The sequence below is a fragment of the Cimex lectularius genome, unplaced genomic scaffold (genome assembly GCF_000648675.2).
Source record: "Cimex lectularius strain Harlan isolate CLEC.00 unplaced genomic scaffold, Clec_2.1 scaffold412, whole genome shotgun sequence".
NCBI classification, from domain to species: domain Eukaryota; kingdom Metazoa; phylum Arthropoda; class Insecta; order Hemiptera; family Cimicidae; genus Cimex; species Cimex lectularius.
In genome coordinates this window covers 79,985-213,144 of record NW_019394200.1, presented here as the reverse complement: position 1 = coordinate 213,144, position 133,160 = coordinate 79,985, and the positions used below count along the sequence as shown (strand labels likewise).

Sequence of the window (133,160 nt, the reverse complement as noted above, 5' to 3'; positions counted from 1 at the left end):
AAATTGTTCGTATTAATTGTATCTTTCCTAATTATAGTAAACGTTTAACTTAAAAAATAAAACAAAATATTTTATTATTTTACATTTTCATCTTTCATCATTTTATATCTTTATTAATTAACATAACTATTTTACTGAATAAGAATAAAATATAAAAATAAAATATCAAATTCATTCCTTTAAAAAATACCTCTGGGACAAGTAAAACTAACTTGTTGGGCCGAAGCTTGAAGGAAGGAATTTTAAATTTTATTGATCCACGGTTAGGTGACATATATATACAAAAAAAAATCATATTGATGAAAAGTATAATTAAAGTTAAGCATTGAATTAATAAAAAGATATTACCCTGCTAAAAATCCAAGGACAGAACTACCGGTCCAACTACTAAGCTTAGATTACTAGTTTATAAAACTTTAATCAGGTACTGGTTTTTTTGTTATCACAAGTTAAGTTTGTAATCACAAGTTAACATTAAATAACAAAAACCCGAAAAATAACGATTAAAATATTAAGGCTTAAATAATGTAAATGGGATTTCGCCAGTTGGACGGCTGCAATTAACAAATGTTCAAAATCCTAACGGTTATTCGGAAGTGTGTGGCGCACTCTATCGTTCCATCTTTCTTTATGTTTTTTATAAATGTATATTAACCCCGCATATACCATGATAGATCCCAATCTGTCAGTTTGCAGGTTGCAGGTACTAGGAGTTGCATGGATGTGGACTTTCTCATGCAATAATCTTTTCTCGAAACCAGTTTCTCGATCAAGAATCTCAGGTGAATCAAGTTGAAAAAATGGCCACTCTCAACAGTATGTGTTGACAAACCCGTTGTTAACTTTTTATGCACACAGTATAATCTGTGTTGGTTCAATCTGACTGACAACTTTTGATTAGTTTGTCAAACATATTGTGTCCTGCAACCTGCGCACGACACTCTACATATTACATTTGATTGAGAACCGACCTGTTCTATTGACTTTAAATATGAGTGTAAGTTTGTCAAATTGTTACGGTATTTGTAAGCTATGTTTACATTTATTTTCCCACTGAATAGTTTTTTAATTTGATGGGCTACATCAGGAATATATGTTAACGATTTAAAAACAGCTTGTTTATTATGTGTATTCTCTATCATGACATTTAACAAAGGGGAAACACAAAGGGTTTTGAGCGGTACAGTGTTTTATTTTAAATATGCCTATCATCTTGTTAATGAGTGCCAGAGGATAGTGGTTTGTATTAAAAAATAATAGGTTTTGTTAATACCAACCTCATCAATAAGCATAAACATAAATACATAAATTTCATTAAGTATTGGATAAAGACGTATGAGGAGTTTTTCAAGGATCTTTCCCGTTATGGGAAGGAGACTTATAGGACGATAAAATGGGATGTTGTGCAATTTTTATTGGTTTTAATATTACTTTATTTTAATTTTTATTTAATTTAAGAAATTCCTTGAAGTAATTTTCAATATTACTTGCATGAATTTGCCGAGACTTTTAAGAAACTTAAACGTAAAAAAAACTAAATGTTACGGCACTTTTTCCACAAGTGACCAAAACAAAGGAAAATTAAAAGAGAAGAAAAATAAAGGGAAATAATAAAATATAAGCAAATAATAATAACTTTGGAGAATAAGACCAGGAGTACGAAAGACAGTTAACTTTTTCGGCAGCAGAAGACTCTCGGGCCTGAAATCTCATGCGAATCGGCTTGGGCCAACTGGCAGAGAATTTTTTACTAATGGCAACTCTCTCGTAATTTTAACTTCGTGAGAGAAAGACTTGCACAGCAACACTTGACAGAAAATATAGATCGGATGGAGGGATCAGAGGAAAACAAACAAAATGTTCCTGGCGTTAACACTAAACATCTCACTGTACTGTATTTACTATAATAAAACCATTTTAGGGCTTTACATTAAAGAGTGCTCTTTTATTAACTTCTATGTATACAATATAAATCATTTATCTACTAAAATTGGTACAATGTTATACTTATAACGTTAGCAGCACCTTCTCTCACTTCAGATCGATAACCACCAACCGATTAATGTGGCCCCTGTATTACGAGAATAAATGAAGGCAAGTTTGTTTTAATTAGAATTGTATGTTTAATATGGTTCCCAAGGGGTACGGTATTACCTAAATTTTTTGTATAAACGAGAATTTAAACATTAAATCCAAGTGTAAGAAGGATTCTAAAAAATGTCTGATCTTTTCATTCCGTTTTATGACATGTATCTTCAGAGGTAGGAACGATTTATTTACATAATATTTATTTGTATCCTGCACTTGAATTATACACATTAAAAATTATCTTAACGGTATAAAATCACGGGCAAAACATTGCTATGGTCAACACTGTACCTGAAGCACACGTGTTATAAGAAGCCAGTATGCCGGCAGTTTGTTGTCGTGTTAAGGCGAAGAGGCATCTTTGGCGACGGGGAGGTAAATAGTGGAGAAGGGTTGAATGGTTAGGTTGGGTTGAAAGATTGGTGTGAAACTTGAAGAAGCGGAAACGGATCAATTCCATGACGGAAGGAATTTTATAGACATTGTGGATAGGGAGGTTGGAGACATAGTAAGAAGTATGGAGAATTCTTGTAATGACTTCTGATTGGAATGCTTGGAATAGTTGAATGTTAGATGGTATCCGACAGCTTCGCTCCGTATGTCCAAATAGTCGAAGTAATGTTGTGTACAGAATTAGTTTGTTCGTTACCGTCATGTCAGATTTCGGTCCTATAAGACTTCGTAGTTGCCCAAATCGTCTGTGTAGTTCTTGTATGACGGTTCCACGTCAGTCTACGATCTAAGTATAACCCTAAGTATTTTACTTGTGTAGATGTCGGTAATACTTCATAGTTAACTTATAGGGCAAGGCTATCTGTTTAGCGTGAACGTAATCTGGGTACATCATTCCTAGTTCAGTTTTATCTTCCACATTTAGCATGATGTCGTCGTGAGATCATAATGCATAATCATAACGATAATGTCATAATGATGAGGACGTGAACCAAATTGGTGTGAAGGAATGATATTATGTATACCTAGGAGGTATTAGGCGTTTTGAAAGGAGTCTTTTAACGTGTAGCTAGTCTTTTTAATGTGAAAAACCCCCCCACGCGTTGATTACTTGAATTTTCATTGCATCATTTGATAATACGGCTGATTCCTCGAATTTAAATAAACATTGAAAATTTACTGGTTGAAAATATACGAAACAAGACACAGTAGTGGAAAGTATCAATTTATAAATAAGTTTTATCTCAACTAAAAACCTTAATTAATTGTAATATATTAATTGGTCAAGAGGACCACGAAATTAATGAATTTAATGATTTAAAATGAAGTATACTGAAGCCCGCGGTGTCCATTTCATTTGTCGTCGAGAATCCAATCCGATTACACGACATTTGAAAAATGGCAAAAAGGAAGGAAAATTCGAAAGGTGGGGTTGAGATGTGAAGTTAGTGTCCGAGTGGATCGAGGTCACGATAGCTCAAGTGGTAGAGCAGCGGCGTATCTAGCAGAAGATCGTGGGTTCGAATCCCGCTCGTGCCATTGACTTTTTTATCTCAACTAAAAACCTTAATTAATTGTAATATATTAATTGGTCAAGCAGACCACGGAATTAGTGAATTTATAAATAAGTTTAATGTATTTTTTTTAAATTTTATTATAACTATGTCAGGTCAGATTTGCAATTATTGTCTTTTTCTACAGATCTAGTTAAAATCTATCATCCACGGTCATATTTTATCAGCACATATTAATACAAACAATACTAACTATAAGTTGGTTGTTAGTTATATTATGCATCTAATTTTGATTAAATGTTGCTTGATTGTAGGAACCCAAAAATAAGACATAACTTTAGCTAGCTTCAGTTACCACTTTTAAAAATCGCTAAAGATTTTTAAATCAAAGAAATACCAACAGAAAAGCATTAGTCAAACGATGTAGATATAAATGCTAATAATTTCGGATAATTTGGTTTGGAAAGAAATGGGGTTTTCTGCCTTAAAATGGTTTGGATATTGTTAGTTTAGTCAGGTGTCCAATGACGCAAATGTGGGCATGTCTTAGTGGTCGACTTTGCTGGTAGGGCGTGGTCAAATTTAATGTATTTTATAAATTGGAAGTGAAATGTCTAGTTCTCTTTTTAGAAAATTGTTATATATATATATATATTCCTACATTTAACTACACTTTTTAAAAAAATATTGGATGCTACTTTTTTGTTTTAAACATTTTTATCACTTTGAATATTCTTTTTGGAAGTCCTTATTGCAGGCTAATTGTTTTGTATATTTATTTTTCTGTCTAAGTATACATTTATAAAACACGATTGATTATAAGTTTAAGGTCTTAAATAAAAGATCGAACATTGAGGGCGCGGTTTAAATTTAAAACAAGTACGATTTTGAAAACACTGCTTACAAAAAACAATTTATTCGAAAATTATGAACAAAGTAATTTTTTTTTCTCTCTCTGAAAATAAATGGAGAGCCCAAGGTGGTGGGAGAACATTAAACAAAGAGCCGAGAGAAGCTCTTTTGACGCTACAAAAAAAATTCTGTGACAGCTCTGCTTTCAGACTTGTGAGAGAAAGTCACTGGGTAACGTTTAAAATATAAAACGCAAGTGTAAATTGGAAAATATAATTCATCATCCTTTTGAAAATTGAATACTACGTAAAACATGATAAGGGTAGTTTGATATTTTTAGGATCAACAATTTTGGATGAAATGTGAATTTCTTATGTTAGGTAAATAATTAGTATTAGGTAGAAATTCATTTTTTCCAAGAGGTCATGTTAACGATTTACATTTTACATTTATGATTTTGATATTTTAAACAAATGTGTCTAATTTTAAGGTATGTAATGCTAATTTAATTTCAATTCCACGTTTTTTATTTTTTTCTACTGTTTCGTTATAATTTAACCGTTTTTTCTTGAACATATATAAACATTGCTTGTTTTAAGTATTTTTACATGGAAAGATGAATCGATTGTCATACTTTTATTATTTATATTGCGAAATCGGATAAAAAGTTATTTTCTCGATATGATGGACAATAAAGCTCCGCTGAATTTTCTTCACAGTTTCTTCATATCTAAACTTATCTGGAGTAACATTTTCCAACCAATTTAGATGGTTTCAGACGTGCCGTGAGCCTGGAAGACTGTCGACGCTGATTAGGGAAATGTTTTAACAGTTTCTGTCTGACAGAGAATGCGCACTCTCCGCCAGCCAGACCAAGTCGATATGACGTCTAGACGGCGAGACTTACCCATCCGTCCGTTGCCTTAGGTCCGGGTTGGATCATATTCTCGTCGATTTGGCTTCGACCGGAACTAAATCGAGCTTCAGCGCCTTTTTACATGCTCGTTTTTAACTTTTCCCTTATTTTCCCGTGTGGAAAATGGGAAAAGGGCGCGTCCGTCTTGCTGTTGATGTCAGGCAACCTTGAACTACATTCTCCCAACCCCTACTGACCTCGATAAAATAGGAAGTATGTTATTTTTTAATAGGTCTAGTTTATTTCTTGGTGAGTTTTAATTTAATAAAATTGCAATAATAAAACAAAAATTCTTGAAAACCTAAATGCAACCCTTTAATTGCTTTAGATGATTTATTATAATATAGTAAATCATTCCATAATTCTGTGCTACGTACTGTCACATTGAATCAATTTTTTGCTACCGTTTTCTACCGTCCAACTCATATTATTAAAATCTGTTTCGAATACCACCCCCTAAAATTAGTCATCCTGACAACGCAAACGTCCATGTATCCAATAAAACGGACAAATTATTCAGATTGTTAAAATGTAATTTAAAAACCCGACTTTCGATTGATAATTGACGTTGACAGCAGTTACATCGAATATGACTGCTTATAATCGCTGTTTAAAATCAATACAAGCCCACGACGCTGATCTTGATTGAAGTTTTGTCAAAGTATAATAAAATAAATGTCAAAAGTTTGGTTGGACTTTTTTAAACCGATAAGTGGCTTACGTAGAGAAACACGTGCTAATGAATACTGTGTAAAACCAAAAACTATGTTACATAAATCTAGAAGAGTTAGAAACCTTACCAGTAAACGTAGGTACCAAACCTACATATAAATATCTAAGAATTGAGAAAAAATGAAGGGTATTTTTGTATATTTTTAAGTACAAAGAGAAATGTTATAAGCAGTAATATAATTCATTAGTTCAAGATATCTGTAGCGGCATTAGAACAATTTAAAAAAAAAATCTACTAAATCAGCGGTAAAATATACTCAAAGGACCCGGATTTTGTTCGTATTTTGTTGTTTATTTCAAACTATATGTATTTTTAATGCTACATTAATTACAATATAACCAAATTCAACGAGATCAGAAATTCATGAGTTTTAATAAAAATTCTTTCATTACGAAGGTTGGAAAGAAAATTCACCAAAACAACGAAAAATAATTTTGTACTAGATTCAAATTTAATTAATAATTTATTACCTATTTTGTTCATAATAACGCTTAATTCCTTCTCTGGCCTCGCAGAGGACTTTAGTCTCCCAGGCATCGAGTAAATAATCGACCGGATTTCCTCTTGTAATACGGAATCCTCCGCTCGACAAGAGCGTTTGATCTGTACCATGTGTGTTATATAAGATTCATGTCAGGAGGACGTGCTAGCCAATTTATTGCGGTAATCCCCACATCCTCCAACAAATGGGTGACAACTCGAGCTACATGCGGTCGAGCATTATCATGGATTAACTCAAAGTTGTCCCCAATAAATGAAGCGAATGGAACCGTAGCTTCCAGAAGACCTTCCTCAATGAACCAGGGAGGCAAAAATCCATTCTATATGATAATCAGGTCGGTACGGACCGGTATATGGTATCTCCACTTCTTCAACACAAACGTTCCCGGTCCTCTGATTGTGATTGCCATGAACAGAACCGGCACTCATCTGGGAAGAGAACAGCTTCCCATTGTTCTAGTGTTAAGCGAGATGGTGAATAGTCGCCTTTCTACCTCCGGGAGTTGAGACTAGGCTATTATAACGATGCCTTCTGATGACTGTTTTATATCTCACCCTTACATTACGGTCCGTTTCAAGTTGACTACCTATCAAGGAAGCTGTTAAATGACGGTTCCGTATTGCGGTAAGAGCGATAAAACGATCGTCTCTAGTCGTCGTGTATCGCGGTTTAACATTACGACGTTCTCTTCGACCAAAAATTTCGATGACCCTAAGCTGTTGGAGAACGGCGTGGATTATAGAGCGCGGCACACCCAGGACTTGCAAAAGCATCTGCCAGGTCGAGATCGTCCCGAGTTAATACCATGTTTTTAAGGGATGGTCGGGGCAAGAAAACGTTTTGTATAAAAATAATGTAAAACAAGCGAAATATGTTTTCTTCTAAAATGTGTGATTAATTTAGTTTCCTTTTCTTGGTTGTTGTTGTCCTCCTCTTCTTTTTATACATAAAAAATTTCTTTTTAGTAGGCCTTTATGTTGTAAGTGTTTTTAAGTAAATTATTATCTTCTGACGTTTCGGCTGCTGTGCCATTTTCAGAAACTTGCGTGTATATTTTATTTTTGAAAAAAAATTACATTATTCATTATAATATTTAATATAAAAATTGATAATTAATTTATTAGTAACAGTTACTTTAAAACTTATACAAACTTTAAAAAAAATAAAGGTTAACAAAAGTTGCAAAACATTGAGTTACCAAAAAAGATTTTTTTTTTATGGTAAGATAAAGTTAGCATCTTTCTGAACCAAAAATTAGGTTCTTTTCTATATTATTGTAATGGTGTTTAATTGCTTTTTTACCAGGATGGTTTATAATTACGAACTTTCTGGCGTGAATTTGTCCAAAGGGGAAAGTTATTCATATCGGATAGATATTGGCAGACAAAACGAAAAAATATGACCTCCATTCGAACGAATATGACCGAATCATAGATTGGTTGTTGTATATTCTCCAACTTGAAAAACCATCAAACGTAACTATCCTCAGTTCTTGACACCCTCAGCAGAAGTTGAAAACAAACAATAAAGACTTTATATTGAAAATAAAACACACTGCAGACCGGTTACGGCTGATTGAAATTTTAATTTGCCTAGATATTTCTGATAATGAACAAACGGAAGCAAGTTTCACCTATAACAAGGACTTACGAGCTGATTTGACAAACGACTTCATTGGATGGGATAAACATAGCTGACCCGACCTGGCTCCAATGAATCAAATATTGTCATCGTCTATGATTTATTCTGGCGAAGAATCGAAATCCTGGATTATTCCGGACATTGCTACGAGATCATTTCGTCGTTGTTCCAAGCGACTCCATTTAACCAGCTTTGGAGAATAACTATCATAGAAATAATGTCCCTTTACTAAAAAGTATCCCAATAATGCTTACAACGTCGCACATAACGCATTTGGAAAGCTAAAGCGAAAAACGCAATTTATCACAAAATAGCATAAATCAAAACAATGAAATTGAGGTTATTTACGCAACTACTGAATTGGGTGAAATGTACCTGACCGGCCTTTTGAAATTTTCCTTTGCTAAACTAGCAATTGATTCATAAGTCGCCGCAAAGGGTTTTGAACACTTTCTTGAGAATAATGACGTTGGTCGAATTCAACGATAAGTGGAAAAGCAGAGTTTCCAGACTGTTTTGTGTGATATTTCTTAGGTGGAAATTGTTTTTAAGAAATTGAACTTTTCCTGCTTTGACCTACTTTTGGAACTTTCAAACGTGTTTCTTCCGTTTCTTTCTTTGTCATTATTTTGTGAAAATTTCTGGTTTAGGAAACTTACACATGGTAAGTAAAGTAAAACCTAAGTTTAAAAGAGCTTCCGAAATAGCACACTAGCAAATTCATTAATAGAAGACCGTGCTAGTAACGAGGGTGGTAGTTTGGGTAGTACCACCCAAAAGATTCTTTACGTTAATACATCTAACATGATTAACACTATTTGCAATAAAACATTTATATCGCCAGAACTTAAAATACGTAAATTACATTATATAAAGAATGGACCACAAATTAGCTGTTTATTCGAACGTATTAAAATATAAATAAGGATTTTTTGTGAAGTATGTTAGGTGAAATCTTGCTACCCTGGTCTCTTTGATATCGCACTGTTTGGTGCTGACATTTTCTATTCGTTATGCAGGATAAGGAAAAGGCATGGAAAGAGTTCTAGATTGTAGCATAAAGAAATTCAATTTTTTTATCATTATGAATGTTCAAATATTCAACAAAGCTTCACAAAAAACATTGCTGAACGAGAGGCAAGAAAATAACAACAATGATTTGTTTCTTAAAGATGTACTCGGATAAACAAATTCTGTGATTCCTTATTGATCTGAGGTTCTTTATAAAATGTGAAATAATACATAAACCTTAAAAATGTTGTGTAAATCATAAAATAAACGTGCTTACAAGAAAACATTTTCATAAAGAGCAATCGTTCCAATGATAGTTAAACTAGCGATAGCACAAGATGAAGTTATGGCAAGATATGACGGACCACAAGGCAAAAAACGCCAACCCAAATCTTAATAAAGCTATACATCTCGGTTCTTTGTGACCAGTTTTAGGTTTTTTGACATTTTATTGCGCATTTAAAAAATATTAGAGGTCTTTATTTATTAAAATAGAGTTGCCTTGTTGGAAATAAATAGAAATAATAAAAATAAGTAAAAGAAAAATAAATTATGAAAACTTGTGTGAATTGAAATTTTGTTAAAAAAATATTCTCAATGAAAATGTATTTTATTGTTTAATTTAGAGTTCATTAAAAGCCGGTAGCAGCTACGTTTTAGGCGATGATACGGCGCCCATCATGTATGGTAACGGTCCCAGGTTCGACTGCTGGATACATACTTACAAATGGGTTTAGGTTTATTTCAAAATCACCACCACACCGAGGGTTCATATAACCTTGTCGTTGAAATACCCTAAAAAAAGTTTATTAAAAGTTTGCATCAGTTGTTTGAGCCATTTATATTGAACAAGGGAATGTATATATTTTAATAATAAAAAAACAACTCAAAATTAAGGCATTGTACATAAAAAACAAACATATGTTTCGTGTAAGAAATTTCATTTTATTTGCATAAATCAGTGATTGCTGCTTAATGGCTTAGGCAACAATATACTTCATTCTACGTGATTTTCATGCTAGCACATCCCACATTGGATCCAGATGAAACAGGTGCTTCGTCAACAACAACCGAAGAAGAGATCCAACGAAGTCCCATTACAGGTAAAAAGGCTAGGAAGGTTTTTTTTCTGAAAGTATATCTCGTGATCACGGCACAATTTTTGTTTCATCTCGCGATCGTCTTGACATTCGTTTTTATACCGGACCTCAGAGAATTCTTCTTCGACTACTACTGGCTGGCGTACATTTTTATGGGTGGTCTCATTCTTATAATCATCATTCTTGCGTTTTCAAAAACACTAAGGACCTGTTTCCCCTTGAACGTTTTCTTCCTTATGCTGATAACAGCACTGATCGGACTTTGTTTCGGGATGCTGACCGCTCAAGTAGAGGTGTACGGCGTCGTTTACGGTATAGCGGCCACTGCGGCAATAACTTTCATCATGACCATATTTGCTGTGTTTTCCCCATTTGATATCCTCAGCAGAATCATGGTCTTCCTTCTTGTATTTTTAATAACAACGATACTCGCTACGGGAACGTCGTTGGTCGCTTACCTCTTCGATATCGGACTTCTGCAACTCGTCATCACAACAGCGCTTGTCATCACCGCGTCGCTGTACTTCTTTTTCCTCACAAAGCTGATCATCGGAGGCCATTTAGCCAAGCTGGAAGAAAACGAATGGATATCCGCCGTCATTTTTCTTTACTGTGCTGCTGTCAGGTTGTTGTCTACGGCCGTCGAGGTCTGCTTCGGTTTCTGCAGGTCGTATTGAAAAGTCAACATCTTAAGAACCGTTCGACGGACATGCCCTCGTCGACGGCCATGCAGATCTGAAGGACGGGGCACTGCTCCTTACTAAGAAATTGCCTTTAAATATCTAAAAAACGAGGAAACAGATGAAATAGGTTTACAAAAACAAATGAATTTGAAAATTATATAACATCCATGTGATTCTACCGAATTTCTCTTTAAAATTTCAAAAATAAAATGTCCCGCTTTCTTCTGAATAAAACATATTATGACGTTTCCCGAGTTTCTCACTCTATCTCTATCCTTCAAAACCATGTCTACCGGGAGTATGGTCATTTCTTTTTAAAGAGCTCCAGCAGTAAATTTGTGCTCGTTTTATAGATTCAGGGTGCAGAGATCTGTTAAGTGAGTAGCGTAAGTGGTGTTCTATGACCATGTTCAAACCCCACATCATATACCATTTATGTTGTCCCGCTAAATCAATATTCAATCATTTAATAACGTTTATGTATATATCATTAAATCTGTTACGTCATCAACAGTTCTGTATAAAAGCTTTTACAATAGCGATGTATCAATGAAAAAGTTCATTTGTATGTATTCACATTTATTTGAATCTAGTACACCGTTTTTGAAATTTTTATGTTTCATGCTATTTGGAAGCAAAGAAATCGTATTTTATTTTAATTTGTAAATATTTGGAGGCTTTTTACATATAATTTTACCTTAATTTACACATTTTTGTCCATCTTTAATAAAATAACCCAATTTTTGAAAATCTAAAAAGTAGCGAAAAACGTAGGTGGTTTTCAGAGAAATAATGCGTTCAAAACGTAAATAAAAAAATTCGATTAAAAGAGAACGGGAGAATCTTCTATCATAGTCGAACGTAGGTAACGCCTTTCCTAGAATCACTGCGCATAATATACATATAATATATTATATAAATTCTTTGATATCAATCATAAAAATGTTTTCCTTAAAGCCCCGAATAGAGGGTTTTAACGGATAACTATCAAAATCTATGATCCCAGATAGAAGTCACCATATATTAAATTTTGAAATGTTTTTAAAAATTTAAGGACTTTATTGAAAAACTTGAACAAAAATCAACATGAAAAAAAGGAAAAATAAATTATGGAAATACATATACTCATACAAAATTTAGCTTATATTCCAACCAACATTTTATTTTGATTTGGGAAAATAGCCAAAAATAGATTCCTCTCACTCCAAATTAAATTCCAACATTCAATTGGCACCTAATTAAGCATTGTCAAAAATTTAAGAATGTACATTGTTTGAAATAATTTTGAAGTTTAAAATTTTAAATTTTTATTTGATCACTCTTATGTTACACTTGTAACTTAAACATTTAAAAAAACGCGTTTTTATATTATAGATTTTTTTGGATTAAAAAATACATTTTTGTATATGAAAAATTAAAAATAAATTTAAAAATTAAAGGTTTATTTTCTATTTAATGAACTCGTTATATTCTTCCTTTTTTCCCATTATCGAATGTGTAAATCATAAAATTCTATTAAAAAATGTATAACTACATTTTTTAATTTTCCATATTTTTCTTTTTTTACTTGCATATTTATTAAGTATTTTATATTTTGTTTCACATATAAAATCATGTTCCTGCATGGTGTCACCCTCCATATGTCTAGAAAAGAGTTTAGAGTTAGATCTCTATAAATTGATAAATGAAGGAATGGAATATTATTAATAAAATAATAAAACATAGAGAAAGGTCGATGTGAGAATAAATAGGTTCAGATAACATTTTATCTTTTAATCAACAGCAATTGGCTAAATTACCTTACTTGCTGGTAATACATCTAGGTAATAAAATGATACAGTCGTTCGTAAATAAAAAATAAAACTTGCTTAAATGTTTATAAAAAAGTAAATTGATGTATTACGATGTGAAAAACAAAAATGATAAAATTGCATAACTATACCGTTTATAATTTTTGAACGTAAATGTTGAAAAAGATAGTTCTACTAACAGATGAAAAAACCATAGAAGTCTTGTTAATTGTGTTATAATGTTTTTGTAATAATCAGTTTGTGAGTTTTGGTCTATTGAATTTTTATTCTCCATTAAAATCATTTTTTATTATAAAACCTCATGCTATAAAATTCGTTATAAATATTTAACCATTATTCTCTATATATTTGTGAAAAGGCAATTATGACTGAATACTAATATTGCTGAATATAACATTCATAATATTTTAATCCTTGTCCCTAGCAGTTTCATTTATTGATTATTCTCGTTCCCATTTTTTCATTCAAAAACCCTACCCCCTGGGGAAATACACTCAAAAACAAAAAGTATATAAAACATAAATAAACGGACAGTTGAATTTATTGGTTTATTTTCCATAATAACTGGGTATAAAGATTAATAGTTGACTTCAAATTTAAAAACAGCCTTTATATTGTTACTAATCCATTTACGCTCTTTATATTAACAATTAATAATATCAGTTCAATTTCAACCTTACGAAAGATACTTAATTTGTTTTTTAAATTATTTTCTTTTTTGAAACAATAAAATTGACTAAAATTTTTTTTTCGGACGTAGCGTCCGTTACATAGCCCAAGTCTTGAGCGTGCAGCGCTCTACCATCCATGATGACTTACAGCGGTTTAAAGCCACCGGAATTCTCGATGAAGAGAATGTAGTGCTCGCGATGACCTAGATATCCCGCTTCAGGTTTTCTATTGGTGAGGCATCGAGTAGTAAGGCGAGTAGTAAATGAACGTCTCACTACGATATTTGAACAAAGGGGCGTTGTTCTCTCCATGGATGTGTGCCGGTTTAGTTAATGACAATCAGATGACTGGGGCCGTATGTAGAGAAGACGAGGAAAACGTTTTACTTCATATGCCCAATGTGAGTCGCTGCCTTTTCAAATGCAGTTATGGTATGGGGCAGAATCAACGTCGATGCTTGGGTACGGGCGGATTATCATAGATATGGATGGATCTTTGACTTCATTAAGGTACGTTGAGGAAGTTCTGGAAGCTGCTGGACTGGTCCCATTCGCTTTACTTATTGGGTACAACGTCGAATTAATGTGTGATTAATGATGATTAATGATGATGGTGAACTTGACCACAATTACCTCGAGTTGTCATCCATTACTTGGATGGAGGACATTGAATTGGCTAGCTCGTTCTCCTGACATAAATCTCATAGAATAGTTGTGGGCCATGATAAAGAGACGGGCTAGACACCTCTGCCTCCATCAAGCGTAGCACAGCTTCAAACCGTCCTTGTTGAAATATGAGATTCTGTTTAACAAGATGAAATCCGATCTCTTATTTACTCGTTGCCTAGGCGACCTAAGGCTCTCTGCAAGGCCAGAGAAGGTAATACGCGTTATTAAGAGCAAAACCAGAAAATAAATTGCTAATTAAATTTTCATCTACCACTAAATGATATGCCATTGTTTGGGCAAATTTTCTTTCAAACCATCATAATTAAATAACTTTTATTACAATTGATAAAGTTTGTATCTCATACACTTGGATTACATTAAAATAAGTATGTTGTCATTCATATAACAATAAAAAATACATATAGTTTGAAATAAACTATAAACTACGAGTGCCCGGTTTTTGTCTTTGAGTGTCGTTACACAGATCAGGATAATCTGGAACAAAAATGTAAACAATTACAACGTTGCATTTGAATTATTTCATGTTTCTCTTATTATTTTTCGTCTTTTTATGTAACACTTCTCTTGAGATATCGAGTTAGCTAAATATATTCTACTTAGTTATAAACGATTTATTCTAGGGAGGGTGATTCCAGAGAATAAACGATCGATTTATAATAATATCAATGTTGAAAATAATAAGTTAGTTTGTTACCGAGAAATTCAGATTTATGTTCACACTCGAAAACATCGTAGCTGACCAGATCAATTTCAACTGCTTGGAACATTTCATCCATTCGCCGTCCCATTCAATGCAAATCGTATGTTTTTTATTGACATTATGGCCATAAACGGCCCGATGATCGAATGATGGCCGGCCCTGAGCTGACGGTATCCTTTTGCCATAGCTCGCGAAGGTGTAAATTACACAATGAAATACTACCGACAAATAGGAAGCTTCCTTCTTGACATACTTTCACTTAAGATGACAGTGATACCAAAATAAGAATCTGAAAGCACAGCAATGTTGCTTATCAACTACATACGTTAGCTAAAGTAGGTAATTTTTGCCACTATGTATTATTTTTCTAATCATATATCAAATATATCAACAAATGTAAGATAGAAATTCAAATAAATTTGCGCTTTAAAAAATTTAACATATATTTCACCAAAATCGTCCACCACTTTATTACAGTCATATTATCCGACATTTCCCTGTCGTATCCCGTCTACATTTACATACTTTTATAAATAGGTTTCTTTCAAAGAAAACACAGACCGAAAAAATAGATATCTGACAAATTCTGATTCAGTCCAGAAGCTTAGATCAGGTCGCCATTCAACAGTCGATGTCGCTGAATCACTCGAGAATTTATATTCTATGGATTATTCCAGGATTATCAAGCTACAACCGGATAACGATAACGTCCACAATTGGAATACCACCATAAGACGCCATCTTAGCAAACTTAATGCCTTTAAATGGAATAAAGGAACATAGTGACAAGACAACGTATCGCGACAATTTTCGCGTTCGCAGAGAAAAATTTACAATACACGAAGAACATAGACCAGCTCTAACTCTTTATTACCTTGCAGTTTCGCCATCATAATATCTTCAGTCTATTCGATGGCTTCTATTTCTTCACCCTCTTTTTGGTATTAAAAATTTATCTGAATTAAAGTAATCATCATCATTAACAAAAAAAAAACTGGCTGAAAGTTTGCATAAATTGGTAGAATATAATGACATATTTGGACAAATGAATTTCCTAAAATTCCTAAATCAGTATTGGATTTGCTAAAAATAAATTCCAGATGATGATAAATAAATAGCACTCCAACAGGTAATGAGGTGTACATAGTCTATTGGCAACACTACAGCAAAACTTAAATATAATTAAATATATTTTGCGAATTGGCAGTAAAAGATAAATTGTTAGGGGGTGGTGAATAATGAGAATTGTTTTTCCCTAAGGGTAGAATTATTTTCTTTATGTTCAAGAAAAATGCAGAAATTAGGCGTTGGAATGAATAACGTAAGTGCAACGCCCCTGAAGCCCGTCCTACTAATTCGTAATCGACGATCAAGGAAATGCACTTAATCCCTCGCGAGAGCGATAAAGAATTTCCAGTCGACTATTGTTCGTAGAAATGGTGTGTGGAAATGTCGTAAAAATTTCTTTAAAAGGGGATTTTTCCGGTTTTAGGGAGAACCCATGCCAAGTGGCCAAATGCCACGAATCGAGCCAACCGAGAAAATGTGAAGTCAAATCGCTGATTATTAAATTTCCCCGATTAGTCGTGATAAGCAGCGGAAAAATGTGAAAATGGAAGAAATAATGTGTAAACAAACGTACAATTCAAGCCTCTCCCCAAGATCGTTTTGTTAACATTAAATAGCTTTTCATTATCTTAAAATTATATCTTATTTATGGTCTCTTGAAAAAAGTACAAACTGCTTACTTTTATTCACAAAAGAAACATAATTTCTCGGAGTAAGAACGTTAGCTAGAAAAAAAGTAAATAATTATTTAAAACCAGTTGAAAATTAGAAAGTAGTTTTATAGATATTTATAAATTATATCATTAATTCATAATATATAAATTATAAATATTTTATAAATAATTAAATATTTATTATTGATGTAGCAAAGGTATATTTAAGACCGCAGTCGAACCATTCTGGTCCGTTCATTCTTGCTGTGTTTTGTCATACATATGCACTATACGCAATACCTAATGTTCAAGATTCAATTAACAAAATTTATATTTTCGACTGTAAGCATATCAAATTACACAATCTTTCACGATTTCTTTTCAAAGCTGTTTCATTAAAAAACATTTTTTTACTTCATTTTCTTTTTTTATCTTCAACTGTGCACGGATTATATACAATCAGGAGATTGGATGTCAACATTGGCAGCTGCTCAGGATTAATAAAATTATATTAATCATTGAAGAAGTCTCTTATCCATATCCTTTTCAGGCGTTTGCGTAGTAATTGTGAAGAATGGAGTAATCGTGTTTGTGTGTTAGTATGATTTTGTAATTTATTATGAAAACGTCTGAAATATATTTTGAAGGTTGAAAAAACTGTTGGCATGTGAGATCTCTGTGAAGTGTGCTATTGTTACATAAAAAGGGCAGAAACAATTAGTCTTAAAATGTTGGATTGAAAACTTTGTAATCTTTGAATATTGGAATATTTGGCCGATCCATATGCTGGGCACTCGTACATTCAAGTAGGTTTGAGTAGGTATGTGTATGTCGAAAGTTTTGATTTTTAATGGTAATTTTGATTGACGGTTGAGTAGGTAATAAAGCATTTTAAATTGTTTGTTGAGTATCTGTTGTTTTTTTTTTAATTGTGTGTGTGTAGATTCCAAGTTAGTGTTCTATCAAATGTAAGTTCTAAATAGTTAACTTTGTAAGGGAATTCTCATTTGTGGGCAAATCAAAGGTAAAAATTGTGTACAACAGCGGAGCGAGTATTGACCCTTGTGGCACACCTGCAAGTACTTCTTTCATCTCAGAAGTCTCCGACCCTGGGTTACTGCGAAAAATCTGTCCTTAAGATATGATTGTGTAATTAAATAATAGGCCTGGGGTAAAAATAATTTTAATTCGTATAATAATCCCTCATGCCATACTTTGTCGAAAGCCTGAGAAACATCTAGAAACACTCCAGTCGCGTACAGTTTCTGCTGGAAATATGAAGTAATGAAATCTGTAACTCGATGAAGTTGGTGAGGAGTGGGCTCGAAAGCCAATTTAATGGTCTTGTAAGATGTTGTTTGAAGTAGCAATAGAGATAACTCTTTTGTAAATTCATTTTTTCTAATAATTTAGAAGGAACGAGTAACAAACTAAGAATAGGACGATAAGATGACGGGGAGCTAACATTTTTATGGGGTTTTGGGATTATGTTAATGTAAGAAAGTTTCCATTGTATGAGAAAGTGTGTTGTTCTCAAAATTGCGTTAAATAAAGGAGTCGAAAAGACGACGGCTTTTTTGGGAAGTTTTTCAAGAACTTCAGCGGTAATGACCAGGTGATTTTTTTAGGAAGCTGTCGTATTTCTTGTGATACTGTTTTGGAGTTATTGGTTTAGGTAGGTGACAGATCTATTGGTATAGGTATCGTAAGTGAATCTGATATAAATTTATCTTGTTCTATATCGATTAAGTTAAGAGTTTGGAATACCTCGGTGAGATGTTTCGCAAATGTTTTGGACTTTTCATTTTCAGAAACGATCCATGTTACATCATCATTCCTGAGCGGAGCTGAGACAACCCTATGACGACAGAGGTTTCGGTCCTCTGCTGACAAGCTTTTTAAATGAACGTTGCCAAAGGTTTCTAGCCATTTTTTTCGGATATTAATTGCTTTATGAAGAAAGGATAATTTAGAAGATTTTCTTTTAGCGTGAGGCAATGAAGATTCTCACGCTGCATGTTTTTGTAAATAGATCAACCGCGTTTTCTAGTTCTCGAACGATTCTAGGAACGATTCATTGGTCCAGGAGTTAGAGTAGGACGATTGTTTTTAATAAAAGGTTTAAATTGAAGTGATAAAATGTCAGGTAGATAGATAGATGATAAGTCGGTGGAGGTGTTTGTTTGGAAAGGTATATTATTTATTCCCTTACAAACAAAAAAATCCAGTAGATCCGGAGATTTTTGGTTATTGTTGGTAGATATGTGGAAATGTTTGGTGTGATGTATCGTAAGTGTGAGTTTAACATTTCGCTACGTAAAGCTCGAACTCTAGGAGATATTTTTTTCGTTGTAATCCCCTCCAGCCAGAAAAAAGTTGGTTCCAGAAATACGAAGAACACCCTAAACTGGTCAGTCACTTGAAATGGAGCGCCTGGGCGGGCAATATACCGCTGTAAAAGCAGTTGTCTTGTTGAAGCCTTGTGGAGAAATGGAAGTATTCTGAAATGGTGGTATTAGTACTGTAAGGCTGTAGGACATAAAGTTAAAGTGAAATTTTATAATCACAGCAGTGCCACTGTGAGACGTGCCATCTAGGTGGTTAGTCCTTTATACAGTGTACTCTGTATTGTAAAGTCTGTCATATTTGTTTCCGAGGCAATATCGATTCGGTCTCGGTGTAATAAAAATTCGTTCGAGTTCCAATTTATGTAGTGAGAGGCCATTTGCATTCCGTAAAAGAATTGACATTGTATCAACTGTAGTAGTATTAATTACCATATTTTGTAAAGAGGGCTTGGGTTATATGAGAGATTTGAGTGGGAATTTTGAAAAGAGGATGGATAAGTACGTTCATTTGTGTTAGGAAATGTTGGAAACCAGGCGGCATATCAACTGATGTTATGCTAGTAGCATCCTAAGCCCATTGATTCTTCGTTGGTCCTGATTGAGTCTTCACACATTTTGGCGGTGGAAGGTCTTCGCCCTTCTTATTAAAAAGGTACGGAAAATTGATATCGTCTAGTTGCGGGTGGTTTCGATATACTATTATTCTTCCTTCCTTGTTGTCCTTGTTCCGTGTGCCTTGTTGTGCGTTTTGCTTGTAAGTATTTCAAGGCATTGCACCCTCTGTAGTTCGCAGGGTGATCACCTCCCCAGTTTGCGCATGTCGCTTTAGTATCTCTGCTTTTCCCGCAAGATCCAGATTCGTGTTGATCTCCCCATCGAACGCACCGAACTATGCTGATGTGTACAATAGGTTTTGGTATGCCCGACGCCTTGGCATTGTGGGCGTTGCACGTTTTGTCTCCGTTTAAAATGTTCTTCAATCTTTATTTTTTTATACAATGGCGTCATGATATCATAGATTTTTTCTTTGTATGTGTTAGAAATGTTTCAAAATTGAAACCTCCTTAAATAAAGTAGTTTTAATAACTTAAAATATTCTTCCAGGTGAGACGTTATTTGAATCGTCACTTCCTGTAGGGGCCTCTATTTTACCTATTTTAAGGTCATCATCAACTAATAAAAAAACGAATTGGGATGATAGTAGATGAAGGGAGTTCAATTTCGAAGAAAAACGAGTTTTATAACTCCCTACTTCAAAAAAATTCAATTTTCAAAAAAAAATGACATGCAGGATTCCGATAAAAGAGACTAATTTCGCACGGGCTCCTTCGCACATCTTGGATGGATTCGCTTTAATTGCTTTGTTTTCCACAGAGCTCGCGTTTGTTTAAACCCTTCGATTCGGGAGGAAGTCAGAGCGAACTTGGCCCAGGGCTGTTAAAATCTCGTTACTCGCTAATGATATTTGCTGATGCCCGGGACCCCCAGTACAAAAGAGCAGAATTGAAAAGGAATTTATTTCATGGGAATAATACAGTTGGGATATGTCATACATCCAAACAGGGCCAAAACTGAAATAATGGCAGGCACCTCCAAAGTAGAATGTTTAGTGTAATGAACGTATATGGAATAAATGGTAATCCATAATATCCAACATTACCTTTCCTGTTGAACTCGGAATAAAAAGAATTCCAACAATTTACACAGTTAATTTAAAATGTCTACTATTTTAAACTGTTTTATTTTATTATTTAATTTAAAATTTCTACTATTTTAAACTGTTTTATTTTATTATTTAATTTAAAATATCCATTTTTGATATAGTTAAACATTTTATACGAGGTATTAAAGACAACCATTTCTTAGCATGATTACTACAAATGGATACAGGGTGACTTACCTATAAACAATATAATTCAAGAACAAAAAATAATTTAAATCTTAAATTACTATTTAACTTTATGACAAAATATGCAAGAAACTTTTCTCACTTACATCTCAGGTGAAAGATTACATTCAATGAATATAATTAATGTAGTTAAATTATAGTTTTGATCTAACTGCAACTCCACTGCACCATCCTTGACAAATTAATTAATTATTACATCGTTATAAACCTAGGTTTCCTAGACGTTTTTCTCTATTAGTGTTTAACAGTTGCTAACCGCTGGACCTATTTAGAGCATGACTTAGTTTTCCTTGAAAGTAAAAACTTTCTTCGAAATTGGTTTCTCCTTCATGATTAACGAACTGAAATTCAATTAAAATTCTCTTCTCTTTCATGGGATTTTACTTCCCTCAACAGCAAGCAGCTAAGTCCGAACGTAGTTACGAAACTAAACCAGTGACGTGGCGTGGGAGTTTTATACCAACCTCACTTTTTTTTATGGAGTAGTTAAATACTTCTTTATTGGTGCATAAAGATACTTCATTTTGTTTTGCGCAATTTTTAAATCGAGATTTTATCATGTAAATCAAAATTAAGTTTAAAACTTGAATTCATCTGCTACCTTAAATTATCGATCACAATTTTGGTTTTACACTCCACTAAAACCCGCCACTTTTCGTCGATTAAATTTGTCAGAAACCACTGATGAACAAATTTAACGCGCCACTCAATTTATTTAGTTTAATAAAATTAAATTCTTTATCTTTTGTTAGTTACAGGTCATTAGGAACTATAGAAAATAATGCTGTGTTTACTTCCGGACTGATTAATCCGATTTTCACAAGTAGCATTATACCCTTCCATTTTGCTAAGCCTAAAGATCGCTTTCAATTAATATTTTTTCTTCGTTGATTCCTTTTGATATTATTCTTATTCCTGAACCTTTTTCAATAGCTCCAGTCAGGCATTGTATGACAGTGACAGGGTCATAACATTATCAGTGAAAGGGTACAGCCATTCGTTATAAAGTCGCCAGAAAGCTAAGGTAAATCACTCTGCAATAGGAACGGCTTTTCGGTGGTTCATACTAGAAGGCCAGCACAGGATCGACTAGGTCTACAGATGAGAAAGATCATAGATTCACCCGTCATCAGACTCTGAGAAAAACAAGTCCGAAATGTGTCGATTTCTTCCCGGACTGTAAGAAGTCTCAATGAACGTAACCTCAGGCCCAGCACAGGGCACGTGAACCTCTTACCACAGCTCAGAAAATGGCCCGGCTTCAATTGGTGACATCAGAAAGGCACACCCCATGCTCTGTGGTTCGTCAGGAGGCATTCCATGTCATTAATGTCCTGGGATGGCATTTGCTTGTACGTCCGCAGCGAATTGGTTGTTATGCGTAAACTTCACAGAGGTACTTACAAAACGTAATCGAAGGACATGTAATGCCATTTGCCACCCCACCCCCAATCGGTGAGAGTTTCTTGCTAATGCAGGACAAAGCCAGTACCCGCCCATAGAGTATGGTGGATGACTATGTAAATGAGGTTGGAATTGAGATCTTGGTGTGAGTAAGCGACGAGCACGACGGCGAAACACAGGACCTAACATCCTAGAGGAGTCAGAAACGGCCGTTCTTGATGAATGGTAAAGAATTCCTCAGGATTTTACTAGAAATCTTTTCAATGAATGCAAAGGCGTTTAACGGGCGTGATTTCGAGCCAGGCGTAAAGTACGTAATATTAAGGGGGGAATAGGTTTTTTGTACATCTTTATTTATTTAATTTTTTTTAAGAATTACGCAATAAAATTTTTCTTTTTAAATGTCTTATTTGAACAACCAAACATATTTTTGGTATGCATAACGGTATGACTATTGACACTGTATTGCTCGTTACCTCTGTAGAGTTGAAAAGCTTTAACTGGAATAAATGAACACAGAAATTCAAGTTCGACATAAATGCTTTATTTACATATTATGCCGTGTTAAACCAACTTCCTCCTTAATTGGCTATAACGAGTAATAAATAAATAAAATTATAACATTAACTATAGTATACGTTAATTTAATGATTTATTATAAAGTCTTATTACAAAGTAACTCAAAATTACTTTCATATGTCAGTTTATTTTTTTAAATAAAACCTTTTTTACGAGTATGGCATATAGTTTTTGCACTTATCTCGTGCAATCTTTTGAACTTTTTTAATTGAGCAATTATAAATATAATGTTAATATTATTTTATTTGAAGAAAACAGTTTCACATTGATTGTTCGTTTGCTGGTGTGCTTCTAATGCATAAAGAGTAAAGGACAGTCTAGATAGACTCTAGCTCTTGACTTTTGCACATTTTGACTTGTTTAAAAACAACAAAATTACCCAATAAATATAAACTGAAAAGAGACCTATATTGTTGATACCACTCTGCCGTAATAAATATCAGGTGGTTAAAATGAATTAAGGTAAAATTGCAGAATAGTTCCAGGCTGTATAAATATATCCTTTATTTGCATGAAAATTTGTCTACAGAGTGATACGGTGAAACGAGCAAGGAACGTATCCACCGTTTGCGTTTCTACCGCATAATCACTTTAAAAAATATATATATATATATCACATAATTTACCAAGAAGCTGGTAAAATCAATTACAGGACTTAGCTGAAATCAATGCCGTCATTTACAAATAAAGCTCCTCCTGTTTTTATGGCGATACGTCGGCGGATTAAAAGGATTACCGCCGGAAACAACAGTTTGCCAGCAAACGTCACAGGAAATATGTAAATGAATGTAAATTTATTTAAATACTTCCTCCCCATACACCCAATGACTGGTTTGTCTCGTTTTCGAATTGTTAGACCTTATCTGCCTTCCCCTGCTATCTTCAAATTGCACGTAATTGCGTTTCATTAACGAGATACAATAAGGAAACAAAGTCTTTCTTCGAGGAAACAAAATTCTTTTTCTCTAATTTCCAAACTGCTAATGCTGCAGGGCTACACCGCATACATGGAGCACGTGAATTATACTATTCACGTAATAGTATTATACTACTCCTGTATTTTACAAACAAATCACTGTATTTCCGCAGATAGAAGGTGTAATAATGAATTCCACAATTTCACTTCTTCAACTACGAAGTTGTATATAAAAAGATATATGATGCCATGAAAGAAGTCTCAAAACATTACCTTTAAAGCTTGCGAAATTGATGTTTGAATATATAAAAATGTAAATAAATGTATAAAATAAAATAATGAAGTAAAATGAATAGAATAGAATCAAATAAATTAAATTAGCAAGATTAAAAAAAGAACAAAAAACTATGATTTCACTTTTTAAAGAAAGCAAATATTCACAAATAACCTACTCATGTCACGTCCTAACTGTTATGGACAAGATGAGAATTTGGTGAGAAATATTATTTTGCAATCTGTGAAATGATGAATCGTTCTATTGATATACAGCCCACCATTGAGGACGAAGCCGAAAAGCGTCTGACCAACCAAAACTGCAGGTTTAAGTAGACTATAAATGATGAGAAATTACCAAGAATTATGATCACGCAGGCTTCTACCAGAAATCAAACCATTTGTACGGATACGTAACGAAACATCATGATAGAGAAGATCCAGGGTTTAGTTAAAAATCAAAATTGGTAGGACTTAATTTATTTATATTTTTCTCAGTTTATTACTGGCATAGATTTTATTAAACGATCTGAAACCTAGTTGTAGTTTTTGTTTCAAATTGCATTGTCCGTAAGTACGATTACGACATAAATTGCATATTTCAAAAGAGACGAATTTTGAAGTAAAAATGTTTCATTGCACTTTCTTCTCTGAAAACCTTCCTTTTAATCCATGTTGCATCATCCTTCTATTAAATGAGTTAATTAAATGGCGAAATACTTCTAGTCTTCGTTCAGTCAATGTGTGAAACAATTACTATTAGTTTTTCATAAGAACATCCAGTGTGCACTGCACTTTTTGTTGAAAAAATAAATCTTCTATATTACTCCATGAAATTCCATTAAACTCGAGATTGAGGATGTGGTTTCAACGGGATGGAGTCTTGCTCATTTTGCGTTATGATGGAACGCGTACATAGCAAGCACTGACGAACTAAGTGATTTTTCAAATATAGTAGTACTATACTCACTAATTTATTTATAAAAATTATATTTTAAGTCAAGTAGCTAGAATCGCATTAGATGTCATAAAATCTGGCAGATATTTCATCAATTAGAAAATATACTATCGTAAATTACTTGTTAAATTTTTCCAATTATTTCACGGATTTCAATCAGTCGTCAAATAAGTATTAGAGATCTATCTCACAGTTGTACACGACAAACAACTTCAAGGAGGGAAATACAAACCTTTCCGAGCTGTTTGGCCAGTGCCACAAAAGTCATCGTTCCCAGTGTAAAATCGCTAGAATCAAGTAAGCACTTCAATTAATTGCCTCGACGCTTTACGATAAAACTCGAATGCAAAAAGGATAGTAGGATTTTGTATTTTTACCAATATTATGTAAGAGAAAAATCCAAGAAGTAACATTATTTTTGGCGAATATTATAATATATTACTAAAATTTATGTAGACTGTACTAAAATCGTCAAAACTAGCCGTTTTTCTAAAAAATCAGCTTTATTTCATTAAGATCTCCAAAACCTGGGGAACACAACAACCGGATGATATTGTGGATACCAGGACATAAAAAAATTTGGATAACGAAAAGTCTGATACACTGGCCGAAAGAGGGTCAGCAAGACCATAAATAGGCCCTGAACCTATTTTTGGGATAACAAAAAAAAACATACTATATTCTTTCTCAGATTGGATCCAACTAGAACAAGTCGATAAATTCTAGAGGTGTTAGGCACAGTAACCCTCACCAAAACTACCAAACTCACTGTTAGTGTTAGAGAGGAAACCTCGGAGGAGTGATAGGACTATATCCCGATCACTGACATCTAAGAAAACATCGGAATAATGGTGTACTCCATTTGTAGGGTATGAAATGAGGAGGAAGAAAAAGTCACCCATATCACCTTCGAATGAGAAGCAACCACCCAATGAAGACATAACCTGGGATACGAAGAAAACCCAGGGAATAGATTGCGGCGGAGACAGTCATTGACCTAACTTCTTAAAAGAAGGATTGAGTCGATTGCACTGGACTAAGGGACAAGGAAAGTACAATATCTCACAAGGCTAGGGAAACAAAAACCCCAACTTCCTCGTATCCATCATCAACATCACTATGATCAATTCATAAATAACAAAAATATGACAATTTAAGTGAACTAATGAACTATGTTAAGAAAATAACCAAATTTAGATAAATTAAAAAAACCTATTCTTTGTTCTTATTTGTTAAAAACATCATTATTCTCAAAGAATTTAATATTTCTTTAGTTAATGAGTCATTCGCGAAAACTAATTACTTTTAATAAAAGGTGTTTTGATCAATAAACAAATCACAGGCTGTTTTTCAAATATTATCCGAACTAACGACCAACTTGTAAAAGGACATTTTTTACTACCTGACTGATTTCTGTAAGCAATGACGGCATACAAAATGCACCACGCCTTATCATTTAAAGCTTATTAACATGTTCAAAAGAAAAATATTAATTTTTTGTATATAAATATTTACTTACTGAACAGCAGTTTGTATAGATTCATTTAATTTTCGTTTGTGAAGAAGGCCCTGTCAAACACCTCTTTGCTCCCCTCACCCAATTTGGCTGGCTTTTATCCTTTCTCCATTTTATTTGATGGACCCAAAGTTTGCGTCGTTTCCAATCATTTGAGTCAGGCTATTCGTGCCGTTTTGGTATGTTAGTCGCGTTTCAGCCTCTCACCTAGCTGGGCAATTGCTGATAAATTATTACAAATCGTGGCCAAATCTCCAATTCCTTGCAACAGAGCTAATGCTGTTTTTTTTCCCCTACGCCGAGTATACCAGAAATATTATCTGAAGAATCTCCCATCAAAGCTAGAAAATGAACCATTAACTAAGGTGGTGTTCTTCAGTGGCCAGTTTTATAGATTAATTTGGAAATTTCGACCAAAGTTTTCAGAAATGACCAATCTGCACATGTTATGCCCTAATTGTTGTTGGGTCCGTTTAAATTCTCTGTCGCTTCAAAAATAATTGAGAACCGATTTCACAATTCAGTTTCATGGTTTACATGGACGCTCCTTCTCCTTTCAGCATCCCGATGATCCAGTTATCAGCGTGCTCGTTCCGGAGGCTCTGCGAGGTGACAAGGACGTAGCAATTAGCAACACTGACCTATCGTTATCTGGTTATCAATTAACACGAGCCGTGCTTTACCACTGTTTCGAGCAGTCATTACCGTCGACCGATTTAGTCAATGTCCTTAAAAAGTCACATCACCTTCCAAGACACTGTGACAGCATCCTGCAAAGATGATTGCAGAATGATTATGAAGATAAACTTCCTGCCTATCGAGGGCTTTCGATATTGTTGCTTCCAATCACTGCGAAACCGCTTGCTTGTTTCTTCTCAGAAGTTTCTGTATTCAACTACGATTATCTTCAACACGTATTTTGATATCAATTTAAAGATATAGTTTATTACACTATAATTCAATACAGCATGCCTGTAAGATTAGCATTTCATTAAATACAACACACACACACTAACCGGCAAATATAAATCCATATAATTCGTTAGGTAATCTGCATTTATGATATAAAGATAAAATGTAAATAAAATATAAAAATCTCAATGTATATTGATATTGAGGGACGCCGCTGGGGGTTGTCTTCACTACGTATTTCAAATCATATTTTATATTTTGTATACGATCACAAATGTAATGTGCATTAAATAAAGTTGGAAAAGGCGGGAAAAAACAAAACAATTATTATGTTCATATTGCGTTCGTGTGCTACTGCTCAGATTATCAATCGCCTCAAATTATTCACTCAAAGAAAAATAAAATATCTAATTGTTTATTTTCCACAAAAGCTAGCTATAAAGTTATTATTCAGAAATCGTGAGATGCGGTCTGGTGAGATGTAGGTGTCAGAAAAACATTTTCTTTATCGTGCCAACGTTTCGATCTTTATTGAGATCATCTTCAGTGCCCGGGATTTACAAACATTGTTAAAATTTAACATAAACATGTAGGATGTGGAAAAAAGTGAATTTATACAATGCAAAATATATTTTTTATATTCAATCAAAGTATTTCTACTCACTCAAAGTGCTTGTTTTCTGCGTAATTGTGCCATTCTTATGTGTCGTGTTGAGAATGCCAGTGAGGTATTGCTGTTTTATGTTTATATACGTTGGATTTTGAAGGGGTGGGGAAGGAAGTCGGTATAGAAAGACATTTTTGTATAAGGAGTCGGCTTCTTTGAAGTGAAAAGAGCCGACGATGGGAAAAAACGTTGGTAATGGTTCGGCCAGATTATCCTTTCAGGATTATATAGACGGTGATAAATAGGAAAAGGAAAGCTAAATTGTTCAAAAATTAGACTATGTGAAATTTTTGATGTGTGGAATGTGATGAATATTTTATGTTATATTATGTTTTGTGGGATGTGACGATATATGTATGTTATCTATATTGAATTTGATTAATGATATTGGCGTAGCTGCGACTGAGTTTACATGTATCTGTTCTGTAATTGATGCTGTGTTTATCTCTGTTGATGTAAACCATTTCTAAAAAGTCACGTTTATGTTTGTTTTGTTCTGTGTGTAATATTTTTGGATTGTTGAAGTCGAAATTGTGTTTGTGTATTCAAAATGGTGGGGAAACAGTGCTGTAGGACTTTGCTTGGTTTTTTTGCAATCATAGATATGTTGTTTTAGTCTCTCATATCGGGATGAAAGACCGATGTAAGTTCCGGACAGTTTAAACAATTGATTTTGTAGATTACGTCAGATTTATTTGTTATTGGTGTGGGATCTTTAATTTTGGAAAAAAGTGTTTGAATTGTTTTATAATTTTTGAAAGCTATTTTGAAGTTATCGGACGAGAGAAATGTGTTTAATTTATGTGATAGGCCGTGAATGAATGGCATGAAAATGTATGTTGGTTTGTTTGTATTTGATTATTTGATATACTTAATGTAGTATTATTAGTACTAATGGATGGTGTTAGTGTTGAGTTGTAGTTGTTGATTATGTGTTTAGGGTAGTGATTGTTATGGAGGATCTGTTTGTATATCTTTATGTTCTTGTGGTGAAATGATTCATGGCTTAGGGTAATAATTCTGTGAAGTAATCCTTTGGCCGTGTTTATTATTGTATGAGAGGACGGTGAGATGTAAAGTTGAGATAGCGATCTGTGTTTCTTTACATCTCACCATCTTCTTCATACAATAATAAACACGGCCAAAGGGTTACTTCACAGAATTATTACCTTTTTATCTCAAAGAAGCCGACTCTTTATACAAAACTGTCTTTTCTATACCGACTTCCTTCCCCACCCCTTCAAAATCCAATGTATATAAACATAAAACAGCAATACCTCACTGGCATTCTCAACACGACACGTAAGAATGGCACAATTACGCAAAAAACAAACACTTTGAGTGAGTAGAAATACTTTGATTGAATATCAAAAATATATTTTGCATTGTATAAATTCACTTTTTTCCACATCCTACATGTCTATGTTAAATTTAAACAATGTTTGTAAATCCCTTCCCTGAAGATGATCTCAATAGAGATCGAAACGTTGGCACGATAAAGAAAATGTTTTCTGACACCTACATTTCACCAGACCGCATCTCTCGATTTCTGGATAATCATTGACAAACGATCACTAATCATCACACAAACACTAGCTATAAAGATTAATAGTTGACTTAAAACGTAAACACAACATTAATAACTTGTTGTGCACAGATTAAAAATTAAGAAAATCAGTTCAATTTCATCCTCAGATCCAAATTGTCAAAGAATTTTTTTCAAAAAAACAATAAATTTGAGTACAACATTAAATTTCTTTTCTTAAAAGGACGGTTTTAAGTCTAGATCTCGACTGAGCAGATGCCAATGGCGGACATAGCGGACGTTAGATAGCCCAACTCCTGGGTGTGCCGCTATTCACGATGGCCTACAGCGGTTTAGGGCCACCGGAAGTCTTGATCGATGGGAAGGAAGTGGTCGAACGCGATATACGAGGGCTTCAGACGATAGCTCTTCGGAACTGTCATTTAACGGTATCCTTGATAGGCAGTCGACTCCAAGGTCCGTAATGTAAGGGTGAGAATAGCCTCTAGACATGCTGCATCAGTTTCTCTTCTACTGGATAGGCATCGAGTAGAAAGACGACTATTCACAAATCACCATCATGTTTGAACACTAGAACAATGAAAGGCTGTTCTCTTTACAGATGCTTTCTGGTTTGGTTTAGGGCAATCAGAGGTACGGGAGCGTTTGTGAGGAAGACGTGGAGAAGCTTTGCTTCATGTGACATGATTATCATACGGAATGGATCTTTGCTTGCACTATGGTACATTGAGGATACCACAATTGGTACATCCAATCGAAATGGCTATTCTCTAACTCTAGGAGGGGAATAAGGAGGCTGATAGGTATCCTAACGGGCCATTGCCCCCTGAGAAGACACCTCTTCATAATGGGTACTCTACCAGACCCCTTCTGCCGCTTCTGCGAAACAAAAGAAGAAACGGCCCGACACTACCTCGCAGAATGCGATAGGTATGCTAGGGAAAGATTTAATACTTTCGAAGGAGAGGACATAACCAAAACACTCCCCAGGATAAAATGGTCCACAATCCTGGGGTTTGTGAATAGGTCCAATAGGTTTATACAGGACTCGTGAGCCGACCAGGTCCCGGACTTTTTAGGGATGGGGTACGGGCCTACTCAGGCTTTTAACCCCTCGGGTCCTGGTCGCCCGCCCTGTGTAATATATATATATATGGTACATTGAGGAAGTTCTTATGGAAGCTGTGGTCCAATTCACTCCATTTATTGGGGAAAACTTGTTGTTAATGCATGATAATGTTCGACCGCATGTAGCTCGAGTTGTCACCCATTAGTTGGAGGATGTGGGGATTACCACAATGAATTGGCTAGCACGTTCTGATGACATGAATCTTAGAGAACACTCACGGTATAGATCAAACCGCTCTTGTTGAAGAATGGAATTATGTTTCACTAGACCAAATCCGGTGTTTTTGTATTCAATGCCTAGGAGACTTACTGTGAGGCCAAAGGAGGTAATATGTTTTATTTTGACCAAAACCAGGTAATAAATTGTTAAATGAATTGTAATCTATTACTAAATGATTTCTCATTGTTTTGGTGAATTTTTTTTCAAACCGTCATATTTAAATAATTTAACTGATCAATTTCAGATCTTGTTTAATTTGATTTACATTAAAATAAGTATGTTGCAATTAACATAACGATAAAAATACATAGTTTGGAATAAACAACAAAATGTCCGATTTTTTCTTTGAGAGCATGATTACGAAGCTATATATGAATAAAAGGAGAACATTTGCAACTCATGATATGGCGAACACATAATAAAATTAATATCATATTGTATTTTTTAAATAAATTGATATAAAATTATCGCGTACTATTAGCTCTTAGTGCGATGCTTTAGTGTGATGCTTTTTTTTTTTTTTTTTTTTTTTTTGGTACCCCTTGCAATCCTAAAGTCTTAAAAAGAAACTGAGAACTAATTGAAAACGATGGCAAAATTAAAATTCCAACAGGAAAAATGAAAAATATAATTGTCATTGCCCCAATCTTCGTACTTTTCTGTCGCAATTTGATCGTTAAATTGAGACAAATTTTCCAACGGGCAATTCCAAGCGATCTGATATCAAGAAAAGCCTCAGATTTCAATAACCCGATTTGACAGTTTGACCCCTGCGGACAATTAAATCAGATTATAATTCGGAGCGCAATTCAATCCTGAAAGGAGGCAATCCACGGCGTTAATATTATACTAAGCCGCCACTCCGGACTGCATTGATGGTGTAGACGTTTATCAAGTTTACAAATTGATTACATAGTTGTTCCCTTTCTGAAAACGCACTGTCCAAAATTGTTTTGATGGATGGTTCATTGTTGATGAGAAGGCTTGAAGAAATTGGTTATATATCAAATTGACTTACTTTCACAATGCAACAAAATTAAATTTTACTTTACAAGATCATAAAAATCACAAGCAAACTGACAAACAATTAGTAATTTATCTACCAATAAGACCGGATTTATATGTATTTAGATAATTTTTCTAACTTTCGTACATCTTTGTTGAAAATTTTATTTGATATTTTGTGTAATTTAGAAGCAAATAACACTTATTTTACTTCACATAGTCGTAAATATTTGGTGGATTTTATACTTTATTTTACTTTAATTTTTATATATTTGTCCATAGTTAATAAAATAAACACAAAAGTATTGTAAATTTTTAAAAATGAGCAAAGAGTGGAAAAGTGTTTCAGGGGACTATGGTTTCTAATACATAAAAATGTAATTTTCGAGAAACATCGACCCTACTCATAATCGTAAATGAATATGTACTTCTATTAAAATTAAGTTTTCAGGCTAGCTTGAACTCATATCCTCTGCCATCATTGGACTGTTCCCATTACATGTAGAGACATCGCATTGCTCTGCTAAGAATAAGATATACCTTGGTATCTAAAATGCTACAAGTTAATTCAAAATCTAAAGAACTTGAGGCAAAATATATATGTGAATTTCATAATGAAAGTACAGTGAGCTTTGGGGTAGCATGAGGAGCTTGTAGGTTCACTAGGTTGGATGGATTTTTCTTGGAGATCTGCAGTTTATTTGTTTGCGTATCTGAAAAATTGTTGTTCACGTATCTGAAGCAAAGCTTTATTTCATTTCTACTTCTACAATTGTGCCACACTTTTTTGAGAACAAATATACCTATCTTTAAATTAAATAATAGCCTGATGAAGAATTTTTATCAAAGTAGCTTGAATTATCCTAGCCCCCTTCCTATTTTATCCAAAATCTATGAATGCCTCCTCCTTGGAAGACTAATACCCATATTTGACTATGAAAATTTAATTCTTAACCATTAATTTGGATTCTGATCCCTCTGTTTTACTTTTGGCAGGGCTTCAGAGTGGTCAACACGATATCGTATGCTTTAAAAAACAAACAATATTGCTCAGCTGAACGTCTGGACATTGCACACACATTCGACTCAGTGTGGCATCCCAGTCTCCTTCACAAGTTAAAACATATCTTCCCTCACACCTATTATCTCATTTTGAAGTCATTCCCCTCGGAACAATGGTTTAAAGTGAGAATAAGGACCAATTTTTTACCTATCACGCCAATCAAAGCTGACGTTTCATGAGAAAGTATCTAAGGTCCAATCCTCTACACCATCTACACTGCTGACATACCTACATATCCTAACACACAACTCACAACCTATGCTGATGACACCACAATTCTATATACACACTCCAATCCTATCATAGCCACAGAAGGAAATCATCTGAACCTGATCATGCAGAACAGGTTGAACAAGCAAAAATGCCAACAAGTAACATTTATGCCCAAACGTCAGACCTGCCTACCAGAGCAAATAAACAAGTTAATACCTCCTTCCAACCAATTCTGATATCTTGGGCTTTCCTTACATAGCAGACTTACATGGATGTATATAGAAAAATTAAAAATACAACAATTTAACAAAAAAATCATATCTGGACTACTCAGACAGCTATTGGGACCAAAATCACCACTAAGCTTATGTAAGAAACTAAATACTCACCAGATGATTTTGGACTTGCAGAGCCGAACTTGGGACTCCTTCATCCAATGAATCGAACTTTTTAATCCAAAGTTCTCTGCAATATTCTCAATGTTCCCTTCTACATCCTCAATCAAATGATCCATACAGCTCTTAAAATTCTCAAATAAATTATATACTCTCAATTACCAAAAGTTAAAAGTCTCTCATGAAGGATCTGATCCGAACATGCTAGCTCAATTTCCACTCTAAACTACCGCCTATCTTTCCTCAACAACCCGCTCTCATAATCTACCGTGCTGGTTTTCTCCCACTCTGGACTCACAGATCTGTACATAATTATCTGCTGAAACTACAGAAAATTCACAATTCTATTATTAGGTATATTCTTTCTTTTCCCACATTATTCAAACAATGTGTTAATTATTATTATTTTTAAATCCATAACTAATTTATTTTATTTTACATATTTTTCTTTATTCCTTACACATTTATTACAAATAAATACATTATATATATATGTATGAAAAATCCACTCCAAAAAGCAAAATGTAACCCAAATACTGATTTAATAATCATTTGGAGTCTCTTGACAGTTTACTCGTTAGAAGCTTTTACAGAGTTGATTTAGCTTTCTACATGTATCGTAATGAAAGTTTAACTTCACAATAACTGACAACATTGTGTGATGACTTTATGATGATAATTGTACCTCTTTATTAGTTTTATGGTACAAGTTTTAACAATAAATAAACATATAAAATAAAATCAGACAGCAGAAATGAAAATAGTTATATATCATAGGTACAGAAAAACAAAATCCATGTTATAAAAATAAAATTTATGTACATCATTTAACCTATTGACAATGGTTCTTTAGAGTGCTTAGCAATTATTGAGAGCAAATCTTCAACCTCTTGTTCTGTCAATCTTTCATCATAATTGCGCATAATCTGCAAAAACACAAATAAAATATATATTTTATAAAAGGTTATAAATACAAAATACTTACAAGTGATAATTCCAATGCAGTTTTAGGAGGCGTATTGACAATCATGAGTTTTTCACGATATGTCAGGGGAATCGGAAAGTCCAAAAGAGCTTTTAGCAGATTCCTCACATCCTGCTCGGACTGCTGTGCATGTAAGTTATGCAAATATTGTGAAGTCTATAAAAAAATCATAACAAATTTATAGTAATACAATAATAATTGTGTAGTTTCAATAAACTTTATTTAAAATATAATCACTTCATATAAAATTGTGGCAAATTGGTTTCCTGATTTTGTACTAATCTGCGAGTTGTCTTTCAACTCATTAAGCAGAGACAGTACCTGAAATTTATAAAAAAATATTATATATATTTCCAATGATATATTTAATATGGCCCATAACAAAGAGGGTTTACCTCACAATTGCTGAGTGAGGCAACTTCTGGATTTGTTCTAAAACATTAAAATACAAACTATGTTTATTATATTTCTCTAATCAAATGTTGTTATAAGTAGTTCCAAAACAATAAGTGTGAATTGGCGAACTATATCAAACCTCTTTATCATGCCCTAAAAGTGCTCTATGGTATTCATTCACGAGCTGGCCTTCATTGACAACTTGGGCTGCATGTGGTTGAGCATTAGCATGTGTTAACACGATGTTGTCCCCAATATAATGAGCAAATGTGATCACAACTTCCATAAAAACTTCCTTAAAGTATCTTAGCGCAGTGAAAAATCCATTCTGTATAATCAATTGCTGTCTTTGCAAAAGATGTGACTCGCAAATGGCACATTAAGAAAAGCTGCCCACACAGAATCCTGGACATCTAATTGCCACAAATTAAATTGGCATTCATTTGTGAAGAGAAAAGTTCCCATTGTTTAAATGTGTGAGCAAGTTGCTGATTTGAGAATAGTTGCCTTTCTACTCGATGCCTCTCCTATATTAGAGAACCTAATGCGGAACTATACATTAAGTTATTCCCACGAAGCCTTCTGATGACTGTTTTAGTGCTCAAACTTACATTACTGATATTTGGAGTTGACTACCTATCAAACGACAAAGCAATTGCATCTAGCTGTCGTTCATCACAGTCGACCACTACCTTCTCTTCGATCGAGACTTCCGGTGGCTTTGATTGATTGGTTGATCATGACAACAGATCAGGAACATATTATAGGTTCATTACCTTAACCATTAACACATTTCACAAACTAAATCAATAAAACTTTAAATTTCTGAGGCGAAGGAGACATCACATTGGGTTCTATTCTGTGATCACTATTGCAGTCGTTAGTAAATCATATGTTTCTTCATACATCTCATCAATCAACTTTCCAGCATTAGTTTTCACTAATAATTGTTAATGACTGTGCAAATAGAACCAAGCCTTTTCAGGACTCAACTATTTTGTCAGCCTATCGTTGCTGGATTTATAAAATGGTACTATTTCCTTGTTTTCGTTAACAGTTAAAGTTTTAATAAAAACTAAACAAATGGTTGGTAAATATGTCTAAATTGACAAATTAATTACTTACATTTCCATCAATAAAATAATGCCTATTCCTTATTTTTATAAGACGTATTCCTTATTTTTATCAGACGCTACCAATTGAAAAACAAAGAAGGTTCTGTGCTTGTTACGATGTACCTTTTTCGTAACCTTCTTACTTGTTTACCTCGTTCCTTGGGGTTTTGCAGCAAGGTCCTCACGATCAAAAGAATTGGATGTCTTTGTAGCATACATTTCTTATTATTTCTATTATTATATTATTACATTTCGTATTATTATTGTAAACAATATGAAGGCCAACGGATCTCTCATTTTATCTGTTTCGAAGGTATTTGTATTTCTTTATATACAATAGTTAGGAAATTGATCTATTAAACCTGTAAATTTGCCCTTTAATATTGAAAAGTACCCAAAGATGATTTTTTTTAGGTATTCTTTTAATCAAATTATCTGAAAGTAGTTGCTACAAGCTTATGTTTGAAATTTGAAATTTTACTCTAAATGAAGATGTTCATATGCAAAGAGATCTATGCTACTATTCAATTTCAGGATTACTACATATTCACTACTATATATACTCATATATACTCCACTATTTATAGTTTATTATATGTAAAGTACACAATATACTATACTATAAATTCACCATTAATTGTATAATACATTTTTAATTTATTCTTAATTCATGAACATTTCCCTCTGCATGAATGAAAGCTGTTGTTTTACCCTTACCTAAAGATTCTTCACCATCATTCCCAAATGCTTTTTGATCAATAAGTGTTCTACCCTCGTTATCTAAAGCTCTAGAAATCATTATGTTCACTGCTTTCACCTTTTCAGTCTGGTTTTCAACATCAACATAAGAGTGTTACTTTTCTTTTGCAATGCTTTTAGGATGGTCGACCATACTTATTTAGAAATTTGAACATTTGTTTGGTTTTTCGTCCCCTAGTTCTAAATTAATATTCTCTTATTTATCAGGTCGTAAACAAGGTGTCAAACAACCTAATAACAAATTCTCATCTGATCTTCTTCTTAAGTTTGGCGTTCCTCAAGGTGCATTTTTAGGGCACTTATTGTTTTCAATTTTTATTAAAGACCTCCCTTCTTATTTAAATTACTTCAAATTTCCCTTATATGCTGATAATACCCAAATCTATACACAATGTCCCCCTCATCCCTGTTTCCATTCAACTCAACAAAGAACATTCTAGCTGGGGTAATTGGGCTTCAGACAATGGTCTCAAACTTAACCCACTCAAATCCCATTGTATAATTGCCCACATCTGCCAACTCAGGATTTTCCTTTGCATTACTCTTGGCTCTTTAATACCCTTCTCTAACCAGGTAAAAAAACTTAATGTGAATTTTAATACCAGATTATTTTAGGGCGTTTATTTATGCTTTGTTGCTAGAAGGGTGAAAGGGACTTTACATTCACTTTGGAAATATCACAAATTTATCTCTCCGGCAATAAAAATTATTCTAATGTACTCTTATTTTACCGTTTTTTATTTATTGCAGTACTACCTACTGTTCACTTAATCACTTAATCAAACTTCTACTAAAAAAATTAGAATACTTTTTAATAATTGGACAAGATTTGTATTAAGTTACGAAGAAGAGAGCATATCTCAACACATGACAAGTTCATTCTAGATATTAATTTATTTGATTACCTTAAACTCCAATCTCTCATTTACTTATTTAATATGAAACATAAGCTCGGCCCATCATACTATTCATTACATTCAATTTTAATTCTTCCTGTTTTAAATATTATAAAAAGCTTGCATCATGTATCTGTGGAATTCCCTTCTGCGAAATATTAGGTCAGCTCACTCCCTCCGGGCTTTTAGGCAGCTTTCAACTTTTTTCTAAACAATTGATGGTTTGATCAAACTAACACGATCTTGTTGCTATTCTCTTTTTCTTATTTCTTTTATACTTTTCCTCCTCCTTCTCTCCTTCATTCATATTCAACTATGTTAATATCTATAGAAATTTTGCTTATTAATTATTATTTCCTGCAATATATTTTGTAACATTTTTGTTATTTAATCATTTTTATATTTTTCTACTCCTGTAAAGGGGCCAAGCTGTATTGTGAAAATGTTTTGTTTTTCTCTCTTTTTTTGATAAGTATATTTCTATTTCTTTATAAATATTATTAATTTTAGATATTTCATAATGTTCTACGGCCAATAGAAGTAACATCGATTGCTAGCAGGTCAATTCACTTGACAGCAGCTTGTGAAAAGAAGCAAGCAGGTCGTTACAAAAGGTCTCCAAAAGGTGACAAGCCGCTGAATTACGAGCAGGCCAACCCGCCGCATACAATTGCTCATTTGAAGTCATGGAACTCGTGGAATACTTGTAAGCAAATCAGCTTTGTTTGTTGAATAGCTCGACTAATTTAATTTTTTCCCCTAACAGCCAACCTCCAAGGCGGGTTGCGGCCTGCAAAGACCCTTTTTGAAGATGTATTCATAAGAAAATTCATGTTTGGTACCTGGCACAATTTATTTGTGTCTGAAGTCATAATCAAACGCCAGCACAATATGATAAGGATAGCTGGGATCATTGTCCGCTCATTGCCTCCCAGGAAGATATACTTTCTAATCGGCTATACAGAAGAAATTCTAAGCTACTGGCTGCAATGCCCTACCAAACTTGAACTCCAGACTGTCGATAGCCGAAAAGATGTTACTTTCAAATATATCTAATTCTATATTTTAATTTCAAAATGAATTGTACAATTAGTGTTTTTGTAGAATTTTGTATATAAATATACTATATTTAAGGTCAGTGTTTTTATTGAAATACAAAATTACAGTTTTTCTCTTTGCATGTGGCACATATTCAACATTAGTCAATCTAGATTTTATTCAATAATTGTGGTCAGTGGTGTAAAATTAGGTATTAGGTAATTTAGACTTTAAAAAAATCAAATGTGATGGAAACTAAACACTTCAGGCACCCAAATATAATTAATAAAATCAAACCCCCCCCATTCTTAAAAATAAGGATACCGAAAACACTCTTTACGACATCCTATAGTCTCAACAGATACAATTTATCATACAGATGGCTCAAAAACAAATTAAGGAACCAGATCAGGCATTTTCTGTACAAGCCAAAACATTTGCAAACTCATTAGGGAACTACACCTAGATCTTACAATCTGAAATACATGCCATCAATGTTTGTGCCTTAGAAAATCTTAAAACAGGTAACACTGACAAAAATCACTTTAAAACTAGTTAGTTAATCTATTCAAAATTTGGGGAAACACAATAACCTAATAATATTGTATACAGGGAACAAAGGAATTTTGGATAACAAAAAGCAGTCACTGGCCCTGAACCTATTTTTGGGATAACAAAAACCAACACAGAATAGTTTGACAAAAGGAGAAGTGGATAAACTCTGGGGGTGCTAGACACAGTAAGCATATGTTAAAACAACTCTCGCCAAGACTCACTGCTAAGGCTGGTATACACTCGACAAAATTGCACGACTAGGTCTAAAGACAAAGTTCTGCGATTATCTTTATTCAAATCGGGAACAAATAGATTGTTCTGCAACTAACTGTAGACAAAAGTTGCAAATCTATTGGATGGAAAACTTGAGACGTGTTGCACAACATTTCATTAGTGTTAACCCTAGAGAGGCTAGAATGGTTGCTCTAAATCTTGTTTCTTGCTTGCGTATTTTATTTTCAACCGTAAGTAGCAAGATTTCAAAATCCGTGGTGGTTAGCTGGATGAAATTTCTGAATTTCTTCTAATTTTAATTTTTCTAGACAAGTGCTAATACGTTCCTTGTCCACCGTCGTTTAGGATTAATATTCCTTTCTTGATCACAAATTAAAACTGAACAAACAGCAAAGCCGCAGGCTGCTACCTCACTTGTCATGTATCGAGGAAACTTGTTTAACTGAGCTGTGCAGGTGAAGACGCGTGACAAAGTTTCTAGATTATCTTGGATTTGTTCCACAACAGTGTACAGACAAAATCGACGATTTGTCTATAGACAGTGGCAAGATTTTGTCTATGAGAGTGTACTAGCACCTACAGTTAGAGAGGGCTATCCTCAGAGGAGTGAGTGGACTATATGCCGGTCACTGGCATCTGGGAAAACTTCTACATAACATGAATATATATATATATATATATATATATATTCAATTATGACCCCCATATATAGGGTAAAGGAGGAAGAAACAGCCACCCATATCAACTTTAAATGCAAAGCTACTACTCAATGGAGACGTAGCATGGGATACAAAGAAAACCCGGTGAAAGGAATTGTAGTAATGTCAATGAGCTATCAGTGACACTCTTTAGGAGAAGGATCGAGTCAGTCGCACTGAACCAAAGAACGAGGAAAGCACAATAAACTGGAAAGTTGTAGTGCTTGACTAACCTAAAACCTAAAACCCCCACTTCATAGTATCCATATTCATCATCAGAGTAAAAAATCAATAAAACTAGAATTTATAAACATTACATTGTATAAGTATTGATTTTGTACTTAGTTTTTATTTTCCTAACCATATTTTTAATACATGATGTAAACAGATAGGTTTCATTGTGTTGACTCATCTACACAGAAACCACACACTTTGAGCACTGAAGATGATCTCAATAAAGATTGAAGCATTGGCACGATAAAGAAAATGTTTTTTTAAACTTGTAGTGGGAAACTACGGTACCCGCTAAGTGTTACTACCAGTTTTGGAATGGTCTTGCCCTCCACTCTGCCACGATAATCAGAGCATAGCCAGTGTGAATATATAAGCAGGGGCACTGCTCAACTTGCTATATTGTTCAGACTCGTCAACCCGATGAGGTCCCACACATACCTCCTTACTTGTCAACCCGATGAGGTCTCACCATACTTTGAGACTCATCAATTGGGCGAGGTCTTACTCATACCCTCAGACTCGTCAATCCGATGAGGTCTCACTCATACCCTCAGACTCGTCAGCCCAACGAGGTCTCACCAATCACTAATTGACAACAGCAGACTCGTCAACCCAACGAGTTCTGGCTTATCACTAATGAAGCACCACAGTGGCAAGGGTACTCTCAGCGTTAGCCTCAAACTAGCCTTCTCAACGTAGCTGACTTGGCTACAGGCAAATCGCTGCACTCGGCCAACTGTTGCACCAGAGTCCCTTCAACCGATGTAGTCAGCCGACTCACGTCCTCCACCTCAGCCAACTGCTCTATCTACCAACAGGCACACACACTCAGTCCGGGCATAGATACATCATCTCAACGCTATGCTTCCAAACAATGCAGGCCCTTGTCAGATTTGAATTGAAGTAGCTGAAAAATAGAGTGAGGTCAACGAGAATTTATGTTTGAAAAAGGACTAATTTCCTATGGAAGGAGGGACCCCCGGAACACAAACTGGGCAAGGTTCACTGAGATGGTAACACATAGTGTAAACCATGCAACAGTGAAAAGAGTACTAAAAACCTGCAATGAATTAGAACTTGCAGTCAGAGAACTACAGGAAATATAATTGATGCATATGAAACAAGCTGCCCTGTAAAGGTCCCAAAAAGTAGACAAGAACCACCTTGGTGGAATGCAGAACTGGGCATATTAAGAAAAGAAACCAGGAAAGCGTTTAACAAGGCTAGACTAGGAAGTAACTGGGGAGAATATAAAAGGTTACTTACTTCATATAACCATGCCATCCGCAAGGCGAAAAGAGAGAATTTTCGCAAATTCTGCAGAGAAATCTCCACAGTATCCACAGCAGCTAGATTGCACAAGATACTAGCAAAGGACAGATCAGATATAAACACTGCCCTTAGAAATACAGAAGGCAAATACACAGAAGACATGCAACAAAAAGCAATGCTCCTTCTAAGTACACATTTTCCAGGCAGTACCTCCCCAGAAAACTGGGCAATTAACAGGCGATTAACACTTTCAGCCTGTACAAAGCACCAGGAATGAATGGAATCTTTCCCATCCTGTTACAAAAAGGAATGGATATAATTACTCCAACACTGCTACGAATATACAGAAGCAGTTTAGCACTAGGTTATATACCATAGACATGGCTTAGGGCAAGGGTGGTGTTTATACCAAAAGTGGGGAAAAGAGACCCCACATCCCCCAAATCCTCCACATCCCACATGTAGATTCTGCAAGGAAGCAGAAGAGACACCAACACACTTACTAACAATCTGCGGAGCTACATTAGCGCGTTTTGGGATGTACAAATAGAAGAACTACAACCACTGAAACCGGGACAATTAATCAAGTTTCTTGACTCACCGATGTGCTTTAGGCAGAGCAGAGGGGATACAATAGCTCTTAAAGGGCGCAGTATACCATACCCTGAAACATTATATCTACATCTATCTACATCTACATGGAAGGAGGGATGAAGACAGGATAAGTCAGAATGTAGTTGTGAGACTCTGGACATTTGGACGGCGCCAAAACGAAATCTGACACAACAGTTCATAAGCCTTTCCAGACACTTTTCATGTTCCTTCGAAAGCCCAACATAAGTGACACATCTGTAGTCGAAGAGGGGAAGGGCGAGTGAGTTGACAAGGAGTTTATGAGTTATGAGTGGTGAAAGGTAGAAGCCAAGCCCAGCGTTATTGAAAGAGGGATGCAATACAGTTAATATATGTTTCACAAATTGATGTTATGTATATATATATATATAATATTTATTGGCCAACAAACATGAAGTGGTCATTGCTGGCCCTCTGAGCTTTAAATATTTTTTTTATTTTTCATTCATGCATCTTTGTCACTGAATCTGTCATCATTTGTCTCCTGTTTTCTTAGCTTGCTAACCTGTTGAAGGTACTTCAGGTTGTCAAAAGACTATTAAACGAACACAAAAAACCATAAATACATAACATGAAGATTTTCATGTTTCCATACTCAATATAAGGGTACTAAATAAATAAATATATAATTTATTTAAACTTTTTATTTATTTTTTGTGATTTATATTTATAAAATAAATAATTCATTTCAAATATATAAACAGAAAAAGAAAATTAGGAAAGGGTAGACAAACAAAAATTAATAACTGCCAATAGTCAGTGTTATTATTATTATTTTTTTTTTCGAAGTCAGATATTACCTTTGCCTGACTACGTTTTTTTTTAAATATATATACATCTTTATATTTTATTATATATATAAGCATATATATATATTTAATTAATTGAATCCCAAAAGTATAATAAATATAATACCTTATTTAAAAATGTAACATAAATTATATTAGGCATAGAATATAATTTGGTCCAAAACAGGATAATGGTTTGTTTATATTTTCATCTTGTAAAAATTGTTGGATGTAAATGTATAATGTATATAAATAAAAAATCTTTTCATTATAATTCCAATCACAACTAGACATATAAACAATTGCCTTGCAACTTATATGAAACAAAAATATATCTCTGCTTATATTTGCATAATACAACACCTAGTAATAAACAAAATTTCACTCTATGCATATGATTATAACCATATTTAAATGGTACTAATATTATCATATATACATATATATGTGTATATATATATATACATATATATGTATATATTTATGTATTTTTCAGAATGATAAACTGAGTTTCAAACGGTCTTGTTCAGCCAGCATGAATCATTCTGTCATATGTAAACCATGTACCTACAATTTAAGTAAATTATATGTTCCCATAAAACAATATGTATATAAAACATATACATTATGTTTGATATATATAATTTTTGTTTTCTTTCCAAGGTTGGAATATTAAAAAAATGGATGGCAAAATAAATTAATACCCTCGTATTGGTATTTTCTGCAAGTTTGAATACAGCTTAAATTCTGAAACTCTTTAAGGCATTCAAATATATTTGAAATTAATTTAAAAAGCAAGTTCTTGGGGATTATTTTTATAAAGATTTAATTTTGTTAAGATATATAAAAGAAAGGGGGAAACAATTTTTCATAATGATTGTACTAAATTGTTCATTTATATAAACTAGGTTACAAATTCAAATGAATAAATATTAAAAAATATTTTTTTTTTAAACTTTTGTACTGTGATTGTTTAGGTTAGACATCAGACCTTTGTCTAAACATTTGTAACTTTCAATTTTAAAATTTTTAAATATTTTTTTTAATATGTCACAGAGCACACAATACACCTACGGGTATTAAGTCTAAGATGTCGTCAGTAATACTCAGAAACTAAATTTACATGCACCTACACTCTTAACAAGCTGGTAACACAGAAATATTTAGAATATAGTGTTTCACAATCTGAGTCAACCACCATTATAATACATCGCGCACAATAAAATGAGATCATGTTTAACAATTAATACAAAAAAAGAAAGGAAAACTGCAAAAGGCACTGTTTTTTTGCACGTCAAATCTAAAAATCTCCGTCCAACTCATTGCTTAAATAATTGTACACCAAATGTTTTCTGCTTCAAGGCCAGAAAGCTATAATGGAAGTTGACACATCATTTTACATTTACTATTATATATAATAACAAATTTACTCGCAGGAAAGAGTGTAGGTTTGTCATATATATCTACATTTTAAAGAGATTTAGTTTCTTTTTTGGTTTACACATATAAAATTGCACACGTTCACATAGTTGAGTTATTGTTTTTCACATTACCTAAGTTTAATACTTCTGATGGTCTCATGTTGTTAATATTTAATTGTAAAAATTTTATTTTGAAATTATTCGCAATCAAGTGCGTAAATGCAATGAACAATATAATATCTGATCTCTCTAACATATTGATATATGTGACAAGGTCTTTATAATTTATTTTATTAATATATATAATATATGGGATTTATATAAGTATAATACATCATAGACCTCCCCCCTCAATAATCTATAGACTCCGGTACGCACAGAAAACATATCAACTTTCAATTTATACTTCTTAAATACTTATTTTGATTGCTTTAACACTGGTTTGTCTATAATATATATAATAATTATTATATAATATATAATAATAATAATAATAATTAATAATAATATACTCTTTGTTGGATCAGAATACTTTTCTCTTAATAAAATCTCTCACTAATCCTTGTTTTACAAAAGTTAAAAAATTAATCGGTCAACATACTCTAGAAGTAATGCCCATCTCTGTATCCATGATAAAACTTTCAATTGGCACCAACAAAGCGTATAGTGAAGATTGTGTTTTGTGTGCGTACGGGTCCCACTAAGATGTAATCACATTTCTAATATACTAATAAAACCATGGTAAAAGCTGTTAGTACACAGAGATAAATGAAGAACTTTTTTTTGTTTAAATATCCTTTTAGAATTCAGTCACGCATGATTGCAAATCATTCGTCCAACATACATGTCCTATTCGAAGTATACTTCTACTTTTTTAAATTTTTTAAACTACTTTTGGTTCCAACAACAGTTAAAATATAATATTTCAATAATCATTAATTATTTTATTTTAATTACTTCAACTATTGTAACTATCAATTAAATCTAATAGAAGAAAACTGGCCTCCACTTAAATAAGTTTATCATGTGCCAATATAATGATTATTACTAGTAATAAGAATATTTACAAAATATTTAAATACATATTTTTGTGGCCACTAAATTTTCCCCCTAAGTGGCCAAAATTGTTATATCTACAAATGGGGATTTTTTTTTAATTTTTTATTTTTTTTAAGGATTAAAGATCATTTACAAAAGGCGGTCACAGGGTCACTTTTAGGAATATTGGTCAATTGCAGAGCCCTTTTGCTCGACCATCAATCCTTTAAAAGGATTAAAATAAATACAAAATTTCTTTTCTTTATTTCCTCCCGGTGTAATACATCAAACTTCGGCGAACGGCACACCATTTACATTAGCACAGTCACAGAAAGGTTGCGAGCATTATAATTCTGTATCGTTCAATAACTTTTTTTATAATATATATAATACACATAGGTTTTAATCTTTAGGAAGTTGTGTCGTGAATGAAACAACGTTGTTTCAAACACATTACACGAATTGACGATTTGATAAAGGAACTAAAAAAACCTGCCCGCTCGATTGGTACATCTTTTCTGATCTGAGCTACAATGTCCTTCCTTATGTAACGGGAAATAAATAATTCGAGGTGGGTTCTTGTCTCACAGTTATAAAACTTGTAAGGAACAAAATGTGCGTGCACTATTTAACAGTGTCTCTTTTCACATTGGTGTGCATGGCAACTCGAGAATATATGCAAAAGGAACATTACAAGGTACTTTGTACAGTTTCCACTCATTCGAACAGAGCCAGAATGTCATCACTCGTATTCGCCCCGGGCGTTCCCATGTTGCCGTTGCTACTCGCACCGCTACTCGGAGGAGTCGCAAGGTCAGGTGGGTCCAGATATGATAACAGTTCCATTGGATCTACCACATTGTCAGGTAAAAGCTGTAAAGCAGAAAAAACTATTACTATTACAAAAATATATTTTTAATGGAAACAAAGAATTCTACTGGCAAAGATTAAATTTCTATATGAATTTAAAATACACCAATAATACCAGCAGCTTGTCTTACATATCACATGAAGATTTTAAGATGCAAAATATGCTTATCTAATTAAAAAATTTAAGTTCTACTTACATTGAGCCCTTCTTGCCCTTGACCTTCACCATCAATGACAGCCGCAGGGTCAAAATTGAGGTCAGAAGGAATGTCATCTGGTGGATTTCCTGAGGTGTTTTCACTGTTGGACGGCGGAACACTTGGTGGTCCACTTCCGCCTGCACCGCCACCTGCCCCTCCGGGTGTGTGAGGTGTATGAGGAGTATGCGGGGTGTGAGGTGTGTGAGGCATCTGTGGTAGATAATTACTAGAGTTAATTTTCTTCTTTCATAGAAAAACTTAAAAAATATATTACATATTTTAATACTAATACTCTCATATCATTAATTGTACCTGTTCATTTAAGGACTTTTCCATTGCATTGAGTGGGTCGAGTGGAGGTCCCGTGTCATTCAGATGTGATAGGGGTGTCGTACTGAAATCTGAACTTGATGTGGTGGCAGGGTTGAACTCGTACCCCCTCCCCATGGAACCTGCCGGATACGGAGGGGGGCCATTTGAGTTCATCATCGAACCACTTGCAATACCTGATATCAAATTATTTTAATGAATATAAAGTATTTCATGAATAAAAGGAAAAAAATCAAGTAACATACTGTTCATATCTGGGGGAATGTAAGGTGACATAGACTGACTCATGTCCCAGTTGTTCATTGTTGGGAGAGTCATGCTGCCAGGAGACATTGCCTTGTTTAGCCTCTTACCACCACAAGATTCAGGCTCATCTTCTGTCTAAAGAAAAAAACACAAAAAAAATCAACAACACATTAATAACTGAAAAGAAAATGCATTATTAATTGTTTCATTTTCTGTACAATTTCATTATTTTAAACTTTTATTTCATATAAATATTATTACTAAATGTGTGATTACTTTAATTCCTTGTAGGCCTCTAGATGGTTTCCAGTTTGCAGCAGCATCAATCGTCACCTCTTCTACCTCTGATGTGTTGAGCGTATCCAAGATGCCCCACATGTACTGGTCAACCTCCAGGCCTTCCAGTTGTGCAGGTTTGCTGTAATAATAGAAGTTAAAATTAAAATACTACAATCAAAAAACTTTAAGTTAAATTAAACTTTAAAATAGTTTGTGAACCCTGAGAGATAACAAAATCTAGACTCACTTGCACACTGGACACCTCCACGCTCCTCGCTCACAGTTCAGTTGAAGGTACGACTCCAAATCAAAACATTGGATGTGCTTACAATCGTGTCCTCGTGCAGGAAGCGTTATTTTCTTAAAGGTAATTGGACACTTGAGAGACACCTGACGAAAAGTAAACAGTGTACATATTTTTACATTTGCAGATGATGCAGAAATTATTATAAAAACACACCCAAAAAAAAAAAAATATATATATTATCACTCACAATTACCTTTAGAGCAGTTTGCTCAACACCGTCTTTATCAACACAGTTGTATGGCGAGTTCGCTGAGGAGGTATTGCTGAAATTCCTTTTGATTTTGGCAATGCAGTGATCTGCCGTCAGGAGCCTTTTCTTTAGAAGACCTTGTAAGACGCTCCTTACGCTTGGCCTATGAACAAGTTGGAGGACAAAAAGGTGGGACTGCAAAAAAAAAAAAAAAAAATTAAATTATAACATCGGCCTATAAAATCAAATGTAATATCTCAACCAAGAAAATGAACATACACAACAGCAAGCTGAGACGGTTATTTGTATTGTATTCCTTCCAGCTTGACAGACTTCCTTAAGGTACAAAGGTTTGTGGGAAGTCTTGTTTTCACCTCTGTCTATTGACAGAGGGGTGGCGTTGACCGACACTTGAACACTAGCCGGCCAGTTGGTATTCATCGCTCTGTCTTCATGGTGAAAACATTTCAGTTGAAGCTCCAGATCTGACCTACAATTTACGTAAATAATATAAATGAGAAACTTCTACTTCCAGTGTAATTCTTTGTATGTGAAAATCCAAGTACCTCCACATTAACGTTTGGTGAACAGTGGTCTTGAGCTGGAAAACATGATTGCTAACTGCTAGATTATGTTCTAATCTAAATGGGGGTAGGATTATCCCATCTCTCACTGGGAATGTTAACCTCAGCTCATCATCTTCTAGAAAAAATATAATTAATACAAGGGAATAAGAAAATGTAATGCTTGAAGTTTTATATGGTTTACTTTGTGGAAGTGGTTGCTGTTGTTTGTTGAGCTCGTTAAAGGTCGGCTTGATATCTGGATAGGGAGGCATTGAATTAGCTGGTGTAAGAGGTGGAGTAGGGTTGCCCGGTATCGGACTGTGCTGGTAACTTGTCCTTTCTTGGCCAAAAGCTCCAGGAGGTGCTCCACCATACCCCTGGTACTGATAAGGTGGTGTTGTTTGCCTCATACTGCCGCCTCTTGTAGCGGTAGGTGCTCCAGCTCCCATCCCGTTCCCAACAAATCCCATCTGCTGGCTTGGATATTGGGTCTGGAAACTGGGTCTGGCCCCATAACCACCACCATATTGCGGTTGGTTGCTCGGTGGGAAGGGCTGTTGCATATTCGGAGCAGGACCCGGGCTTGGGTACTGTCCTCTTTTTTGGTTCATATGCATTGCAGGGCTTGGATATGGCGCTAATCGCCTTGGGTAAACCTGACCTGCACCAGCCTGTAAAGAAATCATCTATTAAAAATGAGCAAACAATTTATACAACTATTAAGAATAGAATTGTGATGAATACTAATCATATTTGAATCCTCATTTAAAGTTTGAAACAAGTAAACATTTTAGAATATTTTTTTATTAACTAAAACAAATATATTTTTCTTATGAAATTATTTTAATTAAGTCTCAGTTACTCAACTCGGGTGATTAGAAACTGGCACCGAATTTTGAATATCAAATAATTGCCTATATTGTATTGTTCAGAAAATTTCCAATTGCCCTTGTTTAGCAAACGGGTCACGAAATTTCAACTTTGAAGTATTGGGTTGTCCGGAAAATAATGCAGGATTTTGGTATTAAACAAAAAAAAAGAAACTAGTTACTTTAAAGCAATGTTCTTTAATCAAAATAATTTCNAAACAAACAATATCATTTGGAAGAGGATTAATAAGTGTTGACATTCATACAAATGAGTAATCCTGTAAACGTAAACAGAATATTTTATATAGATTTTTTTAAATGAAAACTTAAAATCCTGCATTATTTTCCGGACAACCCGATAGTTAATTTGAATATAATTAAAAAAATATATAATTGAGTCAATATTGTAACTTTCTAAAGCTTGGTAATACTCTATTTTTAAATTAACAAGATCATTCAACCAGTTTTCTTCTTCTTTTAATGATTTAAAAGGATTTTAGATATATTTGGATTTTCGCTGATAATTTTAAACGTTTTTTTAGATACTGTCGAAAAAAAGCTAAGACAATTTTTTTTTAATATGGTAGTTGTAGGACAGGTGAATAAAATTACACAGTAGCCAATTAACCCTAAGAAGAGCTTACAACTTGTTTTGTCTCACCCCCACTTTGGTGATTATCTTTTAATAAAAATTATGTAAAACATTGGTTAATATTTGTACAAGCTTGTTTCTCTGGACAATTTAACAAACCCAATAAATAGAACTGTCTGCTCATCCTTATTGCTAGGGTCCCTTTTTGTGATAGAGCGTATAAATTGAAGTCAAAAGTAAACTTATGCAATACAAAGGAAAATTAAATTGTTTCTAGTTAACAAATTATTCCTTCATTCAAGCATTGCATGAAAACGCATCAGATAAAAGACCAACACGCGAGGATAGGCGGAGCAGAGACAATCAATTTTCACCAACTAAATTGTAGTAAGTTATAATCCAAATCTTTACGATTGATTTGCTGACGTTTTCGTTTAATCACTTATTCTATTTTATAATGAATAAAATTATGAAAAACGTTAATTTAAAACTAAAAAAAGGTTAGAAGTTGAACACACACGAAATTGACGAAGGGAAAAGTCAGGCGTTATCTTGTATTGGATTGTTCAAACAAACTGATAGGAACAACGACTGAGCAAACATTAGATTATCTACCTATAGAGATCATTTTATACATGATTACAGGCTTTATATATTGCCAGAAATTTTCGTCGGCTAAAAATCAATAAAGAATTGCGAACGGTTTTTTCCGTTTTACCTGCATCGGCATCCCTTTCATCGGGCCACCGGCGGTGGGCTGCATTCCGCCAGTCGGCATCATCCCCTGGTGCATGGGGCCGGTGCCCTGCATCATCCCCATACCCATTTGGCCCATCCCGCCCATGCCGTTCATACCGCCCATGGATGACGGACCCCTTTGGCCATAGCCGCCTCCGTATTGCTGGCCGTGCTGGCCGACAACACCCTGCATCTGTAACAAAACAGTAACTAGTTAACTACACTCGAAGAAAGAAACATTTTATTACAAAAATATACATTTCAATGGGGGAAAAATACGAGTACGTGTTATATTACAACTGAAAATAAGTACCTTAATTATGTATATTATATAGCATGTCCACCGTATCTTTTTTCATGTAGATAATTACAGTCGTTTTTAAATGAATTCTAAACGTTCTATGGATATTATAAAACACTACAATAAAAAAAATACAAGTCATTCTGAGAAGAAACGATAGCAAATTAACACTAATTTCCTATATTAAATTAAAAAAGCTAAAAATTTTATTTAAATAAGCACTTTAAAAATTTTATACGTCTGACGGGAAACAGAACATTATAGTATTGACAGAAAATCAACTATTTCGGAATAGATTGCAATCTTTGTTTCTTCATGGGACATTTTTCCTGTAATGGACTGCAACTCGAATAATCTTGAGATGGAAGAAGAGAAAGTAGCGAGCCGAAGCCGGCGTAAGGAGCCAGATCGGTAACCGGGCTGACGTAAATTACCTTGCTCTAAATTAAAGGATACCCAAATGTTTACAAACGATTTTCTATCCAAGTGTAAAAGGGTAAAATACAGTAGAAAGCTGTGTCGAAGTAGAGACTATTTTACATAGAAACATGACAATTAATGTGACAGTTTATACGAACAGGCAAAAGTGACTGTATATACAAATTTCAAAGTAGAAAGTGATCTATATAACCACAATTTTTTCTCATTCTATCATGCTTGATATAATTATAATTGCAGGGAAAGGTGCAGTGCGACAGAGCATTCAAAGGCGGAATACATAAAACTATTTTTACGTTATTCCCATTGTTGTTAAATGCGAAACAATCGAAGTACAAGATCATTGCAAAAATAAATAATGGTTTCATCATTGGCCCGTACAACACACACAAACATTCACTCCTCCAGAGAACTCGATATTCCTCTGGGTGGGATCTAACCCATTCCATTCTAGCTAATAAATTACTTTTATTCTTCAGACATCATACACTAACCCCAGAGTACTCGATATTCCTCGGGGCGGGGTTAACCAACCCAATACTTTCACGCTATTAAATTATTACAATTAATTAAGGTTTTTAGTTGAGATGAAAAAGCTAATGGCACGAGAGGGATTCGAACCCACGACCTTCGGCTAGATACGCCGCTGCTCTACCACCTGAGCTATCGTGACCTCGATCCACTCGGACATCAACTCCCCATCTCAACCCCACCTTATGAGTTTGAATAATGGCGAAAGGAGGGAAAACTCATAAGGTGGGGTTGAGATGGGGAGTTGATGTCTGAGTGGATCGAGGTTGAGATAGCTCAGGTGGTAGAGCAGCGGCGTATCTAGCCGAAGGTCGTGTGTTCGAATCCCTCTCGTGCCATTAGCTTTTTTTCATCTCAACTAAAAACCTTAATTAATTGTAATGTATTAATTGGTCAAGCGGACCGCGAAATTAGTGAACTATTAAATTATATTCATTCCAATAAATTAACAGAGACACAACTCATACACACATAAACGTATATACATTTAAAAATCCCTATAGCCCTGAGGTACCTGACCAGCGATCTGTGCCCGCTAACAAGAGTTTAGAAACTATAAAAGCCAAATGCTGAAGTGATTTATAAAATATAAATTTATTTTAGCATTTCTAAAATTTAAGTTTAGAACAGCATTTTTAAAATTTAAGTTATATTTTCTAAAATTATCTAACAAGCCATTTGTTTAAAATTTTTGTCTCAATAAAGTTTGGAATATAATTTATGACTGCAGAGGGCAGCGGATCGAAACTTTTTTCCTCAAAATATTTGATAGTAAAGTAAGTTTAAAGTTTAACTCTTGAGCAGTGACCCCGAGTTGTTTGTTCAGAACTTCTGCTGTGTTAAACGAGATTAAACAACTTTTCATTAATTTTGAAATATCTTTTGGTACCTATGTGATAATACAGAAACCGTTCTTTAACGTCAAGTGAAATGTACATCAACCACTGCTCCTGTTAATGTGAACCGGTATTCTAGATTGCCCCGAGGTCGAGAATAGGCCAGACCAGTTGTGTAATAGCAAAGTGCAAGATCGATTTTCGACCGTAAGACTCGGGACTTGGTCTATATTAGCGATTTAGTTTAAACCGTTTAACTATGAAAACGTTTCGGAAGTTACGACCTAAAAGGCGCAAAAGCGGCGATCGTCTCTCGGCGGATTTCCATTTTTATGAGAAGCAATTAGACTGCGAAAATAGGTTATTCATCATCTCCAGAAATAGAAGAAAAAAACACCTTAGGCTATAGGTCGTGATAATGTCAGAGTGAGGAAATTCGCTTTTACAACAGGGGCCGGCGTGGCGGTGTGTCATGAGAAATCTTGACTAAAGAAGGGACGGGCGATCACCGGGCCGCGACCACGGCCGGAATGTAGGTTAGGACGGGTTTCGAAGATATCTCGCCCCAGTGGAGGAGTATGGTTATGGAAAGGACCCGAATGAGGACACGACATTGCCTTCACAGTCCTCAGTTCGAGGCCGGCCTAACTAGCACCATTCAATCCTCTGCCTTGACACTCGATAACCTAGGCAACTTGAAACTGCATCGAGAAATCGCTTCGATTGGCGCCGGTTCTTTGACATTAACAATGAAAAAGCAATGTGGTACACCGTACTTATCTTTAGCTGTTTTTTTCTTATAATGAAAAGAAACCGATCGACTAAACTGAAAAGAAGATGCATCTCAAATTATTGTTATTTTTTTGTAATTAAACCGAATTATTTATACTATATTCCATGACTCACTTGGTCTTCTTTGTTTCATTCATTCACTTCAACAATGCGCATACAGCGTTTATTCTTCGCCATACCAAATGACGTACTAAAAAATTTGTTAATTTGTTGTTAAAAATGATATTAGGATTAATATGAAATATATTAGATAGGCTTACATTTTGAATCTCAAAAGTACTATAGTTTAACTTGAAAACACAAACATGATTTAAGGATAATATGAAGAATGAACGTTCCAGAAAATAGTTGACAATGTTTTTTGTTATATGAAAGTTATGAATCTCCGAAGAAACTCTTGACTATGGTTCAAACCTATCAAATCAAAATAAAATGTCTTCCAAAAATTCTAGTTTTCCGATATGAAAAATTATATGTTAGGAGTATTTCATTTTCGGCGACAGCGGTGTCGATACATTCTTTGGTATCTTTTTAAGGAAGACACATAAATCTACTTGGGCCAGAGCCTCCGTCGGAACTTTCACCATTGATGAGAAGCGTCGTTTTCAGTTAAAACTTATCACCTCAGGGTCGACAAATCTCTAGAAAGACCTATCAGATAATTTTGAACTTTCTGGACCACTCTGAAACGGTTTAAGACAAACTAGATCAAACTACTAACACAATATAAGTGATTTAAATTCTAATTTGTAAAGAAATGACAAAATAACGTCCGATTGGAAACAATTTTGGAGTTAGTTGTTTTCAACTGATATGTTCAACAGGCTCTAGAAATATAAACTGTCGCCAATCGATTACAACAGTTGGATAGGCTGAAGGTTGAATTTATCGTAAAAGTGTAAAATGGCACAGACATAAAATTGATAATGAACAGTGACCTCGACAGTTACTAGTAATCACGGTGTGGAAATCGTTAATAGTTAAGCCTGCACCCTATGGGCGGGTCCGTGGTTATGAAATTAAAACATTGAACCGTGTCCGAATTACGTTCGAATGATTGACTAAACTCGACGAGGGATGAGGACGAAAAACCGCGAGGCGAGGCGGACCCAGCAATGGGATAGTCGATATTTCCCCCGAGTGTAGTGGCAGAACTCGGCATAACTACTAGATTATTTGTTTATGAGGCTGATGGAAGTAATATATTCAACAGGACGATCAATGGTAAACAAAGGCATTTCTCTCTTTTTAGCCGACATCATAAATGGATAACATAATCATATATTTAACTCTAATATTATGGTATTTTACACTAAATAATATTATTTAGAACCGTTGTGAATGTTTTGCGATTCCAATGCAACCCATCTCGCCAAGAGAAAAAAAAGCAACAATAGGCAGAACCAGATAAATTCTCGGCGATAATGAACAAACAGCTGATTACAGAAAAAAATGATGGCGGGAGAATATTTCTTATTATGCAACGGCGTTGGGCTGCTTAAATTTCATGCTGAACAGGCATTGGGTCACTTACTGGGTCTGCCTTCACTCGCGGGTTTGTCGAACTACTCAACGCATTTCGGCATTACGCCATCTTCTATAGGGAACGTCCTTCTTCGAAGGAATCTCTCGCGAGTGAAGAGGGACCCAATAAATGACACAATGCCGGTTCAGCATGAATTCACAGACCCAGCTGAGTTTATTAAGGTTTGAAAATCAAGATTTGCTTTTCCTTAATGATTTTGTTTTGAAGAATTGTACCACGTTCAGTCGATTGTGTACGAGAACTTAGGAGAAAAGGCGGGCTCAAGAGACCACACACAGACATCAAAAGAAAATAGAAAGTTGAGACGCAAATACTCGGGAAATCTTGACGAGGATGATCAGAAACATTAGAATAGAATCAGAAGGAGTTCGTCATAAAGGAAATATTTAAATTAAGATTTTTACTTAAATACTCAGGAATCCATTCAACGCGAGAAGGCCTAAAGAGACATGGTTAAACAGAATTAAAGATTATAATAACACAAGTAAATTCAGTTCGGGAGAATATACAAACTTACAGTTTTCCGACGAATACGCTGTTTAGTCCAAAGGTAAAGAAAGCTGTCAACATAAATTACGAGGAAAGAAACCAAATTGTAGTAAGTATATTAATCAACATAATCAATTAAGATAATAGTATTAAATATAAAGACATAAGCTGATTCGCAGTGTTACAATTCTTAGGAAAGCAAATTAATTTTAAATATGAGCATCAGAAAATGAGCATTAGAAGCTAGAAGCGAGAAAAATAACACAAAATACATATAAAAATATACATATATTTATTTTATTTTTTGATATTTTTTCAGAATTTTGTTTTTGGGATTTCATTCGTTTTGACTTAATATTTGGCTCCGTCTCGTTTTACTGCTTAGCTAAAAGCATTAACTGGTCCGCTTATTCTCGCCTATTAAATTTCATATTCCTTCATTACTCCATAAGCGCACAACAGAACAAAAATATTAGCAGTAATGATTGTGAGTATGTTTGCCACTGAGTCAAGCTTTGCCTTAGTGGCCGACGTGACGATGAACGCTGTTGTCAGCAATTTCATCATTACTCATCATCTCTGGATCAATTGGAGCTTAATACGTTCGCCATGGAGCTTAACGTCCGACCGCAGAGGTGAACCATTTTGATTGTTTGTAGGCAACAGTTCTTATCAGCAATGAGAGAAATGAAGGGACTGAGCTTGTAAGAATCGCATAAACAGACGCAAAAATAAAAAAAAAGAAGGAAAAAAATGCATAAATATTTAAAACGTTTAACCTTCAGGGCCATTTCTAGACAATCGGAAATACGGTTCTCTCCTTTGTTTGTATTTGGCCTGTCCCTGGCCTCTATTTCCAATATGCTGGGCCCTTACAATATTCACAGTAAAACAATTTATGAGCTATTTCTTTAGATTTGATTAAAATGTATTGTAATAATGTATGTGATGTAGACCAATTGGAATAATTCTTAATTGCGTTTAACAATCAATTCAAATCTTTTAGTCTCGCCTATAAATGTGAAAACTAATTTATTCTACTTTGAGCTAAGAACCGAGGAAAAATTGCGAATCCAAAAATGATGATACACGATTAGTCGAAATTGAAAAAAAAATCGGACTACATGGAAAAGAAGTAATTTTTAATATTCTTAAATTTCCAAGAATAATTTTGGCAGGTAATCTATGCCAAAAACCAGGCCTTCCTCCTCGAACATCCCAAATTTAAATCTAAAAGTTTTGAATCACAATAATGATAACACTCCCTGTAGCATAAGTATCGAAAATGAATATTTTTTGTAAAAAATGTCAGAGTGGTTTTGAAGGACCCACCGGGCCGAAAGCCGTTAAATAACACCACCACCCCCGAAACAAATACGTTAGGGGTGGCTGGAATTCTAATTTGTGTCACAATGCTGGAGTAAATCAGGAAGGGAATTTACTACGTCAGGACACCCTTCTCCCGTAACCATGGAAACCCACCCTACAGCCCCCTTTCTCTATTATCACTCCTTATCTCTCCCCATTCCCTCTCCGGCTCTTTCTCATTCTGTTTCTCGCCCAGAAAAATCGCCCCCGCTACCTCGAGCATTCTCCAGGTTTCATTAAATGTAAATCTCTCTTTCTCTGGCTCCCTTTGTCGCGGAATCAACGGGCAAAATCTCTCGGGCGGTTCTTAATTACTGGCCCACTTACAATATAGCGGCCCGGTTGACACGAATTGATTTCTAAGTGATTACAATTCTAGCATAATTTATTATTTATTATTATACATTATTAAAACAAGGACATTCCAAATGCGGTATGTGAATATCAACATAATTTAGGGTTAACACTTAGCTAAACGTGATGTTTTTTATTTTCAGTATTGCAGGTGGTTATATTCAGTAATTAAGACTATTGCCATAAGGTTTTTCCAAAATCAAACAATTATACTTTATGATCGTATTATATCTTTATGATATATTTTAAAACGGACTATTGTAAGGTTAGTGTATTCGTGTATCATATTTCACGGACTTTCATGTTTCGCCCTTCTCACAAACTTATTTCTGATGACACATCTCTCTATAATGACATATTTGGAAGTATCGTAAAAAGATGATAAACAATTTTTCATAGCAATAGATCAGAAAGCGGGTAAAACACACCGACATAATGGAGCTAGAAAAACCTAAATCATTTTTTTCCAAACATAACAGAATAACAAATTAAATTTTGCCCTGGACAAAATCTTGAATTACTGCATTGCCCCATTCCTTCTTTTTCACACCGTCAGCATTTTTTCCCATTTAGCATAATATTTCTGAATTTTGGTTCCATGTACTTAAATAGCAGGGTATACCGCTAGAAAGCTTAAACGAAGACGTTTTTATATCATTTGCCAAGTTCTCCCGTGATTGCTTCCAACGAGGTTGCAAATTTAATTTTCTTTACAAATTTTAAATCGAGCAGTTTTTGAAAGATTTAGTCTTTGTTTGTTATCACAAATTATACTGCAAGTTCTAAAAGAGTATCTTCTAAAGAAAATCTAACGCTCTTTTCAATGCTTATAATCAAAAGCTATCCAGCTATAATCCAAATTCCGACAGACCGCTTTTTGACACGCTTAAAATTTATTGTAAATATGTTATAAACTGTTACTTATGTGCAGCATGTAGTAACCGTTACCGGTCTGGTGTGATGTTAGGTTTAGAAAAATATCTTCTTTATCGTGTCAACGTTTCAATCTTTATTCATATACACTCAACACGACACACAAAAATGACACTTCTACACAGAAAACACACACTTTGAGCCCTGAAGATGATCTCAATAATGATCGAAATTAAATGTTGACACGATAAAGAAGATGTTTTCCCAAACCTACATCTCACCAGACCGCGTCTCACGATCTCTAAATAATCAACTGTTACTTATGTTTATTAATAAATGTTTTCTTCTTTACAATGCTTTTTTTTAGATTTCCCCAAAAATTTATTCGTTCATAGTACATGTTTGTCACTCTGGAGGTGTGAAATTCACTGGCAAAGTTGGCGACGCGAGTAGCCTTACACCCTGTATAGAATGATATCAAGAGTAAATTGATGACGTTGGGTGAAAATATTTCGTAATGTCATAAAAGAAAAATGAAAAAGTGATATAATCAATGATAAAGTCTGGGTGGAAAATGATAAAACAAGAAATGGAATTTTGTTATTTTTTAAATTTTTTTACATCAACGCGAATAAAATAGGAAAGTAGCCATAAAACTGTTGTAAACGGGCCGCTGCGCGATTGTTTTAGCAGGACGGCCGAGTAAAAAGTAGCGCATAACTCTCATCGGAAATAACCGGTTTCCGGTGCAAGCGACCTATTCCGGGCATAAAAAATACAATTCCTCACGAGAAACCGATAGTTGATGCATTCGGTATTCGACGGCGCGAACCGGTCCCGGACGGATGTGCTTGCGATCCTCTGTACGCTTCCGGCTAGGAAAGGCTGACGAGTGAAGCCTATCATCACGTACCATGTATATAGTCCAAGAATATTCTTCTGTCTTCTTATTAAAAAAAAACTCATTCTCTATTTTAAAAAATACAATATTAGAAAATAAATTGTGATCTTTAGGCTTATTTTTTGTCCATATTCGTCTCAGGAAAACGCTCCAGCTTAAAGTGTACAAGTTGCATAACGGGATATTTTTAGAAATGGTCACGCGCAGTAATCTCCGTAAACCAACTGGCAAACTATTTCACTTATAGGCTTTCATATGCCTCCCTTAGTGCACATAGAAAAAGTTATCGACAAAATTAAAATTAATTAAACACACAATATGGTATGACACGTTGGAATGTTCAAAAACAGAAAAAAGTTGCTGATAAGAAACAAAGACTTGAATGCACCAAACATTAAAAATGGCGCTTAAAAACCGACTGACATAATAAAAATATAGTATCTAATAATAATGTACTTAATAATAATGAATTCAACAAAAAACGGCTTATTCAAATTTAATTATTTAATTTTTGCCATTTTAATTGATCTGTGAAAAGATGCTGGTTACGCACAAATCAGAATTGACGATGGCGCAACAACGTGAAAAGGCGGATTTGGCTGATCAACCTCGAAGACGAACCAACACCAATCAACAGACTAGCGAAACGTTACGGAGCCGGCGTGAATTCCAAAGAATTGACGATATCCTTATGGGACGTCAATGCAGCCTTCGCAGTAGCGCCTGGGAATTGGCCGGATCGATCGTCCACACGTGGCTCTAATAAAAGCAAGAGACGTGACTGGGGCAAATTTACATCTCACTACCACGTGATTTCTGAACTTTCTTTTTAATATTTCCAGTTGGTATAATAGATTATTTTCAAACCTCAATAACAAAAATTGTATTTGTTAATATGTTTTAACGTGAAATGAGATTAGTAAAAATTTGTCACGTCTTTGTTTCAAACGGATGTGTGTTGGTTACGACTTTCCTTATACATCAAAGCAATTATGAATCAATTTAACGTTTGTTTGTTTTCTTGTAAAATTTCTTTGGGAAAAAAGTCCGCCTGTTTGTAATGTTTCAGATGGTTAGTTCTGGTTTTTTAAGTTTGTTGATGCTGTAATAATCATGGAAAAACGCTTACAACTTAAACGATTTGCTCCCTAAATTAAAAGACAATAAAATCTAAAGAACATTTTTCCCCAAAATCAAATTATGATCACAATTAACATATGCCAACAATAATCTTCCTTATAAGAATCACTTATTTCAAGAAAATCTCGTTATTAAAATAAAGTTGACAAGATGTATTTTTTTTTCATTTTTTGCAATGATGGTCTACTCACAGATCTGTTGTACAACTCGACTACAACTATGTAGTTAACTAAAGCTAAACTGACTACTAGTTGTAAACAACAAATCTGTAAGTAGAACCATCATTACAAAAAGTGAATCTACATACTCATCCCACCTTCATCATTTCTAATAGTCTTGTATTTGGCCAATTTCCTATACTCATGCCTCGTTTTGAAGATTAACTCATCAGAAAGGTTCATAATCTTGGAAATTAGAATGTACAAATTTATAGAAATATCTCAAAAGATTGCCAAAATTACTGTTTTGAATATATATAAAATCGTGAATATGACATTGTGACTAACTTCTGAAGCTTGTTTTAAATAAAATGTTTTCTCTAGAAATCCAAATGCAAAAGAAAAATTGTGAAGAAATGACAAATATGAAGCAAAGATAATATCACTAAACAAGTAAAAATTTTATAAACAATATCGGAAAGAGTAAATTAAACAAAATATATAAATATTGTTTATCATAAATAATTATGTATTATTTATTGTCACTAACTTTTTCATCTCACCCAAGACCTTACATAAAAATAATAATTAATTGAAAGAAAGTAATTTGGTCAATTAGACCACTAACCATAATGGATTAATATTTTGTATTATGTTCGGTTACTTCAACAGACATCCTTGAAGGATGATTGATGTCAGGATGGAGGTTTGTTCAAGTAAAAAGAGTTTTTAAAATTTAGACCAGCATTCAGCTTTGAACATAGTCTAAATTGCGAAATATGTCTGCTGTTTGCAATGCAGTAAGAGTGGTTTTATTTGAAGATAAAACTTGTCTTTACAAATGTTTCATGTTTGTAGTTTGGCGAAGTGGTTGTTAACCATTAGTCAAACGATGTCCTTAGTGAGACGTGATCGTGAACAATGTCCTCCTGGAGATGATTCCGCTGAACCTCAAATTTCTACTTTCCCATCCATGGCAAAAGATCAACAAATACATCAACTTGATAATAGGCCACATACGTCATTCGGGTTTCTTCACGTCCGCGTTCATTACCTTGAGTCGCCTACGTTTTCGATGGCGAAACATGCCGACCGATGGTTAACAGGGCGATGAAACAATAACTCATTGAATTTGAAAGGGCCCAAATGCGGTAACCAGCGTGGGTGCGCTTTACCTCATGGCGTGTCTCCCTTTTCAGTCGTAGTAAAACTGTTTTCGCCTGAAACGAAGCGTCCTTCTTGCACGAGCGCTGAACAGGTAAATGTCCTGACCATTTAGGTCTTTAGTATAAAACTCTTCTATAATCAGGGGAAAAGAAAAAAAAACGAATCTTTATAACAAACCAATTAAGTTCAAAAACTACGAAAAAAATCTATTCCCATAACGCTTATATAATAATCTCACTTGCTTAGTATTTACATAGTTGACATGTCTTCTTTTATGACGGCTAGTAAACTCGTGACGACTTCAAAAAAATTTTATGTTCTATAAAATCAACTATATAAAGTAAATAGATAAAAAACTTCGTTATGACCTACGTTTAGGTTTTTTACACTATTCATTTATCTCATAAAATTTTCCCACAAAATTAAGCCCTGTGTAATTACTATTTAATGCAGCATACCACGAAAAATAAAATATTCAACCATGCAAGAAAATAAAAAGGATTTTCAGTAGGGCAGAGTTTTAGTTACGTACTTTTCCAGTTATCTTATCATATTTAAACATACTGTGTGGATTATTCATTTACTTTTTTATATATTTCTGTGGCCTTACACTGACAAATGGTTGCATATATTTTTATCCATCTGGTTAATCACATTTTATTATATAATATATTCAAATATATTTTCTATGCGAATAAAGCATTGGGTTTGCAGTTCTATTTTTTCATACATGTGAAAACTAGTCGACACCAAATTTAATGATTATATATTTTTAAAATGATATAGCAGTTATAAATTTCGTTTTAAGTAAATTTCTCCAAAATATTAAACAATTAGGGTTTATTTACTACATTTATAAGTTAGTTTTGATTTTGTTTTTTATCTCGTTGATTAAATTTACTTCTCTCCTCAATTTTACCGATCCATTCCAAAATTCTGGGTCAAACATGACTTGTTTTTTGAATGTGTTAGTACATTTCGACGGGTGACTAACAAAAGTAAACGCTTATATCGTAAAAACCTTTTATCTGATAGTGCAAAATTATCAATAAAAAGGAATCGTTTTAGGTTATAATCTAGGAGATCACAATGTTTTAAACCGCTTGTAGGAATTCAGGTCGACCAAAGTTAAATAAGAATCCGTTCCCTTCATAACAATGTTTCTACCGGCCAAGTAATGCATGTACATAATTTTGTCGAAGCCGATGAATAAATTTAAAACAATTAGCATTGGCTTTTCGTTTATGGGCAATGAATAATAAACACCAGAGGGAAAAAAAATCTATATTGTTATGTATGAATCACTCTTGAAAAAGAGATGAAAGGAGAAAGTATCGTGGTTGTGACAGCTAAGTGATGTCACGTGGACCACGATAAGAAATAATCAATTAAGAAGAAAATGCAAACCCATGAGACCGCCAATTTGTTTGAAAGCTCACCAGAGAGACCAAGCAGACCAAAACGCAGACGACACTTGAGATGGTGAAGGAAATTTAACGTTAGAATTTCTCTTAACTAAAATTAGGGTGTATAGATCGACGTGTTTTACCGAAATGCATTCAGAAGCGGATGGATATACGACAACTAGAAAAACAATTCTTCAATTAAAATTAAATTAAATTCATTATTAACATTAACTAGATTAAAAAGATATAAGAAGTTCTGAAGCAACGGCCTAATAACCACCGTGGCTAGCCGACGCACGACGGTCCAATATCTTGTAGATGCCCTTTTGAAGCTGGTCCAGGTTAGTACAAATTTATTTTCCAATCAGAACATAGCGATAAATTTAATTTAATGATTGTGACAGACCATACTTCAATTCTTCTTTTTTCGTTTATAACATTACACACATTTTGTACTTTAACTCTTCTCAAGTAGTGCGGTGATTAAAAGTTTAATTAAATATTAAAAGAAAAACTTCGAATATCAAGTCCATTTGAAAGCAGCGTCCTTGTTATTTGAGGGGAGGGAAAAACGTTTTTGCTGCTAAATAAATATTTTTTACAACCTCACCACTGAAGACAAAACCTTCTGTCAAGCCAACCAGCGAGATTTAGCATACTGGGTGATGGGAAACGACCTAACTCATATATTCGATACATGTTGTATCTGAGTTATTGAAATTTAAAAGGTAACCAACGAGATTGGGCGTACCCTAAACGATACCCTATTATCTTATAGTCGTGCTTGTGAATTGAAACATTTTTTATCCACATAATCGTATTCGTGTCTTACTTACGGAGCACATATGATGCTATAAGAAAGACAAAAGATCCTTGAAACGTAAGATTTGTTTTTAATTAGATAAACATCTTTTCTGCCTGAATATAAGATGAACCGTAGTAGTTGAAAGCTCTCCTTTCTTTCTTTTTTGGATAACCGAAGGAAGGACGTAAATGATCCGAGGTTCTTGAGGGTAATGTCCTCGGCAATTCATCCCAGGGGAGAGACAAGTTATCAACAATTTCGTCTGGAATCGGCCGTCGGTGAGAATGCAGCGACGATATGTGGGGGTGTCGGGTCGTCACATGCGGTAGGTCACGACGGCGATTATTCACGGCTGGAAATCTTGTTTCCTCGTTGGACAGGGGCAGAGGCGACAAGGAGACAGTGTGTAAAAACTGATCAGCAGGTATAAACCGGTCCTGTTCGGTGGGAAGACACTTTGTTTTGCCTTTCTCAAGGTTCATCCTTTATCCCTCCTCTTTGGAGCGTGCTCGTTCCATCGCCCCCACCGCCTTCGCAGCCTCTTTTCCATATTCAGCACCTCTTCCTTTTGCTGACCAGACGGCCGGCCGGGGGCGATGAGCTCGACAGACGGCGGCCACTGTCCGCGCAATACGGCGAATCCCCCCTCCTTCTTTTTCTTTGTCTTCTCATCATTCCGACACGGGATGAACGGCAATTATCCTCAAAGAGTCCGTTGTATACGAAAAATATTGATACAATTCAATTTCAATAAACAGGGTGCAAACCTGAACCATTCCCCATGTCATTTTCTCGGTAATGACAGTTCAATAGGGAAAGTGTTTTAATTGGATGGAGATTTTATTGTTTGCGTTATGTTTAAACGGTATGAATCCTCTATCATATTATTGGATTTGCAAAATTTTGTATCTTTTTTGTAACCGAATTTTCTACAAAAATATTAGACTCTGTACACGGGGTATGTCGACCGAAATTGTGCGCTAAGAATTTTTTAAACCATTAAAACTTAACTGAAACTTTGAACCACGGCACGAGCAACAAAGTTGCATGGAAAAGTTTTCCATAGCTTTTCAGAGCCTCTTTTTTTTTTTTAAATTGAACGTCACACCGAAAAATGCTATAACAACAACATAGCAAGAGTATTCACAAGAAAATAAACCTGTCAGTAAACACTGTCATTCATAAGGGATTAACCCTACCCCAAACCGAGATATTTTACCTAATGTATTGCTATTAAAAACGACTGTTTCTCTGTTTGTCTGATGTCAATTTGGAAAAATGTAGCAAAATTTTTATATAGTAATTATAAATTCTGTAACTAAACCCTAATTAACTTACTTTTACAGCAAGGTCTAATGCTTTTAAATTTAAACAATTAAATTGAAAACAAATAAATAAAACTTTTTTATTTCAAACTTCCTCACTTCTTGCTGAGAAAATATTCTGTATTTGTCGTTTCGGTCATCACTTCCAAATCTGCTATAACTGTATTTCATCGATGAAAACCCATTTAAAAATTCCAATTCCTGTGAGACAACAACGAGAGACGACAAAAATATTAACTTTAAGAATAATATGCTGGAATTTCATATTTATTTAAGGTTTAAGAATAAAAAAACTTACAGAACATCAGGCAATAAAATATCAGATTTTTGTTTTATGATTTGAATTTTTATTTTATGTTAGGCATTCTTTTTATGATCTTTAAAAACCAAATTGCCATACAATTTTTTGAAATATTTAACCGCCTAGTTATCGTCATAGTTTACCATCAATGTTCTATATCGATGCTGTATGTAAAGGGCAATTATACATTTCTTTAATATACATAGGCAAGAATCTAAGAGACACTCATAGAAAATAGGTATTTTTCATCTTTGCTATTTTATACATAGTCTGATTAAATTTGACTGTAAACCTTCAAAATATTTGCGGTTGGATATCGCATGTAAATCCATTAAACTTGGTTTAAAACAATACGGACTGAAAAGGATAATATTTCAAAAGATAAAACGCCCCACCTATTTTTAAAGGCTTTTAAATTATTGGTGGTTAATTTACGTTTTTCGTTAAAACAGAATTTACCAACGATTTTATCCCTGAACTACAAAACAAGGTTTGTAGGTTTGAAATGTTATTTATTTATAAACATATTAATTAAGGAAAAACAAGGCTTAATGAACCCGATTCTCTCCGGAAGTTTCTACTCGTTTGTCAAGTAAAGTTTTACCTTTTCATTTAAGAGTAACGTTTAACACAAGACAAAGTTAAACTTGATTTAATTTGCGTTATTAATCGTTCATAAATAATAAAATGAGCTTCAAAACCCTGACATCCTTATAAGTTCCCACTCTATCAATTTCTACTCAACTGTCTCTAAGTTATTATATTGTCGTACGTTTTAGCATTCTAGCATTTTCTATCATATCTCGCTTCAATCGTTTAATAATTGTGTCGAGCTTTTCGTGTTCAATTAAATAACACAAACATTGGTTCCGGTGATAGAAAACAAAGTATCTGTGGCATGGTTTAATAGTTGAAAATACAAGAAACTTATCGCATTAATAACTTTAATATGACTTTTTATATTCATAACTTAAATCTAAACTAGTTGATATAAAACATGAAAATTACGCTAATCTTCATTTTTTCTCCGAAGGCTTCCTTAGAACACCTTATCACGCACATACCTGTCGGATACACTCGTTATCATTTATGATTTTGTATAATAAATTTGCTTTTTAAAACTATTCATATAATATATTTGTAATTTTACGTATATGTTTGCTACAATATGAAAAAAAAATTATTTAGCAGACTTAATTATTGTTTTATTTAAAGAAATGGTTAAATATTTTGGTAACATTCTGAAAATGTTACATCACTATTACTTCCGCTGAATGTGAATAGGGGAAAGTGTGTGTCAACCAACGATATTATGCGGACCATGATCGGTAAAAACTAATGTGCCTGTATTGCGACCTGTGCAATACCCAGGGCATGATACTGCATCTACTTTTTATAGAGACGATTATATATGGGTCCGCTTAGGTTTGAAACGTTTCACCTGTTCAAGTCTTACAGATGTCGTAAAGCTAATACGCAACATATTGAAAGCGAGATTATAGGTGTCCCAAAGTCAACACGACCGGGTTGAAAACAGAGCTATCTCAAAGACGATATGGAGCATCATAAAAGTCATCCTTCGCTGGATATTTCAAGAGAGTTAATAATTAACATGATTTTGAAATGCTTTCTTTGCGACTCGCATCTTTTTACAAATTGTACAGTCTTTCTGTTTGTCTGTTAGCCATGATGTTTTAAGTAGATGGCCGGCTGGCCGTAGCAACCGGCGTTGTGGTTCATTGATGGCAGTCGAGAAATTCTATCCGTTTTGCTTTGTCCGATGTTTCCGCCGGTGGACTGCCCTGGGTTTTCGTTCTCTACAAAAAATCCAGACTAGACAATCGGATTCCATACAGCCTGGAATTTAGTGGGTAAAAACGGGGAACCAGACCTATTACCTGCTCTGATTTCTCGGACTTACAACTCACCGTGTTCAAGCTGTTCTAAATCAAACCGACTTTAGAAACATAGAGATTAAAAGATTGCTACGAGTGATCAACGATTTGATGACGTTTAATCCGATCTTTGCTGTTTGTCTGTCGACACTTTCACTGACGGTGGTAGTCTGGTGACAAGAATGAAGATAAGCGCACCTGAGACGGTGTGGATCAACTGTTCAAAAGATGATAAAAGTTGACACTTTACCAATATATTTATTCGATAATATATATCATGATTTAAACTTCCAAAAAGGGATTAACACAAAGAACACTTCGTTCAATTGTAGTTTGACTTGTAGTCTACGCTAATACGATCATTTTCTCCCTTCCCCGAAACATTATAATTTAAGGTCTGATAAAGAAATCAATAATAATGATTCAATACACGTCTGTCATAAATCAGGGTGTGCTGAATATGGGATTCCCCTGACCACTATCCAACAGCCGGGTTTATCCCCAAAAGATTATTATTCTTCGTAAGAAAATTGCATTAATGAACCAACTATTCTTAGACAATTTAACTTTATGTCATTATGTTAAGAATGTTTTAGTCTTCGATGTCCATATTCTGAACTTTGATGGATACCATCCATTACAGAGCTATGTCATAATAAAAGTATAAAAGCTTTTATCGACCAGGAATTTTACCGGACTCAGCTCATCCGCTCTAGTAAGTAAATTTTTACAACTTTTCGGTAGATTCGATTCGCCGAACGAATGGGGTCAAAGAATATTTATTCAATAGGCATACTTAGTTTCCTGAAAATCAGGCGGAAAAAAGGGTTTAAAAAATGTTGTGTGAATTGTTAAATATTTGGACTGACCTGGTTGTACTGTGCGGACATGTCATGGCGGTCTTGGAGAGCTACGACGCTAGCGGTCGCAGTCGCCGTGGCGGTGGCTGCGGCGACCATGGCGGCGGCGGAAAGGGCTCCACCGTAACCCGGCTCAGCCCCTGGGGGGCCGCCTCCGCCGCCGGCACCCACCACGCCGCCGCCCCCGCCTCCGCTCATCACCCCATAGGAGCCAACGCTAAAAAAAAAGAAAAAAATAAGTATCATGTTACAACTTAATAAAAACAAAAATTTATAAGAATAACAGACCAGGCGGTTATGGCTATTTTAATATATTTGGAATATTCCCTATGTATTTGTATTTATTTCTCCATGCTACTCAGGTATACGGTTCAGTAATTTTTTTTTCAAATTCATGGTGTTTGTTCTTGTAGGATATGTGCCCTCTCAGATAAATCCCGGCTAAATTATTTCCTAAAAAATAAATATAACACCTCAGACTATCGCATCTGAAAAAAATGCCGAAATTGACCTTTCATACACTCATATAAACAGCAAAAAGTTCAAATTTATTAAATAAAACCACTTATAAACGATGAACTGTTCTACCGGTTTAGTTTATTAGCCAAAGAGGAAGATACTTTTATAATTAAAAATACGTAATTATTTATGTTATTTGGAAAAACAGTTCACAGCTGTGGAAAAATGGCTAATATGATGGGCATTTTTCGTACTACATATATGTATATGTGACTGTTGAAGGATGAATTGCATGGCTAGGGGTAAATGACGGTATGTACAGACTGTCTTTAAGACCAGATATGAACCGTTTTGTTTTTATTACCAACCCTGTCATAAGAACATAATTTTTGGGGTTTAAATGCAGATGAAAATAAGATTATATTGGGAATTATGGACAAGACAAAATTAATTATGTGCTACAAAATGTAAATGCATAGATGGTAAAGATTTACCAAATTTGTTTTTATATTTTAAGAAAACCATAAGCCTCAGAAGTCATTTACTTAAACAAATTAATTATAAATAAACCCTTAGCTTATTTTTCGAAATTTGCTTTGCTTCAAACTATTAATAAGTGTTTCACTAAGAAATGTATATTTTTATATTTTAGACTCCTGACAGACAGCTGTAGTCATACCAGTTACTGTTTCTGTATTTTTGTTCAATGAATTTATACTGAATAAACATTTTTATTTCTATCTACTTTAAAAGAATATAATTAGTAAGCATTAACAATCTTGAACCAATATGTAAAGGTAAATACATGCTGGAATAAAACCATAACATCACATTTTGGTTGCATACGCTGTTTATGTGTAAGTATATAAAGAATACATTTTCTATCCATGGGCGGATATGATTCGTTCCGTGAGATATGCATACATCCGTATAGTCAATTCCTCAAGAATTCGCCAGAAAGCTCGCATGGGAGACTATTTTCGAATGAGGCACATCCGTAACACGCTCGGGAAAAAATCAATCAGGATGAAATAACACCTGAGATGGCCAAGGTTAATCTTTTGTTTATTTTTCTCGCCTGCCGGAATGACAATACAAATTGAGCTATTATGGAAGATAGAAGCGGAAACAAAAGGTTAAGAATAGCAAATTACTCCGATTTTGTTGAGGATCCACGATCTAATTTAGTAGCGTTAATTGAAGGAAAAAGTGTTAATTTTTCTTGTCCAACGGACGATGCCAAGAAGTTAATTTTACCTATAGAAGCACAAGTTGAAAGCGATTGGAACGAACACATTAGGGCTTAGATAAATAATGTGTGTTAATCTACGTGAAATTTGCTTTTACAATCAATATTGTAAAATTGATTTTTTTCGATTTATCGGGTTGACGTTTGAATTATTTGGCTTCTGGTTTTGTTCTGTAAAAATGTGCTTTATTTGTATGTTTGCAGTAGTTTTATAAGATTTTCATAAATGTGGATTAAGGAGTGAGCAAACATTTTCAAGTTGATCTATTTTAATCAAGTTTTTGTGCATGTTTTTCATCAAGGGCACTACCGCTAGTTGACCCTCGGAGGATATCGTTTTTGAGCCAAAACCCGCGTATTTGTCTGGCATGTAGAGAAAGGTTGCTCGATATGTCCCACCTAATTGACGGGTGCATCCTTGGCTTTGTATGGAGAGTGTGAAGGAACACCACGCGGTGTGAGAATCGTGCTTGAGCTTGGACACCAGTGCCGATTTTGGAGGGAACAGGTAACAGGTGGTTTATTGTATATAGTACTGATATTGTTTACCAAGTTGAGATTTATTGGCATCAATGAGTAGTGTGAGTATTAGCGGAATTTGAATACTCCGTCGAACTCAATTACGTTAGTTACTGTGTGTAGAGGGGAATGGATGAATAGTATTCCACACTCGAATTGAGTGAATGGTATATAAATAAGAAAGAATGTATTTAGGAATGATTGAGAGTGTTTGGATCTAGGAACTGCATGTGTTTGGTGCTAAAGTGTCGACAGCACCCGGAGCCCAACCTCGGTGGATGGCCCGACATAACCTAAGTCTGACCCCGGTCTGCCAACACCCGAGGTGGGTGATTTCTCGAGGCCTGCCGGTAATTTATTGTAGATTACAAAAGCTGGAATTGCCGTTGAGCTGCGAGAAGTGATAGGCTCAACTCTGTACATATGTATATATATGTACATACTTGTGTAAATTTGAGCTTATGTAAATCCAAATTTAAACTACCTAATTAAGTTTCGTTTATTTCGGTGGACGATTTAAAAACTTTTCGTCTTCAGTGGATGTCTGTGCCTTTTCGGAAATATATTATATAAGAGGATCAAGCCTATTTTTGTCTGATAAACTTGGTAGAAGGTAAAAGGTTCAGTTTAGTGTTTTTTCAAAGATTTTTATGTCTATTTTTCTTTCAAGTGACAATTTCGTGCTGTAGTAATTCTATGGCAATTCTGTTGTGAGTGTGCTTGGTTTGGTTATCTTTACATTATCTTAAGATTGTAGTCTTCTTTGTATGAGTTACATGATTTTTTCTTCATATTTATTGGATAGACGTAGTTTCGTAGATTATCCAATGCAAAACGTTTAAACCTGTTTTAAGGGTGGATCTATTTTTGTGCTGTGGATAAAAAACCAATGTTACGTGTTTGGTCCGCCCCTTGTCTAATAATAAGAAATAATCGTTTCGGCTTTACGTTATCTTCAGTTTTGCTTTGCACTCGTTAATGCAGGTTTCTCAGCCGGGTCATCAATCCATTTGGCATAGTCTACCGTTGGAAAACTACTCCGCCTTTGGATGAAGAACAGCGAAAATAGACGGACCGGGAGTGATAACGGACCTTCTTCCACGTGCTTAAACCCTTTTAAAAATTGTTTCAGCCGAAAGGTAACGGTTGTCTGAATGTGAATGTTCTCGAATCGCGATATGGCTCGATGATGGCACGCCTAAGGTCACATTCCCGTCAAGGCCGGGTGCCAGCCAAACTTTGCCCATCTGATCAATAATTGTTTCCACTAAAAAAACGTAAATTTTACCAGATTATACTATATATGTAATAAAATTTAACTATTTTTAACAAAGGTTAAGAAAAAAATTCACAACATAAAAAAACTAAAATTACTGTAGTTTCAAAAAATATTATTAAATAAAAGGAGTTATTAATATAATAAAAAGTTTTTTTTTTTAATTTTCTAAGGTTTTTAACGTAAAGCACACAAGAATAAAAAAATCCCTTTTCGATGAAAGCAAATTGCAAAATTAGTATAGAAAGCCTGGGAAAAGTAAGCAACTTTCTTAAGGATTGAGGGTTTTAATAATTATTGATTTTCAATAGTTTACTAGAACACAATGAACGAAAATTGGTATTTGCGTGCTTATATTACTACTTCATTTGTAGAGAACGAGATAAAAAATTAAAAGAAAAATCTAGAAAAGTTGTAATGTTGTGAATGAACGGTGATAGTAATTCTGTAGAATTCCATTCATTAAACAAACCGAATTAATACCATCGATCAACCAATTAATCAGTGTAATCAAACCGGCTTGTGAAATAAATACAACGTGGACATATTTTATTTTATAATCAATTAACTTACACAAACAAAGCTAATTTAGCTTTGAATGACTTTTTAAGCTTTTAAAAGAGTCCTTAATTTAAAAATGATATTTTGATTATTGCCCATGAGTAATACGAACAGAACTAATTTTTTTGGATTATTTACTGTTAAGTACAACAAGTAATATAATTTTAATGGTAAAAAATAATTTAGGAAACTTAAAATGCAAATGGCAGCAACAAATTTTTTTACCATTTCATATAGAAAGGCCTAACAATTCAGAACTGTTTGTGCACGTCAAAATATCACTAACCGATGATGTCACTGATGTTTTACGGATCTAACAAGGAACGAATGAAGTCTCAAATTGATAAATCACGGTGAGTTTTCCAGGAATGACATATCAAAAAAAAAGTGCTGTTGGTTTTAAAATAGTAATGTATATATATTTCCGGAAGGTCTGATTGTGAAATAGCACGTTTTATTACTTTGAATGTAGACTTAAAAAATTAATTATTAAGGGTTAAATACATCAAACTGGTTTTGGATTTTTTTACACAGGAATCTCATATATTACTAAAAGGATGTAAAGGGGAAAAATTATAAATGACTACTATAAAATTGATTAACGGCTGTCAAATCGAATCACAAAAGTTAAAAATGCAAGAAAAATTACATCAGATTCTGTTTTATTCTGACAACGACATGAAATTATATTATATTATTATTACACATTATTATACATTATGTTGTATATTTTCTGGTGTTGTTGCGATTATAAATTAATATATTATGTGAGCGTATTTTAAAACTGGAAAATTTATATTAAGTGGCGTGCAAGAGATTTAAAAATAACGGAGTGCATACTCCCGGGAAACCGTTCTAAGTGAAGAAGCCGGCTTAGCCTACACCCTTCGCCGTGCTCGGATCGATATTAAATCCGGTTATTAATTCGGATTAGCTCTCGTTTCGCAGATTAGCTGGAAAAAACAATTAAGGACGATGTGACGAAGGGTTTCCGTGTTTAAAAAAGAAAGAAAGAAAGAGAATCGCTTCAATCCCAAACCGCAATCTCCGTTATTTTCACCATTAACCGATTTGAAAGCTGTAAATTAATGCGCGGAAGGAAAGGAAAACAGGCGCAATTGCAATACTCAATTAAATCCGTTATTGCAGTGTAAGAAAGGAACGGATTTTGTTTTTAAAAAGCTCGCTGAGAAAGCGGAACAATGATGATACGGTTGTAAACCTGTGGTGGGGATCTGCGTTCAACGTCCAGTGGTAGATGTAGAAAGAACGCTTCCGAAAAAATCGGCGAGACGACGCGAATTACAGATAAAACCATTCACGATCAGAGTTATATTCAAAGTTATAAAACTCTCCGTGCTAAATGTAGCATAAACCTTTAGAAGATCGGAAATAAACGTAATCAGAGGGATATAAATAGTTCATTACGGCACATGCCTCCGGCTGGGTGAAGTGGGAAGAAAGAATTTCCAAAAATGTTTAAATATAATATTAATATGACATTATGCTGGTTAAGAAACCTTATCTACGTGACAATGCACTGCTAGCACAGGTCCAACTGTTTCAGACATGAGTATATTTGTCATCTCAGACTATTTGTTTGTCGTTGTTTTGTCAAGCGATAATGTCAAATTTAATTTAACTTTTAAAAAAATATTTCGTATAAATACATAACTTTTGTTATTATAACTCCAGGAACTTGATTAGTTCCAATTATTTTTGCAAAATGTATTTTTAGCAGATCGCAGTTCTAGTACCTCACAGCTTTAGTGATGTTTAAATGTATGTAGTGTTTGTCTTGTGTATCTGTGTTGTATTTGTATTAATTTATTGGAATGAATGTAATTTATCAGCTTGAACAGGAAGGATGGTTTAACCTAGGAGTATTCTGGAGTGAGTGCGTGATGTATGGAGAGTAAAAGTAAGTTATTAGCGAGAATGGAGTGGGTTGAACCGCGCCCCAAGAAAGGTCCAGTCTCTGGGGGAGTGAATGTGACCAGATTTCTATGTTTGTATCAGGTGTTGTGTTTATGTTAATACATAGGAATGAATATGATTTAATAGCGTGAAGGAGAGGGTTGTTCAACCCGCCCCGTGGAATATCGAGTACTATAGGAGATTGAATGTGACAGACTTCTATCTTTGTGGTGATGTATATATATATATGTATGTATATATGTACTGTACGTTTTATATCCATTGTTTAATTGACAACTCGAGGTACAAATGAGAGGCTAACATTTTAGGATTTTGCCTTAATTTTAATATAAAAGTACAGAGTCAGTAACAGATGAAGCGGTCAGCAGGTTGAAAAATACGTGTGAAAGACTATAAAAAGAAATACAAACATGCACATCAGCTGTTTGACGGCTCCTAAACTTCGTACATTATACATAGCATGCGAATGTAGGACTTTTATTTAACTACTTCATCGCCTCAGATTATGCACTTACAATTGGACAATATTTAATATACAAGAATATTGTCTAAGAAATCAATTAATTAAAATGTTTCGTCAAATTTGTTGCTATTCGCAAACTATTCGATCATCCTTGACGATACTGGTCCGCCTACACGCGCTAAGCAATTAGACATATACAATCAACCGTTCATACTATAAATTATAAGCCTAACAATCCTATAGCAATAAAATACAGTTTTTCAAAAGGAATCCTTCAAATTTTGATTAAAAATGATCTGTAAATTGAATTGATAAATTGAAATCGTCAGTGAATTTGGGCGAATTTCTCGATCATCTACTACCGCCTACGCTCGCTACAAATTTAAATAGGTGTAATGGCAACCCGAACAATTTCATGAAAAATTGGGTAAAATGTTAAATGTTTTGCAATCTTTGCATAAGAAACCGTTCCTGGTCATACTGGTTCACTTGTCCTCACTAAATTCTAATAAGAGGAACTTATTTAATTGGAAATATGTATTAACAATTAATAAATAGTAAAAAAGAATAAAATCCATGCCGCCTTAGTTGATATATGTAACTGTTTACTAAATATCTAGTTTTATCATGAGAGTACCAAGTTGATAGTGTTTTTAGTAATAACATTTTTTTAAATGATTTACTTAACAAATTAACATTTCTTAAAAAAGGCTTATTTTAATTTGCAAGTACAGCCAGATTGTATGAATTTAATATCAGTCTTAAATTGAGTAGGCTCCTTTCGTATTGCAGCTGTTTTTAGGGAAATATATGCTTTTTGAATTATGTATGCTTGCCACAACTATATTTTATAAGTAGCGTTGGTAATACTTACAATTGGCGGTTTTATTGGATGATAAGTATCGCTTGTGAAATAAGGAACTGAGCCAACAAAAGGTCAACCTTAGTAATGTAAAAGGTTGGTGGATGTTAAATTATGCCCTGCAGACTCCACATAACAAAATATCAATTATCTCGTCGGCGCTTTGTGAAGATAAATCAGGTCGGACAATGTGGAATTTGTCGAAGCCGAGCAGACCCATTTGGTTTTCTATTGGGCGGAAGAACAAGGGCGGCTTAGGTGGGGCGATAATGGCGGATGTAGAACAATGCAGTACCAAATATTTGTCCGGGATAAGAGGGATACCGCAAGGGGTCCCGGACGTACCGCTATCCAGCCATTCGTCACGGGCCGCGGACGACACCGAACCCAACCCGCCACCAACAGGATCTTCTTAATTCAACTCAGGTCGAACGGGATGTTCGTCTTGGGTCGTGATCATACCGTCCAGTAGGAAAATATGCCAACATGTCATGTGCGGTGAACAAATTGGAAGAATCTTCGGGATAACTGGTCTCGTTTGGCCAGGTGGCGTTCTTAAACTCAATCATTAATGATCTCAGGATCAATGGAATTCGATCGCAATAAAAATAAAACAATCAAAACCAAATTAAACTTTATTCGTTCGTTACCGATAGATATTTCGACTACGACCTAAACTAGGTCATATAATATCCCCTTGCTTAAAACATTCAGGATAGTTAGACAAGTTAAAACAGCAATAAATCAATTTGAACAGAAATTACGAAACGCTTTGAATGTATATATGCGTAACGATATGTAAAGAAGAATATATGGGTTTATGGTTAAGATTTTTCTCACAACTTACAACTATACCTTAATGGGTAGGTACTAGTATTACTATTATTACTGCTATTACCTATAAAAGCTTATCATGAGGAAGTCATAGGGCTCCTCAAAAACTTACCCCTTTGTATTTTGTATGTAATTTATTTTAAACTTGTTCAATAAAACGTTGTTATTATTATATATATTATATTATGAATAAGAATATATAGTTGGCTGATACAAATATAATAAGTTTGATTATATGAGCTGTTATATGCTAAGAGGCACAAGTATGGGGCTACAGGGAACACTGACGTAAAGAAACTATAAAATATTTTATAAAAGACTGTTCTCTCTTCTCAGATGTATACCGATTACCTAGTTTATTTGGAAATGGATTGTTTCATTCTCATTTATTATTCCTTTTGGTTTCACATTAGGGATGTAAATAAAGTAACGAAACAGACACTCTCCTCCTTTAAAACTATTTAACAGATTATATTATAAATAGGAATATCAACTGGTTCGAGGAAGTGTATGTACGGAAGTGTATAAATTCAATTTCAGAATGAACAGTGTTTATGAAAATGTAGTAATTTATTAGAAAAAGTTAAATTAAGTTTTCTAGCAAATTTATATAATGCCAGAAGTGCAGCCAAATTCATGTTATGTACAAAATGTAGAATGTTCAACTAGGCAGACATTATTGAATAATAAAAATAGAAGGTATTTTATGGCTTCAATATTTAAGAATAGTGGTGAATTATTGTGAAATATGGGAGCTATTGAAAACATGTACCACTTCATAGCAATATGCCCGATAATAAAATACTACCGTAAAAGGTATTTCAAAAGAGAAAAATTGGAGTCGGAAGAATTTATAAATTATTAGAATGGTAGCAACTGGGAAAATTTAATCATTTACGTGCTGCAATCATTTCATTACAAAAAATAATAATAATTGCAGAATTCAACTTTTAGTTAGGAACTTTTTTATTTTTATTTTTAAATTTTGGTTTTTATGCAATACAATCAACATGACAGTTTGTATTATGAATGCCAAAAAAATGGATTTATTATTATTAGCCGTAGTAGGTTAATAAATGTAATTACATCGTACTGGTTATGAGTTATAAGTCAAATTGGCGTATATGTATGCTCTGTACAATATGAGAGGGAATGATCTCGTCAAATCATAATAATGTTCCGTTTAATTTTTCCGCACAGTTTCCATTCGGAAAATTAACGAATAAACGAAAATGAAACTAAGACAATTTATAATTATTCAGAACTCGTGGGATGCGGTCTGGTGTGACGTAGGTTTCAGAAAAACACTTTCTTTATCGTGCCACGTTTCAATCTTTATTGAGATCATCTTCAGGGCCTGGGATTTACAAACATTGTTTAAATTTAACAAATACATGTAGGATGTGGAAAAAAGTGAATTTATATAATGCAAAATTTCTACTCGAGTAGAAAAACTATGATTTAATAAAACACATTTTTTTTGCATTGTATAAATTCTCCTATTTCCTCAATAATCATCGACTAACGTTCACTAATCACCACACAATTTATAATATAATTTTTATTTTGTAACAGGAATTTTTTAAAAACTTAATCTTTTTAATATTTACAATTTGTGATTTTTTTTAAACTTTTCCGAGTTTTTTTTTTAAATAAATGTTTTTTATTTTTACAATAAATGTTTTAGCGTTTCCGCAATTTTCACCTATCATTAAAAAATTACACATTTCATTTTATGTAGTTTTTTTTATATATAAAAGGTATATGGCCGTTTTGCATCTGTAATGTAAAAAAAATACAATGAAAAAAGAAAAAAGATGCTGATGATGGATGTAAATTCCGGAAGCCTTCAAAATATTTAATGTTAAGATAAAAATAAAATTATAAAACAAACTACATGGAAAGTTAAAAAAAAATGAAATCACAAATTATAAACACATTTAAATTTCAAAGGATGTATTTCTTCAACTTGATGAGATCCCCACAGCCATTAGATTAAAAGAAAATCTTTCTGTATTAACACCAAAGTTATAAGGACTATCTTTTGAACCGGCTCTACCAAACTATATTTGGCTATTTGGCAACTATTTGGTTAAAGTAGGACGCTCGAAGAGGATTTCAAATTTGTATTGTTGTCCAAACGAGGAAAATGATAAATATTCAATCCACAGGTCTTTATGGTCTGTTTCAAATTGATTCGAAATTCATTTTCCGCGTGTTCAATAAAAGAAAACTATTAATAAACAGTTGTTTTTGCAATTTCAATCGTCTGCCTGTTCTGTACATATGCGATATTTTAAAAACGATAACAAGGTTTCACAATTTTGAAAGGATTCGTTTCCAAGCTCAAAAACATCAAACGGAAAAGTCCGGGATCACCGATTGTTTTGTCCAGGTGTGGGAAAGAAATTTCAAAAAGTCTCACCAGTATATGGGACCTCGCTTAGCCTTGTTATTTTAGATTTTACAATTGTCTACCAACGAAGAAAAAATAGGACTGATTTCGGATGCAGTTTAATTCTAGTTCTAAAACTACCTTTTCAAAATTCAAAACAAATAAAGAAAAAAAGTTTTACTGAATTACATAATATTCAACTACAAAATTTGGTGCACATAGAATTAACTGAAATGCATTTAGTTAAAAATTCCATATTAACCATTTTTGTTAGACATCTGCTGCGAAACTAATAGTTGAATGGTATAAGAAAAAAAGCTTTTATTAGTAACTTTTTGTATATCGATTAGTTATTCAGAAATCGTGAGATACGGTCTGGTGTGATGTAGGTTTCAGAAAAACGATTTCTGAATAATTATCGATTAACGGTTACTAATCACCACACATATATCGACTAGGTTGGTGGCAAACTGGCACATATATGAGTGTTTTTTGTTTATTGTTTAACTATTATTTTAATGTGCATTTTATGTGTCCATCGACAATTTTGAACATCAAACATAGTATTATATTCTCCTTATTCAGCACTTTAATGGTTTTGCTTCTGTTAGTGGGAACGAATTATTAAACTATGAATGTATTTTATAGTGATTCAAAAATAGGGAATGTGGCCATTTCTAGTTATTTGAGGGTCATTCGACATTATTATTTTACCTATATGGGGTCCGTTTACTCTCGTGATTTCATCTTGATATTTATATTTCCCGTCTTTAGTGTGAAAGACTACTGAACCAAAGAGATTTTTCTTTGTCTTAAAGTTGAAACACCAGGGCGAGAAGTTTGTCTACATTCGAAACTCGGCCTCGTCGGACTTTCGAAGAGCGCCGGATCCCATTTCCAATCGGGCCCTCTGTGACCGTATTTCACTGAATTTCACCCAGGACGTCGAGAGGACGGGGAAAAGTGAAGGGGATTACGATTTCGAAGCGAAGCGCCCGTTTTACGTAAGCCGACATGGGGGTGGGGAAGGTTAGCAGGAATGTGAAACGGGCCGTGCTCTCGGTGTTCCTTGATTTCTATTGTCAATTAAACCAAGTGCCAGGACGTTGACCTCCTTCGAAGAGGTCGGAATAATCCCGTCAGGTGGGGGAGTACGACCAGGAAGAGAGGTCTCCGTGCCTGCCCGATGAGAACGGTCTACCGTTCTACCAGGACGACCCGCCGAAGAGGCCGGCGACACCGTCGAGCAAGATTCGATAACCCTTTCCGAGGTTGTAATAGGCAAAGGTCGATATTTTTCCATTCATTTCGCTTTCTCGAGCAGTTTTACCAATGAGGAAATGATGAAGATTAATGGTTTTCGCTTAAATCAGTAGTACTTCGGTACAAAACTTATTCAGACCATCAATTGTAATATTTTCCATTATTGTCGAACCCTCAATATATATTTCATTTTAGGTTAACTGGCGCCCACCAGGACCAGGAAGTTGAAAAGATCATTCGAAAGGCTAGCAGGATAATATTAATCTATTCTTGGTACTTTATTATTGAATAAATACATTACTTCAATAAGTATTGCGAGTGTGTTTATGCGCGCCTATGCCCGTTTTATGTGTGGGATTGAAGGTATTTTGATTCACAACTTTCGAAAAAATCCTTCCGATATCTTAATTTATTTTTCTTGTGTAATGCTTCATTTTTATTATAAAAGGATAATAAAACAAAATTAATAATGAGAATAGGTTGTGGTGGTTTATGATGAAAGTTGCCATCGAGCTTCTGCCTGCTTATTTTTCCAGTCTTCCTAGTATCAACCAAATCAAATTACAGAATAAGAGGGAGAATTTATACTGTTTCTCTATAGATTTTAAATCTGCTTTCGACTTTCCTGCCAGAAAAGCATTGGACTATAAATTACATCAAATGGGTGTACCTTAGAGTAATTGTGAAATACTACAAATATACTGAATCTTCAGTATGCACAAGAGAAGTCACTTTATCTTTTAATTAAGACGAACATAGGGTTAAAACAAGGATTTCCGTAGTCCCGTTTACTTTTTCATTGTTTATGACCTATATGACTTCATAGAAGAGGGAATATGTATTGGGAATCTTCATGTAAGGATATCCCTTTATGGAGATATTGTAATTGTAGTAAGCGTCCCAAAAATGCTACAGCACATGTTAGACCGACAAATCCTGCAAACTTTGGAACCTAACAATGAATCTTTCAAAATTTAAGATAATGATTTTTTGTAAAACTGGGAGACCGGCAAAATGTGAAAAAAGGTGTTACTCAGGGGAGAGGATATTCAACCGTGAATAACTAAATACTTTTTTTTAGCCATGTCACATCTGCCATATATTTTAAGGGCAAAACGTGGAGGCAGCTCGCTGCGGCCCGCCCGTTCGGCAGCCGGCAGCTCCGGGGCGGATACCAGGCGCTTGACTTTTAGGGATGTGTATCATTCTTTCTTACAACGGACTTTTCAGAGATACGTGGAGAAAAACCATTTGCATCACTTAAGTGCCATGGAAAGGTCCAGGTCTCTCCCTCTATCCGGTGCTCAAAGCGCTCAGAGCATCCAGAACTCACCCCGTACGGTATCCCGGATAGGACCCCACCCCTCATAGGGCAGCTACTAGGACACCCCCTCTCACCCTCTAATTAGATACTTAAGTTATTAGCCACTTTTTAACTATAAACCCTAAGGTTCGGTTAGGGAGTGGATCTACTGGAATATACGGGAGTCGAAATGAGAAGTTTGTGGCACGGGCGATGGAAGTCAAGATAGCTCAAGTATTGAAGGCGTGGGTTTGAATGACTATGACACATACTTTTCATTTTGAAAAAAATTATGCATAATTAATTGACAAAACATAAACGCTTAGGTTTAACTTAAAGCCTCAACTTGATTTTAAAAGACATACAATTAGGCAAACATAAACAAACAAATGTTAAGTAAAATAAAAAAAATAAGTACTAGGTGTATTCACGTTTGAGCACCCAGAACTCACCTCGTATAGTATCCCAGATAGGACCCCACCCCTCATAGGGCAGCTACTAGAACACCCCCTCTCACCCGCTAATTAGATAATTAAATTGTTAGCCACTTTTTAACTATAAACACTTAGGGTTGGTTAGAGAGTGGATTATTATTAATAATGATAATCCAAATTTAGAACGAAATGAGTAAAATCAAAAACAGAATTTTTTATGGGAGGAATTTTTTGCCTGTCGGTGTATACTTCATAGAAAAAAGTGGTGTTTGACATATAAATTTGTAAATTATTGCTTATGGCAATTCGGTTTTGTGAGTTAACTGAGTCTATTTTAATATTTATCACCTTGTTTGTGTAAAAAAAGTGAATTAAAGATTGTAAATATCTACAGGTAATCTGACTAATTTTTTATCTTTTTAATTTTTTAACCTTATTATCTAAGTCTTTTTAGCTTTTAGATAATTAGTTAACTCAGTTATTTCCTTGATCTTCTAAGTTCTTTCTCTTTTAGAGGACAACTAAAAAAAAACTGAGTCATGGGTTTGTTTGCAGCATTTTAATCAATTCAAACGTTTTTGTACGATCCTGTGACTGCACAACCTTTTTTTCACTTTTCATTGCCTGTGCATTTCGGATCCTATGGGAGGAACCCATTTTTAGAGGCTCGTGTACAAACTTGGAATAAATAACATTTTATACGACTTGTTTTTTCATATTATACATACATATTACATTATTAATTTTGCTTTAACCGTCTTGCACATTGGCCTTCATTTGTGTTGCGTATAAACAGGCAAGAATCATCGGATCAAAATAAACATTTATTCATTTTTAAGTTTCATACAGTTTAAGTTTCATATTTTGTGGTAGATGTTTCTCTGAAGTAACATTTCAATTCAATTATTCCCCGCCTACATTCTTTGTCCTTACGTAAGTCGTTAATTTTAGACTAATCATCATTCGGTCCGCCGGGTTTCGCTGCTCTATTAGTTTTCTGGTGGCACAATGTTGCAGCACTTTTTTCACGAATGAGAGTGCTGCAGAAACATTGCACACTTATGATGTTGTGGGCTTTTGCTTTTATAAATTTGATTATTAATTTGTAAAAAAAATAATAAAATAAATGAATAATAAATAATAATAAAATAATAAAAATAAAATAAAATTAACAAACGATTTGTTCTTACCAGCTTACAAATCTTGTGCTATTTTTTAAAAGTAACTGCTACTTTTTTACTTTTTTCATACTTTTGATTGTCACATTATTTTGAGATATGTCATGGTATGCAGTTATAAATAAACAGCCTATTTACAAAATGATCTCTCTCTCTCTCTCGTTCTCTGCATTTCTACTCTTATTCATTATCTATCTTTCCCTTTCTCCTTTCATTGCCATTTGTTTTCTTTTCGTTTCTCTCTGTCTTTCTTCTTTCTCTATCTATATTTCCCTGCTATCGTTACTCACTCACTCTCTCCCTTATTCTAAAATAATATAAAACCACAAAATGTTTTTGACTTTACAAACCAAACGTATAAAAATTATTCTTTAAGTTTCCTCTCCCAAAATGACTTCGTAAGCAAGGCGATCTATCATGCAAATGGAAGCAATTTGCCTTTTACCATTGCGGTTGCGATACACCCTGTCCACATGTCCGGTTTCGTTCGTTGTAATCGGCAGCGAATCAGCTGACCCGCTTACCAGTACTACCCTAACAATTTTTTTTTAATTCGAATTTTTTCGTAAACCGTCGAGTATGTAGGACTGTTTTTTGTTGCTGCGTTAATCTGACCAAACGATTAATATCAGTTTATAATAAATCTAAGAAACTATAACACACCGATTAGTTTATAATCAGTCAAGATTATTTTGCAGAAGACAGTATAAAAAAGGTGACAATAAGCAGAGAAGTAGAGTTGGATGGCAAAGTCATGTACTGATGAAAACCATAGCCTATGTGCGTCAAGGGGGCAGTGTTTGAGAACAGCCTTGATTAAATGCAAAACAGCAATCGAATTTGTCGAGTGAAAGTTACAATAACTGACTGTTGGGCAACTAAAGGGGTAATTCTAAGGTCTGTCCTACTAAACATGCCCTACTATTGAATATTAGGGTGCGGGGGGCTCCATTCAGGGGAACAATTAAGGGGAGTCGGTCGGTTGGGGTTGAGCCCTGCGGGTTCCTACTAATGAATAGGCCTACATTTTAGCGATATGGAAGGGCGAATCATTCTCGTTTATGAACAAATAATTTTACAAACATACAAATCCGCGGGCTGCCTGTCGAACAAAGAGTAACCCCGAGCCAGTTACGCAAGTGCTCGCGGTTGTGAAACCGATAGAAAGTTTACTCACACACACACTCTCTCTCTCTCTCTCTCTCTCTCTCTCTCTCTCTCTATCCCTTCATTCAGCGGACGACCCTTTCGGTGCAATTTCACTTCTGGGCGCCCCGGGCGCCTCCTCAGACATAGGTGAAATCCCGAATGATGCCATCAAGGGCGTTCTCCAGTGAAATACCGTCCCGGGTCATCTAGAATCTCACTCTCCTTATTTGCGATTGGTAATCCCTCTTAATATTAGAAATGTTAAAAAAAATCAGATTCTTTTCTAATAAGAGACAACAGACCACTAATTTCTCATTTTACAGCAGGCAAATGTACTTCATTGACAACAATAAAAATGCTTCTCTATGCTACTTAATCTTCAATAGTGTCACTATTAAAACTTTGTCACCAAAATCCTGGGTATTAATCAAAATTAAGTTAAAAACGTTTCTTCTTATTTACTAGATTATGTATATTTATAAAACTGAATGATCATTTAAATAACAATCTACCAACGAGTTTTATTTATTAGTACGTGACATTTATACATTAAACACTGAGAAGAATGCTATTTTTTGTATTACAAAGCCAACTTAATTTTTTCATGTATTTTTATTTGTCCATTTATTCTGTGGTGTGCATTTTGTGTGGGGTAATAATTTGTTTAGCAAAATTTCAATGAATTATGTATGGCCTGATTGTTTGACGGTTTTTGACAAAAAGTAAGTTGTAAGAAGTAAATGCTAATGTATTACATCCTTAGTTTTGTCTTAGTATTGAACAAAATGTGATGTAAGCAATTTGTTGGTGCAATTTGATTAAGTCCGTACTAGTCGTTATAGGGACATAAACGAACCTCCATTTCAGCATGCTTTTATTGGATGAAATATGTAAGGATGGCGAAACAAGGCGGTGCAACCAACACACTTCATTCTCATAACAAAAAGAAATCGTTTCGTAATATTATCAGCGGGTTTTGACTTATTCGAGAAATGCCGAAGGTGAGACCCGACGATTCGTAGAAGTTTGTCCCCGGAGAGACATTGCGTTGCGAAAGTATTTCAAAGTTTTAGTAAGCGTGCAAGTTTTCACGAGTCCTTGACCCGTACGAAACAAGTTTGAAGCCGGTTCAAAGGACGGTTTAAAGGGTATGCGAGTCAGTAGGGCGTCAATCTAGTTTCCTTTTGTACGTAGACGGCTTGCCTTTCACAGGAGTCTTTTAATACGCGGTTACAAGTCTGTCGGGCAACAGGTTTTTCCTCGGTTGTACATCGACAAGACCGGAATTCAGAGGGTGTTATGACTTTTGACTTTTTTTTTAAATTTCATTCCGGTATAATAATAATGTTTTAACGCTTCATTGGGCATAGATGCCGGCGATCAAATCATATCAAATGAAGCGTGGTCAACGAAATGACTTCACGGATATCAACATGTTGCTTATCTTATCAAACAATTATAAGCCACTGATCTGTTTATAAAACCATGTCCGAGTCAAACCTGAGCAAAGCATACGGGACAGCTAATCAGTCAGTCATAGCCAGGCTAGTAAATTTTTAAGCAGTACAATACTAGTTTGATTGAGAGTATTCAAGTAGTTAGAATTTTTTCTTTATTTAATCAACCTTCTACGTAAAATTATCACAACGGTTCTATCTAGAGCAAAAGTTTTTATTTATTTATTTTATTTTTATTTTTTTAAACTGTAAGTACTGTCATTTTGATTAATATTACCTTATATCGTACACTTAGTTTCGCTAAACTGTATTATCTGCCTTTCTGAAACTACCTTATCAGAATGTATGTCAATATTTTAAGCAATTAGGTTTCTCGAATCAACTAGGTTTAGAACAAGAATATATTAGGCCTCAGATATTGGTAAATCATCACAACTTTAATTAATAAAGGATCCTATATGCAGAAGACTATATGGGAATAATTTATTTCTTTTGAAAGTTTATAGGCGAAGGTGGGCTTAATTATGAATGAAAAGAAGAACAAAAACGAGGTAATTCCTCAAGGATATTCCATCAAGGCCGGAAGGAAATGCCAAAAAATAGGGAATGAACAGATATTCAGATTAAATCTTTCAAACCAGCCATTATTTTATCCAGGGACGACATGGCGCAATGTCGTATTAGGGAAATTGGCGTTTTTCCTTGATTCTTGGAGCTTTTTTACATTTTTGTAGGGTTTACTGTTTTAAGTTGTAAAATTAGTTTTCATTCTTTACAATTAGATCTATTACAGTAGACGATCATTTTGATGTTGTACCACTATTTTATGAAAATTTCACCTAAATGACTAGATCCATTTCCTTAGTAATAAAAATCTCACGGCCGAATTGACAGATGCCAGACTGCATCGATTGTTCACAAATGCGCCTGGTGTGAAAAAGGCAAATAATAAAAGAGAATCCGTTATGTCGGGACAATGGGTTTTTACGGAAGGGGTTGGGGAGCTTTTGTGCCAAGGCCCTCGGGCTTCTGGGATTCTGGGGACGTTGGCGGCTCTGATGAACAAGTCGTTCAGAGGCAGATTCTCAGAGTCAGGTGGAAAGAACAATGAACTCGTCTCGCCAATTTATACAGTGACTGCATTCTTAGCACCGACTTAGAGATGCTGCCGGGGCATTCGGTGATAAACGGATAGATTTGGCCTAATCGATGAAATCATAACTGGTGTCACACTGATAAGTTAGCCGTCAGGAGATGAAGTCATAAACCATCTCCCTGTTGTCATTTTTATCATTTTAAACCATATATATTCACTGTGTATATATATATATGTGTATATATATATATGTATATATATATATATATATATATATATATATATATATATACACACAGTATATATTACTATTTTAAATATGTGTTTGTATAATTTTTTCGATTTTTTTTCACTGCATTCCTACCTCTTACAAAATGTTTCAATACAAGAGGGAGGACGACATTAAGCCAATATCGTCTCATGCAATCAAATTGAGGATGAGTAATGACCAGTAATGACCAGTCTCGCAAGGTTACCTATTGTAAATTAAATGGTTAATGTTATGCTATTCATCGTAAAAATAATTAAAAAGTACTTTATAAAATATATATTTATGAGTACACTTGTTATCCTGCAAGTTTCGCAATCCTGTTCGAACCATTCCATATTCAACAATTTCTTTGCAATAGTCTTGCTACTTCAATTTTTTGCAAGGTAAGTTATAGTAATTACAAAATTTAATTTTCATCTAAATAATTTAAAACGGTCATAATTTTTAAAGGGTACTACTTGTTGGAGGGGGCGTGAAATCGGGACCTCGATGAGGGTGCAAACAAAACTAAATTTGGGTCAAGGGGCGAGCGAATGAGCGAATATGACATTTAATTCGCTTCGTTTCCCTGGTTTTATATAAGTATTTTTTTACTGTCATTTATTTATGTATGGCGAAGGTTGCTGTAATGTCGAAACCTGCCATTTCCCATACGTTTCGCCAAGGCAAAATAATATTTCTTTACTAAAAACAATACCAGAAAATAGCTGAGCTTTTTGAAAAGATCTTTGTACATTTCGTATCAAAATTAATTTTCAAAAACCGAGGTTCATGTTGATATACATGGTTTAAACGACGTTTTCCTGAAAATGAAAAATTATATTATTATCGTACAAAGGCTAATTGCTCACATTATAATTAGCTAATACTGAAAAACGTAGCCCGCGTGAAATCACGGTTGAGCAAATATATATATTTAACAGACTCCAATTAGAGAATTGAAAAAGTCCCCACAAAAGACCTCGTGAAATGTTTCGTTTAAAATTATATTTCTCAATTAATTTTGTCAATTGACACCCACACATCACAGCAACAGAAATGCATCTGATAGCAACAGATTTGTTAATATGTTATTATTTTTTTCCAACTCATTATTTAGGGGTCGCGGTAGCCAAGTGGTCAGCATGTTAAACCCCGGGTGATGGCTTCCATGACTTTTTTTTCACGCAACCCTTTTCATCCAAAAAATAATACGCATCGAATATGATCAATCATGTTCGTTGGCTAATATGCAAAGTTCATAGGCCAATAAAAACATCTTTATTTAGATTTAAAAGTTAAAAGTTATGTTATCAAATATATAGGATTATTTTTGATGTTTTATATGTCGTTAGTGATATTAAACGTATTTGTATAGACCCATTTATAATAAAGCAATATTTTGAATTAAATCTGTTATATAAGAGTATAAAAACATGTACACATAGTTAGTTTGACATATTTTTAACCATTTTTCCTAGCCTAGCGATGGGATTATACGGAACAACGTTTTAAAGGTTGTAATAAAAGGTGATATATACCACAGAAAGATTTGATTTATTAGCAATATAAATAAAAGAATGAAAACATTCAGTTTCCTTTATAAAAAAACAAAATGCTTTGGATATTATTTTACTCTATAGGATTACTATAATACCATAATAGTTTTGTTATTTTCCCTGTTATTCAAAGGTTAAGAAGTGTTATTTTGATGTTATTTATTATTTGTGTTTTGTTTTATTCTTCCTTACTTTCCTTATGGATATGGATGTTCTTTGACACCCTAAACTGACTTTCATTTTTTTTGTACAAATTTATAAGAAAAAATTCAAATTCAGAATTCTTCCCATACGTGAAAGTACTTTTTATAATGTGGAGGCAGACATGCTGGTTGCACGATGGGAGAAGTACGTAGTTTAAATTAACATTTTCCGGAGAAAAAAATTCATTGACATTTCATATGTTATGGCTGAATATTAAGAAAAAAGCAACGTAGGATACCATATATTATTATTGACGTAATAGGTTTTGAAAAAGAAAAATATCTGGTAAAGATCTAGCTCCAGAGCCCTTGAGAATATTTGAATTTCTAAACGTAGCGACAGATCTTACCTTTTAAAAGACCCTCTGTCCCCGGACGTGTTTATTCTTGAATCACCGCATTATCGTGGTAAAAGATCTGACGTTTCAATAAAAAAAAAAAAAATTAAAAAATCCTTAGCCTGACCTTGTCTACCGTCCGTCCGCCTCATCACTCATGAAAACCGTGAAAGCCACTCCTATTGTTTTCCCAAGTCGACAGCCCCGACCCGCGGGCACAGTGAAACGGAGGGGGCAAAGAAAAAGAAAAGGAAAGAAACAACGATAACCGTCTGGATTTGCATAAACGAAGCGATTACACTTCCCTGAAAGGGCTCGTGCCACGTAGACCGTACCGCGTGTCTTCATTAATAAATTAATCCTTCGTCAAATACTTTTCGAGCGTAAATTTTTGTTTTGTTTAAGTGTTAGATGATAGATCAAAAAATAACTCCTTAAAAAATTAAACGAATTTACATAGATTTATTAAGAAACATTTACCGATAACAACCTTATTTCTAACAGATATTTCTTGTTGATTTGTCTTTATACATACAGTTTTGATTACTAACACAAGTTTTAGAATGAAACAACATAAATTTGGTCCAAAAATAAATAAAATAACAACCCGATGCCCAAAAGTATTGACTATACGTTCTAAAAATAATTTTCAGGGTCGAATACCAACGCAAATCCAGGGCATAATTTTTCTATTTATCCTTCTTTTGAAGAGAACTATGGATTTGACTGACTTTTTAAAAACAAAGAGGAAGAAAAAACCGGAGGCCGAAGCGTTTATTTGCATCGAAGGGCAAAAATACGGCGCATAAAAGAAAAGGAGGACATTTGCAGCGGCTTCCGCGTTCTATTTAAGCTTAAACGTATGCAAAGCTCTTATTTTGATATGGTACATTTGCGATTTTACAATACAATATGATTAAATTACATATCATAGTCATGCAAAAATTTTTATTGTCTGACCTTTTTTAAACATTATTATTGATATTATTATTTTGTATTTTTCCTTTTTTTTAATTAGTTTATTTTTGTAATTTTAATTAAAAAAATAGTGCTTCATGTACTACCACTACATGAACCAACCAGGTACTACCACTATATGAAGACACATGCATGGTGTATTTGTCGGCGTTTATTTCTGTAAATCCACGAATTTCTATTTTACAACTTTTGTATATTATCATTTGTGTATAACATCGTCCGTATAATTGTTTATCTTTTTTATATCTTCAACTAATTAAAAAATAAACTATAATGCGGCAGAATAACAGTAATTAATAAATACTATGAAGTTTGGTAACAGAAACGTTCATCGATTGTCAGGCTTATTTTTTGCAAAATCGTACCAAACTATCGACGTTAAATAATTTGATAAAACGTCGTCATCTCCTGTTTGAACGTTTTTTTCGCTTCAGCGAAAACCCTCCCAATAAAACCCACAGCGAGAATCGCCGGACCGGAGATGATCAATTATGACCAAAGTACTGTCGACCTAATGGTAGAATTAGATAGCGAAAAACTTTCCAACTGTGATTGTTTGTCGTTATATACAAACGCCAATTTAAAAATATCACACTCATTTTCATTCATTAATACTCAAGTATAATCCGAAATCAAACAATTTCCCTTCGTTAAATATAAAATTGTTTCACACGGTTTTGTCATGTCACCCATGCATTTTAAAGATTAACCTCAATGTTTAAGGTTATTTTAAGGATAACCTTCTGACAATAAGTGAAACTAAAGTACAAGGACGATTCTCTCGGCTGTCCTCTGAAAAATAAGCTTTAAAGGACGACATTTTAGCGTTTACCGCACTGAACATCACAAATTGGGTCAAAGATCTGACAGTAGACTGCATACCTATTTTTTCTTTACTTACATTAGACGTTGTGTTTAAGGTGAACCTCTTATCTACGAGTGAACTACTTAACGAGCAAGGAAAATGCTCTACTCTAGATCGTGAAAGATCTATCATTTAGTTGAGACATGGTGGTAATGAAATAAAATTCCGAGAATGCTGTAAATATATAGATGTCAGAGCGTTTTGAGAGTGTATCAAAATGCTCTAAAACTACATAGTGGATGTCAGCGCGACTTTTTTTTTATAAACCTTTTTTTACGGAACACATACCAATAAGTTTATAAGTAAAGACAATAGATATCCTGATTGGAGTGTGATTAATTTCTGCAGTACATGAAGTAGTCAAATCCCATACCTTTAATTTAAGACACTACATTGTTTGAACATTTTAGCACTCCCTCTCTTTATTAAAAATTGAGCCAAAACAATTTCCTGAAACGTACATAACAATTATAGGTAATATTTTGTTGGTTGATTTACCTTAATTATCCTTTTCCTCTAAGGTTCTTTACCCAAAGAAACACGAATATTAATTTTTAACGTCCTGGTGATTTAAGAAAGAAACATCTTGTCTTAAGTGTGAGATAAACGATATAGTAAAAATCGCTAACATGTGCATTAATAATTTTAAAAAATTGAAACCCTCTCAGAAACGTAACAAGCGAACTATGAGGGATCTCAAATTCTTCTGTGGGGAGATAGTGATTGGAAATTTTCATGCAACTAGCACGTTCAGATTACTTTTTAGATAAACAAACATTTAACAAGCTGAATTTTATCTAGCTATATAAATAGCTTGTTACCAACTACAATGGTTAAACGTATATTTGGCGTTTTAAATAGACCATGAGCAAGCAAGGACGATTCCACGTGATTATGAATATCAGAAAAATGTGACAGCGTACCATATCGGTCGTAATAATGTCGACTTTCTTTTTTGGCAGCTATGAATAAATCTAGAACACGACGCACTAGTTTTACAATTGAAATGCAGTTGAAAGTGATAATTTGACAGGCATTATCTACGCAGGGAGGATCACAGTGGCCGATGGGGGCAGGGCATGTATATTATAGTACCGGCTGTTCTACGGAGGGGGTAGTCGATAGTGGACGTGAATGACCCCGTGTTTGAGTGGGCTAAAGCGCTCTCCCACCGCCGGCTCAATGGAATGTGGGCACCACTGTCTCTCCTCTGAAACCCATAAGGCAGCCGAACTTTACTCCATTTCACGTGAACGTGGCTTGAATTTGTTCAAAGCTGTTCGGGCCGGGTATTATGGCATATTTAGAGAATGAGTATCATTGAGACTCTCGGATGTAAATTTATTAGATATCGCATAGCTCGAAACGTGATGGGCATAGAATCATAACGACGAAAACGTAAATCGTCTCACAAATCTATGTTTTGTTCAATAGAATGAAAACGACTGTTTAGAATTTCTCAACATTAACAGCGCAAATACTATCACTGTACAGTTAAAGTACAATGTTTACTCATCATAATCATAAATTTTCATCCACCCTCCGGTGTCGATTCCATCGAGATAAACAGTTCACTACGAAAAACTTTCTCTCTTAAGGTTCCATAGTGGCATTAAAAAAGAAAATAATTACTTCGAAGATAACAGAGTATAATTCACTTTGCATGATGTAGAATGACGAAGATGTGGAATACAGGCGTTTTTTCAACGATGTTTTTCAGCATAAATCAATACATGGTCCAATCGAGATCCCCGACAGTTGATAATTTAATTACATAGCTAAGCAATTTTAATCGATGAGCTGTAAGGAAATTTCACATCTTAAAATATTAAATGTTCTTCAAACGGTTTCTGCCCATGAATGACACCAACAATTCAAAAAAACGTTCGTACTCTACGATTTACCTGAATAAATTTTCTTTCTAAAATTTTGAAGTTAGCTTATTTCAAACATTTCATTCAATAAACATAAACGACTCCAAATGAAAATTGGTATCAATAGTTTTAAGATCTTTTTAGTTTTATTTTGGTGTTTAGGAAACAGAATCGTGCAGACAGCAATCCTATTTCAGAATGTACTACCATCACCTACAGATTAGGTCTGTACAGATTAAATTACATCACAGAAGCTTAGAATTTTTTTAACGTGCTACTGCTATCAACATATAATCTGGCTGGTGATCGCCGTTTCGTTTACAAAGAAGGTTGTGGCAAACGGCATATAAAAACTAGTCAATTCGAAATTTAAAAAAAAATTTAAAAGGTATAGGAACAAACAATCCGACTTATGCATAACATTGTAATTATGATAGCGTAATAATTCACTTCTCATGGCGTAACAGAATGCTGAAAACGTTTGATATTTGAGCTTTTCAACGATGTTTTTCAGCATGTCATACCATTTAATTTTATTATATAGTAATAATGTTTATTTTTCCTTGTTGTACCACTAAACTGATCGCTTTTTAATCGCCAAAGAAGATTAAGCAGGCAACAAATTTAATATGGTTCAGAAAGGACTGGAATATATGCACAACATAACCTTCTCTTTTAGCATTTTCATAAATTGTTTTTCTTAAATAGTATCTTTGTTAGTTAGAACTTCTGTTTATTATATTATTTCAAGGATGTATAAACAATAAATTGAAAAAAAAATTCTTATAATTTTTTCCGGTGCATAGTATTAGAAATTAGGGACAAAGCGATCGTCAAAGAAAGTAGAAAAGTAAGAATTCAATTTCATGCTCTAAACTTCCTTACCTCCTCAAGCATAGTTTCCTCCGTGGCTGTGGAAGAAAGAGGCGTGCGGCCGGAGAAAGGAAGAAGTTTCGGGTCAGGCTGAAATGAGAGAACTACTTTCCTGCTTTTTTCCATCTTTATTTTCGACGGGCTTCTCTCCTTCGTCCTGGGAAGGAATATCGGCACAGAAATGCCACCCGTTGTCCTTTAAAGTGTTGAAGACGAATTAGGAAAATTAGCGACATCGCTCGTTGAAGGTTTAGGTGACCTCGAATAAGACGATAATCCAAGAATAGATTCGCAGGGGGGGACATCATTTAGTCTATATGCCTTATAAACTCAGAATTTTTAATCGTGTCGAACATACTCTCCCCTTCATAAAAAAGGTTTGCGTGGCATGAACAACGCCCTTTTGCTGATAGGACAATAAAAACACTCCTTCGCATGAATAATTATGCAATAAAATTAAACCAAATTATTTCACCGCAACAGACACGTAAACTGTTTTTCTCACTCTTGTTAAAGTGTTAAAAAGCCAATTCAAGTTTGACGGGATAAACTTTTGTTTGAATTCCCAAAGACCGATACCCTGAAAATTGTAAACAATTTTGGCTGACTTGTCAACAACGTAATTTCGCATAATTATTGAGACAATTACAAATTTTCTTCTAATTCAACTCTACACAGTAAATATATATTTCAAATTAATTTAAAACTTAAGTTTTGTTATCATTTAACAGTGAACATCATCATAATCGTCAAACTTTTCGAATTGCTTTGCTTATATCATTTCACTACAATTTTAGATCAAAAAATTCAAAAATGTTTGTACCTTAATCAGAAAACTTTTACCTTCCATTGAGTTGTATTTTACAGATTTTATTTGAACTAGTGAAATTGAAAACCATTTTTGTTTAAGTATTGTGAACATTTCTTATTAAATGTTGAGGCGGCATTAATCATTCTTAATATTGTTTTATTTTTTTATATTATATTATGTCTGAGCCATTGGTAAATATGACACGACGGTTGTATAAATGTGTTCCTAGTTTACTGAATATTTCTGAATACAAAATGCATTCAGGATGTTTTAATTGAAGTTAATTACAATAAGACGGAAAGCTAAGATCTTCGCTTTTAAAGCAAATGTCTTTTCCAAATGTCCCTCTCAATATATATTCTTTAAAAAACGAATTTAAAGTTAAAAATTTCAATTTTACTTTTCCAAAATCGCTATGATAACATCCCTTTCTCGGAACAAAATTCAGTGGGATTCTGTATTAGAGAACGGTTGCTATCATGGGGAAAGCCAAATGTCCTCCAGGAAAACGTTTTCAAAGACAGGTTTCACATATAAAGACTGTGCATTCTTTGATGTCTAAAGTGTGTCCACTATGATTAATAACTATTAAACAATTGCTTAACAAATAACTCCTTGCGATAATTAAAGAACATTTAATGAAGGGATTCTGAAATAAAAAAACATGGACACTCCATAATATCTAACATCAAAACTATTAACAATCGATTTTTTGTAAAGAAACCTGAGAAAATAGATACAAAGGTTGTTTCTGGCATGGTTTCATAACATACACACTTATTACTATAATTATATTATATTAGATTTTCACTCTCATGTTGAAATTAAAACTAAAGCACTGAACCTTTCATATAGAGGATAATTATATTTACAATATAGTTATATTTTTTTAGATAGTTTATAGCAAAACATGTTTATTGAAGACATTTGGAAAACGACCGGTTAGGGAGGACAACAATAAAACTAAATATAATTGCATGTAATGCAAAATATTAGCAAACCAAAACACGACGTTTGCGGGTATTTTCCAAAATGCCTGATAACATTTGTTTATAAACACGTATTACATTTGTATAAAATAATAATTAACAACAACAAACGTGCTTGAAAAGGAACTAAAACGAATCCATTCATTTTTCGTTTTAAGAAAAACATTAAAACACACAAACATATAGTGAAAATTGCTCTAACACAGCAAAGCTAAGTCCAAGACATAATAATAATAATACAGAAAACCTACATACTAATTCGGCGCTTTTCAGGAATCACATTGAAGCTTGAACAGATAGAAAAGATAATGGGAAAGCTCCATCTTGAGAACGAATACACAGAGAGGTTTATTTTGTATTTATTGTTAAAACTTGTTTTAAAATTTCCTTAAAAAAGAAACAAAGATTGTATAAAAGAAAACATCGATTACGACAATGAGACTAAAGTGTTCATAATTCTAGTTTAAAATAAATAAGAATTAAGAAAACAAAAATAACACCCACTTAACTACAAGTACCATCCAAATCCAATTATGTAATTTTTCAAAACTCAATGACTTACAGCCTTGGAAGAGGTGTCATACGACTGGTAAAGGAACAATATTTTTGCTTTTGAATTTAAAGAAATGGGCATAAATTGCTTATATAAAATTGCTGGAAACAGTCGCAACAAGTTTTGAGAGTTCAAAAGTCCTCCAAACACCACGTTTTTTTGTCAAAATCTTCCTTCTACACGTACGTGGGAATATTTAACCTAAAACAGAATCAATTGGGTACCACCATAAACCATGTACAAATCAATTAATCAATGACATTTTATCTTAAAAAGGCACACACAAAAAAGAAATTATAAAATATTCAGCCTATTTCTATTTTCTCTGGCATACTAGGGAGTTTTCGATTCGTGAGTCGTACAACTAGCTTCTATACGGGCTTGGGAGACAAGAGCTGGGGTGGCTGACAATTATTTTATGGACGTAGCAAGGGTGTGCATATGAGGGTGAGACGTCGTGACAAAGCGGGCCCACCGGGGGAGGAAGCCCATTGTCCGATCCTATGAGGGCTCTGTTGTTAACTCGGCTACCGAATACTAAAACCGTTTAAATAACTCGTGTGAGCCACGCTGTTTTCTTTAAAAAAAGTCCTTATCCAAGTTGAAATTTGCTGATTGAATTTGAACGTCATTAAACTACTTCGCTTAAACAAACAATATCACCAGTCAGATAATAAACGTTCGAATACAATTGAAATCCACAATGCCCAGTCAAATATAATAGTGAATATGAGAATGTATTTCCGCACGCACGGTTCATTTTTTAATTAAAAATAAATAAAGAAAGAATTTTAATTGGATGAATGTCACGATTTACAAACATTGGTTTGAAAATAAATACGAGGATCTGACATTGAAGACCTAAAACCCTTCTACCAGATCATCTTTGACCAGCTTATCTTCAGTTAAGCGTTTAACTCGTAATATTTGCTAGTTTGATTTTATGCTTGTTGTGTCACTATTTGTACAACTTTATTAGCCAACAGTTTTTCACTATCTGAGAAAATTTCTTACAAATATTCATGAAGATGTGATGTTAGAAAGTACGGTTAATTCCGATCCTGTTGTACGGTTGAATTTAAGAAATCTTTATAAACAGATCAGTGAAGATGGGTCCGTCCCATTGAAACAAGGGGATGTAGGTCAATAAAATGCAAGTCGGCCTGCTCTTGACGCTAGTTGCACATCGCACGTGATATTTATTTTTTGTGTACATATATTTTTTTTCACACTCTTTACCTTGTGTTCCCGGGTCAGTTTGTTAAAATGGGATTTTGTTGTGTAAATAAGCCGGCGTATCGGATCCGGCACAAGGTCTTCGGGAGTTGGGTCCTTCCCATTGTCATCCGGGTATAACAAAACCTCACAGAGACAACAAAAGGTTCGCCCTCTTCAAAACTCCTTTTAAACCTCTTTCACGCCCGTTCGATCGATATTTGCAGATCCGTTCGGATTAGTTTGAGGTCAACTCCTTTTAAAATCCCATGAAACAATAGAAGCAAGTCGGAAAGTTTAGTACGCCCCTGGTGAACTTTTCTGATGAACACTTTCTTTACAACTCCAGTTTAAAACCCTAAACTTTTTACGTTTTTAATTGTTAAAAACCTTCACCTAGTTTTTTTAAATTTATTTCTACGCCAAGAGAAGCGTATAACGCCGATTTCCGATTACCATTAGATTTTATCCAGTGAAAACATTCATTATTTTTGGTAGTATATATATATATATATATATATTGTTATCGTGGGATCACTAGGATTGTCGTCGTGCTTTAAACGTTTCCAACAAAAATTTGAGCAAGACAAAATATTTAACATCTACAAAATAACATGACAATTTTATGATCGACGTCACCATTTAAAAATTATTTACATCGCAAGGATTATCAGGTCAATGCCTTTTCTTTATGGCCTGCACACAAGCGGTGTTTGAATAACAATTATTTACAATTTTCTAATCTTGTTTTTCGCCTTGTTTTGTATCTTTGAGCAAAAGTGTTTTAATAACTTTGAGAAATTTGGAGGAATATTGTTATAAACGGAAAAAAATCGTTGAGCCTAAAAGAATGCTTGGGAAATAAGGGCCAGCGCAGAGTTAGGATAATTACAATTAAGATTTGCCAATTTATTACGTTAGGTTAATTCACCCAATAATTACGTCAAACTTTTAACCTAAGGCAATGATTTGAAGGTTTAGGGCGAACAAATTGTTCCATCTCAACATCCAACCTTTCAAATGAACAATCTGTTCTTTAATTAATTAATAATAATACACATTCATGGCTGGAAATTAACAAAAGAAAGCCTCGCCTTATCCTTGTCAGGATTTTTTAAAACTGGCTAAGATTTAAACCATGTGATAGCATTTAGCGCGGTCATTATTACAAAGCAATAAATGAGAGTCGAGGATCGAGGGGACGCGCATTTGTGACTGGGGGTTAAAACCACCCTCAGACAATAGGGGCCTTCGCCCCTTCCATAGGGCCAAGAGCTCCCTGACAACAAGCTAAATATTTTCATCTTCCCCTCTTCCTGAACAATCAATATCCACATGGCGTCAAGGGAGTGGTTTCCGTTAAACCGATTACCTTTCCAAGGCGATCTTGACGGTCGGAGTCAAGCCGCGAACGTGAAAAAACTGTTTGCCTTTTGTTTTTCTGACGAGGGTGCTTTTCGAAATGCGAAATGGCGCAAGCTCTTCAATCCTAATGGACCGATCCATTGAGAAAGTCGGTCTGTTCACAATGCAATCCCCCGTTACATTCATCAAACGGTACCGAAGATCTCCCATCATTAGCCTTTCACTTCCCTCAAGACTTTTCTCGGGCAGTCGACTGTAAACAAAATGGCCGGCCGTGGATAGGATGAGGTTCGGGACCGGTTGTACAAGGAGGGCGGCCCGTGACAAAAACGGCAGCATAATTCCAGTTTGAAGCAATAAGCGAGGATAAGTGGCGAAATCGCAATGTCATCCTGTTCTCCTAGACAATTAGCCAACGATTGCCAATTCTTTGAACTATTTTTCATACAAAAACCGACGAATTTTCAGGCCGACGGGGGAATTTTCCAAAGTTCATATTCGTCTCCATCTGACGATGAGGTCAGAGCGTAGCGAAATCCTCCGCAACCCCAGTGGAAGATTGGTCGGCATTCCAAAACCAGTTTACCGTGTATCCGACTGTTCTTCTTCCTTTTCTTTTTAGTTTAAAAACGCTTCTCCTTTACTCTCTTTACGTCGATCGGAATTTAACGCAACACGGTTATGTCATCGGGTTATGGGCCGAACCCTTCGCAAATCCATCTCGCAACAAGACGGGTCGTTCTGCCGATGAAGGGAGCTGGCGTAACGAAAAATCGATATTCCTGTACACCTGAATTTACACGCATAGTGAATATTTCTAAATATTAAAGGTACAGAATAGTCCGGTTTAGGGACTATTGTTCAATTACGCCTAAAGGTTTATTGGATCCGGGGCGATAGTAATTGACCAAGGGCAGTTGTGGGCGGGTCACCGCCGTTGAACACAGATCTGAAAACATGTACGCTTTCTATTATCGCTTCAAACACTTGAAAGCGTGGCATTCTAGAAAAAGGAAAATTTTGACAGATGTGCACTATGTGTTCGTTCGTGTACCCTTCATTAAATTTTATTAAAACTGGAGCGCTGCCAAGGATGGTAGGAATTGACAAGTTTAGCATGCCTATATTGCTTATGGGTATTTTAACATAAGGCCATTTATTTCCAACAAATTTCATTCCTCTGGCAGAAACGAGTTCGATCACCCGGTAATTATTCCTAACGTAAATATTTTTTGTTTGTATTTTTTCATTTGTACATTTATGTATCGATATGAAAATAAAGAGAAAAACACGTGCCCAAACGCAATTGGAAACAGTATTGTATTTAAAATGGAAATGTTTATTTTAATTGGTAACGATGTTACCAACTGATTTATAATTACTTTTTTCACAATTGGTCTTAACATGTTGGATGGGAGAACCGATCTGAGAGAATCTGGCTGACAGTCCGAATTTTCTTTTTCTCGCCCTAATTTTCGATACTGCTTATCAAATAATCATGGATAAGTGTGTAATTTATTATTTATCTCTCTAAATATTTAAATTTCAAGCCCAATTCGTATGTTTTTTTGTAGGTTTTAAAGTTTGGGGGAAAAATGTGTTGTTTGAGATTACTATAATTTTGTAGAAGCGAGCCCGGCCATACCGAAGATGTTATCAACCCCTCGAAGGGAAGTCTCAGTGTCACGGTTTGATAACTTGTAACCAGGTTATGCACGGCGGTATACATTTAACGCTTTGTAAATGGTTTTCTTTAGTCCTGTAAGACGAAATATACAAGTGAACTTTTCACCTCGGAAGTCACTGACCTACAATGCCCCCCACTTCGATACATTTGCCGGCCTGGAAACATTTACGCTCCAAAAAACCGATTTATTGTTTCGATAGCCCTTAGAGTGAAAAAGTCCGACCGGGGAGCGACCGTCCTAATTATTAAACAAGTCGATTCTGAACGCATTGAGACCTTGGTTCAAATTTGCACTCCGGCCAGGGGCTATCAGTAACGCGATATGGAAGTGGGGAGACTTTTTTCCTCCGCTAATCCACTTCTGATAAGCTGATACGGTTTATCTGAGAAATAATGTCGTTTGTTTCAAGAACAAAGCTATTTACCTCACGACAATTTTTTTTGCAGTTTCACTCATGACTGTACTATTTTCGTAAAACACTTCAGTCTTTAGATCGGTTTTATTTGTATAACTGAAAGAAAATAGACGATCAGGTAACACAGCCAAGAAGAAGCCCGGCGAACCACCAGAGTCGAGTGACTAATAACAGAACATAAACTCGCAGACCACATCAACATACCGCCATACCAATTTCTTTGAAACTCTTAAGTGTCAAATTTTTTAAATAATAAATAAAAGGTACAAGTTTTAATTAAGTAATTTTGAATCATTAAGAAATACTTTAGAAAACATTTCAAGAATTGTAGTGACACTTTATAGGTTTATTATGTTTTTATTGAAACAAAATAAATGAAAAGGAGGCGTTAGTGACCGCAACGGTATAGGCGTTGAGACGGCGCTCATCTCTGTAAGGTAAAGATCCGGGGTACGAATCCAGCAGCCCTGCATTCGAACCCGACATATTTATAAATGGGCTCGTAAAAAGTTAGATTTAACAAATAAATAAGACATCTCGTTATCAAAGTCTTCAATTAACAAATTTCTGCCCAATTTTAATTAGAAACGACAATTTATTAATTGATCAGTCATCATCAGCTTTTCAAAGTTGTTATCCCGCTTATTAAAGTTATTATTTTTTTTAAATAAAACTCCATAACTTGATTTTGTGATAAACATCTTTCATTGTTTTATAATTAAGAAATGAGAGAAATAAAATAGTTAAATTGATAAAATATTGAATTTCCTTTCAGTGTAATCGTCAATTTTGACACTGAATACGAACGACAATACAGTTTGTTTTGTAAATTGGAATTATGAAGTACACGAGAAACACTGTTTCATTGGACAATGTTTGTAATTAGCCTGGAGTATTTTGCATACTGTTTTGCGCTGAAACAAAAATGAAAAAAAATCAAAACAATAAATATCCATGATAATCGCATGATTATTACAATTGGTTTGTTATATTATAATTCGTTCTAGGTCGGCAGATTTTCTCCGTTTGACCTCGGTGAGACACCCACTGCAAAATTGGAAGCGTCTGCCCAAGGACAAAAAGTAACTGATACAGTTACGAAAGAGTCTTTGAGATACAATTTTATAGAAAGCTTGTCCAGTTGTTTATTCAGAAAAGAAAAACAACCGAAGGCCAATTGCGATTGTAGTTCATTTCCATTTAGTAAAGGTCTAAAAACGGTTTTTCTCTGTAAAAAAGCCACTGAAAATTCTCAACAATTCGTTTAATGAAGATGATGGAACAATTAAGCCAAGGTCAAATGATGAGGTAACTATATTGTTCAGTCGAACGTGAGGACCATTAACAACCGGCATTGGGTTGTTTTCTTAGACGTGGGAATCGTTTTTCTTTTTTTGGAAAAACCGTATTAGAAGGAGTGAAACGCGGTGGATAAATTCGTCCCGAGCTAAATATTTGTCATACGCGACAGTGAAGCGTTGAAATGAAGAAATCCGGATTTGGGTCAGGGCCTCTCAAATGTCTCGTGTCGGAGAATGAAACGGTTTAAAATAAAGAAAGGACTACGTACTGCGAAGAATGTAGTGGGGAAGTGAGAGGCTAGGGCGATCTGGGATAATAGCAGAGTCTATAATAGTGCGGGATTCTAGATAGAAAGCAATAATTTAGAAAGTGGAAAAGGAGCTGCTGCCATTGCTGTGCTATATGCCTATCCCTTGGCCTCGTTCCCTTATCAATAGCCTCTACACGTATTACAAAAATCCTCACCGACCAAAAAACCACTTCACAACAAGCACTAGGTGTCTAAATAAAGCATTGTTGTTTTTGTGATTCTTTTGCTTCATTCCACTAAAAATGAACAAATAATTTTGTTTTTACCTGCATGTTTATGCTCCTAGTTAAAAAAATCAGACTTCTTTTCAAATCCCGAATAATTGTTAACAGGATCGTTAAGTAGCGGTAAAAATTTAATTGAGATAAGAGCCAGATTAAGCTTATAGATACGTAAAACTACGCTTTACAGGTGACAAGGAATTTTTGGCATAGGTGATAAAATAGTAAACATTTGGAAGCTGGCCATAAATCATTGTATGCCAAAATTTATCACAGCATAAACAGTTTAATGTGTGACAGAATAGTGGTAATCAGTACGCATTGTGGTTTGTTTAATATGTTGAATATATTAAAGTCACTAAAAGGGAGGTCCATTTAATAAAATATTCCAATATTTCATCCCAAAACCGTAATGATAGTAAGTATATTCTTAAGATAAGTATTTAAGATCAATAAAACCTATATCTCTCTCCCTTTCACAGGAATTTATGCTACCCCAAACTCACTATTGCTCAAGCTCTTTTTAATTTCTTTTAAAATAGGTTAAATAGAAATAAAATGGTAACAGTCACAACTACTTGTTCGTAAGATATAAATGTAAAACCCAGACCACAATACATAATGTATACGTCTAATCATTTTATTGTAAGAACATTTTCTGATAGAAAAATAAACATTGACAGGAATAATTATACCGAAACATAAATCATGCAGTGTGCCTCAATTCTTTTTTTTATAAACCAGTTATATGACCTTAAGTAGCTTTATTTTTGCACCGTATACGACAGAGGACAATTTGAAATTGGCCACGCCTGTATGCCATGTGAATAAAGTATTCGTTACATTTACGTAACGATCTCTATGATTTTTATGATGAGGTCATGATTATGTAATATCCTTACGGGTCTCGTTATCGTGAGACAGGCCCCTTCGTTTTCGGATATCGTATTTTACATTATATCCAAAAATATAACAAAATTTACATAGTTTTTTTAAGGGGGACTTGTAATTTTGTTGAAATTTGTAAAATATTGTCAAGCTACATAATCCCATAGTCCGTCCATTTACCTTCATCGCTTCATTCTGGTATTTACTAATTATTGTGTATGAATCGATATGTAATATGATTGTTTAAAATAGAAACAAGCTATTTAAACTAGAATGTAAAGAATATTCAATCTACTTTTATATATCATAATAGCCTATTTTCTTAAAAAAAAAGTAACGTGACATATTTGCAGGCAAATATACAATACAAAAATATATAAACCGTTAGACTTTAAAATGAAGGATGATCAATATCATCAATATCTGGATGTAAATGTTTATTTTGCTTTAATTTTAAAAAGTTCTGTTAGTAAGATTATGTTTTTTATATTTAAACGTGCAGAATTTCTGAAAACCTTATAAAATCAATATTTGTTGCCGACTGTCTCTGTTTTATTTGGTTTTCAATTTAGACCAAAATTGAGACTCACTTGAAACCGCGGTTTACTGACGGATAATGGCTACTATGATTACAAACAGCGAGATTCTGGGGTTCCAAGTATAATGAAGCCAGCTGGAAACAATTTACGAATAAGTCTAATGTGGACTTTGAATAAAATTAAAATCGGACTAGTGGTTTATTTGCTTTCTTTGTCGAAAACGAGACTCGCTTCGAACCTCGGTCTGAACAGGCCCATGGTGAAATTGTGAACCCATCATCTTACGTCCGTCCTTGGCAGGTCCCCACTTCGATTCGAAGAGAAACAATGTACGATTATTGTACCCCAAGGCACTTTTCCGAACTTTACGTAACTCGGATTATAGGAGGGAGGAGAGGCCTTGTCCCGTTCCAAGGGCCAGCTTTTCCCTGGCAAAAAGAAACGCGAATAGTCTTCTGGACAAAAAGTAGACCCGGAAACCAGAGGATTTTTTAAATTTTTTTATCGACCTCCTCCTTTCTTACATCAGATTCTTCTTACAATGTGAAGACATAAAAGAAAGAAAAAAAAATGACGTGAGGGGCTAGTTGTTCCTGTCGATTCTTAAAAGAGTTAATAAAGGAAAATGGGGGTAGTTGCGGACCCTAAGCCAATCGCGTTTCAAGGTTTTTATTATCTCACCACGAATGTACTACTCCCTTCTTCCCATCCATCAGTGAATGGGGAAAAGGGAGAGCGGTTGTCAAAAGGGGAAATGGGGGTGACGACATTGCAATCCCACTAAGTTAGTAAACAAAATTCATTCCAGCCTCAGATTTTATGTTCTGTAAATATTCTATAACAATTAAAACTAACTTCAAAAATTCATGAATGGCACACCTACGCAGAAAACAAACACTTTGAGTGAGTAGAAATACTTTGATCGAATATAAAAAATATATTTTTTTGCATTGGATAAATTCAGTTTTTTCCACAACCTACATGTATTTGTTAAATTTAAAAAAGATCGAAACGTTGGCACGATAAAGAAACTGTTTTTCTGAAACTTACATCACACGAGACCAAATCTCACGATTTCTGAATAATTATAGAAATCATAGACTTTTTTAACTGACCGGAACTATGAAGTACTACTTACTATACAATACCATAAATAGCGAAATTCAGAGGATTTAAATATGATCAAACTGATGAATGAACCAATTAATTGTTGTTTTTTAATTACATTTATTTGAAATTTACAACTACAAGTATTGTATTAAGTAAATATGTTCATATATGTTGAATTTATCATTTGAGGTTCTTGTAGAAGTTGCCCAGTGGCAACACTCCTTCACATTGATATCTTGTCCAGTCTTCACACAATGAGAGGGTCTCGGGGCAACTTTCGCTTTAATCGCCTTGGAGGATTTTCAGGAAGGGTTGGAAGTGATAAATGTACTAATATATTACGACGTGTGCTCAGTGATTGATGAAATTTTTTATAGCGGGTTTTGATGAGTTCATATACAAACGAGATATGTAGATCGTTATGAATTGTGTAATTTGAAACGTAAAAAGGAGCATTTCTAATTTGATGGAGAATTTTACATTGGACTGATTGGGGACGTTGAATTGGAATCCTTGGTTGAGCACCACACTTCACAACCGTACGCCCTGAGAGGTCTAATCATTGTCTTGTAAATTAAAAGTTAAAAAGTTAAGTTAATTAAAAAAATTAAGTGTTAAAAAATAAAGTAAGCAATTTGTTATTTAATTTCGACCAGAAACGAGACTCGCTTCAAACTTGGGGATAATGAATTAATTAACAGATAACAGAGAGATTCGGCGGGCAGAATTACAATTACGGAGTACAAATAATAATAAGAGTAAATTACCTAATATTTTAATTGTTTTTAGATAATTGTTATATAACTAAATAACATAATCTATGCTTTCAATAATGAAAAATGCTAAGGTAGGGAAAATGGCAACATATCAACATTTATTTTCAAGGCAGCCTGGTGGTGTTTTATTTATTTTTAAATATTGACCGAAACCGAAGTCACTTAGGATGGTCAGCGGTCTGGCTTATTACTACTTTACTTTCCGACCGTTTAATGGACGTTTCTAGATTAAACTTACAATTTTTTCTGTTTCCATGCAGCAACAAGCAAAACGAAATTGTTTCCACGGTGCGAATAAGGAATTGAAGGAGAAGATAAGTAATTATTTTAAATGGTAAATCGAGGAGGCGATGGAAAATATCAATTAGGGTCGTATAGGTCTCACACCCCCGATTCTGCCCCCACGAGCCGACCCATCTGCCCAACCCTCACCCTCACGCTGGTATTGATCTGACGCTACTGGTTCATTGGGACATGACGGACCCAAAACCCCTCGAACAAAGTCGATCCGGAGGCTTTACGGCATGAAAACCACCCCTTTGATTCACCATTTAAATACTCAATTTTGTCCAACCTTTTCTTAGTTATTTTAAATTGTTTTAATTTGCCTATGTATGAAAGCTCAAAATAAAAACAAAAGTATATCAAAACACAAACCGTAAATAAAAGCAATAAATAATCAATATTGCTGAAATATCACAAATGTTGGTGTCTCGGTTCCCCCTTTATGTGATCTTTATTAGCTTAACATTGACTAATAAAACATAAAAAATACAAGGGAATGTGATTAATGGTGGTTTCTGATCCAATTATGTTTGCTATTCATTCCTGCATTAAAGATGCAGAATTGAGTACCATAAATCAATCAACCAATCGTGTCAATATACAGTTTTCTAAGGCCTATGCAAGCTTCTTATAGCTGATGTTGACTTTTTTTAATAATGGAATAATTATCAAAATATTTTGTTTTGTTCTGCTGAACTACCTTTTTTGAATTGATTACTTGTGTTGTATCAACTTTTTGTTTCTCAGCTTTTCCTTCTTACTATTCTCCTTCCTAATCTCTTATCATGTATTTTAATCATACTTACAGATACGTTTCTTGAATTCAAGTAGTATTTCCGTAATTAATTTAATAATAATAATAAATTTCTTGTATTTTCCATTAGGTAGTCAGTATATTTTGTTTTACTTCAATTATGTCGTGCTATACATAAAATACACAAAAGCATTGTAAAAATATGAGTCGTTTCTATCTATTAGCACTATTAGCTGATATTGCTAATTGTAAACAATTTCATTGGAAAAAAAGGAATTATTTGAGATAATAATACTTTTTTGCTGTTATGTTTAGATGTAGCTATGTCGTTGACACTTAAAAAGTATGAAGTTTAACCACATTTATTTTCAAAAATCTTACTCCATAGTCGGCACGTCAGAACCAACTCGACGGTATCGCAACATCAATGGAAATCTGCAGATAATCTAGAGCGTGATATTTCTCCGACGTTCCGGAGTGGATGACCTCGTGTAATATTTCACTTCTAGGTCCGCATATTTTCGCTTCAGATTAAAATTTGACCGTCTCTTTCACGTCGTACCTCAACAAATTCTACGCACAGAAATAAATATCACTTATTGTGTTGGCTATTTAATTAAATAACGTGAATGATCTTGTGTGATTATATCTCGGGATCCGGCGGATACCTTTTCGATTTACATAATTGGTTGTCGTAGAGTAAACATTTGACATGGGAAAATTTTGTTGGACATTCTGAGAGAATGTTTGATCGACTCTGGCTATCTTGATGCATAAACTACAATTCAATATTGATAAGGTGTGTTGGATGTAATGAATATTTGATCTACTCTCGTTTGATTAGTAACTGTATATGCCTAGTACTGTCCATTTTGCGATTAAACGTCGTAACGCTAATAAATTTTGTTAATATAGAGCTGAGAAGACTCAGAGGTACTGATACATATAAAAATGTTGATGGTCTGATTGAGAGAATTCAGACATTTGTAATAAGCTTGGTCTGCCTTCTTTCGCTATATCTTTTACCTAGTACTTTTACAAAGTTTAATTAATGCATATTTGTCTTTCTTGAAGTTGAGTCACAATTTTTTTTTTTTTTCAAATCACAGCACAAATCTACAGACGATTTTTTTTTAGATGTCAGATAGTCAGATGAACAAAGTTTACGTTCAGCCTCGACGTATTAATCAGGCACAAAGAGAACAGACTGACCGGACATGATCCATCTCGATCAACCTGGCGAATTTGAATCTGATTTGAAAATTTTTAAATGGTAATGCCATACAGGTGTATATATTCTAGTGTTGAAGAACCCTGACAAATAAAAATGTCGCTTTTACTTGTGAAGGTTGAAATTGTTTTTCGTCTTTTCATTTAAAATACTTTTAAGAGAAAAGGTACAAGGATTTCAAACAAAAATGTACAAGGAGAAACTATCGTCTAATGGCAGGCGGCCTTCGATCAGACGCAATACACATCGTCAGCATTTTCATTATTCACGTTCAAAATCAGATGTAAATTTATTGGCGCGAGAGTCAAACTATTCGTTCTTTAAATGATAAATAATTGGAACAACGGTTTCCGTTCACAGATTTCCCAAACTGCGGTTTTGTCGCCTGATAAATTTTTATTCGTTTAAAATTTTTATTTTGACACACGTTCTTCATCAAAAAATGACAGGAAGAAATACCGATAACCGCGAAATTCCTTCTTTTTAAATCGTCTTGTCTCTCGACGCAATCCGCCCTTGACTCCATATCGCGTCCCCCAAATGGGACAAAAGGAGGGGAGGGAGCCTGGAACAGATGCCAACAGGGGCGTCATCCGGCCGACTCTCCCAGGGTGTCTGACCTCTTTGACGGGGTGGAAAAATAAAACGGTGGATATGCGGATCTGCCGATCTTTTCTCCGGGCGTCCTTCGCCCAGAGTATTCTCGTCCATGTGAAACACGATCAAATAGAAATAGGCTTATTCAAGGCGAGCCGATTATTTATGGAATTGGAACGGTTAAACATTCAGCCCTCAGATAGTTAATATTAAACGGAGATTGTCCCCTGTATACGTGGAATGCTGGCCGTATAGAGTTTTCTTTATCCTCGATGCAAGTTAAATAAAATAAATTTCCTGCCGTGTCACGTCAGAGATTTGGATTGACAAAGTTGCGACATTGATTAAAGCGTAGGAGAAGAAGGAGGAAAAGAATTATTTTCTAAAGTGACATTTTCCTTGTAAACAGTTCAATTTTTACAGAAACATTAAACACTGAAGTAGAAACAATTTAATAACTAATAAACTTTAAAAAAAGACGAACAGGTAAAACATGTACCAGGCACACAAATTTTGTATCTTTTGTTAACCTGCCAACATATCCATCCCAAAAAATACTCAAAATACTCTGTCATAATCAAAGTAAGCACTCAAAATTCGATTACAATTAAGCAACACAGGCCTAATAAAATTATTTTAATTTTTAAGCACGCACACAATATTTAAAAAATCAGCTCATAATTGATTTAATCAGCAAAACTTGGATACAGGAAAGTATTGAAATCAATTATACTCTATTAGGTTTGTATAACAGTTTGTTTAAAATAGCATTTTCTCAGCAAATTTTCAATTAATTCAAACAAAAACGAAACATTCCCATGCAGTATGACTTCAATCGGTCACTCGTATAAGCGCACAAGAGTTTTTTGTAAGAAATGACACAGAGGGACAATAAAAATTCAGTAGTCAGTAGGACGTGTCTGATCTGCATAGTTAGGAATGGTGCAAGGTGTACATAAACGGCGTTTTAAGAAATCATTGATTGGTTTACTGGATATTCAAATCTTAAATTAATCATGTATGATCAGTAAACTGCTTACAAAATGTTGCACAAAAGGCATGTTGATTTCCTAGAAGAATCTTAAATCACACATTTTAGTGTTAAAAAAAATTATGTAACTTTTACGGCATGAGTTTTTGTTAAAAATCGAAAAATGTCTCGACGTCTGATGACATGATTAAAAGTAAATAAAAAGTGTATCATACATTTACAAGCTTTACGTCGTATTATTTACGAAGCAAAGCGAACTTTGACAAACGATTATCTCTAAACCATCTAATCTCAATTTTTTCGATTTCAATATTCGCATGTGGCTATTAGATCGCGTTTCAGGTTTAACCACAAATAACCAGCTATTTGTCGAAAAAATAAAAAAAAACACATGACACGCGTCACATAGCGAGATCGTGTAGAATTGTGGGTTACTATTCTTCCCAGTGGTACAAAATATTTTTATTTAACATTTGATTATAAATGATCATGAGTAAATCCAATTTTTACAGTTAATTTGTAAGAATATCTTAGGAAACTTAAAATGCACAGAAAATACTGACACAAGGTCATTTCTCCGCCTAATCTTCCTACAATTTATATAATCAGTGTTCGATTTGGTTAGTAGAGTTTAGTAATCCTGCGTTTTAAAATATCCTAAACAGATTCCAGTTTTGTTAAATAAATAAGAGAACATATAATAGATTGTCAATTTCTATTTTTTTCTCTCTGAGAAAGTTTAGGGTAAATTTTGTAAAAGTGTTAAAAAATCCTATGTATAAAACTGGTCATTGGCCTATTTTCTGTTATTCATTGGAAGATTTCTGGAGGGGGAAGAAAAGACAAGGTAATTTGCAATTTCGATGAAAACGTCTGTTTGGAAAACTGATGAAAACATAGGTAAAAAAGTGTCGTCGCAGCTCCCCGGCCGGTGGACAATGGGCACGTCCTTGGCTTTAACCGCAACAATTATGACAAACATGGCCGGTTAATAATCCCCGTCGCGGTGGGAATATTAAATATTTCCTTGAGGACGAAAATCCTTCTGAAATCGACAACATCGAGCTAGCAGTGAATGTCCAAAGGATATTCCATTATTCCACTGTCTCTTAACAAAACTTCCTTTTACTTTGAACTTTAAGAGGCAGATCAGGGTGTGAAGTCGTAGATGATTCAACACTCTTATTTCTGTTGAATATTTAATGATTAAGCACCACAGCAATTATCCTTTCCAGGATATACCAATGAATCAAAACTAATTTTTTGCCAGATAACAACTATCATACGTATTTGACTGTATAGGAGAAAAAACTATCCCCTCTTAAACTAAATCAATAAATAAGTCATGGGATCGACACTATTTATCAGTATTTTAAGTTTCATCGAACAATCTCCAGCGCATTTATCGCAACTGATCACCCATTTGAAAGAAAATCCATAACTATAATCTATATTTTTTATAAGAAGAAAGGATTTTGTCTTAAGAGCATAGATAACGAGATTACGAATAATTAAGGTTTTTAGTTGAGATAAAAAAGTCAATGGCACGAGCGGGATTCGAACCCACGATCTTCGGCTAGATACGCCGCTGCTCTACCACTTGAGCTGTCGTGACCTCGATCCACTCGCCACCAACTTCCCATCTCAACCCCACCTTTTAAATTTTCCCTCCTTTTTGCCATTTTTCAAATGTCATTGCCATTGACTTTTTTATCTCAACTAAAAACCTTAAGTAATCGTAGTATATTAATTGGTCAAGCGGACCACGAAATTAGTGAATTTAATAGGTAACAAGCTTCATCCCACCTTCCTTTTGAGTAAATTCATGCACTAGCTCTTTATACAACATGCATAATGCTTTTTAGCTTTTCCGAAAGGGAGTGGTAGGAAGTTAAAATACATAAGCAAAAACAAAAACCTAAATGATGCATCATTATTTTCACGGTGATATTAATTGGAGCGACATTTGTTCATTAATATTAAATATTTACCAAAACGTTAAAGACTTTCTAAAATCTTACAGCAAGAATAAGATCACAGTTATTATTTTATTAATCAAACTAACAATTTGCCCACTTTCTGTAGAGAAATCTCAAATTTCTCCGTTGCGATACTTCTACATGTAATGTAAATTTTCGGGATAAAAATTTCGAGTGTGTGTATGTCCTGGTATACTTTCCCTCCATCAGATTTATTTATTCAACCAGTTAATATCAAATATCGTGGCATGTTTATAACAATCAAGTTGCATTAATAGGATCGAGATCGTCTCCGGTCGACATTTACTGTGTACCATTTGGAAGACGGGTATGTTACCTCCGAGCCGACCCTGATCCAGATGTTTCAGCATACAATTTCTCCATTGTCGAATCCGCCCATCCGGGAGAAACCTCGAAATCGTATCCAAAACCTGGATCCTTACGAACAATGGGAAAGCGGTCAGAGAGCTTTTCCGGATTTTCGCAACATTACGCCCAGCGGTCCTTGATGTGAAAATATCATTTGAACCGATATCGCAAGGCCGATCTACACAAATGACTTGTTTCACGTGAAGCCTTGAAATTAATTACTATGGCCTACGGTAACAGCTTTACGGATGAAAATTCCAATTTTGTAGAAAATTAGTTTTTCACTTGTTTTTCACAGAGGTTTCGACGCTATTTCCAACATTATCTTTGATTTATCAAAGGAGAGGGGATTCCTATTTATATCCTTATCGTTTCCGACAGTTTTTTTTTTTTTTCAAAGAAGACCTGCAATATTTTTTCCTGCAGTTACACTTTTCTCCCTTGCAATTTTTCTATCACAAAAGATTTGAAATATTTAAATGAAAAAAAAAAATAGAATTGTGCATCTCGAATTAATGGTTTTAAAAAATTGCTTTTTCGGAAATGTTATTAAAATTTGACAACTTACGAAATTTTAACAGCATTTCGTTTGTTTTATTGTATTAATTTGGTCTTTTATTAATCACTTTTTATAAATAACGCATTATTCATTGGGAATCGTATAAACCTCTATCTGAAACCTACAGATTGCATTATTTTATCTTAAACCGATAATAAACAAATACATTTTTAAATTTTGGAAAACCAAAATATTATTAAATGAGTTTGGCTTATTTTAACCTAGAAGTACATATTTAAATCTTTACATTATAAATGCTATTCTAAAATTGTTATCAGCATAAAAACAAAATTATTGTTCAAATTTCTAAAATTATCCGAAATTTAGTGTTAGGCCGAAATTCACTACCCTAATTATTAAATCGTTTGTCGAGGGAAATAAACTATTGTTCTTTTATCGGTATGCTAAAAATTCGGTACAATTTTGTATAATTTACTTGTAACTTAATTCATATGACTTACGTAATAATGTAAACCTTTAAAATATCACAGATTACTTTGTACTATCACTGTCCAACCTGGACATAAACAAAAGAGAGGCAGGAGAAGGGAAAGAGCAAGCGGGACATGAGAGTGCTCGACCGACTACCGCCGAAACCGCATAGTTAATGTCGAGTCCTTAAGTCCGTTAATATTGTACCATATACAGTTTGTCCCTCGGGGAAAATCTTTAAAGGAATATATGTTTTATTAGTTATTTCCAAAGAAGTGTGAGAAGGTTTAATTTGTGTTTTTATTTGTTCCTTTCCTTTGTTTTAACACACCTGCGCAAACTATGCTTAATTACACGGTAACCCTAATTTAAGTGTACCTCGAGGTCCGAGGTAACAGTACTTAAGCCTCAGTAAAAAACTATCGTTAAGCGGTTTTCAAATTTTGCTTAGCCGTAAATACTTACCTATTCTGACATATTCAACAATAGTTTCTACCATTTTTCATATCATAAAAAAGTTTGACTAACCAAAAACAAACCGCTGATAGGAATAATTTTTTATTGAATGTTTGTATGAAATTCAACGAGGAATATATTAGATAAAACATTTCTTTTTAAAAGATTTACGCATATAATTTTTTACAAACGCCAAGCCAATAAAGCCTCAAAATATTGCATTCTGTTATTGCAAGCAGTTCTAGACTTTTACCAACCTAAAAATTTAATCACTATTTAGCAAGTTGACTAAAACAATAAAAAAAGTTGGAAAACCCGTATCCTAGTGTTCGAATTGTAGTTACAGTAAAAGTACAGTATTAATTAATAGTAAAATTAATTTGAAAACGGATTAGTGTATATTTATGAAGTAATTCCCCAGTAGCAAAATAAGGCATATATTCCAAATTTAACGACAGAATTGTCCAGTCGAAGTAACCATTGTCAATTTTCTTCGCAAACGCACGAAGCGCAGAAGCCGCCGTCTTCAGAAAGCCCGATTGCTGCTTTTGTCAGCATTGTCAACACCTTCCAAAGTCAGCGCAACACGTAGTAAGCCCGCGGTGTGTTGGTGGTTTCATGGTGACGTGCCGTTACCCTACCCATCTCGCCCAATCCCTTCTACCTCCGTCCTCTCCTTTACTTCAACCTCGATCAGCCTTGATCAAGTCAGTTAGCAATCCGTCAACACCATTTGTCAAACTATTATAATAGGAGACACAAATATGTTTTTTTAAAATAATTTTTGACAGCCGGCTCTGAACACTTGGATTTCATTCACGTTTTTAAAGTTTGAAGGTTTTACAGAAATTTAAGCAGTGATGACAGTATTATGTGATTATAATTTCACCTTTAATAAATAATTAGTACGCATAGTAAAACAAACCATACAAAAACAAAATTTTTTTTTTTAATAACTAGCCATTAACAACTTTAATCAGAATCCTACCTATCAAGGTTATTTCCACTAGATAATCCAAAAAGAATTCTCCAAATATACTCCATAATGAACAGAAAAATGTTTATTTTATTTTTAATAATGTACACTATCATATTTAAAAAATACAGAATGTACACCTATCACATAGACTTTTTAGTAATAACTAGCATATTAATATGTGTAAGATTTAAAAAATAATCCTCATTTCATTTAATTTTATGGCAGTAAGATTGTTTATGTGATGTTATAAAATATTTAAATGGCAAAAATCGAAATTTTAAAGGCTTGAAATTGGGATTTGAGGATTAAATTTTGTTCCTAGAGAAATCAATATTGATATAAAAGGGTACATAAATATGCATAAAAGGAAGTTTGGAGAAATTTTCGAATTTCCCAGTCCATAGTCAAATCTTCGCCAGCCCGAAAAATCATTTTACCAATGGATTAGTGTTTCCTGTATAATAAATATTTTAATAATAGGTCAAATGATACAAAAATCATTACTGCATCTAATTTTTTGTGATGTCCTAGAAAATTAGACATAAAATGGGTTAAATTTAGACTTTTAGGTTAAAACTTATTTGTAGAACATCACTAATGTTACAAAATAAATGATAAATGTTTATGGTGATTTTAAGGAATTTTTTTATTTCACAGAATAATGAAAGAAAACATGTAAAGCCCAGTTTAAGCTTTGGCCAGTCCAAAAAATTATTTTTACACCGACTTATCCAGGATGGAAGAAAAGCGAAGATAACGCCGTGTTGAAAATGAAAGGCCCGGGCATCAACGGCACTCGTGAAAACGAGATATGAATGAAGAATATGACGAGCCCCTTTAATTTCGTGGGCAGGGTGAAGCCGGGGCTGATCCGAAGAGGGGAGGATATCCGATTTCCACCCCCGCCTTGTGATTTCATGACGGCAAAATAGGAACGAAGGCGCAGCTGCGCGACGAAGGGGTTGCAACCCCGTACAACCAAGCCCACCCATCGCCAGTCAGGTCTTCAACAGAAAACTGATCTGAGGCCATTGATGACACTTGTTGTGGATTGAAATCGATCCTTTTTTCTTACTTAATTATTATTAATTATCACGCCAACGATTTCCCAAGTGTCTATAGCAAATTAGAATAAATTTTGTTTTTACATTTTTATTTTTGGACACGATTTAAATAATAAAAATCGTAGTTTATAGGATAAAAAATATACAAATATTAAATAATCGATTCAACATATTTAACAAAAATTGCCAGCTAATTTAAAAAAAAAATGTGTGGATTGTTTTGGCCATTTCTTTGGGAAATATCGCTCTATATTCAGCCAAACTATAACGATTGAATCTCATTTTTTTTGTTAATAATTATCGTACAATACTGAAAAATACGACAACTGTTTTGATCAGTTTTATCATGCAATCGACCAACTGTGTGTACATTTATAATTTCATAGTATTGAGAACAAAGAGTAACAATATTTTAACACGAAAAAGACGTTATATCCTTTCGCGCGATAATAATAATAAAAAATTTTCCCTTCTTCCCGTCGATTTATTCTATTTATATCTTCGAAACTATAACAATTCAAGATTTCTTTCGATTTCAATAATTTTTAAAATATATAATACTTTTAATTGATTTTACTATGAAAACGTGCCATTTTAAACCTTAATTTCAAATGCAGTTTTTTTTTACACAACTTGTTTACCCTAAACGTACCCAGATTGATGTTTTGTCATCCTAGAGCCGAAAAATCCCTTATAAGACCGGTCCCTGGCTTGAATGTCCATCGGATGATCCACATTGGACGACCAAAATGAAGCCCGAACAGTCAAACGTTGAATAACGATAATTCGAGTTGTTCCGTTCATTCACGTAATGCCTATAATTATCTATCCCTTTATCACAGGAAGTGACAGGGCACTTTCTCCATTCAGTAAAATTCTAAGTCGACGATATTTTCTGCTGCACAATATGAAATTCGTATTTTTCATACCATTTTACCTAATGGCTAAACTGTAAAAAAAAGTTGAATTTTACTTTTAAATGTAGATCACTATTCACTTTGTGCTTTTATTTTATTATATTGTGATCGCAAATTTCTCGCAAATTCTCACTTCATAAACCTTAAACAAACAATTTTTGTTTAAACAATTTTAACTAAATTTAATTTAAACATATCGACACCGAGCGTTTTCTTTATTCTTCTACAAATATTGTAAATAGTAAAATATTAGAAAACAAGCCCGCACAGCACTGTGATTTTACGTAACTCGAGGTAATTATTAGCTCGTGTACCAAAATTGTAGCTTTCGGCTGTGTTTAATGTCTCAACAGTTATACAACCGTTTCTATTATGCGGGGAAGAATTTTTGATAAAAATCGTTTTGATTTTAAATGTTATGCACCCGATGGAAAATTATGCAAACTGGAGACAAATAATGATAACTGATAAGCGTTTCCGCCAAGTTGCCACTTATCGTGCCAAACATTGCAAATTTAATCTTCGGAGAAAAATTTCCGTGCAGCGTCACTACAAATAAAACACGCCCAATCGGCATTGATTAATTAAAGTAAATAATTTTTATAACATTGGGGCGGTAAATAGTTTTCCCCCCGCTTTCATTTGTCATAAAAGGTACCTACAGTTCATGTTAAGTATACAAATTCTTGCGAAAAATTAGTTGATACCTCAATATTTTATTGACAATAACATAAACAAAAATAACTATACTACAATATAGCTTCAAAGACTTTAAATAAATCCTAAAGACTATATACAATTAAATATTAAAATGATGCTGTACGCTAAATGCATTTAATGTAAATATATGTAAAATTTTGATGTTACATTCAATTGGCTTAAACAAATGTCTTTGTGTTACATATTTTATATGATGAACTTTTGCTTAAGAGAAATATCTAGTATATAACATTCGTAGAATTGTATTTGTGAAAAATGTTGAAAGCTGACTTAATAAATGCTATACTGAACACTTCTAATTCGCCAAAGAAGGGGCCAAAACGGATTGACATACAGCTGACAACGCGTTAGAAGCGACGGCAAAAGTCGCCGGACAATTAAAAGTAAAAAAAAAGTGTCTTTCTATTTGTACTCACCCTGGGCTGGAGTGGCGATAGTTGGGCGCCTGGTTGTAATGAGGTGGAGCAGTTTGTTGTTTTCCGGGAGTCTGAAACGCCGCCTCTGACTGAGTGGACGTCGTCACACCCCAAACGGTCGTCACAACGCTTAACTGTTGCTGGCCACCGGCACCGCTCCCGCCTCCTGGTGACCACTCCCTGGATAAAAACAATAAAAAGTGAATTGCGGCCGGTGGCAGCTTCCTCGTTACGCAAGCCGTTATACAATCTGGGAGGGACTAAAGCTAAGCTTGATATTGTTTATTCTGCGGCCTCGAGGCAGATGGACAGTGACAGTTTTCTAAATTTCTCTGTGAATTTCTGTTACTTTCACTGGTGACATCGCCTGAAAGCAAGCACGTACCCTACGGACACCGCCAGACACATGGGGTGTAAAGCATAAGCACACTTACAATTGGAACATGCAGGATAAACACACACAAAGGTCGTAAACGGATCGGTCCATTTAACCACGGGATTTGATAGAAAAAACTGTTCTTAATCCAACCAGTCCGACCTTGACTGAGGATGTACCTTACGTATCGGCAGAGTAATCCCAACATCCCACTCGCCAGGTCGCGTTAACTTTCCCTTTCTTGCGTAAAAAAATCTGGTGATGCTCCGAAGAGTTATTTAGATCGACTATAAGAAAATATCTTATCAAGCTACCTGCCCAGAGGATGATTGATCGCTCCCTCTTATCGGAACCCAACGAGAAATATTTCAAACGATAAACAAAACCCCGTAATAACAGAAAAATAAAATAAAAGTCGGTATTTTCAAGTAACATAACGAAATAAAGTATAAATTGGGCCGAAGAAAAGGTTTTATTGCTCCTGCTATGAATCACCGATCGATACAAAAATAAACAACTTATATTTAGATCTTGGATTGTGCTGGTTCTTTAATCAATTTCGAAATCGTAATTTATTAATTTCACGGGAGTCGAATAACTATTACAGAAAAGAGGGTCAAAACAACGAAAAATCGTACTATCAACTCGTGGAGAGTGAGTCTATCGATTACGCCGCTTTCTTTTCAGTAACTCTAACCGGTTAAGAGCGTGTTTTGCCCTTCGTAGCCATAGGAACGACAGCTAGGGTCTTCAGTCGATCTTTACGGAATTAAATCATCCCATCTTACGTTTATTTAACATTTAAAAATCACAGCATTGATAACAACTCTTCTTTTTTCTGACCTTGTTATTGTTTTATTTTTATCTTAAATGGTAAAAAATATATTACTATTTGAGATATTGCATGGTGGTAAAAAGGTCGAGAGAGCTTCCGAGAGAGTGTATTGCGGGTGGGGTAGGAACGCAGCGCCTTGAAAACTCGGACGTTCTCGTTCCGGCGGCAAATCGGTCCGACCCCCCTCAGTCGGAAGACACTCATAATTTTTTTTTAAATGTCAAATTATGGAGAATTATAGGTAAATATTTCTGGTAATATCGTCGTATTATGCCGATGCCACGAATAACAAAAAAAATCCATTTAAAAAAATTAGGTGGGCGGCGTGGAGGGTTTTCGTCAACTAAATGCATTTTATCACATTATCCTCAAAAAAGGTGAGACAAAATTTCATATGTATATATTTTTAATATCGGACAAAAAGTGCAAAATTTTACCGTTGTCGACCAGTCTAACGCGAAAGATACAGATCGTCGACGGTTCGAGAGCTCTCTGGCATGTGGACGCGTTATCAGTGCCCGATTGGAACCGTTTGAGGTTCCGTGAGTTAATGAGGGCGGCCGAGAAGTCAACGGGCCGGATGTTTTCGGATCGGCGAATAGTGGGCGTCTGTCCCCACTGCAGCTAGCTTTACAAGTAATCCATATTGCATAGTCACTTATCCCTCGGTGGGATCCGGCAACGCCGCCTCAATGTACACACAAGACCGTTTGGAAAACATATCCCCACCCTCGCCCCCACCGTTTCCTTTCTCAACCCTCCACCAACACGGAGGAAACACATAAAGGGATAGAGGGGTAGTGCAAAGGTGAAGAGGTGCTATTTACATTTTTTGTTTTGTTTCATCTGGAAGAACGAGAGGGTGTGCAGTAATTACAAAAAGAGATAAATAATTAATCCGTCTCTTCGTTTATCTTACCAATCTAAGCTGAGGTCTAGGTAGCTCATTTCCTTTTAAATTTTCAACTAGTCCTTTTTACGAGCATCGTGAAACTCCCGGCGTTCCACGAACCACAAAATTTACACTGTTCACAAGTTCCCCCTGTCGAGGGTAGGGACCGGAGCACCTCCGTGCACCCATTCCAATGAAAAAAATTCTCAAAGAAAAAAAAATACTCAAAGAAAAAAACACTTCGGCCTCACGGGCCGGCAAATGGGGTTGGATAAAATGGAAAAAAACTGTTTTCTCTACCTGTAGGACGTATAACCCAGCATTGGTCACAACACATAAATAGTTCTATTTGGCTCACATAATCACACAAACACTGAGAAATCCGTGGGGGAGGGGGTAGCAATGATATCGGGTCATTCGCGTGTTTCAAGCCGAAAGGACGACGATACACAAACGATTTTCGGGAGGATAACTTCCGACCGGGCCGGGAGATAGTTGTCGACTGAAGGGTTTGCCATCGGTGCTCGCGGAAGGAGGGGATGCCGGCACCCCCACCACAGCCCTCTCCGCAATATCGGTTAGACTCCCTCCTTCCAATGTTGCCAAGTGTCAGCCCCTAACGGGTACCGTACAAACATTGTCTACCTCATTCACTCCGCCTATTTACCTAATCCGTATCGAATATAATAACTTTTTTTCCCTCTTTCTCTTTCTCACTCTCTCTCTCTCTCTCTCTCTCTCTCTCTCTCTCTCTCCTCCTCCTACGCCTACACCGTTTTATCCCTCCGCCACGTCTACCCCCGGAGACACCACGATTTTTAAATCACGGGGGTGGTTTGATCAGCGATACTGAACAACATGCGTACTGTTTACATTCCGCTTACGCAATTACCACCAGTGTCCTCAATTATATACAAAATCTCATAAAAAAATTTAACTAACAAATCAATTAATTTTTTAGAGGTGTACATCACAATTTATTTTTCTATCACCAACAACGTCCATTCCTTCAATGACGCCGCTAATCTGTGCTGTCAACAATAATATTAATTTCCTAATTTCGTGGTCCGCTTGACCAATTAAATCATTACAATTAATTAAGGTTTTTAGTTGAGATGAAAAAAAGTTAATGGCACGAGAGGGATTCGAACTCACGACCTTCGGCTTGATACGCCGCTGCTCTACCACCTGAGCTATCGTGACCTCGATCCACTCGGACATCAACTCCCATCTCAACCCCACCCTATGAGTTTTCTCTCCTTTTGCCATTTTTCAAATGTCGTGTAATCGGTTTGGATTCTCGACGACAATTGAAATGGCCACGGAGAGCTTTAGTGAAGTATCCTTCATATTAATTCTTTAAATTCACTAAATTGATGTATTGGATCTTCTTGAGGTCATTTTACAGGTGAATAAAAAACATCACTATTGGGTTTCACCAAGCTTTCGGCGAATGTTCCGCCATCTTCAGGGCCTAATTTATTGAAAACAAATTTACATTAACAGGATTACATAAAACATCATATACTCATACATTATAAGAATAAAATTACGTACTTCACCCAGTTTTTTAAGACAATTAAATTTATTGCACATGTTTGTTGTTATTTTAAAATGAAGGTGGAAATGAATCTACATACTGAAAATAAAAATAAAAAATAAAATAGTCTTGTTTAAAATCTAGTGACACTCATCGGTCCATCCTTTGGTCCCACCTCTTTATAAGTTAATACTCAATCTCAGGTACATGTATTTCTTTATCACAGATACGTTATATGTATATACAACTTTTAAACTGTTTTTTAACTTAGAATTATAATTTAATTATTTACAATATGTACAAGGAACTTTAAGAAAATTGAGACACATCGGACGGTTACAACACGGTAAGGGACCCATCCCTGTTATCAATCACGGTGTGATTAGTCACACCAACGTCACTTTGCGCTTTATTACGATTCATGAACTGTTGTAGGATTCCCGAATATGCCATGACGGAGCCCAGTCGATCCATTTGCAAATTACAAGTGTTTTTCGTAACATGAATATAGACTTTTTCGAAAAGCAGTCGTCTCTCCAAGTCCAACTCTCTGCCCAGGATCCTAGGGGAGTCCAACTTGAAGAAATGACCCCTTTCTGTCGCATGTGTTGCCAATCCCGTGGTTTTCTTTCTATTTTTACAGTCCAGTTTATGTTGGTTCATTCTTATTTCAAGTTTTTGTTTTGTTTGCCCAACATATTGGATATGGCAACCCGCACATGACACCTTGTAAATTGGGAATTAATACTTTGAAATAAAAAATAAAATTATATGTATATACAGGGAAGGGGTATATACATATAATTTTATTTTTTATTTCAAAGTATATGTACGTATTTTTATTATTATTAATTAGAACATGCTTATTTTAATGTAAACCAATGAAACGAAAAATATGTTAAAATGGTTTGAAAGAAATTCACCAAAATACAGAGCTTCACCAAAAACTTCACACAAGAACTCATGAACTCCGATCTCATTTAATTTGCTTTACAGTAAAATAAGTATGTTGTACTTAAAATCATGATAAAATTACATACACATACTTTGAATTAAATAACAAGGTGTCTTTTTTATTTGACAACCTTCTTTCTGTCTTTGAGTATATTTATACAAAAATATATAAATAATTTTCTTACAGAATGAGCAATACCGACCATACATATGTATATATATACATATATGTATATATATAAATATATACATATATNTTTTCCTTCAAAAATTGCACAATTTGTTGTAGCTGTGGGTAGTGGAAAATTGTGTTGTTTTTAAAGAAATATTTGGGAATGCGTAATTTTTTTAAATATTTTTTATTTATTTTTTTGCTTAAACAGACAAGTCTTCTTAATGATAATAATAATACGTTTTCGCATATTAGTTATGTAATTATTGTACATTGTAATTTAATTAATACATTGTAATATATATAAAGATTGAACTACATAATGTACCTTTTTTTCAATTTTACGTTTTTATTATTATTATTGATGATATACTTACTGATAATAAAATAAGTTTTCCCCATATTAGTTATATAATTATTGTCCATTGTAATTTAATTAATACATTGTAATATATATAAAGATTGAACTACATAATGTACCTTTTTTTCAATTTTACGTTTTTATTATTATTATTGATGATATACTTACTGATAATAAAATAAGTTTTCCCCATATTAGTTATATAATTATTGTCCATTGTAATTTAATTAATACATTGTAATATATATAAAGATTGAACTACATAATGTACCTTTTTTTCAATTTTACGTTTTTATTATTATTATTGATGATATACTTACTGATAATAAAATAAGTTTTCCCCATATTAGTTATATAATTATTGTCCATTGTAATTTAATTAATACATTGTAATATATATAAAGATTGAACTACATAATGTACCTTTTTTTCAATTTTACGTTTTTATTATTATTATTGATGATATACTTACTGATAATAAAATAAGTTTTCCCCATATTAGTTATATAATTATTGTCCATTGTAATTTAATTAATACATTGTAATATATATAAAGATTGAACTACATAATGTACCTTTTTTTCAATTTTACGTTTTTATTATTATTATTGATGATATACTTACTGATAATAAAATAAGTTTTCCCCATATTAGTTATATAATTATTGTCCATTGTAATTTAATTAATACATTGTAATATATATAAAGATTGAACTACATAATGTACCTTTTTTTCAATTTTACGTTTTTATTATTATTATTGATGATATACTTACTGATAATAAAATAAGTTTTCCCCATATTAGTTATATAATTATTGTCCATTGTAATTTAATTAATACATTGTAATATATATAAAGATTGAACTACATAATGTACCTTTTTTTCAATTTTACGTTTTTATTATTATTATTGATGATATACTTACTGATAATAAAATAAGTTTTCCCCATATTAGTTATATAATTATTGTCCATTGTAATTTAATTAATACATTGTAATATATATAAAGATTGAACTACATAATGTACCTTTTTTTCAATTTTACGTTTTTATTATTATTATTGATGATATACTTACTGATAATAAAATAAGTTTTCCCCATATTAGTTATATAATTATTGTCCATTGTAATTTAATTAATACATTGTAATATATATAAAGATTGAACTACATAATGTACCTTTTTTTCAATTTTACGTTTTTATTATTATTATTGATGATATACTTACTGATAATAAAATAAGTTTTCCCCATATTAGTTATATAATTATTGTCCATTGTAATTTAATTAATACATTGTAATATATATAAAGATTGAACTACATAATGTACCTTTTTTTCAATTTTACGTTTTTATTATTATTATTGATGATATACTTACTGATAATAAAATAAGTTTTCCCCATATTAGTTATATAATTATTGTCCATTGTAATTTAATTAATACATTGTAATATATATAAAGATTGAACTACATAATGTACCTTTTTTTCAATTTTACGTTTTTATTATTATTATTGATGATATACTTACTGATAATAAAATAAGTTTTCCCCATATTAGTTATATAATTATTGTCCATTGTAATTTAATTAATACATTGTAATATATATAAAGATTGAACTACATAATGTACCTTTTTTTCAATTTTACGTTTTTATTATTATTATTGATGATATACTTACTGATAATAAAATAAGTTTTCCCCATATTAGTTATATAATTATTGTCCATTGTAATTTAATTAATACATTGTAATATATATAAAGATTGAACTACATAATGTACCTTTTTTTCAATTTTACGTTTTTATTATTATTATTGATGATATACTTACTGATAATAAAATAAGTTTTCCCCATATTAGTTATATAATTATTGTCCATTGTAATTTAATTAATACATTGTAATATATATAAAGATTGAACTACATAATGTACCTTTTTTTCAATTTTACGTTTTTATTATTATTATTGATGATATACTTACTGATAATAAAATAAGTTTTCCCCATATTAGTTATATAATTATTGTCCATTGTAATTTAATTAATACATTGTAATATATATAAAGATTGAACTACATAATGTACCTTTTTTTCAATTTTACGTTTTTATTATTATTATTGATGATATACTTACTGATAATAAAATAAGTTTTCCCCATATTAGTTATATAATTATTGTCCATTGTAATTTAATTAATACATTGTAATATATATAAAGATTGAACTACATAATGTACCTTTTTTTCAATTTTACGTTTTTATTATTATTATTGATGATATACTTACTGATAATAAAATAAGTTTTCCCCATATTAGTTATATAATTATTGTCCATTGTAATTTAATTAATACATTGTAATATATATAAAGATTGAACTACATAATGTACCTTTTTTTCAATTTTACGTTTTTATTATTATTATTGATGATATACTTACTGATAATAAAATAAGTTTTCCCCATATTAGTTATATAATTATTGTCCATTGTAATTTAATTAATACATTGTAATATATATAAAGATTGAACTACATAATGTACCTTTTTTTCAATTTTACGTTTTTATTATTATTATTGATGATATACTTACTGATAATAAAATAAGTTTTCCCCATATTAGTTATATAATTATTGTCCATTGTAATTTAATTAATACATTGTAATATATATAAAGATTGAACTACATAATGTACCTTTTTTTCAATTTTACGTTTTTATTATTATTATTGATGATATACTTACTGATAATAAAATAAGTTTTCCCCATATTAGTTATATAATTATTGTCCATTGTAATTTAATTAATACATTGTAATATATATAAAGATTGAACTACATAATGTACCTTTTTTTCAATTTTACGTTTTTATTATTATTATTGATGATATACTTACTGATAATAAAATAAGTTTTCCCCATATTAGTTATATAATTATTGTCCATTGTAATTTAATTAATACATTGTAATATATATAAAGATTGAACTACATAATGTACCTTTTTTTCAATTTTACGTTTTTATTATTATTATTGATGATATACTTACTGATAATAAAATAAGTTTTCCCCATATTAGTTATATAATTATTGTCCATTGTAATTTAATTAATACATTGTAATATATATAAAGATTGAACTACATAATGTACCTTTTTTTCAATTTTACGTTTTTATTATTATTATTGATGATATACTTACTGATAATAAAATAAGTTTTCCCCATATTAGTTATATAATTATTGTCCATTGTAATTTAATTAATACATTGTAATATATATAAAGATTGAACTACATAATGTACCTTTTTTTCAATTTTACGTTTTTATTATTATTATTGATGATATACTTACTGATAATAAAATAAGTTTTCCCCATATTAGTTATATAATTATTGTCCATTGTAATTTAATTAATACATTGTAATATATATAAAGATTGAACTACATAATGTACCTTTTTTTCAATTTTACGTTTTTATTATTATTATTGATGATATACTTACTGATAATAAAATAAGTTTTCCCCATATTAGTTATATAATTATTGTCCATTGTAATTTAATTAATACATTGTAATATATATAAAGATTGAACTACATAATGTACCTTTTTTTCAATTTTACGTTTTTATTATTATTATTGATGATATACTTACTGATAATAAAATAAGTTTTCCCCATATTAGTTATATAATTATTGTCCATTGTAATTTAATTAATACATTGTAATATATATAAAGATTGAACTACATAATGTACCTTTTTTTCAATTTTACGTTTTTATTATTATTATTGATGATATACTTACTGATAATAAAATAAGTTTTCCCCATATTAGTTATATAATTATTGTCCATTGTAATTTAATTAATACATTGTAATATATATAAAGATTGAACTACATAATGTACCTTTTTTTCAATTTTACGTTTTTATTATTATTATTGATGATATACTTACTGATAATAAAATAAGTTTTCCCCATATTAGTTATATAATTATTGTCCATTGTAATTTAATTAATACATTGTAATATATATAAAGATTGAACTACATAATGTACCTTTTTTTCAATTTTACGTTTTTATTATTATTATTGATGATATACTTACTGATAATAAAATAAGTTTTCCCCATATTAGTTATATAATTATTGTCCATTGTAATTTAATTAATACATTGTAATATATATAAAGATTGAACTACATAATGTACCTTTTTTTCAATTTTACGTTTTTATTATTATTATTGATGATATACTTACTGATAATAAAATAAGTTTTCCCCATATTAGTTATATAATTATTGTCCATTGTAATTTAATTAATACATTGTAATATATATAAAGATTGAACTACATAATGTACCTTTTTTTCAATTTTACGTTTTTATTATTATTATTGATGATATACTTACTGATAATAAAATAAGTTTTCCCCATATTAGTTATATAATTATTGTCCATTGTAATTTAATTAATACATTGTAATATATATAAAGATTGAACTACATAATGTACCTTTTTTTCAATTTTACGTTTTTATTATTATTATTGATGATATACTTACTGATAATAAAATAAGTTTTCCCCATATTAGTTATATAATTATTGTCCATTGTAATTTAATTAATACATTGTAATATATATAAAGATTGAACTACATAATGTACCTTTTTTTCAATTTTACGTTTTTATTATTATTATTGATGATATACTTACTGATAATAAAATAAGTTTTCCCCATATTAGTTATATAATTATTGTCCATTGTAATTTAATTAATACATTGTAATATATATAAAGATTGAACTACATAATGTACCTTTTTTTCAATTTTACGTTTTTATTATTATTATTGATGATATACTTACTGATAATAAAATAAGTTTTCCCCATATTAGTTATATAATTATTGTCCATTGTAATTTAATTAATACATTGTAATATATATAAAGATTGAACTACATAATGTACCTTTTTTTCAATTTTACGTTTTTATTATTATTATTGATGATATACTTACTGATAATAAAATAAGTTTTCCCCATATTAGTTATATAATTATTGTCCATTGTAATTTAATTAATACATTGTAATATATATAAAGATTGAACTACATAATGTACCTTTTTTTCAATTTTACGTTTTTATTATTATTATTGATGATATACTTACTGATAATAAAATAAGTTTTCCCCATATTAGTTATATAATTATTGTCCATTGTAATTTAATTAATACATTGTAATATATATAAAGATTGAACTACATAATGTACCTTTTTTTCAATTTTACGTTTTTATTATTATTATTGATGATATACTTACTGATAATAAAATAAGTTTTCCCCATATTAGTTATATAATTATTGTCCATTGTAATTTAATTAATACATTGTAATATATATAAAGATTGAACTACATAATGTACCTTTTTTTCAATTTTACGTTTTTATTATTATTATTGATGATATACTTACTGATAATAAAATAAGTTTTCCCCATATTAGTTATATAATTATTGTCCATTGTAATTTAATTAATACATTGTAATATATATAAAGATTGAACTACATAATGTACCTTTTTTTCAATTTTACGTTTTTATTATTATTATTGATGATATACTTACTGATAATAAAATAAGTTTTCCCCATATTAGTTATATAATTATTGTCCATTGTAATTTAATTAATACATTGTAATATATATAAAGATTGAACTACATAATGTACCTTTTTTTCAATTTTACGTTTTTATTATTATTATTGATGATATACTTACTGATAATAAAATAAGTTTTCCCCATATTAGTTATATAATTATTGTCCATTGTAATTTAATTAATACATTGTAATATATATAAAGATTGAACTACATAATGTACCTTTTTTTCAATTTTACGTTTTTATTATTATTATTGATGATATACTTACTGATAATAAAATAAGTTTTCCCCATATTAGTTATATAATTATTGTCCATTGTAATTTAATTAATACATTGTAATATATATAAAGATTGAACTACATAATGTACCTTTTTTTCAATTTTACGTTTTTATTATTATTATTGATGATATACTTACTGATAATAAAATAAGTTTTCCCCATATTAGTTATATAATTATTGTCCATTGTAATTTAATTAATACATTGTAATATATATAAAGATTGAACTACATAATGTACCTTTTTTTCAATTTTACGTTTTTATTATTATTATTGATGATATACTTACTGATAATAAAATAAGTTTTCCCCATATTAGTTATATAATTATTGTCCATTGTAATTTAATTAATACATTGTAATATATATAAAGATTGAACTACATAATGTACCTTTTTTTCAATTTTACGTTTTTATTATTATTATTGATGATATACTTACTGATAATAAAATAAGTTTTCCCCATATTAGTTATATAATTATTGTCCATTGTAATTTAATTAATACATTGTAATATATATAAAGATTGAACTACATAATGTACCTTTTTTTCAATTTTACGTTTTTATTATTATTATTGATGATATACTTACTGATAATAAAATAAGTTTTCCCCATATTAGTTATATAATTATTGTCCATTGTAATTTAATTAATACATTGTAATATATATAAAGATTGAACTACATAATGTACCTTTTTTTCAATTTTACGTTTTTATTATTATTATTGATGATATACTTACTGATAATAAAATAAGTTTTCCCCATATTAGTTATATAATTATTGTCCATTGTAATTTAATTAATACATTGTAATATATATAAAGATTGAACTACATAATGTACCTTTTTTTCAATTTTACGTTTTTATTATTATTATTGATGATATACTTACTGATAATAAAATAAGTTTTCCCCATATTAGTTATATAATTATTGTCCATTGTAATTTAATTAATACATTGTAATATATATAAAGATTGAACTACATAATGTACCTTTTTTTCAATTTTACGTTTTTATTATTATTATTGATGATATACTTACTGATAATAAAATAAGTTTTCCCCATATTAGTTATATAATTATTGTCCATTGTAATTTAATTAATACATTGTAATATATATAAAGATTGAACTACATAATGTACCTTTTTTTCAATTTTACGTTTTTATTATTATTATTGATGATATACTTACTGATAATAAAATAAGTTTTCCCCATATTAGTTATATAATTATTGTCCATTGTAATTTAATTAATACATTGTAATATATATAAAGATTGAACTACATAATGTACCTTTTTTTCAATTTTACGTTTTTATTATTATTATTGATGATATACTTACTGATAATAAAATAAGTTTTCCCCATATTAGTTATATAATTATTGTCCATTGTAATTTAATTAATACATTGTAATATATATAAAGATTGAACTACATAATGTACCTTTTTTTCAATTTTACGTTTTTATTATTATTATTGATGATATACTTACTGATAATAAAATAAGTTTTCCCCATATTAGTTATATAATTATTGTCCATTGTAATTTAATTAATACATTGTAATTTATATATATAAAGATTGAGCTACATAAATAACACCTACCAATGTACCATTTGTTTGTATTTATTTTACGTTTTTTTATTATTTTTGATGCTTTTGTCCTACAAATTTATAAAGTTATTGCAAAAAGAAAAAAAAGTAATACAAAATTATATTGACAAATTGTTAGTAAAAACAAAACAAAAATAATAGTTTTTTTTTTGTGTAAGTAAAATTATATATGTATAATTATAAGTAAAATACATTTTAAAGACCAAAGGAGTCTAAATAATAATAAAAGTATAATGTAAAGTGGGTAATTCATATTAAGGCTCATGACAAACGGCGTCTAAACGCTAGACACCTAAAACCGCGTCTAAAAAATCGCTTTTAGTGTTTGATGGCATACTAGGAGTCAAAATGCTCCTCTCCCGCCTTCAACCAATACCTTACGTAAAAAGATTAATTAATTAAAAAAGTTATTTGGTCAATCGGACACGAAATATAGTGAATTTATATTTATTTCTAACGTAAATAATGTATTTCTAAAAAGTATCCAAATATATACATAAACACATATACATATAGCGAGGACGGCCGGACCTTGGTTTGTCTTTAATAGATAGAGTATCTTTGAAGCGATTTATGGTGCGCCACACAAACATTCGATTTATTCCTAACGATTTCAGTGTCTTGAAAATATCTGATTTTGATTTACCTGCCTTGTGCAGTACGATGATGGCATGACGGTTTTGTTCAAGGGTGCGTTCCATCTTGACGTTATTAATTCTCAATAACAACTGAGTAAAAGAATTTAGCATTATATCAAAGGTAAACAATAGGCAAGATAGCAAGGTTTGCCAGGCGTTTGTTTGGGATTATTTTCAAGGTGAATGATTGTAACAGAACTTATGGCAGGACTAGGTACATACAAAAGAACCATTTAGGAGAAGAATTGCTGACATCAACTTTTGCTATTGTGAATTCGAAGAGTTGATAGTTCTGTAAACTTTGCGCTTTAAGAGTCTCTACAAAACATAATCTACGGGTGTCAAAACTATTTTGCCGTCAAATATAACCACGCATTTCTTATCCCAAAAATTTTCTTAATATCCTGTGATGCACTTATGCACCTTAAAATAAACTAATGGAAATATCAATGGAGGACGTAGACAATGGAGCCTGCGTAAGGTTTCCGTATAATGTCCGGCAGAAAGGTTGCTCGATATGTCCCACATAATTAAAAGGTGTCATTCCTTAGCTCCACATAGAGAATGTGTTGGATTGCCACCTCATAAAAGATTCGTGCTGGAGTAAATCAGTGACAGTTTGAGTTCCCTGTTCCGATTTTCGGAGAAAATTGTTTTCTTGTATATAGTGCTGATAGATGTCTCATTGTATTTATTTGTTTGTTGAGGGGGATTGTATTTATTAGTGTGAATGTGGGTTCTGCCTTCTTAATTAGATTAGCTCTACAGTATGTATAATGGATGATAAGTAATATTGAGTACTTCATCATACTCGTTGTGTGAATCGTATGCTAATAAGAAATAATGTGAGTGTGAATGCGGTGTAGGCTGAAATGTCCTAGTCGTTGACAACCCTCGAGCCCAACTTCGGCGGCGGAACGTTTACACTCTCGCTTTTGTTATTACCACCGTTTTCGGTTAATTGACAGGAAAACGGTTAATTGACTAACTTTTATTAAAAAACTGGCAAAAAAGTAATATCTCTCTTAACAAAGTGTCATGTATATATAGCATATATATAGTCTTTTCTCAATACCCAGAATAACTAAATAAACTGATTTCACGCAGAGCTCTCTTTTCAAATCTAATCTTAAGGATATGACTGTGGGACGGTCAGGCCTCAGCCAGGTTAAACTAAAGTATTTTTGGCATGGAATATTGATATTTTAAATTGCCATTTTGGGATCGTGATATGTTTTCTGACGTTTTATATTGTTGTACTTTTAATTATGAATGTAGTATCATTCTTTCAGGTCATTTAAGAAGAAGAAGAACAATAATTTATTCTGGGACAATGAAAAGTTAATAACATTTTGCCACAAAAATAAACCTTGTTGCGGTGAACAACGCAATAGCAATGGACTAATAGACCCTATTTGGAGGGAGAGGATGTACAGGAGATGTTTAAAAGAGGTAAGGGAAGCGTCTTTGCGGATAGTTAGAGGGAGGGAGGTCCAGAATTTTGGTGCTCGGACGAGAAAAACCGTTTAAAGGTGCTTGTTTTATGCTAAAAGGATTAGGTCACAGGGAGATGAGCGGGTATTTGCAGGAGTGGAATGAGGATTTAAGTTTACTAATATTTTACGCAGGAAGAAAATCAAACAGTAATACTTGTTAATCATTTTTGAAAAAATCTCACGAGTTGGTGTTTTTGTATTAGAAAGCGGGCGATGATTTTGCACCATGCAGCGATTTCAAAACGGACAAAAGATATGCAAAACGCATTCATATAGAGTAGCCTTCCTTTTTACCCTAGAGATATTTTAAAACGAGCTTTTCACTTTTCTTTAGTAGGAGTTAGTCAACAAGGGAGAAAACGAAAAGCCCAGTCACCTTAGTTGGAGACAATAAGATGAAATGTAAACTAAATCCGACCGGAAATTGGCCGCGGGGCTTGGTGATGGGCGCAACGTGGGCAATTCATAACGTAGAACAATGGGCTCGCCTCTCTTTGTTTGACTTGTCAACCGCTTCTCCTCTTATTTGTCTAGCCAGTAGCTACACTCTATTCAAACTAAAAATTAACTAACATTTTATATATCTAGCCCTATATTGTAAATGCTGTAGCTTTCAATGGGGGTGAAAATA

The 133,160-nt window shown here is 33.5% G+C and overlaps 4 protein-coding genes across 10 annotated transcripts; 2 read left to right on the top strand and 2 right to left on the bottom strand.

The window, feature by feature from the left end:
• The first annotated feature begins 10,138 nt into the window (after positions 1 to 10,138).
• Positions 10,139 to 11,141, top strand: LOC106673292. Its single transcript, XM_014405378.2, has one exon. The coding sequence runs from the start codon at positions 10,225 to 10,227 to the stop codon at positions 10,984 to 10,986; it is 762 nt and encodes a 253-aa protein (XP_014260864.1). The 5' UTR covers positions 10,139 to 10,224; the 3' UTR covers positions 10,987 to 11,141.
• Positions 11,142 to 34,299: 23,158 nt separating this feature from the next.
• Positions 34,300 to 36,252, bottom strand: LOC106673290. Of its 2 annotated transcripts, none has more exons than XM_014405375.2 (5): positions 36,144 to 36,252; positions 35,018 to 35,054; positions 34,860 to 34,943; positions 34,623 to 34,778; positions 34,300 to 34,563 (listed from the first exon to the last, which is right to left on the bottom strand). In XM_014405375.2, exons 1-5 carry the CDS (start codon positions 36,149 to 36,151, stop codon positions 34,465 to 34,467), a joined length of 384 nt encoding a protein of 127 aa, XP_014260861.1. In that variant the 5' UTR covers positions 36,152 to 36,252; the 3' UTR covers positions 34,300 to 34,464. The 2 variants fall into 2 exon arrangements, with proteins under 2 accessions (XP_014260861.1, XP_014260859.1); XM_014405373.2 differs by lacking the exon at positions 36,144 to 36,252 and adding an exon at positions 35,158 to 36,118.
• Positions 36,253 to 36,277: 25 nt separating this feature from the next.
• LOC106673289 (28S ribosomal protein S24, mitochondrial) lies at positions 36,278 to 38,926 on the top strand. The gene is made up of 3 exons (XM_014405372.1): positions 36,278 to 36,446; positions 38,299 to 38,494; positions 38,555 to 38,926. Exons 1-3 carry the CDS (start codon positions 36,408 to 36,410, stop codon positions 38,842 to 38,844), a joined length of 525 nt encoding a protein of 174 aa, XP_014260858.1. The 5' UTR covers positions 36,278 to 36,407; the 3' UTR covers positions 38,845 to 38,926.
• Positions 38,927 to 43,226: 4,300 nt separating this feature from the next.
• On the bottom strand, positions 43,227 to 120,302 carry LOC106673287 (zinc finger MIZ domain-containing protein 1-like). 6 transcript variants are annotated; one of them, XM_024230100.1, is made up of 14 exons: positions 119,810 to 120,302; positions 117,680 to 117,859; positions 68,382 to 68,589; positions 50,867 to 51,079; positions 48,890 to 49,358; positions 48,688 to 48,823; positions 48,401 to 48,611; positions 48,119 to 48,316; positions 47,872 to 48,014; positions 47,622 to 47,763; positions 47,345 to 47,480; positions 47,082 to 47,275; positions 46,767 to 46,979; positions 43,227 to 46,572 (listed from the first exon to the last, which is right to left on the bottom strand). In XM_024230100.1, exons 1-14 carry the CDS (start codon positions 119,836 to 119,838, stop codon positions 46,417 to 46,419), a joined length of 2,628 nt encoding a protein of 875 aa, XP_024085868.1. In that variant the 5' UTR covers positions 119,839 to 120,302; the 3' UTR covers positions 43,227 to 46,416. The 6 variants fall into 6 exon arrangements, with proteins under 6 accessions (XP_024085868.1, XP_014260857.2, XP_024085870.1 ...); XM_014405371.2 differs by having other exon boundaries at positions 48,125 to 48,316; XM_024230102.1 differs by having other exon boundaries at positions 48,688 to 48,820.
• Positions 120,303 to 133,160: the final 12,858 nt, after the last annotated feature.

Bases quoted from the DNA above. Each gene is read 5' to 3' on its own strand.
- LOC106673289 (XM_014405372.1), top strand. From the start codon at position 36,408: ATGAAGGCCAACGGATCTCTCATTTTATCTGTTTCGAAG. The intron at 36,447-38,298 runs GTATTTGTATTT...TATTAATTTTAG, and splicing joins TCATTTTATCTGTTTCGAAG to ATATTTCATAATGTTCTACG. The intron at 38,495-38,554 runs GTAAGCAAATCA...TTCCCCTAACAG, and splicing joins ATGGAACTCGTGGAATACTT to CCAACCTCCAAGGCGGGTTG.
- LOC106673290 (XM_014405373.2), bottom strand. The intron at 34,779-34,859 runs GTGATTATATTT...ATTTTTTTATAG, and splicing joins TTGCCACAATTTTATATGAA to ACTTCACAATATTTGCATAA. The intron at 34,564-34,622 runs GTAAGTATTTTG...GTGTTTTTGCAG, and splicing joins CTGCATTGGAATTATCACTT to ATTATGCGCAATTATGATGA.
- LOC106673292 (XM_014405378.2), top strand. From the start codon at position 10,225: ATGCTAGCACATCCCACATTGGATCCAGATGAAACAGGTGCTTCGTCA.
- LOC106673287 (XM_024230100.1), bottom strand. From the start codon at position 119,838: ATGAGCTACCTAGACCTCAGCTTAGATTG. The intron at 68,590-117,679 runs GTGAGTACAAAT...CTTTTTTTTTAG, and splicing joins TATCGCCACTCCAGCCCAGG to CGTTGGCTCCTATGGGGTGA. The intron at 47,276-47,344 runs GTATGTTACTTG...ATTTGATATCAG, and splicing joins CATTCCCCCAGATATGAACA to GTATTGCAAGTGGTTCGATG.